We start from the raw sequence: 103047 nt of genomic DNA on the forward strand, positions 1-103047 counted from the left end.
AAATTGACATGTTCGCTCGATATGAAACAGAATGCGGAATGCCGACCGGGGGCTCGGTTATTTACGCGGCTACTTTTTGAAGACTCCTTCTTCACAACAAATGCCACTTCTGAAGAAACTCATTCGATTGACTTCGAAATACGCGACGCTGGTTTCGGATCCATGTCACCAGAACTCATCTCACGTCATTTCGTTGATTTTTGTTCGTTTTATTCTATTAAAACATTGGAAGGCGATGAGCATAACGTGAAATCCGGAATAGACATTCGGTGTCTATCAATTTGAAGGAAAACTCTCTGGTTTATCCCACATATTTTGCCATTCCAATACACTTCGTTATCATCCCGCCTATTAGCGGAACTACTGGCGTGTATTGAAATGCGAACAGCGCGGGGCGCGTGGAAGTCGGCTCTGCTCAAGAAGTCTGCCCCTCGGTATCGGAGTTACGGGTGCTGAACTGGCTTGAGATAGCTTCGCGTCTGCTCTGTTTCCCTTTCGTTCTCTCGCTTTTCAAAAGGAGTGCCACGTTCATTGTTTCCTGAGATGGCAACTTCCGCATCACAGTTTCGTTCTCGCTAGCGGTTATGGACTGCGTTTGTCAAGCAAGCGCTCTTAGCTCGCTGGCTTACAAAGCTTTGATTTTGTTACTGTCATCAAATTCACTTCGCCCACGCGAGCCGCAGCCACTACACTGCAAGGGAAGGGAAGCCACGCTGCGCAAGTCTACCCCTCAGAAATGGATGAATGTTGCACTCCAGTTCCAAAACTGGGAGGGAATTTGTTGTCGTGAGCGTGCCTGGTAGGAAAAACCCTTTATAATCATGCTCGTTTTGAGCACGCACGCACGTACGCACGCACGCACACGTACACACACACACACACACACACACACACACACACACACACACACACACACACACACACACACACACACACACACACACACACACACACACACACACACACACACACACACACACACACACACACACACACACACACACACACACACACACACACACACACACACACACACACACACACACACACACACACACACACACACACATACACACACACACACACACACACACACACACACACACACACACACACACACACACACACACACACACACACACACACACACACACACACACACACACACACACACACACACACACACACACACACACACACACACACACACACACACACACACACACACACACACACACACACACACACACACACACACACACACACACACACACACACACACACACACACACACACACACACACACACACACACACACACACACACACACACACACACACACACACACACACACATATAGCCAAGGGGGACTACGTTTCATAGTATAAACAGTGCCATTTGCTTAAAAATGGTGATTACAGAGACTGTGTAGTCTCTTAGGCCTCTTTTTATAGTCAAGTGAGTCGTGTATTTTTCGCCCGCAGAGAAATCTTTTCTGAGCAAAGATGCAAGCTCTGCTGCCGAGCAAGCATGTACCGCATTGCGGGAGAGAGGCACAAAAATACTACCATCGAAAAAATACTACCATAAAGTCACTGATGTCCTTTAAGAGCCATGAAATATCTGATTCTTTTTATATCACCAGGATAATTTGCCGCTGAGCGACGCCAAAGCACCTGCTCATTGACTGTAATCCTTGCCAAGAAGTGGAACCAGACGCGAGGGGAAACGCCCACACTTTGTACGGCCGGGCGATGCTGCTGCGGAAATTAGGCACGTTTTTGTGGCGTACCGTGTACATCCAGGCGGTGCGTCGTCACTACGTGTACACCATGCTCGAGCTCCTCTACGTAGGTTTAATAATGTCGGGCGTCAAAGACACAGAACTACTCGGAAAACTGAATGCGGAGCCTGAGGAGTGGCGAGCTGACGATCTCATGCCCAGCCCTCCGCAGCAGGTAGTTTTTGGCCCGAACACGAGCTACCACGAGCGCCTACTACGAACCATGGTCGGTGACCTGGAAGCATTGCAGCCAAAGCCAGATTTTTCTCAGCGGAAATCTTCACGTACGTAATTTCTATACGGCTTATGCATGACTCTTGAAGCTTTGCGTTTTTGATGGCACACTACCGCTTCTACGGAGTGCAACCATACCAACGCTTCTACAAAGGGACTCAGAAGGCAAACCAAAATTTCGACAATGGGATAAGCCCCATTGCCAAAACGTTGCTTTGCCTTCTGATTTCAGGCACTCTCTCAATGTTTTGCTGTTTTCTTTTGTGCTGCGTAGTCATCTTCTTCCTTTGCCCCCCCCCCCCCCCTCCTCCCCCCCCCACACCTTTCTCTCTCTCTTTCTCTATTAGATCTTGGGAGTAAACGTGGAGCAGTGGAGCACCCAAAATATCTGCAATTGTAGTATGAACTTGGAAACGTTTAACGAAAGAATCTTAAAAGAGCGTGCAAGCGCGGTCCTATAACGATGTGAAAGGTTATAACGTTATTTTTCCATGTACCGATACCCAGCCAAGACTACGTGGTAGCGGAAAGAATGATTGAAAAATAGAATCTACAATGAGGAAAGTGAAACGGGTCGAGCACTGTACTTGGGGGATGCAGGGATGAAACAGGGAGGAAAACATAATTTGAATGCAACGGTGTAGGCGCCCGTTTTACTGGAGGCGGTAGATCCAATAAATTTTGCAGAGCTGGAGATTGCAAGACTCACAGAAACGTTCTTCCGAAAATGGTAGAGGAAAGGACGGACGTTAAGAAATCTCTGGCCTGTTGACCGAAATGAAATCGCCTTGAAACTAAACGTCAATTTTGGCACTGCGCAGAATGATACTGTATGATGTATGGTTTTTTTATTGTGCTAACAACATCAGCTATGGCGGATGCCGTAGTGGAGGGCTCCGATAATTTCCATCTCTTCAAATTTTTTAACGCGCACTGACATTGCACAGTAGACGGTCACCTCGCTTTTCACCTACATAGAAAAGCGGCCTCCACGGCCGGGATTTGATCCCGCATCCTCGCGTTCAGCACTTCAACGCCATAACCACTGAACCACTGAGGCTAGATAACCTAGCAGAATGAAGTGGGGTTAGGCATGTTGAGTAGTAGGGACAGCCCACTGAGTAAGGATTTAGAATGAGCGACATTTGAAAAGAGCGCGGAGGAAACTGGCGCGAAATGAGCACATAATATTGTTAGCGGCAAGAATTACAAGTGTATCGAGATGATATATTCATTTCTTACCAAAGAGAACGGTTGCGTTGGGTCAAAGCATGATAACGTTATGAATATAATGATCAAAAACGCAATAGAAGTAGAAGGCAATGTATCTGAGCAGGACACTGTTAGACATTCCAAGGAGGCAAATGATTTCAAATAACATTGCAGACTCTTTCCAGCTAACCTTAGCGTAGCCTGCCCTAAGTCGTTGGAGCATGGATATCTGATCAATGAATAAAGAAGAAGTATAAGTGTAATGATTGCGAACCAAATCCATAGGCATCAAACAAGCGACATGGGGTACGGCTAGTACTGGATGAGCCTCAAAGCATGAGGAGGTTTCAACGAATCAACAATGTTAGGTATATGGGCGAAAACTAACTCTTCGAAACGAAAACAACTCCTGTCTTGAACGTCCCAAACGTGTCCCTCCGACTGCACGAGCTAGCATCATACATTTAGGCTACAGACCGGCAACGTCAGAAAAAATTAGACACTCTTTTTAGTATCGTTAGAACACTCGCACAGATCATGCCCATCCTGTCTCGGTCCAGGTGTTATTGCTACATTTCTTTCATGGAGTCCGGAACTGATGCCTGAGATGTTCTCACGCGTTTGGCCTTCGGTACGCAATAAAAGGCAAAAACCGGAAACCCGTTACGTTCTTTAGCCAGTGTGGTACAGGATAAAATAACATTTTAATGTGTATTCTTAATAGTTTTATGAATAGTAGATGCTATAGTTCAGCTTTTCTCAATGTTCAACCTTGTTTCTGTCTTTGTATAAACATTGCTGGCATGAAATGCATGTTATTGAGAATGTGATCTCTTGATTTCAATGCCCAAATGAGTGCATATGCCGCTACAATTTTTTGATATATCGTTTATGCTTTGTAAATGAAGTTGCATTATGCTCGGTTTATATTTTATGTCCGGCAGAGGGATGTGCTGCTTTGTTTAGTAGGGACCTAAAGTCAGGTCTGCGACTTCTTTCCTTGGCTTCCCGTTTCTTTTTGAAAGAAGTAAAGACAAATTTCAATTCCAAATAACACATTCTGTGCGAATTTGCGCATTAGCTGATGAAAACATTAATCATATAGAGTGCGATGTCTAGAAAATTGAGAACGAGGAAGCTACAGTAAGTACGGGGCATGCAAATTCAAGGATGACAGAGAGGGAAAATGCAGATGAGGATCAAGTGACTGCAAACGGGTTCACGGTTGTGAAAGATATTGCGTTAGGAAAACTTGCTTCCCGGCGTACATAATGCACACTGGCATGAAGCGTACAGTAAGTATAGACAGATGATAGCATACTAACCCATAAACTAAATGATGTCAAAACATGAAGAAGCAAAGGTTGTTTACCTACTGGGTGTAACTGAAAATATTTAGCGAGGTAAGATTAAGGGCAACCTTGATCCTAAATTATCAAGAATAACAGACTGTCTTTTGAAAACGTACTCGATTGAAGACAAAATTCAGATCGTGATTCAGGTTGCTGAAAAGTATGTATAATTAAGAAGCTCGCATATTACCTTCATGGACTGTAAAGTAATCTTGCCATCATTTAATATTGCCTTCATGCATGCATTCGGCGTTACTCCATGGTATATGCATAGGGCGGAAGAGGCGTTTGAAAAGTTTCCAGAGTAGTATCTTTAGGCATTGTACTGTGACCAGTCATTAACAGGGAAAGTCACCTATACGGCCCTTTACCAATGACCTCATACAATATGCCGAAACCGCAGCTATACCGTCTTGGTTTCTCTGCGGAGTTAGCAAACTTTTTCCTTGAAGACATTATTATGCGACGTGGAGCTCCTCGTATTTTCCTCTCCTATCGCGGCAGGTCCTTCTTCAATGCACTCATGGCCGAAGTTCTTCATGCTGCAAACACCGCTCACCAGAAAAAATCCGCCTACCCCCTGCAAATGAACGATCTTACCGAACGCTTTCATCGCAATCTCTCCGATATGCTATCGTTCCTGAATGAGGCGAAGGAATACTCCCCTTATGGGGCTGGGACAGGTAGGTCACCGCCGCTTGCGGCGGGGGCTAGCCTGCCACCGAATTTTTATCTGTTGTCGGCCATCATTGCACTCGCCACCGCTTCGGTGGTGGACGACGGCTGTTGTTTCGGCACGCGTCTTTCTCTCCCTCTTCCTTTTCTTTCTGTTCTATTTTGTCTTCTGTCTGTACGAGGCAGCGGAGGTGGCTTAGCTACAGAGCGAGTAGCAGGCCCGTGCATTTTCTTTTCCTTCTTCCTACAGCCACATCAACAACAACAACGCATACACTGACTGCGATTCCGAGCGCTCAAGTTCTATCACGTCTACTCTGTTTTGTCCCTGCACTCTAGAGTAGTTTATCAGGTGGGAGAGATTATATTAGCCCTCCACCACAGCGTTTTTCTTATAGCCCGAGTAGCTTTGGAACGTGCACTCTAGAGTAGTTTATCAGGTGGGAGAGATTATATTAGCCCTCCACCACAGTGTTTTTCTTATAGCCCGAGTAGCTTTGGAACGTGCACTCTAGAGTAGTTTATCAGGTGGGAGAGATTATATTAGCCCTCCACCACAGTGTTTTTCTTATAGCCCGAGTAGCTTTGGAACGTGCACTCTAGAGTAGTTTGTCAGGTGGGAGAGATTATATTAGCCCTCCACCACAGTGTTTTTCTTATAGCCCGAGTAGCTTTGGAACGTGCACTCTAGAGTAGTTTATCAGGTGGGAGAGATTATATTAGCCCTCCACCACAGTGTTTTTCTTATAGCCCGAGTAGCTTTGGAACGTGCACTCTAGAGTAGTTTATCAGGTGGGAGAGATTATATTAGCCCTCCACCACAGTGTTTTTCTTATAGCCCGAGTAGCTTTGGAACGTGCACTCTAGAGTAGTTTATCAGGTGGGAGAGATTATATTAGCCCTCCACCACAGTGTTTTTCTTATAGCCCGAGTAGCTTTGGAACGTGCACTCTAGAGTAGTTTATCAGGTGGGAGAGATTATATTAGCCCTCCACTATAGCGTCTTCCTACTGGGACTATTAAGTCCGAGTAGCTTTGGAACATTAAATCTTGTAAAACAGAACCGGCAATCGACCAAACTAGTCGCAAATGTTGAGGTATGTAAACCGCTGTTTTTCACTGTATACTTATGAAAGTCATTCTGAAGGTCGTAATTAATTGAGGCAAGATTATGAGCTAATGAAATCTATTATAGATTTATGAAACTGCTTTGGTGGTAAGTGAGAGGATGAAATTTAGGGCATCTTTGAGGATGCTAAGGTGAAGTATTAAAGTGACGGGTGTGGAAAAAATGTACAAGAAAAAAATAGCGAACAGTATTGAACAAGCAGAGATGGGAGAAAGCTCAAGACCTGGCCTCATCGTTTTGTTTTAGTATAACTTGCAAACTTACCAATCGGCTTGCATGCAGCGACGTCACGCCTGATGTTAATGCAGCATGCCATACTGAGTGGTCGTCCACTGTGATGGCGCATATTCACCTTATCCAGCAGTTCGTTTAACCGGGATTACATGCGTGAAGCCAACGTGAGATTCATTTTTCATTTGCAGGGGCGTGTGTAGGAAAGTTCTTGATAGGAAAACTTGCCAAATTTTATGCAGTCGCAGACACTGAGGAGGGCCAGGACACAATATACAAGGCAGTCAATCGCACCGATGTGCTACGCACCTGTTCTCTTGCGGGATACAAGCCCTGGATCCTATGTGTGGCCTTTTACCAGGAGCCTGGAACGCTGCTTCCAAGCCTCAAATACACTCTGTTCTTGTCGAATCAGCAACCGGGAAGTGAGTTCCAGTCGATTGCGCGTGATGAGACCAGGAGACTGCAAAGGGCCTATCCCCTGGGCGCAAGTAAACCAGTGGACTTCGTACTTGGTGAGTTTGTGACATGCAAATAGAGGTAACATGCGTGATAGCGAACACTCGTTCTCTCAAAGTCGTAAGCCTAGTGCTAGAGGTTTATAAGACGAAAGCCTTTCTAGGCCCATGGTGGAAACCTTGTGTTCGTGAGACGTGTCCATCCACGACACGTGTCTGTGGGGCATTGCATTAGGGTCTGGCGTCGAAACAATATCTCCGGTCAGGACGCCGGGATAGGTTCTGAAGTTTGGTTTGGTTTGGTTTGCGGAGTTTAATGTCCCAAAGCAACTCAGGCTATGAAAGACGCCGTAGTGGAGGACTCTGGAAAGTTCGACCACCTGGGGTTCTTTAACGTGCACTGACATCGCACAGCACACGGGCACCTCGCTTTTCGCCTCAATCGAAAAGCTGCGCCGAATGAGGTAAGGTCTACCATGTTAGTGGGGTGGGGCTGAGGAGGAGGAGGATTAAAAGAGGAAGTCAGGCAGGGGCTTCCTCGCTAGGTGGCCAGGAGCCCTTAGGCTTTGGGGGCCTCGTTTGCTCGCTCGATGGGCCGCAGTGGCAAGCGTTCAGAGGAAAGGCACGTGGTGAATAATTGGTTCACTGGAAGGGAAAGGCGCGGTAACTGTCTCACTCGTTTTCTGTGGACACCTGAACAGCGCCGTGAGGGAAGGGAGGAAGGTGGGAGTTAAAGTGGAAAGAGAGAAAGAGGAGCCGTAGTGGAGGGCTACGGGGTAATTTCGGCCACCTGGGGATCTTTAACGTGCGCTGACATCGCACAGCACACGAACGCTTCTTCGTGTGCTGTGCGATGTCAGCGCACGTTAAAGATCCCCAGGTGGTCGAAATTACCCCGTAGCCCTCCACTACGGTACTGGGTCAAGGCGTATAAGGGGGTGAAAGTTTGGAATGTAAATGAATCCACATGCTCTGTTGAAGCTTAGACGACTTGTGAGGGAAAGGGAGTAATAGGTTTGAACTGTGATGATGATGACTGATGTCATGGAAAGAGGAGGGAGTTACTCATGTCTAACTTAGAGGAGGCAGGCTCGGTCTGTGCTTTCGTGAACGGTAGGGCGTGACAACTCTTGCAGGGCACCCCCACGTAAGCATGAAAACAGGGTAGGAAATGATTAAAAGGGAAAGAGGAGTGCTCAAAGATGCTGTGCACAGAAGAAGATATTCACTATGGTACCGACTGCAGTCATGGAGTTGCTGATAGTGAAAGGAGCTTGGGTGCTGACAGTGGCGAGTCCAGTTGTTGCCTCAGGAACAATGGCAGGAATGATAGCGATAGAAAGTGTATGGGAATGGTGGCCAGGACATAAGTGGGTTGACCAAGCCGTAAGCGCTACATTAACATGCTTATCATGAAAGTGGGGTCTCTATGTTTTAGTGCCTCGCAAGAAAATAATGGCATGCCTTCATGCGATTCACCTCATCTAGCTGCGATGACGACCTCTGAAGCACTTGTCCAGGACCATAGATGACGGTTCCAAGTTCGCCGTACTACCATGACAGCATTCAACGGAACGTTCTACTAGTGTCCGGGAAAGGGCTTGGGGTACGTCGGCGGATGAAAGTGTATTCTATCTGTCCCAGGGGCTCAAGGTGATCGCTATGTGCGGACGGGAGTGTCGTGATGTGCGGCTAGAATTTGTCTTGTTTCGGCTACGTCTCTCAAGGAACCCGGCCTTTGTGGGCTGCATGCAGATAAAGAGGATGATATCGTTTTGCTGACACAATATATGACCTATGCTAAAGTCTTCGAAGTTGTCCTAGCTGTCTTTTAACTAGCGCTTGTCCTGTCATCCGTTCATCCTGTATTGTTTAAGCCCTTGCTCTCTGTACATCTCATTTGTGGGTGGTGCATTTCGCTTTGCAGACGCCGCAGCTAAGTTTCAGTACGCCATCGACCGGACTCACGTGAATCTGCAACATGAAGCTTTTCGTTCCAAGGAAGAGCTACCAAATGTGAGTCGGAAATAATGCAATTTATTGCAGACTCACTAAAGTAACTACACTGAGTCGATTCATTGAGTATCATGAATATACCGGTCTAATATTTGGACGCGACGCTATAAGCACCATGGCCGTTATGTTTTATTTATTGCATCAACCGTTTTCAACTCCAGTATCCTGAATTATTACGAGAAATTTTAAGCCACAGAACTCACAGTTCTGGTAATGACGTTTAGAACTCAAACGTTATTGTCAGAACTTGTATGTAGAGCCTTGGACAGCAGGGATGGAGCCACAGTTATGCACTATGAAGCGCACATACTCTGTTAAATACGCGAGAATAGGAAAAAAAAAATTGTGTGATGCACTTTTTACGTGAGACGCATGACAGGAAAATAACCGCGCTTTTTTTTGTCTGTAAAAAAAAAATGCATTGTCGTAACCGAAGGGTCCGTTTTACTACAGTGCAGTCCACTTATGCAATATTAAGAAAACCTGAAAATCCAATGGTTATAACCGATGATCGTTATATTTGGACCGGCAAAAAAAAAAAAGAAGAAAAAAAGAAGCACACCCACGTATTTTCCTATGCACGTAGGCTTGCCTACTAATAGCGATGAGTAAATCGTGTTGAACAACGCTAATCATCGTACTGAGCACTAAACACTTTATCGATAGCCATAAAATAACTTGAGCATACTTAAAGAAGTCGGAAATTCGCGCTCGCTTGAGCAGCAGCTGAAGCTTGACAATCGCTGTGAGCATCGCTTCCTGTAGCGTGTACGCTGGCGGCAGTCTTTTTTGTGTGCACGAAACCGATTAGCGGCTGGATGAACTGAAGGACCATCCCCAGCCTTGATGATAGTTAAAATCGCAGCAGCACCCTTTAGGCGGCTGCGATTGCGATGATGATAGTGCTCATTTTCTTCTGTCTTCGCCGCATATGTCGAGTTTTCACGTCATTGCCTTCTTAATATTATATCTTTTATTGAATATTCAGTCAAATTTTCGTGGTAAACACCTATTGGGCGGCGATAAAGGTATCGTTGTATCTGATGTACCGCCGATAATCGATCGTTATATCTGGTTTAGGTTTACATGGGGAAATGGGAAAAATGATAAATGTCAAGAATTTTATCGTTACAAGCGATATGTCGCTATATCTGGTATCGTTATAGGTGGACTGCACTGTATTTATTTTTCGTGCGGTGTATTGATCGTACACTGTAGGCAGACATATTGGTTTATAGCCTATTAGAATGAGTTGACGTAACCACAATGTAAAATAGTCACTCGAGAAACTTTTCCCGTCAGTTCCCCAAAAGACGGCGGCGAATACTTAAAGTTATTCACCTGTCATATTCTAACCGTTTGAATAAAGATCGAGCTGCGAGTGGTGTAAATTGCTTTGCAGAGAGTTTTTTGACCCCTTGAGATATATAATTTCCGCCGTTGCTTCCAGTTATTATTCTAATGGTCTCGTGACTACCGTTGGATGAGACGTCGAGATACCATTGGCGTGACGTGTGATAAAAAAAGTTATGCTGGAGCTAAATGCTAGTTTAAGTACGTAGCATCTTATCATTGCCGTAAGGCGTAATAAACACAAGACTTGTTACATTTAAGCAGCAGACCGTTTCGCTTGCGGCGCCAGCTTGCACCTGCTCCAAATTCTTGATAATGGTTCCTTCTAATAATGCGAGTTATAAAACAACAGAACTTGGAAAATAGATCTTGCCTCTAAAGGCTCATTGGTTGAAGAAATTACGATAAGAGTTCACTCCATGACTTAGAAGGTGCAAACCGGAAGTTAGCTGAAGAATTCTACTCTTTATTTTGATCGAACGTCTTTAGTTAGTATTCCGTTCACCAAACAACCCGGCTTTACAGTTTCGACGTGCCGAAAAAATTTGGATTGCTCGAGAGGGCTGTGAAATAATAGGTGGAAATGAAAGTAAACAAATCATCAGATAAATTGTGACTTTAAGTTCATAATAGTATTTTCATATTAATTAGGTAAAGGAATTGTGCTGTAGAAAAGAATAGTTAATTAGGTGATAACTTAAGATATAGGCCTTGGAATACGAGTTAAAGCAGGTTGTTTGGGCTAAGTGAAGGGTGGCCTTGTCTGATATTTGGAAAATAACTATAGAAAATAGGCACCATGTATGCGAAAATATTTGCGAGGAAAGCTACGAGTCGCTGATGTGACAGATTAACGCAACTAATTCATTTCCTTAAAGTAGGCCTTGAGTGCCGTCCGGACATTGCCGTCTATTTAGAGAACCGTTTAGAGATGCAGTTTAAGTACTCTTTTTGCGGAAAGGCTGCGTGCTCGCTGATTTTTGGCTAAGGGCTTAATATACAGTCATTTCTTCTGCACCTTCGCAGACTACAGTTAAGCAGAACTGAGTGTATAGAGATCACAAAGATAAAACAACAAGAACAACAACAGGCAAGAGTGTTTTTTTAGAGGCCTTTCAAAAACTGACCTGCTCGGTTTTAACGTAAACTTATAATTCTCGCCTGAGTGTTACGAATATGAAATTCTCTCTTGGTGCAACTTCATAAATCCAATCGTAAGATAGCAAGAGTATGTCTATTTCAAAACATTTTCTGAGCACCTTAACAGTATCCCGACGTTTGCTTTTGCCGATGTTTTACTGCGCATTCATGGTTCCATTAATTAGTTCTCTGCCTCCTCCATAAATACAAAGTTATTGACTGACCTCTTAACCCAACAATTCCTCTCGAAGGCTTCTATTTTACCTACTCATTCACATGTTATTTCTATGCATTTGTTGTCTGTACAGCTCGGGCTACTTCTGTGTACCATTTACGTTCACAAGTTTATTTTTTGGGGCTGCAGATTAGTCTCCCTCCACTAAAATGCCCTGTCAATGGCACTTAAGATGAAATAAGTAAATGATGATGACAAGAAAACATTAAATAATATAGAAGTAGTTATTGACTGACCTCTTAAACCAAGATTTTAATGATCATGATAAGAAAACATTGAATAAAATAGAAATAGTTATTGATTGACATCTTGAACCAAGAATTCCTGTCGAATTTCTTCTGTTACCCATTTACTGGCATGTTGATAGGTCTGCTTGTGTCTGTAATTGAGGCTCACAAATATATTTTTAGGGCTCGAAAACAGCACAACTCAGTGCATGATGTGTCCAAGTCTAGGAATAAATTTCCGAGTAGAGAAGGTGGTCCGTAGAATTCCATAGAGAAACGTGTATTGATGGAATGAATTGCGCCCCTTCAGAATGCTAATGCTTTTGGTCTACTTGCGTGTTCCTTAGTCGAATCAGAGCTCACGCTTTGTTTTACTTTGCAGGTGACGATTCAATCAATGCCGCCCGTGAATATCTCCGACCCCCGCCTCTGGTTCAGCTATCGACCGACTGTTCCCATCGCCCTGTTCTTCGCGTTCCTGGTTCCACTGGTGCGCCGGATAAATGCAATAGAACAGGAGTTCAGTTCTGGGCTGGCAGTAAGTAGAGAAGGCAGCTTTTACGGCTTGCAACTGCGCTTGTATTAAAGTGCTTCGAGAGCTAGCCATTCATACTTAACCAGCCAAAGGACGAGACACAGGAAAGAAGAGGACACGACAAGGCTTTCCTGTGTCTCGTCCTTTGTCTGGTTAAGTATGAACCCCTACCAACGTGCCCAGTCGTCAACCTTGTTGAATTTCATAGCTAGCTATTCAGCAACTCTACATCACCTAATGTTGAAGGTAGGAGACAGTGATTTTCCTGCAGTCGTACATATCGAGGCACTCCTCGTTTTCCACTTTCCTATTTAAGCGGTAGTGGTGGTGACGTCCCAGATGTTTTTTATTACAAGAAAAAAAAAAACTGCGCCAGAATAAGACATAGAAAGTTCTCTACCTGCCATAAGCACCATCTTTCCTTACGAAGTTCACGTGTATAAAATCTTTCAGCAGCACTTTCAGGACGATTTTTTTAACCGAATTTATACCAGCGTCTTGGGACCAATCCAGTTTTACTTTGAAATTCAAGAAACCAACATTTCGCCAGTGTCTGTGCCCGTTTTTCTTTCTACATAAAAAGCGATTCCTTACGACAGGGGCCCCCAACTCTGTTCCATATATGCATTGTTTTCAGCACTGTGAGCCCCGCCGGGGTGGCGCAGTGGTAAGATGCCCGACTACTGTGCCGGAGTTCTAGGGTTCGAACCCGACCACGGCGGCTGCGTTTCGATAGAGGCGAAACGAAGTGGCGTCCGTGTGCTGTGCGCTTTCAGCGCACGTTAAAGATCCCCAGGTGGTCGAAATTACCCCGTAGCCCTCCACTATGGCTCCCCTTTCTCTCTTTCAACTTTCACTCCAACATCCCTCCCTACCCTTACGGCGCGGTTCAGGTGTCCACAGAGCAAGTGTGAATGATACTGCGCCTTTCCCTTCCTGTGAACCAACCAACCATCAGCACTGCGATTTAAAGAAAAAAAGTTGGTGAAGATTGGTTTCCCCTAGTGCAAATACCTCCGAGGCCAGAAAGAACTCGAAAGAGTGAGGAAATACGCTAAACAACTGCAACTCGTCGTTTGAGCCGCGAGATTTTGGAATTAGAATTGGTTGGTTCACAGGAAGGGAAAGGCGCAGTATCTGTCACACTTGCTCTGTGGACACCTGAACCGCGCCGTAAAGGGTGGGGAGGAAGGAGGGAGTGATAGTGGAAAGAGAGAAAGGGGAGCCGTAGTGGAGGTCTACGGAGTAATTTCGACCACCTGGGGATCTTTAACGTGCGCTGACATCGCACAGCACACGGACGCCACTTCGCTTCGCGTCCATCGAAACGCAGCCGCCGAGGTCGGGTTCGAACCCGGGTACTCCGGCACAGTGGTCGGGCGTCTTACCACTGCACCACCCCGGCGGGGCGTCATTTGCGGTTTGGGAGAGTGAAGAAAGTTTCGTGTTTACGCAGGTAAAGCTGGAAACTCTGCCGCGGCAGATATATCGTCAATGAGGCACTGTTCAGTGACAATTTCACCATAGGAAGAGATAGCTCTGCTTCCATAAGTTTCGCGCCTTTCTGAAGAAACGAGGCGAGCATGTCACACTTAATACCTATTCAGTGACTATTTGCGATACGTAGTTACAGCTCACATGTAATTTTTGACAGCAAAAATGCGAAATAAAATACAGAGGATCATAATTTGAAATAGTATACTGGATATCTTTAATGATGTGAACACTTTTCCCAGAAGAAAAAAAAACCTTTCTAAACGTAGTACTGTGGTAAGTCACATTTTATTACCATCATTTTATTTTACTGCAGGATTACCAAAGTGTTATGGGACTCTCAGAGATCGAATTTTTTCTCGGTCACTTTTTTACGTCCATGGTGTTCGCAATGACCGAGGGAGCGATCTCCATTGCGGCGATGTACACTGATTCTCAACAGCAAGCAGCACTCGCTCACGACGTAGACCCCATCGTTTTGGTAACTTCTTTCACCTTATTTCACATTGGCCACACACTGCTGGTCACCCTGGCTGCCTGGATATTTCCGAGGGGTAAGTAACGATCTAAGAACATTGAAGTATCAACTGAACAATGTTTTTGAATCTCGCTGGTTCCTACCCTAAAATGCGCTTGAATATTGTTACGGGGCGGCAAGCCGATAAAGAAAGGAACATGACCGATGGCGATGGTAGATGACGTTTAATGAATGATGGCTGACCTAGCGCGAGCGCGCCTGCCAACGCCAGCGCCCACCACTTTATCGCCCGTAACACTACTCGGGGCTACCGAGCGATCGTCCCGATCGGTGGACGAAGTCAAAGTAGATAAGATTTATGACATGACGATGATGTGTGGATCAAGAGAAAGGAGGTAACGACTTGTCACCATGATGACTGATGAAGCCTGGCCCAGGAAGCTTTTGCTGCAATGGTCGTCAGGATTTCACGGCTGGGTCCCAGACGGCATCAAACGGCACAGGCGGGGGTGATGTCTTTACGTTTCGTGTTGTACTGGGTCAGTGGGTTGGTCGTCTGGCCGGTGTCTCTGGTCGGTCGGGTCCTTTGGTCAGGTCTGTCGTGCGCTGTGTCTTTTGATGTGTTCTAGATTTTTCGTGGCTTGAATGCCGTAATGAATTTTTGCTTAGTCATTTCAAACATAGTGGGGATTGCAAAAAGTCTGGGATAGCTGTGAACATAGTGTTTTCCTAGGTTTCTAAAACTAGCAGTTTTATACCATTGCCAACTACTACTCTGACCTTCATTGACCCAAAAGCTACCACCTAGACCAACCTCTGCCTAACTTGCGATGTTTTGCACTTCTTGAAATAGCTAATCACTGTCTCAGTGATGATTTAATTAGATCACAACATGCTTCTAGACTTTGTTTTTTTTTTGTTTCTAAAACTTCGTGCCTTGCTATTGTGAAGATAGAGAGGAGTGATTATCTCAAACATAACATCAACGCAGGCGTGCCAGCGCCATCTAGTAGATGGCGCTGGCACAACCCAGGACTCTTCCTTTTTCTCAATTGGTTCGTAGGAAACGAAAGCCGCAGTATCTGTCACACTTGTTCTGTAGATTCCTGAACCCGGCCGTAAGGGAAAGATGAGTGAAATTAGAAAAAGCGGTGTAACGACGGGAGAAATTGGTGCCACGGCGAAATCGCTGCATCCGGGCAAATGAAGCTTTCGCTTCTAAAGAGAGGAACAGGTGCCGAGGATTTGAAACCACCGTGCAATAAGGCTTTCGCCTCATCGCACTTTAATGGCTCAAAGTGACCCTTATAATTTTTTGCCGACCGAGGGGCTACGAGACATCAAGGATTTCGCCTTAATAACAAATTGGTTTACAGGAAAGGAAAGGCGCAGTATCTGTTACCCTTTTCCTGCGGACAGCTGAACCGCATCGCAACGGAAAGGAGGAAGGTGGGAGTGAAACTGGAAAGAGAGAAAGAGGAGCCGTAGCGGAGGGCTTCGAAATATTTTGACCGCCTGGGCAGATAATGTGGACTGACATCGCACAGTAGACGGATGCCTCCCCTTTCACCTGAATCGATACGCAGCCGCCGGCGGTCGGGCTCGAACCCGGATACTCCGGCACGGTAGTCTCGCATTTGATCATTCTGCCCCCTCGTTGTTGTGGCTGTAGGAAGAATGAAAAGAAAATGCACGGGCCTGCTACTGGCTCTGTAGCTGATGTTGTTGTTGTGGCTGTAGGAAGAAGGAAAAGAAAATACACGGGCCTGCTACTGGCTCTGAAGCTGAGCCACCTCCGCTGCCTCGTGCAGACAGAAGAGAAAATAGAGAAGAAGGAAAAAGAAGAGGTAGAGACAGACGCGCTTCGCAACAACAGCCGTCGTCCACCACCCAAAAGGTGGCGGGTGCAATGACGGCCTACAACAGTTAAAATGTGGCAGGCTAGCCCCCTCCGCAAGCGGCGGTGACCCACCTGTCCCAGCCCCATCTGGGGAGTACTCTGAGCCACCTCCCGCCGGGATGGTGCAGTTTTAAGACGCCCGACTACTGTGCCGGAGTTCCCGGGTTCGAACCCGACCACGGCGGCTGCGTTTCGATGGAGGCGAAACGAAGAGGCGTCCGTGTGCTGTGCAATGTCAGCGCACGTTAAAGATCCCCAGGTGGTCGAAATTACTCCGAAGCCCTCCACTATGGCTCACCTTTCTGTCTTTCCACCTTTACTCCCACATCGCGGTTCAGGTGTCCACAGATCGTGTGACGATACTGCGCCTTTCCCTTCCTGTGAAACAACCAACCGCTTTTTCGTGAGGACAGAAGAGAGGAAGTAGAGAAGAAAGAAAAAGAAGAGAGAGAAAGACGCGCGCCGCAACAGCCGTCGTCCACCATCTAAGCAGTGGCGGGTGCAAAGACGGCCTACAACAGATAAAAATTCAGTGGCATGCTAGCCCCCGCCGCAAGCGGATGCGACCTACCTATCCCGGCCCCATCAGGGCCAAGACCAGCCACCCTACGTCCCTCCTGCTTCCACCACCTCGGCGGGGCTTGAAACGGGTAGAGGAGTTATGTTGTGGTTAAAGAAAGGCACCCCATACTTTTATAGATATATTTTGTAAATATGGTGCCACGAGTAACCATGTCGGGGCAACATATTTGTATGTTGAAGCTAGGCTTTGGGGAAAAGAAGGCGCAGTATAATGTTTGGTGGACTCTTACGAAATTGTGATGACCTACGCTTAATTCTGTTAAGGCCACAGGTCAATTGAAGGTGAAACGCCCTGCCACGGTGACCTTCAATTTTCCTAGGTTTAAGAGACTGTAGCGTAACAAAATACGAGGACACCAGAACAGAAAGGTACACCACGAGCGCTAGACGTGTCTTGAAGCTATGAATAAACAAGCCAAGAAGCCACCCAACTTTGGCTAGCATAGTGTTTTGGTTGGTTGGTTCATAGGAAGGGAAAGGCGCAGTATCTGTCACACTTGCGCTGTGGACACCTGAACCGCGCACCAACCAACCAACCAACCAACATCGCACAGCACACGGACGCCACTTCGTTTCGCCTCCATCGAAACGCAGCCGCCGAGGCCGGGATTCGATCCCGGGAACTCCGGCACAGTGGTCGGACGTCTTACCACTGCACCACCCCGGCGGGGCACCATAGTGAAGTTTTCGTTTCAAAATTTGTGAAAGCACCTCTCTTTCCACTTTCACTCCCACCCTCATCCCTTCCCTTACGGCGCGGTTCAAATGTCCACAGAGCCCCGCCGGGGTGGTTCAGTGGTAAGACGCCCGACTACTGTGCCGGAGTACCCGGGTTCGAACCCGACCTCGGCGGCTGCGTTTCGATGGAGGCGAAACGAAGAGGCGTCCGTGTGCTGTGCGATGTCAGCGCACGTTAAAGATCCCCAGACGGTCGAAATTACTCCGTAGCTCTCCACTATGGCTCCTCTTTTTCTCTTTCCACTTTCACTCCCACCTTCCTCCCTTCCCTTACGGCGCGGTTGCGGTGTCCACAGAAAACAAGTGAGACAGTTACCGCGCCTTTCCCTTCGTATAAATAAATCAGTTAAGTGTCCACAGAGCGAGTGTGACAGGTACTGCGCCTTTCCCTTCCTGTGAACCAACCAACCAACCACTACAAGTTGTCGTTGTCGTCGCGTCTGAGGGAAGAAGGAAAAGAAAATGCACGGGCTGGCTACTGGCTCTGTAGTTTAGCCACCTCCGCTGCCTCGTGCGGGCAGAAGAGAAAATGGAGAAGAAAGAAAAAGAAAAGGGGGAGAAAGACGCGTGTGGTAAAAGCCGTCGTCCGCCACTGAAACGGTAGCGGGTGCAATGACGGCCTACAAAATATGGTGTCAGCCTCCCCCGCCGCAAGCGCAGTCGCCTACCAGTCCCAGCCCCGCAGGGTCAGGAGCAACCACCCGAGACAAGGTGGTCTAGGCGTCCGTGGTTGTGGGATATATCTTGCGCCCTGCAGTTTCCACCAATACACTGTCGCAGTGGCTCATTTTTCGCTGGATGTTGGCTACGGTAATAAAGTAAGCGATCATACGAACCCTGCTGACTGTGTTACGGAATTAACGTGTCAAGGCTGCCTGAGATTGAAACATGTTCAAAGCCAGTGTGGAAAGTGAATGGTGCCCGCGAGCTAAGGCTGCCGGCACCACTACACCTTTGTTTGGTTTGGTTTGGTTTGGTTTGTGGGGTTTAACGTCCCAAAGCAACTCAGGCTATGAGAGACGCCGTAGTGGAGGACTCCGGAAATTTCGACCACCTGGGGTTATTTAACGTGCACTGACATCGCACAGCACACGGACGCCTTGCTTTTCGCCTCCACCGAAAAGCTGCCGCCGAGGCCGGGATTCGATCCCGCGTCCTTGGGAACAGTAGTCGAGCGTCGTAACCACTGCGCCACCCCGGCGGGGGCACTACACCTTTGTGGAAGTCTGAAAGTTTTTCAGTGATACTTATAATAACGCTGCTAGCCATTTTATTACACTGGTATTGTTTATCGTCCCTTTGCCTTAAATTTCAAAAGCACGCCGCAACCTTCAAGCTCGATTTCTCTTCTTTGATGCCAAACTAAAGAGCGCACGTTTCTGATTAAACTTTCAGTATGGAATACTTCTTAAGGAAGTGTGATTGGCAAAAAAAAAAGAGAAAAACATCAGCAATGTTTTGCCTTTACAGAGGCGACCCTCGCGAACCAATTTTGAGCGCTCACGATTGACTGGCAAGTTTTTGTTAAACTCGAAGAAAGCAAGAATACGTGATTAAATTTAGCGAGCTGAAAGCTTGTTTAGCTGAGCGTGGCTTGAAGCACCTGGAAAACTTGGAAAGATGTGCTGATTGATTCGAGGTCAGAAAACGCGCAACTACTCGATCTTGAAATATAAATTCGGTACCATATTTACCGCGAAATATTAAACACAATTCCAAAACGAGACGGTAGAATGAGGCCTCTTCAAAACGTTATTTAAACAAGAAAGATAGTAGTTAAATCATTCGCGGACAATGATAAATGCTGACATTATGCCTGTGCCCTATGGCACTGCCATTATTTGCGTCATATTGATTCTTTCTCCTTCCCATTCCCTCTCCCCATTCTCTGCGTCACACCAGGATGGATTGGACTTATTTTGGGCGTGCTGGTTTACGTCACCGCAGAAGCAAGCATCTTTGAATTTCCATCAGTGGCGACATACTTTCTCCATCCCAGAAGGAAGAAGCTTCTCACGGGCATCTTCCCAGTCCCGGCTTTGTCTTCTGTCCTCAGAATACTCCTCCTGGCCAGAGACTACGAAGGTCAGTGGCCGCACCACGCAAGCTCTGGGTGGCGCTGCACTTGTTGCTGCAATAGTTTTTAGCACAGTAGATAAACGTGCACCTCCGATGCTGCCATTTTTCTATGGCGACACGGGTTTGTGTGTTTTTGTCTGAGCATATCGTTGTGACAGTGTTTAAGATAAAAACGTTATTATCATTGTCAAGCAGTATCTAAGTACCCAATCGTCAACACGGCTTTATCTTTATGTCTAGCGTTTTTGGACAGCGTAGTTTTGACGCAGCTGTGGCTTTATTGTACGATACTCTTACGTAGATTTTAGGGAAATTATCCAATCTTCCCATGCTGAGGCATTTCTAAAGTTTTCTTCCGTTCGAAGTGAGCAGTTGAGAATATCATGCAAAATAAATTAGGAACCCACGTGCTATCGAAAAGCAATATAGCAAGACTGTAAGCCTGCCCAGGGAAAATCTGTCTATATATAGATTGTTAAAGTGAAATGTTTCGATATAACGAAAAATTCGGTCATAAAGAACATTCTGTAGAAAAATAATAATCGGTTCACAAGAAGGCAAAAGCGCAGTATCACACTTGCTTCCGTGGATACCTGAACCGCACCGTAAGGGAAAGGAGGAAGGTGGAAGTGAAAGTGGAAAGAGAGAAAGAGGAGCCTTAGTGGAGGCCTACGGAGCAATTTTGACCGCCTGGGGATCTTTAACGTTCGATGACATCGCACAGCACACGGATGCCTCGTCATATATGGGATGTGAGACCAATTCAAGAAAACGCAGTGATGGCGTCAGCGCTAAATCAATGTACATAGGCTTTATGCACTTTTGAACAATGAATGTGACGCACCTACTGCGATCATCTCATAAAATACCTAAATGCGTATTTTATTGAAGGTCTTAAAGTTATTTCTTGATTGGTTTCAGGGTGAGGATCACCATCACCCGCATACAGCAATTTATTGGGGAGCTACCGATGCCCCGAAAATATTGTATCGTATCTTGCCACGTATCAATATAATGGAAGTTAGAAGTTAATCTACATACAGGGCCAGACGCACATACCCTAATAACGCGAATTCTAATGAGATGTGGAACCTGATAACTTCTTGTTTGTCGACACCACAGGAAGTGCAGGATGGGAAACCGTCGGCAGAAGGGTGCTTGGACTCGACAACGTGACTATAGCTGAAATATGGGCTGTCATGGCTTTGTCAAATTTGGCCATCCTCTTCCTAACTTGGTACCTCTCAAGGGTTCTTCCATGGGTATCCGATAGGCACCAGAGCCCTTTCTTTTTGTTTATGGTGAGTTCGTAGTAAAAACAAAATTCATGCTTTCCGGCTGGACGTGGTTGAAAGAGCAGAAAATACTTTGATATCCAGCTTCAAACTTTTAAAATGTAGTAGAGACTGCATCATAGGGAAACCGATTGGCACCATGATTTATAGATATGCGATGTGTTCGAACACATTTGAATCAAATGTACTTTATGCGACTTGTGTGGCCTACACAGCAGTATTATTGCGTTCTGCAAAGTCAGTGGATAAAGACCAATTAGCTAGCTGCAAATATTTAGGGAACTTATCACTGATTTAACCAATACAATGTCCTGTCACACGGACAGTTTCGATCCTAATTGATCTGCTTTCAACGCAAGGCAGATCGAGGTTATCACATGGCAACTTTCAAGTGCAATCGAGCTCGAGCTTGCTTGACTTGAAGCTGCTTCCTCAATCGCTCTCGAGATTTCAAGCACTCACGAAAGCGGTCATCGACACTCTCGTCATCAGCGAGCTCAAAAATTTTCAAACAAATGGATAGCATATAAATGTATTAAAAGGCATGACAAAACATTTTTAGACCATTGCTAGAACCTTCGCAAAATATTAAGCTTGTGAGCTAATTTTCTAATCTCGACACCACGGCCCATCACCAATGCAAGCGAAATGCTGCTGTGTACGCTGAAACTGCGGAATCATCATCCCAATCTCGCGTTTCCTTTTGAGGCTAATTGCGACAGACGGCAAACGACAGAGACTACAGACCACGCGGGAAACTTTTGATTGCTTATTGTAAATGCCCGTGTAGCACCGGATGCTACAATCCTTCTTGAAAGCCTCAATGCAGATGGAGTTCATTGAGGATCGGAAGTGTTCGTGCCACAGAAGTATTAATGAGAGATGATTGTAAGTTTTGCAGGTAAGGGCTGTTCGCGCAGCTTTATTTTTTTCCCCTTGAAAAAAAAAATCAAAACAAACTGCCACATGACAAGCCGTATGCGCATATCTATTTCTTAGTGCGCACAGTGCCCTATTACCGAGAGCCCTACAGAGAGAGGTTAATATTGTTCTCCGGGACGCATTTGGAGCACCGAAGAAGGACTGCACGTGGGATCTTCGCAACATTTATTGCAGATGTAATCTTTTAGGCCTCCAAAAAAATTTCATTTAAACAATTACTAAGCGCACATTTTATTCACTGTCTTTACAGACTCTCAACAACTTTCCAGTCCTTACTTTGTCTGCGAAGCCAATAATGAGGAACCTAGGGCATTACATTCACTAATGAATATGCTTCTTAAAACTAAAAATGGCGCGCTCGGAGTGGATCATTTAAGAACAGGCCACATATCGTTTAATAAGCTTGAACTGTCGATGCTATTTAAAGGCTTGCTGATATTTAGCTTTAACGGTACGTGACGAAAAAAAAAAAGCGAGGCCAGACGCTTGATGGTTTTTAAACTATCTTTGCGCTCAGTTTCTTTGAAACTAGGTGTTGAGCAATAGGTCTTCTTGGTGACATCCGCTTAATCTAGCCTTCATACGAGAAGGTGGAATGGTATTCCTACATATCGAAATTAGTGCTGAGTATTTATGAATAGTTTATTCTTTTTGTTTATGGCTATTGGTTGTCAACCAGCAGTGTCACATAGGTTGGCCAGTCTTGCTCTTGTCCTAGCTTTTATAGGCATAGCCCAGTATTGCCATAGTCATAGCACTTTCTAGCTTTGTATCGACCGCGCAAAGCAAGGAAAGTGGTGATATACAGAGGGCTTCTGTGAACACCTTTGTTAATATATTCAACACGCCTTTCGCGTTGGTACCTTGCGTATTGGCATTGTAAGATCAAGAAAAAAGTGTAATCATAAACATTGGCGAACCAAGGAATAAAAAAGCGGGAAGGGCGGGATAGAGGGAAAAGTCAGATCAAGGAACAATTCATATTGTGCTGGCTGGAATGCTCACTATGCAGTTACGTTGCATCTGCGTTGATGCCTCCACGATGAATCTAAATTTATGTACAGACATCAAGCCTGACAAATGTAACTCAATAATAACCTAATTGTTTTCCAGCCAAGCTATTGGAGGCCTGAATCGAGAGGCGTAGTGAATGTGACGCCCCTGCCCAGACAGCCCGATCGATTTGAAGATATTCCCAGCGACGTGCCTCAGATCGTAGTTGCTCAAAATGTTACCAAGGTGGGTGCCTTATAAGACTAGTAACCACAGTGACCGTGTTGCATATATTATTGATTTCCACCGACCTGTTCCCTGCGGAATTGGCCTTCAAAAATGAATACACAGCAAAGAGAATGCTACCAATAAATGCAGTTTAAACATTTACATTCCACTCTCCCTCCAAAGGCTGCGTGAAATGATGGTAGCTACGGTGAATAAAATAATTAATGACTATATCCCTATCGAAAAAAACCCGAGTCACAATAACCTCATACAGATTTCTCATACTAAATTCATACAAAACTCGTATAATTCTCACATATTCTCATAAAAATATAGTTCAGCGTATGAAAACTATATGAGTTTGTATGAGACTTGTATGAGTTTAGTATGAGAAATCTGTATGAAGTTATTGTTACTCACACTGTATTTTCGCTAGGGATAGATTTAATTATTGAAAATGATAAATATTATACATTCCAAACAAATAGCTGTCTTCAAGAAATGTATATACATGCATATATAAGGAATGCAAAAAAAACAAACAAACAAAAAAAACGTAATGATGGGACAAAAGCTAAACTTCTGGATTTCTGTATTGCATCAGAAAAAGCCGAGATTCTTCACTTCGGGCATATTCGGTGTGGCTACTGCCCGTAGCAAACTGCCAATAATGCATGATGGACTTTTGCCGTGAGTCATGTCAGGGGCTAAATTCACTCTCTCCGAGAGTGCACCCAAGAAACGACAAGTTCTTTCACTGGCTTCTTTTCTCCCTGCAGCTAAGGTAGTTCAGATATGTATGTCACCTCCAGGTTCACACTCCCACGGTATTACTCTCACTTCGACTCAGCGAACCAACGTCGCTTTCTTTATTGCGTTACTTCGCATATTAATAGTAGTAGGACCCATTTTCTAAGTGATAATCTGACGTAACAACCTCGTCGCCCACATTTGTGATGAATTTAAAAGAGGACAGTTATCAGAATGAATTTTGGAAAAGATCTCTATCCCACGCCTTCGAAATGACTTCATAAGGTCCATATAACCCAAAAAATGTAATTAAAAAAAAAAACGACCACGTGTAGCATTTACCAGTATCACAGAACTAGGATTATGCTTCTCTGCCAGGTCTTGTGGCTCGTCTTCAGCGCTTGAAATCTCTTAAAAGGGGCGGGGATGTTAGTGGCTAACACAAGCGCAGTTCAAACATTTAAGTTAAAAAGATAGCCTGATTTCCAGGCTAGAACAACACTAATTCCGCTTCAAATGATGTTCGTTACATGGAAGCGGTAAATAGGGTTTTTAAATATTCGTTTAAACACAAGTCTGTCCTGGTTATTGATTAATACTAGTCATTATTTGCAGAGTAGTACAATACATGTAGCTTCAAAAGTAATCACGATGACAGGCAATTTGTACGGCACGACGGGCCACAGACATACAAGCGAAACGCATTCAGATCTTCTTGAGGGTAACGTGCATTTTTTTTGCACGTCATTTGAGTGCCGCTAGCGCCTTCGTTTTGTCTTACTTGTACGATTAGTTTCTGTGACGTAGGTTTGTGAATGCCCGGTGGCTAATTGACCAATGTGAGATGTAATGTGCAAGAGAAGGTGAATAAAGCTCAGTATTGAATGCTTAGATCATCATCATCAGCCTGACTATACCCACTGCAGGGCGAAGGCCTCTCCCATATTTCTCCACTTAACCCGGTTCTGTGCTAGCTGCATCCACTTGACCCCTGCGAACTTCTTAATCTCATCGGCCCACCTAACTTTCTGCCGCCCCCTGCTACGCTTTCCTTCCCTTGGAATCCAGGAATCTTAGATATGATCTCTTATATGCTCAGTTAATGCGGCCGAGCTTTTGTTGTTAAAAATAAAGGCGATGCGCCTGCTACAGAATTTTTATCTGTTGTAGGCCGTCATTGCACCCGCCACCGTTTCGGTGGTGGACGACGGCTGTTGTTGCGGCGCGCGTCTTTCTCTCCCTCCTCTTTGTTCTCTATTTTCTCTTCTGTCTGCACGACGTTTCGATGGAGGCGAAACGAAGAGGCATCCGTGTGCTGTGCGATGTCAGCGCACGTTAAAGATCCACAGGTGGTCGAAATTACTCCGTAGCCCTCCACTACGGCTCCTCTTTCTCTCTTTCCATTTTCACTCCCACCTTTCTCCCTTCCCTTGCGGTTGCGGTGTCCACAGAAAACAAGTGAGACAGTTACCGCGCCTTTCCCTTCCTATAAATAAATCAGTCCAGTCTGTCTGCACGAGGCAGTGGAGGTGGCTCAGCTACAGAGCCAGTAGTAGGCCCGTGCATTTTAACGCGTTAGCGTTAAGGAGCTCGTGTCGCAGAAAAGCCGGTGTCGTCGGCGTCGGCGGCGTTGGCCGTGAGCGATAAATCCCGGCATGCACTTCATAAATAAAAAGCAACTTCCAAGATAGGCTGGGTGGGAATCGAACCAGGGTCTCCAGAGTGTGAGACGGAGACGCGACCACTCAGCCATGAGTTCGATGCTTGAAAGCGATACAAAAGCGCTTCTAGTGAATGCGGTGTTGCCTTAGAAACGTGCCGTAGAACGTTATACTACGGTGTATATCGGTAATTATGAGCATGTTACTTACAGAAGTCGCAGTTACACGAGTAGCGAAGTACGTTTCCGCTACATTTCTTCTGCGCTCTGCGCACATGCAGAGCCATCTTGCGGCAAACACAGAAGAACCCCTCCTTGCAATGTGCGGCGCTGCCCCGACACGTGGCGCGCCACTCGCCCTGACGTTTCGCCGTGCACCCTCACGGGTTGTAGAATCAAGCGTTTTTCCTTTCTTTAGATCACTATCTTCGCTCACCCGGTTCTCCCCTTCGGGCCGCGCGGGTACCGGAAATCCTGGCTGTCAAAGCTCGCTTCAGCAGTCCTCACATTGATCTTGCAGAAATGGAAGAGCTTTGTAAGAACATAATCAACGAAGAAGTTGCTCAGCGAGAGGCTTTCGACAAACACACAGAGGTGGGGCGCAGGATGACCGATCTACTCGTGGACGTAAATGACGACTCCGACATCCTCGGCGAGGTTGGCCAAGAAACGGCCGTGCAACAGGCTCAGCTCGAGAGTGCTCAAGCGGCTGCCGCGAGATGTCCAGCCGTCCAGATGCGCAAGGACATCATGCCCACCGACGTCTACTTACATCGAATGAGGATGATGAATGCGGGCCAATTTGAGATCGTGCGCGAAGTCATTCATCGCCTGACCACGCCCGACTCGGAGCTTTTGCAAGTCTTCTTTACTGGAGCAGCCGGTTGTGGCAAGACGTTCGTGCTACGCATCATAATGGACGTTTACAACCGCTATTTCAGAAGTGGAAACCGGGATGTGAGCATCAGCTTTGTGTGACTCAAGAGCATACCGAGCGAATGAGTGGGCGGCGCGAACGAGGTGCAATAACGTTATCGCGTTCCACTCTTGAAGGCGAAGCTTAAGCGTCCTCCAAATTTTTCTTTTCCTTTTTCTTACAGCCACAACTACAACAACAAGGCAATGTCGAATACAGGCGCTTACACACGCGGTAGCTTCGAAATGATTTTCCTTTCTTTCTTGCCAGGTGTTTGGAAGCAAATGCGTCTTGCGTGGCCTCGATCTGAGAATATACCAGTCAAGGGTCACCGTTCTTCTAGGACAAAATGGCGCAGGAAAGACGACTCTCCTGAGCATCCTGACTGGTAAGTGAGAAGGTTAAACTACTCGGGCTCTCGAAATCAAAGTATAAAGCACCTACATGGTAACATTTAATTTTCGTCACGCGTTCAACACACTTTGTATCTCTTGAGGAAGAATGGCATAAGAACGCCTGAGCATGTATTTCAGTAGCACGCGTAATCTCGCTCTTTTCAATTCGGTGCAATAAAACAAAATTGCATTTTGCGTTTCGATGGAGGCGAAACGAAGAGGCGTCGCGTGTGCTGTGCGATGTCAGCGCACGTTAAAGATCCCTAGGTGGTCGAAATTACTCCGTAGCCCTCCACTACTGCTCCTCTTTCTCTCTTTCTACTTTCACTCCCATCTTCCTCCGTTACCTTACGGCGTGGTTGCGGTGTCCACAGAAAAACAAGTGAGACAGTTACCGCGCCTTTCCCCTCCAGTGAACCAATTATTATTATTATTATTATCGTAAAGCAGAGTTGCGCTAAGTATACACACGATGGGGGACTGCCGACCAGTTCGCGAGGCAAATTCGCGATTCTTCATCATGTATTTTCCCGAAATGATTGCAGATCACCTGTGATACTAAGAACAGATAACTCAAGCTGATGCTAATACAAATATAATGTTCCTTTGACAGCGAATCACGCTGCAGAATAATATTATTGCGCAATGCATATTAATCTCATTAGGAGGAAAGCTGGCGGCGTATGCAATTTACGTTCAAAAATTAGGAGCGCGCCCCGGCAAGTGATGTTTTTTTTATTGGATCACAGGAAGGGAAAGGCGCCGTATCTGTCACACCTGTGTCTGTAGACACCTGAACCGCATCGTAAGGGAAGGGAGGAAGGTGGGAGAAGTGAAAAGAGCGAAAGAGGAGCCGTAGTGGAGGGCTACGGAGTAATTTCGACCACCTGGGGATCTTTACCGTGCGCTGACATCGCACAGCACACGGACGCCTCTTCGTTTCGCCTCCATCGAGGATGGCCGTCGTGGTCGGGTTCGAACCCGGGCATTCCGGACACTAGTCGGGCGTGTTACCACTGTACTATCCCGGCGGGTGATGTTTGGCCTGTGCCATTAAATTGCAGGCTCGGAGAAGGTATAGATTTTGTGTCGGTCTGTCTTGCCTTGACGAGTATGTCTCTTGCTGGGAATACTTGGCAAGTGTCATGGCAAAACACTGATTGGGCGGCTGTTTCTGTGGCTTCACAGCACCAAATTTGATGGCATAATTTGCAGAAATCTGTCAACTTAAGCAGCACATTACAGAGTGAATAGAACGGGGTCCTTAGATCCCGCCTAAGGCACGCAAATCGTAGGCCAGAAAGACGGAATCATACGGATTAGTTAAAGCGAATCTTTCATTCACTCGTGCTAACTCGGGCACCACAGATCGCATAGGGCAGACATGTAGGCCAGTTGGTGATACATTTGGAAATGAAAAAACTGCAGCAGACATATGACAGAGGGACGCGACGACACAGAGCACTCGTCATCTGTGTCGTCGCCTCCCTCTGCCCTGTGTCTATTGCGGCTTCTAATTTGCAAACAGATCACGCGCCTTCTCACGAGCCTGCATCTGGCAAGTGTAGTGTCCGGGCTCTGTTTAATTTACGGATGGCGGCAGTGTACATGGCTCAAAATTTGACGTCACAATGTCTCTGATTCGCAACGTATAAGATGACATCTATATTCGTGATTGATGAAAAATACTATGCAGGGCAATTTGTAACAAACTTGTGTCTGATAAACTAGGGGACAGGTGCGTGCGCTCCGTACTGGTGGGTTTGGCAGCAAGGAAAACATTCCACACATAATAAAGCTTTTTTATTAGGTGATTACCTGACTGAAGATCACTAATCAGATTTTTAGTATGTGGCTTCAATGGATAGTATTATAGTGTGAATTTGAGGGCCGTTAACGTAAATTATAAATCCCTGTTTTGAATTTTATAAATAAGAAGTGTGACTCAACGTAGCAAATATTAAAACTTAGGCATATGAAATTTCATGGTTAGCTTTCTCGCATTCCAAATTTATATGGTGACGTAGTTACACTTTGTAATATCGCCAAAACCACGTTAATTTAAACACCATGAAATGCACAAATAGCGCTTGCATTTAATGCATAAGAATTGCGATTGTCGTTGTTTTCTTAATCTCTAATACCTGACAACCAAATCAAATAGTTTTAATTGATTATTTTAACGTTCGATGCTTTAATTTACGCTGCCAGGCAAGAAAATTTAACGCAGCTCACCTTTGATGTTTACAGCTTTGAATGCTATAATTTAATGGTGACTCTTAGGCTGGATAAAAAATCTCAATTTTCTCGAAATATTTGTTTATTAATCAAACACTACCAGGTGAATGCTGCGCGCCATTCTGTAAAACCGGCTTGTATATACCGCACTCCGTTACCCCGTAGTTTTCAAAATACAGGTTTGCAAAGGTTCAAGAAATTGACCAGATAAATATTGTGTAATGTAGCATTACCTAGCCATTTATTAGCAATGTGTTGTAAGGTGAGAGCGCATATAAACAATGCAAATAGTCATGGCTCATTGTCTTTATTATGTTTTTGAATTCTCACCTGTCAGCAGTATTAAATGTATCTTCCGAATTTGATTTCTTCTCAAGATAATTTGAAGCAAGGCGAAAATGCAAACAGGCATGTGTGAACATTTCGTGATGCCTTCTCTCAGTCTCCTGAATAACCAGTGTTCAGAGAAGTGAAAATGGTGAGCGGAGCCTACGAAGAAACTGCCGCATTGACGCCGGATCATTGAAACTTTACTTTTGTATAGTGGACATTGAAAACAGTACCATTTCACAATGGTACTGTGCTGCAGTTTTGTGAGGCAGTTCGAGCAACGAATAACTAAAGACTCTCTAACATTATTTCTTCGAACCAGAAACATGTACCTTATCACTTTGCACACGTTGACTAGCGAAAGAATTAGCAACCTTTAGGCCACTGACATTTCAAATATAAAGCCGCTACAGAGAATGTGCAGTTCTTGCGTGTGCTGTTTTCTAGATCACTCGTTTAAAACCTCAACAGCATTTCAATCAGATGTACTATTAGAGTATCATACCAGTAATGCTGCCACATTACATCATTAAGTTTAGTTAAGGGTCGCCATAATTCGCTTTTGTTTCAGTGATAGCGGAACATTTATAGCACGTAACACTATAGGTACTCACCGATGTTTATATATTTTAATTATCATTTTTGCGCTCGTAGCATCTTCGACCTTATAGGTTTCCACTTTAGGAAATGGTAGTAAGACATTATTTTTAGGGTTAGTCGCTTGAAATACAGGTTGTTCCTCTCGCGTTCCGCACTGTCATTCTTGTGCCTACCGTTTCTACAGCATCGCACTCCGTTACGCGTGCAGGCACTCTGAGCCCGACTAGTGGCCTCGTCAAAGTCCTCGGCTTGAACGTGTCAACACACCGAGACGACGTTCGCAAAGTGGTCAGCTTTTGTTACCAGACCGAAGTTCTTTTCAAGGACCTCACGTGCTTCGAGAACCTGGCTTACTTCGGATCGGTATGACGTCTTTCAGGATGAGAAGGATAAAAGTCTTTATTCATTGCAAAATTTCTTCGTGGTTTCTGTGTACCTCCTTGCTAGTGAACAGCCTGAGATATTAAAGGGACCGAACACTGGCCAACATATGTCATGAGGCTATGGTGAATATGAAAAGACCTTGCCTCATATAGTACAGATCGAGCACTACAATATCAAAGAAAAGAGGTTTTACAATTTGAATTTGCCATTGAAAAACACAAAAACGACTCAAACGCTATCTAGCGGAAAAACCCTATTACTTTCGGTGTAGTACACCACGTGACTACGTGTCAGCAAAATGTCGCTTATTTTCGCAAGCGCACACTGTTCTTTCTTCTAAGAGTGCTTGTCATAATTCAATATATTTTTGCGTTCTCTCCACTGCGTCCTTAAATACCCCCCCCCCCCCCCCCCGCCCCCTTCTTTCGTACCGCGAGAGGCATCCTTTCAGGTTTTTGCCACTAGATGGCGCCACAGTGTTTGGAATTTCGTGAATGAAGCGATGATAGTACCCGGTAAAACTTTTGTTGATGAGGCGTACGTTATTGTGCCGTAAGAGCCTTGAGTGTGAAACTGAAAATAACGTTAGTCTAAGCACGAAATGTCGACGAGCCTGGCGAGTGAAGTTTATATTTGTTTTTGGTACGTCTTTTTTCTCGACCACCAGTCGTCATCGCAGTCACTGCTCACGGTTTCCAGCATCGGACTACGTAAACACTGGCGCATGCACTCATAGAAAAATTCTTGGTAAAAATTTTCTACAGCATGTTTACCAAAACCGTTATGAAATCGAACATTTTAGGCATCAATCTTCCCATTGCGGCGAAACAAATTTCGGATCTAAATTTCAGTGTTCTGTCCCTTAGGTTACGACAAACTAGGCCTTTTTGCTGGCTTGCGTGTATAAAGAGCTCACATGTACTTTTCAGCAGTATTCGGCAGAGCGTCAAAATACGATAAGGCTGCTGTGGACGTGTGATCTTACATCTCATGTATGCAAAAAGATTCTGCATCCTACATGAGAAAAAATTATTTGTCACTATATTATAGGCTTACTATACGTACCTGTTTAATACTTATGGCCGCACATCGTTATATCATGCTGTCAACTATTCAGAGCAAGCATTCGATCACCATATGAGTTTCGACATCACACTTTACCACTTTATAGATTAGTGTGCCATTAGGGTTCAAGTTAGCACAGTATACGTGAGTACAAATCTTTCAAGCTTGTATTATGCACATATTTTCAGTTAATCTTAAAACGTTATAACACTGTGTATAGTAAATCAGTACGCAATGGAGTGCTAGCTGTAATCAGTTATTTTAAAGAACATATGCTATGCAGAAGTAAGTATTATCGTGTTCAGTATGACTTCAAACCCCAAGCAGCCTGGCCTATGACTGGATCATGACTGCCGTAGACGACAGCCGCTGAGTCCAGTGCAGTGAGTGCCGGATTGTCTTTTCATTTTACATGTTGGAGAATCGCTCGTTAAAAGCATTCAAAAAAGCTTAAGAACACTCAACGAAATAAGATGACTAGAGAATTTGTATTTTTTTGTGAACACTGCCGACAGTAGCAATGCCGGAAAAGGTTATTGCCGCTAATATGAAGCCTGTGTTAATTCGTATACCACAATCGATAGGAAGCTGAGCTGTGGTAGAATCAAATGCAATTCTTTGGCGACGAATGTTCTGGCCCCTGCATCTGTTGCTAACTGCATCGGAACACTTCAAGCATCCCTTATAGCCCATTGGTCACTAGGTATACGAGACATACCTTTTGCGTAGCAACAGATGTCCAGATCCGCCAATAGACGGGAACTAGATCCGTGAAAAGCGTGATAGAAAAAATAGGGTCCAGACGCGTCAAGGCGAACTGTGGTGCTCTTATCCTGCGCAGATGTGCTGTGAGTGTAGGCGGAAAACTGATAAGTAACGTTAGCCAGTATCATCACTAAATTTTACACACACATGCGACTGAGAAAAATGCGCTTTATTTTGCCAGAGTCACATTGATATGGCTGGAGCCTTTTTTGGCAGCTTAAGACGATGGTAGAGGAAGCGGTTGTCTAAATTAAGGAGGTATCTGTCTACTGTGGACAGAATGCAAGTACAAGTATTGTACATAGCCCCGTGTACACCGTGAACGAGAAAACTAGAACCCACACTTACAGAGGTCAGTAGTGGTGCTCGTATACTGCACAGGTGTGCAGGAATGTAGAAAAACTGATAAATAACTTCGAAAGTATCGTCACTAAAATTTACCGCCACTTTTCTTGACCTTCAGAGACGCTTCCCATGCTCCGATTTGTTTTTCACCTCTAAAGAATACTTGGTTCTTTTGAGTTACGTGCGAACTGGATGGTTCTGTCTTTTTGCAGCTTTTAAGAGGTTAAATGTCTGCTGCTGGCATGTCACCGGGTGCTTTCTTACACTGGACCGGAAAGCTGTACAGTTATGTTGTGCAAAGCATTTCGCTGGCCAGGAGCATGGTGTGGAAGTGGAACCAGATGGATAAGCGGAAACACATGCGAGCTGTGCACCTACCCGAAGTTTTGGAGACCGAGATGCCGATATTTTACGGCGCTCTGGTTTATGTCAATAGCGATGAAGTGACAGCTTGGGAGCTGTACGACATCATGTGGACTATCAGAACGAATTACAGCAGCGCACCGATGGTTGATATTTTCGGTTAGAAGCAGGTCAAACCCTTGAGGAAATCGACAGGCCACAAGCGACAATGGACCAAGACTCTCTCGTATACTGGAACAAACGTTAACTGATTTGGAGCAAATTGAAGTTTTGGAGGCGATGATGCCGATATTTTACGACGCTCTTGTTTATGTCAGTAGCGATGAAGTGACAGCTTGGGAGCTGTACGACATCATGTGGACTATCAGAACGAATTACAGCAGCGCACCGATGGTTGATATTTTCGGTTAGAAGCCAGTCAAACCCTTGAGGAAATCGATGGGCCACAAGCGACAATGGACCAAGACTCTCTCGTATTCTGGAACAAACGTTAACTGATTTGGAGCAAATTGAAGTTCTGGAGGCGATGATACCGATATTTTACGACGCTCTTGTTTATGTCAGTAGCGATGAAGTGACAGCTTGGGAGCTGTACGACATCATGTGGACTATCAGAACGAATTACAGCAGCGCACCGATGGTTGATATTTTCGGTTAGAAGCCAGTCAAACCCTTGAGGAAATCGACGGGCCACAAGCGACAATGGACCAAGACTCTCTCGTATTCTGGAACAAACGTTAACTGATTTGGAGCAAATTAAAGTTTTGGAGGCCGTGATGCCGATATTTTACGACGCTCTGGTTTATGTCAATAGCGATGAAGTGACAGCTTGGGAGCTGTACGACATCATGTGGACTATCAGAACGAATTACAGCAGCGCACCGATGGTTGATATTTTCGGTTAGAAGCCAGTCAAACCCTTGAGGAAATCGACGGGCCACAAGCGACAATGGACCAAGACTCTCTCGTATTCTGGAACAAACGTTAACTGATTTGGAGCAAATTGAAGTTTTGGAGGCCGTGATGCCGATATTTTACGGCGCTCTTGTTTATGTCAATAGCGATGAAGTGACAGCTTGGGAGCTGTACGACATCATGTGGACTATCAGAACGAATTACAGCAGCGCACCGATGGTTGATATTTTCGGTTAGAAGCCAGTCAAACCCTTGAGGAAATCGACGGACCACAAGCGACAATGGACCAAGACTCTCTCGTATTCTGGAACAAACGTTAACTGATTTGGAGCAAATTGAAATTTTGGAGGCCGTGATGCCGATATTTTACGGCGCTCTTGTTTATGTCAATAGCGATGAAGTGACAGCTTGGGGAGCTGTACGACATCATGTGGACTATCAGAACGAATTACAGCAGCGCACCGATGGTTGATATTTTCGGTTAGAAGCCAGTCAAACCCTTGAGGAAATCGACGGGCCACAAGCGACAATGGACCAAGACTCTCTCGTATTCTGGAACAAACGTTAACTGATTTGGAGCAAACTGAAGTTTTGGAGGCCGTGATGCCGATATTTTACGGCGCTCTTGTTTATGTCAACAGCGATGAAGTGACAGCTTGGGAGCAGTACGACATCATGTGGACTATCAGAACGAATTACAGCAGCGCACCGATGGTTGATATTTTCGGTTAGAAGCAGGTCAAACCCTTGAGGAAATCGACGGGCCACAAGCGACAATGGACCAAGACTCTCTCGTATTCTGGAACAAACGTTAACTGATTTGGAGCAAATTGAAGTTTTGGAGGCCGTGATGCCGATATTTTACGGCGCTCTTGTTTATGTCAATAGCGATGAAGTGACAGCTTGGGAGCTGTACGACATCATGTGGACTATCAGAACGAATTACAGCAGCGCACCGATGGTTGATATTTTCGGTTAGAAGCCAGTCAAACCCTTGAGGAAATCGACGGGCCACAAGCGACAATGGACCAAGACTCTCTCGTATTCTGGAACAAACGTTAACTGATTTGGAGCAAATTGAAATTTTGGAGGCCGTGATGCCGATATTTTACGGCGCTCTTGTTTATGTCAATAGCGATGAAGTGACAGCTTGGGGAGCTGTACGACATCATGTGGACTATCAGAACGAATTACAGCAGCTAATCGCAGAGAATACCGTCCTTCATACATACACCAAATTCCTTCATATATACGAAGAACCCTACTGAGAAAATTGTACGGGGCAATAACCTCACATTTTCTCACACAAACTGACTCAATTCACATAACAAATCACATACAAGTCGCATATAATTGCATAAGGTCGCGTAGTTTCTTGTACAGTATCATACATTATGTACGATATTTTATGATAATGATGTGCACCATATGAGAGTCTATGCGATTAGATGAGATTTTATGAGGTTATTGGTCGGTAGAACTTTTGGTTTTTCAGTAAGGAAGCCCTCGATTCTCTTTTATAACACAACTTCCAGGTGCTTGTTCTTGGCTCGAGTGACGCCGCAGTCAGCATAACCGTTGGAAAATTATAGGTTTGCCCAAAACGCCACCCAATCACACACATCACTGAAAAAGTGCAAAATTCCGCTTAGCTTCCCGCAACCAGCCACAATAATGCGGAACGCAGTCGTCTCGGAGAGTGCGGTGAATTGCAGGGGCCCCTTAACACTATCGCATAGTATATTTAATGACAGAGCGTAAGTGCACACATGTAACAGATCGATACACTACTAGTCGCTTGCCATCTGCCACGGATAGCAGACGGCAAAGTGGGGTTTACAGGGACGGAAAGGAGGATAGAGGGAAAGAGTGCCAGAAGGATCGGGCTGATTAATGGCTTGGAGGTATGGCAGAAGCGGACTCATACGACACCAGAATGTGGCTGCCAAGAGGAAAGAATATTGATGATAGCTACCGTGGAAAGAGAAGGTTATGACGAAAGCCGAATAGTGCACAGCTATTGGGTGAGTATATCAAGGAGCGTGAGTGCGGCGAAATTAGACATTTATTGAGAGAACAGAAGAATAGCACATAGTGAGGACGAGGCGTAGCGTCCTGCCCATGCCCATTTATTCTTCCTAATTTCCACTAGAATGTCAGTAACTTGAGTTATTTCTCTGACCCACTCCGCACGTTTCCTATCTCAATGTTATACCCCTACCATTTTACGTTCCATAGACCTCTGCGCTGTCCTCAACTTAAGTAGAACCCTCTTTGTTAGCCTCCGCGTTTCAGCCCCATAGGTGAGTACCGGTAAGATGCAACTGTTGCATACTTTCCTCTTGAGCGCTACCGATAAGCTGCTAGTCATAATCTGCGAGTGCTTACCAAATGCGCTCCATCCCAATCTTATTCTTCTTGTTATTTCCTTTTCATGGTTCGGATCTGCGGTTACTACCTGTCCTAAGTAGACATATTCGCCTACTACTTCCAGTACTTCGCTACCTAATGTAAACTGCTGTTCCTTCCCTAGGCTATTAAGTATTACCTTAGTCTTCTGCCTATTGATTTTCATGCCTACCTTCTACTTTTCCTCTCTAGGTCATCAATCATTCTTTGCAGTTCATCCCCTAAGTTACTTAGCAAGGCAATGTCATCAGCAAATCGCAGGTTACTGAGGTATTCTTCATCTGCCCTTATCCCTAACTGTTCATAATCCAAGCCTCAATACTTCTTCGAAGCAAGCTGTGAATAGTACAGGGGAGATCGTGTCTCCTTGGCTAACACCTTTCTGCTATAAAAAGCGGCCGCTTTTAAGGGGCTGCTAATCTCTGCTGATGTTACCATGTTTGCATTTTGTTGTCACGTTTTTCTTTTTCCTTCTTTAGTTATTTCCTACTTTCTTGCCTTCGTCCTTTCTTTGTCGCTTTCTTTTTGTGCGTGTGCCTAATATCCTTCTCATGACTGAAGAATAAAATAATGTTTAGTTAGGTAGCTTAGAGCACGTCGCTCTTCTTGTCTAGTCTGTTCGCCTTTCTTTTCGCTGTTCTCCACAAAATGCTTCACCATCTAGCCCGCTAATACGTTTTGACGAGACGCGGCAACTTCTCCGTCTGCTGTGTCGGCCTCGCGTAATTCTGGGATAGGCCTCGCCTGGACAAACAGTGCACAGGAAAATCATAAAGCAGAACAAAAGAGCTGCTCACATTTTGTGGTCAGTGTGAAAAAACACAGGAAAGCCTCCTGGCTCGTCAGTGTTTTTAAGTTTCTTGTCACGCGTGTATTGCGGAAAACTAGCTTTCAGTTGTGCTCGCACAATTTTTGTAAAGCTGTCAGCTAGCCCATCTATGTGCTTGAAGCGTTGTCTTACTCATATCATTTTGTTGTTTATACAGTTGAAAGGCGTCAACCGGGAAGTCCTCGCTCAAGAAGTGTACAGTGCGATGGAAACAGTGGATCTGACAGATCGTGAAAATAGCATGCCGGGCGAGCTCTCGGGAGGCATGATGCGTAGACTCAGCGTAGCCATCGCCCTACTCGGGAAGCCCAAGGTGCGTCAATTCTTTGAAGCGAAACAAAAAAAAAAAAAGAGAAAAAGTGAACTAGTAGTTCAAGTGCTTTTCTTTTGAGAGGTGATAGTGGGAAAAGAACGAAGACGCTGAAGACGACTGCGACAAGGCGAGTTATGTTTTTCACAACTGAGATATTTATGACTGGAAGGAAAATGAGTAAATGTACAAACAAGAACGCGCTAAGAGATCATGAAAAAATTAAAAGGACATCAGATATCAAAAACATAGAAATGAGCCAAGTTGCTCAAAGTCACAGCTGCTTGCTGTGCAAATAGCAAATTTCCCATTTTTAGCGATTTTTGTGCCTTGATAATGTATGTAACTCATTTTTATGCAGATAGCTTCAGTAAATTCACCTTTAACCTGGCTATGGCTTCGCGATCACGTGGTAGTTTTGCGTTCACTAGGATTGTCGCGTATTAAAGTTATTATAATGCGCTTATAGCCGTGAGTCTGCAGTCTCGCACATCAACCTTCTGTATTCTTTATGGCTTCCCCGAGCGCGTCTAAGGTCTCGTTTTGTCACTAAACCTTAATGTATGGTTGGGCAGTGAAGCTAAAAGAATTTGTAATCTATAATGAGGCTAGCACAGGACAGCACTGCCGTGGGGTCGAAGGTCTTATATCCTTCCGAAAGATTCCTCATTGTCCTTTTTCATCGACCGTGTTTTTAGGCGTTATAGGGCTTTACGCCTTCCTCAACCCAGACCGAATGTCGAAAATAATAAGAGTGCCAGCAAATTAGCGTTTGCAGTGTGGTATCGGGCATGGCCAATATGTAATGCTCTCGTAAAGCTCCACAATGAAGCAATTCATCGGATTCATTAGTTACTCCGGTAAGAGCTTGTTTAACGTGATCATCTTTATGGTCAATATGTAGCAGTGTTGAACTTCTGACGGTGCGCCGAATGTCTAGATGTGGTCTTCGAAGGCCGTACTCAATGGTGCTTTACTTGACAGATGAGGCGACGGCAAAACAAAATTGGTTGCGACTTATCTCAGGTAACCCAGGATATGTAAAGCGAACACCAAAGCCTGCCTCTGACGGCAGCTGTGCTCCCGGTGCCGCCGTTTTGCAGATGGGACGGTACGCCGTTCCCCAGTCTGACGCCAACTTCGCGTGCTTGAAATTCTTGACCCTTTCGAGTTAAGCAGCTTATCGGGTGATATCCGCGGGGCGGTCAAAGGCCACTTGCCGAGGACGGCTCAAAGCCTCCCGCTCTCGCGCAACGCTCAGAGAAGCCTCTCCTCTTAGCCAGGCGCGTGGCGAGTCACGTGTTTAAGCGACGACCCACCAGCGGACAGAGCATGCGCGAAGCTGTAGCCAGTGCACGCAAAGGCTGATGAGCTTCGCGTGGCAAATCACGTAATTGCCAGGGCTCATATGAAGGTCAAATTGCTGGCGACGGACAAATTCGGCGTTACTATGTTATTAAGAATTTCGCTTTAAAACATGCGTGGAAGGGGCAAATTAATGGTTACCCTGAAATATTGTCGAGAGCGAAGATAAAGTTGAAGAGACTGCAAGTTCTTCAGCTTAGCACACGCCTCTTTGATGGCAGTTTTCTGGTGGTGCAGGGATGTGCCTCGGAGGAGCGCAGGTCTCCTGGGAACCGCCGAGAAGTTTTATAAAAGAGATGAGCTGCAGATCACTGAAAATCTTTCCGGAGAGGAGCGTCTTAACAAAGGAGCAGGTTAAGGAAAAGCCTTCGACCGAAGCGGCATGGTTGAGCACAGTAGTTAGGCCCGGCTTCAGCTGGCTATGAAGCCCTTCCATTAGGTCGTTGGATCAGGGTTGAACGATGTCGACCGGAAGTGCTTGACTAAGGCACTGTGCATGTGGGAACGAAGAAGTGTGGGCTCAGACTGTTGGCCACAGCCTGTTTGTCTTGGTGCCCGGATAAACAAGCGAGACATCCAAGTTGACACGAAGGCGTCGCAGATTGCATCAGGAGTCTTGTCGTACATCTGCGCAGTGTGTGAAACAGTCAATCTTGGTGAGGTGGTAGCGAAAACCGCGAGATACCGGTAGGGTTCCACTGCGTCTAAGAGTGCACGGTTGGAGCTACTGTGATGTTGCGAAACAGGGGTCGCGATGGTGTTGTCCTCGAAGAAGACGCAGCGCGGCAGGGTTATGATAGACGATGTTGTTGGAAAGTTTTAACGGAATCGTTTTGGACGCGACGCACTGCGTCTTGCAGATACATCCAATATTTCCCTACATCCAATATTTCCCTGGTGCATCACCCGAAACATCAGTAGTCGGCTTCTTTAGAATGCGTGAATTGCACCATATTGCAGTGAGACATTATTAAATTCGACAACCAAATATGTTGAGTCAAATAAAATGAAAAGGCAGGTAGTGTGCATTGAGTGAAAAATATCCACTTTAAAAAGAAAGGTGTTCGCTTTGTAAAATATGAAAAATAATAGGTTATTCGAAGAAGTAATGAGGGTAAGGAAGAACGAAAGAAATGGTAAAAAGATGTCACATACGAAATGATTAATATTTTGTCAAATATAATTGCCGAAAATGATGGGCAGTGGCTTGTGTAGACATAATGACTATGATTTATTACAAAAAAATTTAGGGATGCTTTTAGGTTGGGCAAAATTTCATATTCTTTCCAGAGCTTTTTTTATGGGTAGTGGTTTTGAAAAAACTTTAGCTGCGTAAAATAGCTGCTGCTGCATCGCCTTTTAGGCCTATTCTTTTGGCTGGTTCCATTTTGTACATGCATTCTCAAGACACTTGTATCGCATTAAGATGAACAGACCTCTATTTTTGCTCCTTTCGTTTTTATACCTGCACATATCGAAGAGATTTTTTATAGTCTATGAAGAGGTGGGCCGCGTAAACAATTTTTAATCTTTTGCTTCACTGCATTTATACTGAACACTAGACTCACCTCAGTGTGGTGTGCTGTCATTATATGTCGCCACGAAGAAAGAAACAGTCGATCAGTGAGCCAATATTTCTTTCTTTAGAGCTAAAAACTACTGCCCATGTTTTGAATAGAAATGGATAGGCCTAAGTCTACTTCGTACATTTCACTAATTAAATGATCAAATACGCATATCACCGAGACTCGTGTAATAATTATATATTCAGACGCGAGTTTTAATTGAAGTCCTTGAAGGTCTGCATACGTTAGTGGTTGTCTGCCTCTTTATAAGAGTAAGAAATATTGTGTATATTTTTAGTTTTATTTGCAATAAAACGCTACAACTACCTATAACCTGTAATGATCACATGCAATATATGGAAAAGGTGATCTAGCCTGCAGCATGATCCCCATGCAGCCTCCAAGAGGCCTTTTTGCCCATTGTGCAATCATTTATGCCACCAATATTTTATTCAACCTCAATGTAATCCCTTGAACATACTGCGAATATTTTAAACATTGCTTATAATCGCAGTGTTTGTTTTAGAAAGCTAGTAAGGTTCGCAAATACTTTGTCCAGCAAGATAGTGTTTGTGCTTAATGTTTTAACTGAAATAAGGGTTATTCTGTCGTCAGTGCCACAGAAGCCGATAATATTGTTTCACGCGCTCCTCCTTCGTGGTGCAGCTGCTAATATTGGACGAGCCCACCACCGGACTTGACCCCGAGACGAGGCGCAACGTGTGGGGAGCCGTGCGGCGGGCGGCCAATAACACGACCGTGCTGCTGTCTACGCACAGCATGGGTGAGGCGGATGCTATCGCCGACCAGATCGTCGTCATGGCCGACGGTCGAGTCATCTGCAGCGGGTCCAAGGCATTCCTCAACAAGGCGTGCGGTACACGACACTTATTCTTTCGCGCCTAAAAGTAAACCGGCAGTGGTTGGATAGATGGGTCGAACCGAGAAATTTCGTTTCGAATAAAAGCCGGGCAAGAAGAGCATGTTTACCTCACTGAGGCCCCGAAACTGTAGACGTAAGTTTAATTAGTACCTGACTTTTTTTTTCTGATGGTTAAAGATTGCCGCATGTCTTTTGGTTTGGCCGCTGCTAATGTCAAAAAATGAGAAACGATGTGGGTCCAAAGTATAAAAAACACAACAGCAAATGGGTGACAGAAAACACGGTGCGTGTCGCTACAATTCTTGCCTGTTTTCTATGACCTTCTCGCGCCTTTAGAGACCAAGGTTGGAGAGGGACAAGTACAGGATACAGTGGGTGGATATGACTGTGCTTCAAAGCTTGAGCTGCTTGAGATGCAGAAAGGCTTGGTTTCCGTAAAACATGCTGTTGTGCAGCTGCATCAGGCAACTCCAGAAATGAATGCCAAGATGAAAAAAAATGTAGTTGAAGGTGGCACCTGCAAGAAGACAAGGTAAAACAGCGCAAAAACAACACACATGACTCAGAAAGATGAGACGAACACAGGCGCTGACTACATAACTTTTGTAGGTTCAGGCTTTAAGAAAGTTTTTTGGCCGTCTTCTTTACCTTGTTTAAAGACACGTTGCTGCACTCATCGAAGGATGAACCGATGGCTTCAACGGCGTTGGTCACGTATTCGTCATTCGGTAACACAGCAAAGCCTCCTTCCTTGTCCGCAGGAAGAAGATAAGACAAAGCGATTGTCCTTGAGGTAGGCCACAGTCTTGCCGAGAGGTAGTCGCCTTCTATCTGACTTGTTTCCGAAGTTGTGAACGTCCTAAACCGTTGCAATGCAGTATTGGCGAGGTCTGCAGAATCGCCTTTTTGTGTAATCCTTTCTACGTGGGCCCAACAATCAGATGCCTTAACGAGTGCCTCTTGAAACACGAAAATTCGCTGGAAGAATTCTGTTCGTCGAAACTGGTCACCCATTAAATAGCTTGCCAGTGGACTCCGTATTTCGATAAAACGACGGTGCTGTATCACCCCAAAGACCAGCTGGTGCGTGAACTTGCTGAGGATTGACGTAATCACAATAAGCAGTCTCGTGTTTCAGCAGCACTTCCGTGGCCGTATCTCAGCGCGAAGTAGAGGATTTTTATAGCGAGATCGACATCTGTCGGTGCCTAAGAATGGGCTTGTGCCACAGGGGTTGGATATTTGTTGGCTTGTTTTTGTATTGTATTTTGTACCTATATAGCTATTTTGGTGCAATTAATTTATTTCCTATTGTTTTATTATTATTAACATAGTTTCTGCTCTTTTGGTTATAAGTCCTTTGTTATTGCTTGCGTTCATATAATGAACTTCCAAGAACTTCTCGACAGGACAGCTTCAGGAACTCCAACATTGCGGTGAGATTGTATTAAAGAGTAACTGTGGACGTGAAAGCAGCTAATGCTAAAGGAGGGAAGTAATTTACATCGTGTGATCAAAAAATAAAATTACTGAACATTTATCGAATGAGATATCCTTAGCATTATGCAGTGATGTGCTGAAATTAGTGATAGAGTACATAAGTCTCCATAGCAGAAATTGGACATGAAAATAAATGATTAGGCGAATGCAAATAAGCGCAGAATGTCATCGACTCAGATACGTAAATGCGGAAGTGCATAAGAGTTTAAACCAATCCGGGGCTCTACCACTAACATTGGCAGACTGGTTGTTCACCTGAAGCAAGGCATGTGCTACATTGAAAATGTTCAGCAACTGCAACACACGGCCTCCGTGCTTCTAAGGCACAGCGTGCTTAAAGTTAATCAGTTATACGAGCTGAAACTTGTCTCATATATCAGAAACCAAACTATACTAGATCCATCTATAGTATCCAGTTTGCTCTTGCCTAGTAATACACGGTACGACATGGGACAGAGCTTGTTCAAGTGGTCTGCAGTAAGAACGAGCTATGGTACCCAAACACTGATGTTCATAATCCGTAACTTCCTTAACAACCACCCATCTTTTCTAGATATCACGCAGCAATTTAGATCGCCCGGGAACTTTAAAAAGGCCTTCAAGAGTTACGTGCTGTCGCTTTCAATGCCATGCGCACTTCCCGTCTTCTTACATGCCAAAAATGTATATATGTGAGAAAGCTTGTGTAATTGTGTTGTGTCTGTTTTCATTAGCACTTGTGTAACAATTTAATCCATCACTTGAACGTGCCGACCTGTGTATGAGCGTCAAGGCAATCATCAGGGAGAGAGCAACTGCCTTTCGACCCGTCATCCAAGACCAACAGTGTGTGAAGAAATGCTACAAATAAAATAAATAGATACACACAAATAAGCCTTCACAATACTCGACGTTGGGTAAACATAACCAAGATTCCACATTGATTTTAAGGTCAGTATCGTGTTCTATGAATCAGGACTATACGACTTTGAATCAGGCTATGAATCAGGAATATAGGCGGCGCTAATCAAAAGCAGTCTTGCGGTATTGACTACCGATCAAATTAAGCTGCATGTATCTACGAGCAAATAAGGGCGATGAAGTACACTAGTGACGGCACATGATACACAGAGCACAGATAATTTTTGGTCTGCTAGGATAACAGCTGATTCCTAGAAAAGAATACGCTGTTATTCTCCACGCTACTTCTACCATCACACGTTTTCTTCCGCTCGCCTCAGTTTCATTATTCCGGCTGACAGAATGCATGAACCCCTTTTCAACTTTCTGGACATAATGAATGATAGCTTTTCTTAAGCTTATGCTCTCAAAACAGAGCAAAATACAAAACTTCACCTAATTCAGAATGGAATCGACTTCTATCGATAAAAATATGTGCAGGTGTCGGCTATAAGCTGACGATCGTCAAGGCACCAGATCAGTTCGATCGGAATGGCGTGCTATCCACAGTTAAGAAGGCAGCTCCCACTGCTGGTGTCGATGTCGAGACCCTGGATGAAGTGAGCATCGCGCTGGGGACTCTAGATCACAAGGACTTCCCCGATGTTTTCGAGACGCTGGAGAAGTCAGCAGAGAAGTTCGGCATCAGAAGCATGGGCGTAACCGCGGCATCGCTGATGGATGTGTATATCAAGTAAGCTGTTGTTAGAGAATAGAAGAGTATTGAATGCAGTGCACACTTCTGCCTCGTCGCACTGGTCGTGCGCACGAATACGTACAAGCAAATCTTAGAATCTCACGTCATGTCACACATTTTATTAGGCACAGTAAAACTTCAGTGCTGCTTTGGTTAAGGCAGCTGTCTCCCACCCAGCACAAATCAGGTAAACAAATTGACAACCTCACACACCCAATTTCAAACACTAATGCAACACCCACCACGCCACCTTTTGATGCCCGCTCCGTTGCCCCCGTCCTAGCACCCTCTCTGCGGAAAAGTACCGTACCCTCATTCCGCCGTGCACTTACCCCCTCCCTAATAACATAACTAGACTGGAGGAGGTATCCCTTATAAGAATAAAGGCTGGGGCGACTTATACTACGTCGGTCAAGTGTAGATAGGACTCTCAAGACATAGGACCGACCATCTGCCCGAAATGTTCTGCACCGGCTGCAGAGGTGCATGTTCGCCACCTGCTGTGTACTTGTGCAGGGACGAAGGCGTCAAGGACGCGGATTCTCCAGGTATTAGGACGGTGTGTGACGAGGGAGGAGGATTTCACCAAGTGGCTAATGGAAAACACTAAAAGCAAAAGCCTTTTACAGTTTCTGGCAGAAAACGATTTGCATCTAAAGTATGCCTTATGGCAAGTTGGCGAAAAAAAAAAAATGTTCTGGCTGATACCTTTGCCTATATTGAGCGAGTGAACAGCGATGCTTGACCAGAGCTTTGAAGTGTGAAACCTTGACGCTTGTAAAGCTTCGTGTGTGCATCGATCAAGAGATGTGAGCCAATAGGCGGTCACATCGCAGGTTTCTTACATGATTGGCAAATAAGGCGGCGTAAATTGTACCGCAGTACAGACATTCCTGTTAACTGTTCTTCAAGATTATCACTGCTTGGGAGACGCCAGGGTTGCCGTTGTGCAGGTATTGAAAGGAGCCGTACTTCGAGCTAAAAGTAGGAAAAACTGCGCAATTGCATTTAGCACTAAATTTGAGACAAAATACACCACAAGCGATATTGTAAATTGCATTCATTTAATTGCATTGCTATTGAAAAGCGTGTTGCATTAACATAAGAAATAGCATAGCGTGCTGCATTAATATACGAAATACCATAGAGGAGCCAAGTTTGGCCGTTTTGCTTTGTGATATGCGCCACGGGTGATTGTAAACAAATAAATAAATAAATAAATCATTAAATGTTCTGCGCGCGTACACATAACATATTTTGTTGAGACAGCGTTCTTGCCATAATAACTTTAGTGTAGTCTATACAGTTACTCATTTGGGAACGTTAAGCTGCTTTTTTGGACATGGAGATTGAATTGTAGTCATAAAATTGCCATAAAGACGTACAATTTCATCACAATGGGCTTCTTTCTTTGCTAAGTTTGCAAGAGAGAACACCCCGTCAGAGAATAAACTGCAAGCGACTGGTAACGATATAATTTTTAGTATGCGCTGTGCCAGGTAGCAAAATGGCGTCACGGGGAGTATTCCTCACACACACACACACACACACACACACACACACACACACACACACACACACACACACACACACACACACACACACACACACACACACACACACACACACACACACACACACACACACACACACACACACACACACACACACACACACACACACACACACACACACACACACACACACACACACACACACACACACACACACACACACACACACACACACACACACACACACACACACACACACACACACACACACACACACACACACACACACACACACACACACACACACACACACACACACACACACACACACACACACACACACACACACACACACACACACACACACACACACACACACACACACACACACACACACACACACACACACACACACACACACACACACACACACACACACACACACACACACACACACACACACACACACACACACACACACACACACACACACACACACACACACACACACACACACACACACACACACACACACACACACACACACACACACACACACACACACACACACACACACACACACACACACACACACACACACACACACACACACACACACACACACACACACACACACACACACACACACACACACACACACACATATATATATATATATACATACTATCAATCAGGTAATAGAAAAGCGCTCGGAACGTAACCAGCCCTTATACATTTCATTCATTGATTACGGAAAGGCATTTGACTCGGTAGAAACATCGGCAGTTATTCAGGCATCACAAAATCAGGGTGCAGATGAGTCGTATGTGAAAGTACTGGAAGTTGTCTTTAGTGTCTGCACAGCAAATATAGTTCTCTGTAAAGAGAGGAATATATTTCTATAATGAAATATTTTAGGCAAAGAGACAGGATCTCCCATGTATTATTCATCGCTTGCATAGAGGAAGTATCTACATGCTTGGAAAGGGGAAAGTTAGGGATAGAGGTTGTATGAGATTACTGCAGTAATCGTCGAATCGCTGATGACATTACCTTGCTATGTAACTCATTGGACGATCCGCAAAGTATGATTGATGACCTAGACAGGAAAAGCAGAAAGATAGGCGTAAAAAGTATTATGTATGAGACTATAATGTTCACAGCCTCGCAAAGAAACAGCAGTGTACAAAACTTAACAAAGTAGACATTCGCCTGTCACTTCTAGTGGAATATGTCTACTTCGGACAGGTAGTAGTAACCGCAGGGCTGCACAACGAAAGTGTAATTACCAGAAGAATATCTTCGGGATGGGGCACATTCGGCAGGTGCTCGCAGATTGACTAGCAGCTTACTGGTATTGCTGAAAAGAACATATAAGAGGTGCACCTTACGGCACTCATCTGTGGGGCTCAAAAGTGGAGATTAACGAAAAGGGTTCGACATAAGTCGAGGACAACGCCCAGTTATGGAACCGAAAACAGTAAGCATAACGTTAAGAGATAGGAAGTGTGCAGAGTGCGTCAAAGAAGTAATTCTAGTTAATAATATTCCAGGGAAAATCAAAACGAGATGTGCATGGGCAGAACGTGTAGTGCGGAGTGGATAACCGTTGTTCGCTAAGGGTAACAAATTTAATTCCAAGGGAAAGAAAGCGTAGCAGGGGTGGCAGAAAGTTTGGTTGGCAGAGGAGAGTAAGAAGTTTGCAGTGATTAGGAGGCCAGCTAGCACAGTCAGTGGTCAGTTAGCAAAGGAACGGCTTACATGGAGGATTACGGGAGAGGCCATCACCATGCAGAGGGAATACAATAATGCCGGAGCTAGAGAGAAAGTGCTGCAAATGTTTCTTTCTTTTACTGAATTGCCACCTTTAATACACCCTCACTGTAGTCCTTGACGCTTAGAAAAAAAAAAATGGCATGCATATCAGCCCTTCAGAAAAGAGTGCGTGCATTCTGCATTCGGCTCACAGGTGAGTCTCATATTTTGAATCAGAGCGGAAAATACATGTTATGTGACATGTTCACTAATATAATAAGATGTTAATTAGGTAAAATTCCTTATTAACTTTTAAAATTTGGGCACAAAATTAGATGCATCATTGGTCAACGAACACTTATCAGTCCTCAGTTGACTTTTTTCGGTTAAGACACTCCGTCGTTTTAGAAGCTTGCTTATAATTAGCTAGAATACATGGCATTAATTAGAACTAAACCAACTTCGGTGTCACCGAGCATTACGCAATTTTAGCTTTGTAAATTATGATTTAGAAATAATTTACTTTCTACGAGTGACACTTCGCTTCCGCCAGTAGTAGTTTACTGTGAAATGAGTCATTCAGTATTGAACAGCTGATGGAGGGTTACCGCAGTTATGCACGCAATTGGATTGCTGTCAACGCAAGTTCTTATAAATAACAAAGTGTACCTAGACTGAGCTAGCAAATGTATTCTTACTACCCTACCGCGCATCCCATTTGCGTTAACTAACCTATCACTAATGAGAATTGCATCATGGAAAAGTAGTTGCGTAATGTTTGTGATGGTCCATGACACAAACGGAAAAAGTGGAAAAAGGCAAAAAAAAAAAAAAAAAAAGCAAGCACACGAGAAAATAGGCGATTTACAGCGAGGATTGAACATTTCTCTAAAACTGAAAATGCACAGTAACTCCTGTGTACAGGAAGCTTAATGGTACCTAAAACGACTAGGGAAACTGCTTTCCTGGAATAATATCTCTGATAATGCTTGGCAACGGCGATAAAAAATAATTTACTTTCTACAAGCTGTGATGTAGACCTACGTAAATAATAATAACGACTTAAAGATCCATGCTGCTCCATTATCTAACTGGCAGCGAGAAATAAGAATAAAACAGTGTTGTGCTAGAGCTATTGCTTGTAAAAAAATGAAACAGGGCGCACAAGTGTAGACGTAACTTTACCTTGCGTGATCAGTTTTACATGACTATATAACGGTGGGTGTGGCGATATGAGATGGTGGCATTATTTCGCTATCTTTTTCTAGCCCTCTGTAACATCTGCATATATTACCATATGGCCATACCTGTTATGCTGTCAGCTGTGTCGGCAGGGGCTTATTATCTCTGAGTGCTTTACTGCCGCCCTGGACAACTGCATGCATGTATCAACTTAGCCCTTTACGTATTGGACAGGGCGAGCAGGGCAGGGCGACATCCATTTTTTCACTCTCTCATAAATATTTGCACCACGTGATCATGCATTAGTCCTGCTGTATACGAGGCCGTGATAAACACAGCACGCGTTAAGGCATGGATGGTTTACCATACCAAGGTGGGGCTGAATACGAGGCCGTAATAAACACAGCACGCGTTAAGGCATGGATGGTTTACCATGCCAAGGTGGGGCTGAATACGAGGCCTTAATAAACACAGCACGCGTTAAGGCATGGATGGTTTACCATGAAGGCCCTTGCCCCCCCTCACCAAAAAAAAAAAAAAGATATTCTTTCTGATGACTTACTGTTTTCGAAACTGAACAATGCTTTCGACAACCTTTCAAAGACATTCTTGATATGCGCAAAACACACTGCCTTTTTATGCATCGCAGTTTTGGGATAACGAAACTTTAGTTCCACACAAGGAAATATTTTGTAAATGTTTACTTCAGACAAAAAATGTCGCTGACTGGCGTCTACATCTGATTGTTACGATTTAATGTGGACGGTGCTAAGCGGTGTATAACTAATATTTGTGAATAACTGAGTGTAAACAATGATAGGAAAATGTCTTCCCTAATTTGTGCGTCTTTCTCCTGACCGCTGCCTTTCAGAATAACCACGGACTGGACCCCAGGCGGAAAGCGGGATGTAGGGGCTGTTCAAGGTGAGCAGTATCAGGTGGTGCTGAATCAGGCTATGTTTTTCGGGAAGATAGACGCCATGATGTGGACAAAGAGGAGAACAGTAAATTCCAAGTCGGGTAGATTATCATGAAATTAGAATGACAAGAATTGGCGGAAAGTAATTTTGCGTTTTCAAAAGTACATTATTTACGTAAACCGCAGTAGCACGCAACTTCCTCGTAAGCCCTTTTCGTTTGGTAGGAATGCGATAATTTAATTAGTGCGGAAATATAAAGTACATTTTTATTTTAGAACTATGAGATGGAAATAAATCTACAGTACTTTTCCATTTTAGTTTGCGTAGTGCGCGAGTTGAAAGCTAGGCGTGTGCAACAAACTCTGATTAAAAATCGGTAGAACCCACATGCGCAAACCAAGTTTCTCTTTAAGGCGCCTTTACATGAATGGCGGCATGTTTTTGAATCTGATGATGTGGTATATCACGGCGACGAATCGTCGTACACAGCAATTCAGAAGTTAGAATTGCTTGTCATTTCAGCTTTACATCCTCGTCCTGCTGCCGCGTTCTATTTGCTTTGTATTTCATGTTCAACTTCGCAAATTAAATATAACGAAAGGAACCTGCAGTACGCTAGGCCAAAGAACGTGTAGGGGATTTTATTTTTTATTTGTATCTTGTATTACTGATCTCAATTAGTAAGCACAGCACTGCACATCACTTGGATCAGAACATTACAATATGAATTAGTTCATATCATGCCACACTATACCATACCGCACACTACCCCTACCATATTGTTCCAATATTATATTATGCCATAACATATCGCCTTAGATACACACCGTGAAGTTGAATAGCGCACCGAGCTTTACGTAGCATATGGCATAGCAACCCGCACATCACAGCAGACCATAGCATAATGAATACCATAACATATCACAGCCCTCTACGATGGCTTGGAGCGCCATGACGAAGTGGTCATGGCACTCGAGCCTCGCCGTGGTGGTGCAGCTTAATTTACTTTCTTATTATTCGGTTTCTTCTCCTTCTTTCATCCTAGCGGAAAGCTTTTGGTAACTTTACCCTCGCAGCTGTATCGCTTATCAGGACCAAAACGCGTTTCCGCATTAACTTGCTTTAGTCACTGACTCATCATCTATCCCGCATTGTAGATTTTTCAGCTTTTGCCGCTGTGTATTTCGTTTTTCAGGCCACAAATCACCGTTTCCAGGCTCAGAAATTCACACCCAAGGAAACATTCTTTCACACCTTGCCATGCCTCTTTCTCTCCTCTTCCTCCTCCCCTTCACTGACTTGTCTTCGGAAGGAAAAGCGTATTTAAACACCACGAGTGTTGATCACGCTGCTCAAACCGAGACACGTTCCATTGTAGGACCGTTTTCTCGGTTTGCGAATTGAGGTTCCCTCTCAACCCTTATTCAGGTCTTTTACCACAATATATTGGCACATCATACACTACACCGCACTCACGATCAGTATATCGTTCTAGGCGGTTCTAGTCACATGATGCTTATAATGATCCGCCATTCTGGACCGTACCTTAGCGAAGTGTACCATAAATTTCCACATCATGGCATTCTGCACAGATTTCTAGCCTTTTATGGTGTCATTGACCATCACATGCTTTCTTTTCCACCACGTCAAGAGTCAATCTGGTCCACCAGTTATTCTAAACTTTCCTTTTACTCTTAGGTCCTAAAACCACTTGTCTGCATTTATTGCAGATCAACACATGGCCAATATATGCCTTCCGATCGAGAAACAACAGACCTTCCTTCGTTCATCAAGAGCGCTCATCGTGAAGCGCTTCGTGTGCCTGACGCGCAGCTGGGGACAGCTGACGTTGACGTTCGTCGCGCCAATCTTCATCCTCCTCCTAATTATGAGCCTTGTAGAGTCGCCCACGAATAAGTGGTACCAGCGGGCTCAGGTGATCTCCAGCGGCAACAAACTAGATCCTGATGGTGGTGTCGCGGAGAGCGAAATGCGACTAAGCGAGCAATTCCCGGGGGCCCCGGTCTTCATTCAGGAGGCGCCTAAGCGTTCGGGCAACGCGAGCCACCATTTTCGAGTGCTCGTCGAATCCGAGGGCGGCAGTATCCGCTCGGGGCGCGACATCAAGTCCGATCTTTCGGAGATCGCTGCGGAAGACTTCAGCCTCTACATGAGGACCTATCCTTTGGCGGTTGCTTTCGAGGAAGGCATGTAAGTTTTGCGAGGATTAATCCGTTGGGCACACTGGTGCAAAAAACGCGACAAGGAACTGTTAAGAGTTATGGTACTAGCTCTAATGCGCACCAACCGAGGACGATAAAAACGATGACGCAAAACTAAGTTTCAGTCGGATTGTGTATGCCAGTTAGTCGAGGAATAGAAGAAGAACCCATGAACATATCTACCGCTTATATTCAGGTTAGCGAACACAGTGATGATGTCAGTCACACAGCCACGGCAATTGAACGGTCACTTATAAGATGAAAATTATCTGAAAACGGTAAGATAATTTGGCGGACTATTACCCTATTCATAGGATTAGTAGTATATACGCATTAAGTCACGGGTAAGTACCTGAATTACGAATTTGGTTGCCCACGGTCTGCCTTAAGGTAGTGTAACCATCTTCTCTAGCTTTAAGCTATTCTCCGAGGTTTTTCTTCAAGTATTGTGAAAGATTGCATTCTTGCACTTGCAAGAAAGGCTCATGCAGGCGAGATGATGGCGCTGACTACGATGGGGAACAGGGCCCGATTGAAATATAGGTTCCACTTAAAGCTGCAGGCCAAGTTCAAATATTAACGTTAGTGCTCTGGACAAGGCTGGTAGCAACTTATCGCTCCCGATTAAATACAAGCGAGATACGTATGTACATATTAGTTAATGTAATGCATCCAGGAGACTGAGAATGTAGCTGAAATGAAAGACCTTTTTATCGTCTTGGCAGAACAATTACTGAACGTACTTTACGTACGTATTTGGTGATAGCTGACGTCATCCCCAAATCTGACGCTGAAACGGCTCCTGTTTAATAATGACGCTTTCTCGCTGTCAGTGCCGCACAGTAGTTCTAGCGCTAGCTTCGTCCGAGGTGATGCTTGAATGTGCACTACTTCTGACGATGAAGCCGTGGTATATGTGAGTGGACCTGTAAAATACCGTAAAATGTTTCACTGATCCTGACCTGGTGGCGGCGCCTGTAGTGAATGGCGTTGGATGGTGAACAGCACTAAAAGAGCCTTTACTGAAAAGCAGCTGACAGGCTAATTTCGGGCATCCTCAAAGTCCTAGCGCAGGGCTTCCGTGTCCGTGTTCGGATGGTAGGCAGAGGTTTCTTCGGCTAACACGGTGAATTAATGTCTCCACATGCGCAGAGGTAGAGTGCAGGTCGAGACGAGGAGTGAGGGATGTAAGTACTGAGCCGCTACCCAGTAAACCACCATCAAATATTGTTACGGGGCGTTCCTGATCGGTAAGAGTCCGAGTTCAACATCAGGAGTCCCTCCGGAACACCAGAGCACACAAACACAACAGCTTCAGTGTCGTCGTCGTGCGAACCCAGTGTCTAAAGCATCCTCTTAGTTTTTCGACATTTCGACGACACTCCGTAACACTACCCCCCGCGGGGCAAGCACGGTCTCAGAGCTTGCTAAACCGATGGGCGGGAATAGAAGGGTTCTAGACGATCAACGTGAACAGTATGTGTAGGTGGTGCAGTGGAGTCTGGCTTGAGATATATTGTAGGTTACGTCATTAAGTTACTCAGAAACGCGGTAGGGATCCACTTAACGGTGCATGAGCTTCTCGCACAGGTTTACACGGCGGGCCGGGAAGCCAAAAAAGGGCGAAGGAGCCAGGTGGATAGCGTACATTGCACCGGTGATTGTCGTAACGATGTTGCTGGGCTGTCTGAGAAAGCCTGAGGCGATCCAGAGCAATGTTTCGGGCGGCGTCGGCGTGTGCTATGGCATCGGAAATACAACTACTCGGATGGTCATCACCAGGTAGCTAACTGTGGAAAGGGAGCAGAGGGTCGCGCCCAAAGAGGAAATAAAAGGCTGAGTAGCCGGTGGTATCTAGGCGGGACGAATTGTATGCAAATGTGATGAATGGCAAATTGCGTCACAGTCATGATGGTGGTCAGAAACGTAAATGGACAGCATGTCCTTAAGCGTCCGGTTAACGCGCTCAGTAAGGCCATTCGTTTGGGGATGATAGGCTGTCGTAAATGTGTAGCGGGTAGAGCATGACCGGAACAAGTCATCAACAACTTTAGAAATGAAGCACGGGCCTCGATCCGTAAGTAGTTGATGGGGAGAACCATGAAGCAGGATGACGTCGTGAAGAAGGAAATCGGCGGCGTTGGAGGCGCAGCTGGTCGCGATAGCTCTCGTGATAGCGTACTGCGTTGTGTAATCATTGACGACTGCAATACATCTGTTCCCGGAAGTCGATGTCGGAAAATGCCCAAGGAGGTCGAGACCGATGCGGGAAAATGGGTCAGGAGAAGCTTCTATTGGTTTAGGGTGACCACTGGTCTGAAGCTGCGGCTTCTCCCGATGCTAGCACAGGTCACAAGCTGCAATGTAGCGGCGTACCGAGCGATTGAGGTGGTGGTGGTGGTAGTGGTTGATTTATTATTATTTTTTTAATAATCAAAAAGAAGGAAAAGAGTATTGCCGGCCGCGGCAACTGCTATCTAAAAAACTGAGCACTTGAGCTGCGGCCGGCGGGAAGGAAAAGGGGATAGGGAGAGGATAGCGAGGGGAAGTAGAGAGGGGAGCTATAGGAAGAAAGGACAGGGGGAGCTTTGTACATTATTTACAAAGTAAAGACGGTCAACGAGTTCTCATCGCTCGCGCGCAAGTGTCCGAGCACTGTCCACAAATGCCTGCGCGCAAGCGGCCCCTGCAATTGTTTACAAAATATATACACATATATATGTAATACCATTGATGTATATATATAGTCGCGCGCACGTAGCGTCCTGTCGCAGACAGATCGCGCGCGCGACACAATGCACCAGCTGCCGGGGTGGAGCGCCCAACAGCATGCGTCCAAGGTAGCACACACGGAGCGTTCAGGTCACGCACGCACTACCGAGCGATTGAGGCCAGGCCAGAAAATCTGGCGGACTACGCTATCATACGTGTGTGGCATCCCAGGTGCCCTGCTGTAGTGGCTTCATGAAGTTGGGCTAAGCAGTAGAGGGGAGATGAGTAGGGACAACGAGAGAAAGGTTCGCACCGTCTGGGTGCATGTTGCGTCTGAACGATGCATCGTCACGGAGCAACGAACATATTGACGGAAGGATAGGAGTCGTCTGTGCGCAGCTGGTCAACCATGGGTCGTAGGGAAGTGTCAAAACTGTACAGTCTAGTAATTCAGGAGGATCGACGGGATGGCGGGACTAGAGTCAGCGTCTTGATGCAAACGACCTGATTTGTGGGCAGTCTCAAATGTGTATTCGTATAGGCACAAGGTCTAGCAGCCTAAGCGCCCCATAAGGTCCTTAAATGACGACAACCAATACAAGGCATGGTGGTCTCTTATTACACAAATGGGCCGCCCAAACAAATAAGGACAGAATTTAGTCAACGCCCAAACAAGTGCGAGGTATTTTCGTTCGGTAATTGATTAATTGCGCTCAGGTGGAGATAGCACGCGGCTGACAGACAATTCACGGGAGACGCCATGCTGGAACTGGGCAAGAATAGCGCCAATGCCATGGTCACTGGCGTCGGTACGAAGTTCTGTAGGGGCTGAACGGTTGAAATGGACCAGGACAGGTGGAGCGCTGAGGGCCGAAATCAGGGCTTGAAAGGCGCGAGCTTCATCTGGACCTCAATAGAAAGGCGCGTTCTTCTTGAGGAGGGTGGTGGTGGACTAGCAGTGCCAGCGAAGTTCTGGATGAACCGTCGGAAGTAAGAACACAAGCCGAGGAAACTGCGCATATCAGTTGTGGAACGCGGAGTTGCAAAATCGTGGACGGTGTTGACTCTACCAGGGTTAAACTTGACTTCTGTGGCGCCAATCACGTGGCTAAAGGTTTTCATCTAGCGTTGCCCAAAGCTACATTAAAATAACTAGAGGCCGACATTGCGGAAGACAGAAAGTTTAGTAGAAAGGCGAGCGAGGTGGGTTTCGAATGTCGGGGAGAATACTACAATGTCATCGATGTAGCACAAGCACGTGTTCCATTTGAAACCACGCAATAGAGAGTCCATCATACGCTCAACGGTCGCGTGAGCATTGAAGAGGCCAAAAGGCATAATTTTGAGTGAGTACAGGCTACCAAGACTAAGAAAGGCAATTTTTTCACGATCACGTTCGTCAACTGCGATTTGCCAGTATCCTGAATGCAGATCAATTGAAGAGAAATAACTTGCTTCATGCAGGCAGTCCAACGCGTTGTCAACTGCGGGCAGAGGGTAAACGCCTTTCGTAGCGATATCATTCAGATGGCGGTAATCAACACAGAATCTCCAACTGCTATCTTTCTTTTTCACTAAAAAGGACAGGTGATGCCCATGGACGCTGGAGGGCATGATGATATTGTTCGCCAGCATCTTGCCGACTTCAGTTTTAATCAATCAATCAATCAATCAATCAATCAATCAATCAATCAATCTATCAATCAATCAATCAATCAATCAAAGTGATCTTAATTTGTATGAAACGAAATGCATAAAGAATATTTGGACCGTTAGCCGCGGGGCTAGTAGACGGTCCAGTACAGATATTCACGGTAAGATAGACCGTGGATCGGTCTAACATCGCCGGAGTTAATACGGTGTGTCACAACAGAAGTTTGACTGAGAGGACGGTTGTTGAAATCGAAGATATCCTTTTAGGAATCCAAGAGTTGCGAGAGGGCGTGTGCGTGGTCTGGTGACAGATAACAATCACCTAGAAGTGAGATCGGAATGGAAGTGGCCGAGAGCGGGGGTGCAGAATGATTAGGTTGGAGCTCAGGTGGAACAGCAGAAAGTGTGCACTCGATGAGGGGAATCAAATCGGCGAGTACACCCCGCCGGGGTGGCGCAGCGGTTACGGCGCTCGACTACTGTTCCCAAGGACGCGGGATCGAATCCCGGCCTCGGCGGCCGCTTTTCGGTGGAGGCGAAAAGCAAAAGCGCTCGTGTGCTGTGCGATGTCAGTGCACGTTAAAGAACCCCAGGTGGTCGAAATTTCCGGAGTCCTCCACTACGGCGTCTCTCATAGCCTGAGTTGCTTTGGGACGTTAAACCCCACAAACCAACCAACCAAATCGGCGAGTACGATGCCTTGGGGCATGACTTGGCCAGAGACACTGAAGTTAATAATCGGAAGGTAGGTGCGGTTGGCGGTGACGGTGACGACTGTGTGAGAAAGGATGACATTGCGCTGAAGAACAACATCAGTGATAGGGCAAGTAAGATAGGCGCCATCAGGAAAAGGGGGAAGCAGAGACATGGGAACATAGATGGCAGCTTCGGGTGGCAGACGAACAACTTCATTAGCGCGGAGAAGGGGTTTCTGTGAGGCGCTGTTGGAGCATAGCGGAAGGTCCAAGTGTAGGAAGCCAGTTACGGACCCGATAAGGGCAGCACAGGCAGTCAAAAAATCTAGGCCGAGAATCACATGAGGAGGACCGCGGTCTCTAAAGTCGAACAGCACAGGAGTAGTACGGTCAGTAAAACTAACACGAGCAGTGCACACCCCACCAACATCAGCAGCGCTGCCAACGGTGACACGAACGGCGGAGGAAGCGGCGGAGGTGAAACCGTTTTTCAGACGTCGGCGAAACGATGAACTAAGGACAGAAATGTGGGCTCCAGTGTCAATGAAAGTGGTTACAAGTACGCCGTCCACATAAATGTCGGAAGGTTGCGTCGATTAGTCATGGTCAGGAGAGGATTTTCAGGCTGGGTCGCCAATGCAGCGTCACCTCCGGGCGTTGCATTGGTTAGTTTCGAGGAAGAGAAGCGGAGGGATGATGAACTGCGAGGTTGGGGCGAGTGGGAGCACCGGGTCTGGGGAGACGGTGAGCGGCTGGACATGCGAGTGCTGGCGAGGGAAAGTCACGAGAGGGCGTATCACGGAGAGAGCTTGGCGGTGGTCCATAGTCGGCGCTGCGATCAGTATAGTAGCGAGGTCGAGGTGGCGGAACCCAACGGTTTCGGCAATTGAGAGAAATGTGGCCGACACGTGAGCAGTTTTAGCCGATAGGTCGGTGAGACTGCTTACCAGAGTGGAGGTTGACGTTCTCAGTGAGGCCAACATTTGAAAATTCTTGATGAACAACAGCTTAGATCAATGCTACAGTAGCGTCCGCAGTCTGAGGGATGAATGGAATGAGGCTCATAGCCTCCTATTCTCTGCGAACGATCCTGGTCACGTTGGCAGCTTGGGACGGCAGATGGAGCCTTTGCACAAAGGCGTAGCAGCTGTTTTTGGCAGGCGGTCGAAGCCAGAAGCAATGCGACGGTGTTTAGCTTGCTCAAACCGCCGACATACTTCGAGGACAGAGTCGACTGTCATACAATTTTTGCTAAGCAGAAGGTTAAATGCGTCGTCGGCGATCCCCTCCACGATAGGGTCCACTTTGCCAACTTCTGACATGGCGCTGTCCACTTTATGGCTTAGTGCTAAGACATTCTGAATGCACGACACGTATGACTCGGTAGTTGGCTGCGCTCGGCTGTAGTGCGAAGAGAGGATAACCGATGGTCGCTGAGGGTAACAAACTGGATTCCAAGGGAAGGAAAGCGTAGCAGGGGGCGGCAGAAAGTTAGGTGGGCGGATGAGATTAAGAAGTTCGCAGGGGTCAAGTGGATGCAGCTAGCACAGAACCGGGTTAAGTGGAGAGATATGGGAGAGGCCTTCGCCCTGCAGTGGGTATAATCAGGCTGATGATGATGATGATGATGACAAGCAAGAACTTTTTCCACTGAGCTTGAGTCCAGTTGGCTTTCCGAATAAGTCGCTCAGCTTGTACTTGAAAGTCTGCCAGGATGTTATAACTTTCTTGCGCTTCTCAAACCACACGCGCGCTGTCTGTTCCCGGAAGGCAGAAAATCACGTTCGCAAGCCTAATAGTAGTGTCTCAGCGGTGGTGCTTCCTTAGCCGCTCATACATGGAGAGCTAGTCTTTAACGTCGACTTCGTCGGTACCGCAAATGGTGCCCGGTTGCCGAGGCTATGCCATGACAACGGTCGGCGCTGGTGTTGCCGCGGTGTATGGGGAAGCGTCGAATGGCATATTTAAAGAATCAAGCTGGCGGCCACACCGGAGCTCAAGGTTGTGATTGCGGGATAGTTTTACCCGGCACACTCCATCAAACTTTCACGGGCGTTCTCGAGCGTCAAGAGTCCCAGTCCAACGTCAGTAGCACCTCCGGAACACTAAAGTGCACAAACACAACAGTTCAGCTTCAGTGTCCTCGTCGTTTGAACCCAGCGTCCAAAACATTCTCTTCGCCTTCCGACATCTCGGCTACACTCCATAACAATATATCACAAATATCCAAAATATAGCTCAGTTGACAGAGAGCCAGCCTTGTGGTCGCTCTGCGCGACCACAAGCTCCCAACTGCGCGAGCTCCTGCTTCTTTCTCCACCAGCTGGCAATATGAAACTATAGTACGAAGAAGAGACTGAATAGTTAAAAATGATTTGCTAGTCTCTTGTCTTGGTCGAAGAGAGTATTTTGTTGGACGAAATTCTGCATGATGCTAGTGAGAAAAACTACGCTTATTTCAAATAACTTTCTAAAATACACATGCGCTTCTGTGCACTGAACGCGAACTCCTATACAAGGTTGTTGCTGTTGTTGTTGTGGCTGTAGGAAGAAGGAAAAGAAAATGCACGGGCCTGCTACTGGCTCTGTAGCTGAGCCACCTCCACTGCCTCGGGCGGACAGAAGAGAAAATAAAGAAAGAAAAAAAAGGGGGAGAGAAAGACGCGCGCCGCAACAGCCTTCGTCCACCACCGCCTACAACAGATAAATATTCGGTGGCAGGCTATCCCCAGCCGCAAGCGGCGGCGACCTACCTATATCCTTGCCCCATCGGGACCAGTACCAGCCACCCTCCCCGCCCCTGCCCACCCCCCTATACAAGGGATTAGGACTGGAGTAAAATGTTTTATAGCCTCTCTCTAGCAGAGATCGGTTACTCCTACCAAAGTCTGGGGTAGATTGTCATCACCGAAAACTAGCATTACGATCGACTGCTGTTACTTAGAAATACAAAATCCATATGGTTGTTTATCCAACCACATATCCTCTTCAGACCTTGCGAGGTTTTTCCACTGTCCAAGGTTTCACTGCGAAATTGAGTTCAATTGCTTTCAACGGCTAACTTCAAGGCCTTTAGCGCCGCATCCAAAACGTTGCTAATTAATTCAAACCAACACCATTTGAGGTCGAAATATGCCTTTGTTACCAAGGCAGACGATATATTTTGTGGTCAAAGTGCCCAACCAATTGGGCAGCCAATCCTCCCTCTACTTGGCAGGACACTACTTTTCCGTTTTAATCTCTTTTTGGGCAATTCGCGTTCAGAATGTTAATTTTCTGCTACCCGCCTTCTTGACGTTCAACCTTAACGTTCAAAACATGTGCCAGCTATCCAAAATCTATGAACGAATACACTTATGCGATGATACTTGATATCCACTTAACAGTTAGACAGAGGTGGGTGTTGATTCGTCGTTTCTTTTCTCTTCTACACACCCAGAGTTCGAGGCATATACAATCCGACAAGCCCTGCCACGCTGCCTGTGCTATTCAATTTGCTGCATACGGCGCAGCTTCGTGCTTCCACGGGGCATTCTGAAGCCCGTATCTACACCACACTGGCTTCCCCAGAGGAGCGAGAGGACAAGAACCAGCACCTGGACCTCATCCCTAAGAGTATTGTGCTGGCTCATTGGGCCTTGTATCTCGCTTTCTCTTATACAGTCCTTTTCGCTTCCTTCGTGGTGTACCCCGTGGACGAACGCCTGAGTGGAGCGCGTCAGATGCAGCTCATGACCGGCATATCGGGCTGCGCCTTCATCATGTCGCATTTCCTGTTCGACTTCGCCTGCTACGTGCTCGTGGTGGCGGTCTGGTGCCTTGTTCATTTTATGTTCTCATGGCATTCATTTTCTACAGCAAGTAAGTCTGCCCTCCTACTGCCGTCTAGTGCTAGTCTTGTCCATGTATGTAACGTTTACGCCTTTATTATATTATTATTTTTTTAACAATGCTGTCGCACTCAACCGAGAGCCTAGCTAACGGGCAAAAACTGATATTTGATGTAGAGTAGTCAGCAAAAATGTTATATAATGCGCAGCCGGTGAGCTCGAAAAAACTGCTTCGAAGCGCCAGCTAGCCACAGGGACAGCGAAACATGAATTTCGATAAAATGGGCTAAAAAGCACCGCCACGATTGTATTATTTCCAGAGTTGTTGCCAGTTGGCTTTACAATGCAATTTCCCCGAGCTGAGCAAGCGGCATGGTATTGTATAGTACTTTTGCTCACATAAGGAAATTTGAAAGAAACAAACCAGTCCGTCAAGTGCAAGCAACAAAATATACAAATTAAAAAAATATACAGAGTAATAAAACAATAGCACAATTACTTCTAAAAACACTTATTATTATGAAACAGTAATCGAAGTACATAGTATTATTCTTACGTATTTGCAGTGTCGTGTGAAAGAAAACTGGGGATAAGTATCGAAAGTATTAGTGATCTATCGTGACTAATTCCAGCTGTGATACAAACTGTGATAGGAATTTTTTTTTTTTAGCGATAAGCTTATTTCATTAAATTCTCTTAACACCCGAGGGAAGAAAGAATGCTTGAATGCGCTGTATGAAAAGAATACTCCGTTAACGTATCCTGGCGTTGGTTGCCATATTATTTGAGGCTGCGAATACGGTATGTATTGGGTGAGGCCAACTTTTTCGCCACCGCGGTGGAGCAGCGGTTAAATGCCCGACTAGTACATCGGAGTAGGAGCCTCGCGTTCTGCAGCATCGATAGTACCGTGTTCGAGAGCTACAAGTGGCGCCGCATAGTGAGCGCGGCGGAACTTTGCCGTCTCCTCGAAGCTTCTCGCGCTGCGTGCTTCTCGTTAGTGGACATAGAGTCTCGCTCGGAGTGCTCCAAACTGCGACTGGATGAGGTTTGATGCAGTTAATTGCATGTGCGGTTGTCACAATAGGTGTAGAAATGTTGCTGGCAAGACTACGAAAATCAACTGAAAGTTTGGTTGTCAGAGGCGGCGATTAGAAAGTGAAATGCACGCTTCTCGGCAGCAAGAGTGTTAGAGGTAACTTTTTAACGGCCAATACGTGTCTTGTGGCTGACACGCACATAGCAGAAACATGCATGATGCACCACGTGTGTGCTGCAAAATAAACCAAAAGCGAAGCGAAGAGAGCCGTTACCCATTAAGCGCATCGTCCACGCGCGCGAGCGCTGGCGGCTCTTCGTCCATGTTTTTCGAATTGGCACTCTAGCAATATTGCACTTTGAATATAAGAAAATAAATAAAATAAAGTAAGCAAGTGAGCAGCGCAGCTCTTGGTCTTGTCAACAACCATGTGTAGATGGTACGTTAGTCAAAGCGATCACTGAGGACAGCTGGGCAGCCTCGGTCAATGGGAGGATGCTTCAAAAAGAAAGAAAACTTCCACAGGACAGGAGGAACACAAGTTGTACCTGGAGAAGCATCGTGAGGCGCTGCAGGTTATGCATGCTTTATCAGCGCTCGCAGCTTGGTTTTGACTCGACGTTTTGACGGGATTGTGTTTGTTGTGTCTCAATTATTAAACGTTTTTTGCTGGCTTAATCGGGCGGCCATGCTTCCAGACCACACATCGCATCTGCTTCACAGAGGCGATCTTAAAGTAATGCTTTAAGAACGATGTCGTTGGATACGAATCACACTCTGTAAATTAGTTTGGCAGACAAACGCCTCTCACCCGTCCTCACTCGGAGAGGTCAAAGGTCAAATTTAGCTTCAAACATCTGGCTTTTGGGAGAATGCGGGTAGTAGTGCTGCTGCACTGAAAGTTTTTTACTGAAGGGCTGCGAAGCAATTTTTGCATCATGGGGATCTTTAATATGCACTGAAAACGTTGAGCACACGGACGCCTTCGTAATTTTGCCTCTATCGAAATGCAGCTGCCGGCGGTCGGTTTCGATCCCGGCTACTCCGTTCAGTAACCGGGCGTGTTAACCACTGAGCCTTTGCACCAGTGCATGACGGCACAGAATTCCAAAAATGAAATTTTAGTCGAGCATGTTTTTTTCTAGTCGGTAAGGTGTGTAGGCCTAAACGAGCTAAGAGATGTGAGGGGGGAATCAATACGCCGATATTTGCTGTGGAATAACTTTGCTTGTTTTTTTTTTTCAGCGGCTTCGATTTCAGCTAAGTTAGTTGCTGTGTAAGGGAATCAAATTATGTAAGCTCATTCTAAAATTGGTCGCTTGAATCTTTGAAAAGCTATATGTGTAATACTTATTGGAATGAACTCCAGGCGTCTTTTAAGATAAAATAATTTTTGTAGTGCTTCATTTTTAGCATGATTTTTGTGTGATTCTATATTAAGGTTCGATATCAGTGTTAGCATTACGATTTTTATTATTAGATCTTTATATGTGCTGAAAGCTTAATGTTATAGGTAAACTGGGAGAATAATCTTTTGCTTCGAATTCTCACTTCTACAGTTTTATTGACATTAATTCAAAATTGCCACTGAGTCTACAACTACGTCATCGTGTTAAGGAATTCAGAATGAATTAGAAGGTCATTACGGCTTTTAATGCCATTGTATATGGCGCAATAATCCGCGAAGAGCTTAATTTTGCACCCTATATTGTTGGTGTTGTCACTGATCAGGAAAAAATCGTTGGAGGCACTTAGATCTTTCTTAAGTGCGGCAAGGCAAAGAAAAAAAAAAAAGCCTGTTCTGCGACTCTTTGCACTGATTTGCCGCTTTAACACCAATTTGCTTATCTTTTCACTGTTCATTTTTGACCTTTACTCTTTCTCTTAATTCTCTCTACTTTTTCATTTTTGGTAGTTTTTTTCTCTTTCACTACTGTTTTCCTTATTTACGCACGGCTGCTTTTTCGACGTTGTAACGGAATGACGAGGCCCGACATTAAAGCCTTGGAACATTTTTGCACGTTCGCTGTGCAACTGTTACATATTTTGTACAATTTCAACGTGCATGGTTGTTTTAATGTTAGTACACTATATCGATTTCCTTGACAATTTTGACGCCGCCCCTATCAACGAAGTTTCGCTGTCACATTTTTTCGTCCTTTACCTCTTACAACTATTCCTGTACTCATAACTCAATCCATTTCTTGGCAATGACGGCAGCATTTGCTGCAGGTACAGATAGCCTAAAGTGAACAAAAGCAAACGAACACAAATAAAAGATATTAAAATAAAGTTGCCGTCTTTTATCTTCTTGAACAAAGCAAAAGTATTAAACACGCGTGGAATGCGCACTGATGGACGCAGACGTCTGCGATATCCGCGTAGAGATCTGAAGCCTTCCAGCGCTGTACCGGGGCACTCTGAGTTTAAGTGCACTGATGAGAGCACAGAACTGTTTACGGACTTTTGCAAGCATTCCTAGGAGAACGCACTGTTTTTGAGTTCACGTCTTGTTGAAAGGGCGATAAGATTCAGTCTGGGTAGTAGTTATCCATAATGAAAGTATTATCGCCTACCCACATATAAATCGTAAAGGACACGGATAAGCCGCCTTCAGAAGCGCTCGATCGATCACTGCCCACTGTAGAGATGCCAGCGATTCCCGCACGAAACTTGATCATTCCACTCTTGGAAGAATGACTGACTTTCAAAGCTTAAAGAAACACCGCTTGGATTTGGAAGCTTTTTACAACTTGCGACTGCGCCTAAAATTTGAAGCCTCAAACGTTTTAGATTGAACATTAGGGTCGACATTCAGGCGGTGTGTCTCAGTGATCGATGTACCATGGGATGGCGGCCACTCAACATTACGTCGTTGCTCGCTAGCCCTTATGGAAAACAATTTTAAGCTGCTCCCTGGAGCCCCGCATCCTTTTCCTCCATTGGACCCCTATGACACATATTAGTCAAAGCCCTGAACACTGAAGTACAAAATGTTTACACGCCTGAAATACTTGTCGCTACTAAGAGTATATCGCTTTTCAGCTTGTAGCAAAACTCTCTTCTAATATTCTAATTCATTGATTGTGTCGTGCCATATTTTGTTTCCTTTCAGTAACTTTTTACATCAGTTTCGTAAGCTTTGCACCAGCAGCCATTTTGTACGCCTACCTAAACGCGGAGAGAGTAGAATCAGTCGGACGTGGAATTGCCAGCGTCATACAATGGGTTTACGTGAATGGTAAGTTCTTTTCTCGGTCTGCCACCAGGCCGGCTAGTGTATCATTATTATCATCATCATCCGGATTATGCTACTCACTACAGGGCGAAGGCCTCTCCGATATTCCTTCACTTAACCACGTCCTGCAATGACTACGTCCACTCGATTCATGCGAACTTCTTAACCTTATCTACCCTTTCTGCTTCCACCTGCTACGCATTCCTTCCATTGAAATCTAATTTCTTACCCTTAACGACCATCAATTACTCTTTCTTCGCATTACATGCCCTGCCCATGCCCATTTCTTCAGGTATCTTAGAATGACATTAACTCGAGCTATATCTCAGGTTTACTCTGCACGCTTCCAATATCCCTTAATGCTATGTCCACCATTTCCCATTCCATACCCCTCTGCATTGTCCTCAACGTTGGTAGAACCCTTTTCGCTAGCGTGCAAGTTTCAGCTCCATAGGTGGGTACAGACAAGATGCACCTGCTGTATACTCACCAGATTTTCAGTTGGTTCAAGCATCTGCCTCTGCCTGGTGCTTGCATGTTTTGGAGGCTAAATCCTTGGTAACCGGGCCATAGTTTAGAACTACCACTCCAACCGCCTGTGGCCATTAACTCACAAGGAGGATTTCAGTAACTCTAGAATTCCTGGGATGGAGTAGAGGGTGATGATGCGAGCCTTTCGCAAAAGAGAAACCTTTTACCAGGAGAAAGCAATTTGCACGGATAAAAAACAACGGTATCTGCTTGTTTTTATCCGCTGTTTTAATGTGATTTTGATGTAAAGTTTTTCATCTGGCTCGCACGTGTCCATATAATTACAACCAACAGATATTTTTGTTTTAGAGGCCTATTACAGAGTATACAAAAAGGTCACGAAAAGTTTAGTGTATATATGCACCTGTGCGTATTGTCATGGGCTCATCCAGACTCGAGAACTTGAGAAAGATTTTGATATGGACACATGCATACTCTGACACCAAGTTTGGGCTTGGTTTTGACGTCAAGTGTTTGTTGGATTTGAGGGAGGTAGACGCCATGCAGACTGGTTGCTGCTTAGGTCGGGTATTACATCAGATTGCTACCGATGCTTCATTTATATGGTCCCTCATATGAGCCGCACTACATTGTCATTTTGCCATAATTTTTAGAGACGTCATTTATTTGATGAACGAAGCAAGCTACAGAAATTGTGCCGTGCTTTTACGTAGGGATTTGGCTCTAATGAATGTATGAAACTCCCGCAGGTCTGATCTTCAGTTTTGTCTATGAAGTTGTCGACACAGCTGAGGTAACAATAAGTCATCCTGTCTGGATATTGTTCCCGCCATTTGGAATTGTGATAAGCCTGGCGAAGATATCTATATTTGATATTAATACCCAGTACTGCAAATCTGACCGGCATACGAAACTCCGAGGTAAATGCATTGCGGTTAACTTCCAGGAAGTATGCGCACATTTATTGAGTTCTATAAGGGTGATATGAATTTGTCACTTCCGCCAAACTTAGGAATGACATGGTGTTCGACGCAGTGCCTCATTAAACGCAGTGGTAGTGCCGTTTTCTTTTTAACTTCGGCTGAAAACGTAATCATCGCTATCGTTGCGGTGCCACATGTAAGAAATACGGTAAAATTTGTCGAAGTTTATGCACCGCCAAGGATCACTTATGTGTCGACTTCAACATGCACCGCCATTTCCCGCGTTTGTCACTCTTGTTTAATTTTCTACTTTGATTAAAACTACACTATCCTTAAAAAGTAAAAAGATCCAAGAGGCTTGTATCTGAGCGATGCTTTGCGCCTGTTTTAATATAATGCCAAATTTGCAATTTAATAAAAGTTAGATTTTCTGCTCTTTCCTTTGCCACCTAGATAAGAACGCGGAATCAGCAAAAACGTTAAGACTGATTCACCCCATGGGCTCGTGACGCGTTCTAAACGTAGCTCAGTACTGCTCTGTAGTCGTGATATTGGGCAGAATTAAATAGATTTTAGCGACGTGCATACCGATTCTAAAGGCATGCATACTAGTGCTGACGCTTTCCATCTTCCTTACGTGCTCAGTGGAGATGGGTTTAACAATAACGTGCTTTAGTGGCTTCCTTAGCCGTGACTGAATGATAATTCTGGGACCTGCGCCCGGGACTGCGGCCGTAGTCCACACGAGATCGCCGCACAAAATCTCTCCTCTGCCAGCCTTCGAACCTTCAGTTCGAAGGCTGGCAATTTCACTAGAATGACTCGACATATGGCATGATAGAAGCCTCTTCATCACCTTCTCTGACTTCAGATGACCTAAGCTCTTCTGTGCTCCAGTTTCATACAGGGCTTACTCTGAACGACCTTCACAATTTTTCGGAGAACCAACCGTCATAACTAACCGACGCTTCACCTTCTCTCTCGTAAACGAGACGCGACCCAAACCGTCACCAAGATAAGTATGTGTAACAAACCTTCACCACATACATGCCGCCTTCTAGCATACCGCCCTATGGAATAGACGAGAATCCCCGTCTCTCTTTAAATGATACAAAAGGTACCGCAACATATCTGTTTGGTCCTTAACTCTCTCCCACTTCCGCTCAAAAGCTCAAACTTCCCCCAATCCTGCGACATACAAGAGGTCGAAGTGATCAAACCGAATTTTAATAACATGCAACTGCACAGACTTCATGCTAACTATAAGCTGATCAAGAAATTACGCATGTCCTTCACGTCTAGGGACTACTTGCACAGATCATTAGAATGCTTGTGACCACAGAAGATGAGAAATCGGTCGGCCCATGCTCTTGTTGGAATTGCAGAAAATGCAGTAGAATTTGAAAATGAGGTAGAGACTAGCCGCCCACTCCGCGACGCTCTAGGCAGCCACAGTCCTCTATTTCGGCAGTTAATATCAGACGATAATTATCTCTATAAAGGGAACATGAAAGTCCATTTTGACAATGTCATGGAGCCCTTCAAACACTTCCCTCCCGCCATCCACCGCTACCCATACATCTGTCCTCATGACCTGGAAAGCCCCGCCGCAGTGGTGCAATAGTTAGGGTGCTCGATTACTGCGCCCAAGGGTACGGGATCGAATGCCGGTCACGGGGGCTGCTATTCAATGGAGGCGAAAAGCAAGGCGCCCGTGTGCTGTTCGATTGCAGCACATGTTAAAAAGCCCCAGGTGGTCGAAATTTCAGAAGCTCTCCACTATGGTGTCTCTCATAGCCCGAGTCGCTTTGGGACGTTAAACCTCCTAAAAATCAAACCAAACCAATCTTAACCTGCAAAATACTTCTAAGTATGTTAACGTACACTTTCTTGTCCTACATGTTGCTTACGAGGTATAAAAGACTGGACTGACCTGAACCCCCCAACACGTAGAGTAATTACTATTGTACCTGTCAAGCAGCTAAAGCAGCTATTTAATTATTCGTTTCATTATTCTCTTTGCAAGCCTTGAGAGCAAGTTACCCTATGACCTGTTCGAGGAACAACTAGCACTTCCGAGAAAAGCTTATTCCATTATTTGAGAGTGAAACGAAGCTTCCCAAAAACTTCCCAGTGCACTGAAGAATGCCCTCTGGAGAAACGTGAAAGCCTGAGCTTTGGTGCTTCACACGTGCATCGGGCGCTCCTTGCATAGCTTTTGCTAACAATAATATTACTCCTGCCGCGCAGTGGGAAATTCCTTTCCTTGGTGCGTTTTCGCTGCACTGCTCGTGCAATTGTGAGACTGGCGGCATGGCGCTCCTTCTGCCGCATAGCGTTCTCGGAGCCACCTGACATTTTCATCAAACTTGTCACCCATATGACTATTTCACGTGATATGTGGTACAGTCAGTGATCGTTCAATAATGCTATTCATTGATTACGCAACCGATCAAGACTCTAATGACGCTGAGGGTGTACATTACGCTGGCAGAAGTAATAGAGGCCAACCAAATCTAATACAAATGACTGGCAAAGACCCGGGTGGGAAGAAGCATACTGCTAAAGCTAGACATTCGATACGAAAGCCAATGATACCAGAAGACGGATATCCCGATGGAAGCCAGGAAGCGACTAAAGATCCTCTTGCTTCTACGGAAAATGCATCCAGAACATCACCAGTAAAAGAAGGAAGAAAAGGGCGGAAACGCTCGAGAGTATATATCAAAGAAGGCACGATGTGGTCAATGTCGCCGCCGCAGAGTATGGGGACAGGCACTGTACGGTCGCAGTAGTAAGAGATGATTAACGAAACTAAAGAATAAGCCGCTCGGTCAAGACGAGCTTAGCTGATAGACAGGACTGAAGAGGTGGCCATTTACCTTGATAGCAGGAACAATGGCTACTACCAATATAAGTGATTCAAAAAGAGCAATATACAATTTTCTCTGGAAAAGGATATTTCCTCCACAGGTAAAGAGGATATTGGAAACATGCCAGGATGACAGAATAGTGCAGGTAATATGGGCACTAGCCCAGTCCTATCTTTAGGGAAATGAGAGAGCTCATAAGCTTGCCCGCAGCACCAGCTTCCCGGTAGGCTGACTCTCAGTACATTCTGAACAGGGGCACGTTAGTATAAGTTATAAAGATATTACTGAGAACTGCCGGCTAAACAGGGTAGACTACTCACCGGCAGGTGAGTAGATAACCCTAGATAACACTAGATAACAGCCAAGAAAGCATCTGGAGGCGCACAAAGACACTGACTTTTTCAATGCCAGCTACTCTTAGTCAGTAGTGCCCGGTATAGTTCTCAGATAGATAGTATGTCAGGATAGGACGGATATGGTACATATGATATGGACGTGCCCAGAAATCGAAAATAATTCAACATAAAAAACAGTGGAATTTTAGGAGACACTACTGCTGAGCTCACACCCTTAAACTCACCTACGTCTAATCCGACTGACTGAACACGCCACCCTGGTCTAGAACTCCAGGCCACCGTTTAGGCGGATAGGTTGACGCCTAACATGTATCTGTTGGACGTTAAAGTTTCACCACCACCTGTGAAGCTTTTTTTCTTTTCGTGCCGGTGCAAATATCCACAAATATAGAGCCCTGCTTAACACAATGCCACACAGAGTTCCATTCCCCAACGTATACCCTTTCCCCTCAACGCCACCGCTCTCATGTGGCTCGACTCCTGTAACATTCCCCTTCAATATGTTCTTGACAGCTTCGTGCAGCGTAGGCTCGGCTGTGGTGTCATTGAGGCTCGCAAACAGCCATAGAGGAGTTAAACCACAGCACCCATGTCTGACCATGCTTATTCGAGCCTCCACTCTGTAAACAGGGTTCAGCCGGATTGAACCCCAGTCCGTTTTCTACACTTGCGCGACAACTGCAAAGTCATCCATTTCTAGGCGTAACACGGTGAGTGCAGTACTGCTTTAGACGGAGGCGCATACCGAATCAAAGCGATACTAGCACAGAGGTACCCGGATGTGGGTTCAGCCGGGCTGAACCCCAGTCGTTTTTCTACACTTGCGCGACAAGTGCATAGTCATCCGTTTCTAGGTGTAACACGGTCAGTCCAGTACTGCGTTCGGTGGAGGCGCATACCGAATCAAAGCGTGCGATACTAGCACAGAGGTACCCGGATGTGGGGCGTCGCATGGCTTGTCATAGATTTACTGCGCGGCCGGTTGGAACGCAATGACGCTTTGGAAGAAGGAAGCAGCGACCGCGCTACATCTAGATGTGTATGACTATGTGCATCTTCATTTTCAGCTCTGCTGCCGATGATGAAAGTAAGGTAATATTACACAAAAGAAATGAACACGCACGTCTTTACCGAAAATAAATGAAATAGGCTCGATGAGGATTGAAGCTCGTTTCCCTTATGTGTGTTGAGTACGACGTCAGAATTGTTTGTGTGAAATCGGTTCTGAAAAAATTTAGCGGAAGAGATGCATACACCAGAATGAAGCTGCAGAGAAGCGCGCTATACAAATCAACCTTAGCAGAATCGTGGAATGTCCGAACACAGCAGTTACGTAATACAGCGACATCAAGTTTAAAAGAAATAATAAGAAAAATACCCGCGAACTGTATTGTGGTGTAATATATATTTAACAATTCGATTAAAACTTCTACCTTTGTGAGCCTGTCATATTAAATGGCACTTTCGCTGTCGCAATTGGAAATCCAATACCCCAATGTGCCATAATTAGCGCGACTTCGACGCACAAATTAGACTTATTTAGCTTAAACAAGTTTTTGTTTTGCAGTTACAGTAGCAAGTGATTTAATATAGTTTAGGGACAATGCAGTGGTGCTGATGTTACATGCCACACATCTATAGCCGGTCAAAAGTGATCATCTTATGCTTATAGAGTGCCTGATGCCTGAAGCCTCTGCATGGAAACAATCAGAATTTCTTTCGTTGTTTTATATCTTTTTAAACACGAAATCTAACTGGGATAATATTGAATTAAAAACTAACAAAGTTTTTCCTAGCAATCACTAGCCGCAAAAATCTAACACAACTTGGAAACAAAGTTGCTACTCTCCTAAAACTCGGTAAAGGAAAGTGGAGAATTTGACGCATGAGCGTAGAAAAGAAAAGAGGTATATCCCCTGGCGAGCGAATAGAAGTGGGATTGATTAGTACTTCGAAATGAATGTTTTCCTGCCGATGAAGTAAAATAGATCTATGCCAGTCGTAAACTTTCTCTCCGGATAACAGTTAATAGCCTTGCTGTTTGATGATTTGACGTAATATTAACGTTTTCTTTCGTTCCTACCTTTTTAAAGCAGTATATTGTTCGTTGGCAACTAAATAATAACAATTCCCCTCACTTAGACCTTCTCACTCTGTGTGCGTCAAATAGCCCTTTAGAATGTGCGTGGTTGATTTCAGTACCTTTTTTATAACGTTGGTTATTGCCAGGGCATAATGGAATATGTAAAGAAAATAAAGGGGTATTAAATGAAAAAAAGAAAAGGTTGGCTGTTCTAATAAAGTTCAAGAGAGAGAGCGATGATAAGGTCCTTGCGTCCATGCAATGCATAAAGAATAGTTGTTCGGGGAAAGGCCCACTGCCGTCAGGTGCCAAATTCTCGTCGGCTTCAGTGCCGGGCAGACCCACAACAAGTGGTGAATATCTGCCTCGTGATCTTCTGACTTGCAGACAGGACATCCTGGACTTTGATATAAATATCAATATTGAGGCCATGTTCGTGTCACAGCAGGTTTGAGGGCAACCCCGACCCGGATCCGGCGTAGCGTAACCACCTCAGCGCGGGTAAGACCACTGAGGAGGGTTACCGCATACGGTGGGACAAGAATACGTGTGCGGCGCCGGAGGTGCTCCTTTCTTGTGAGAAGCAGAGCGGCATCATCCATAGTGAGGAAGCCTGTCATTGATGAAGGTAGAGTCGCCTGGCGGGTTGAAGAGTCTGCAGAAGTTTGCGAAGTGGGTAGGTCACCTGGGACCCACTCAGTTCGAATGGTTTGCGAGATACGAGCCGCCAGACGATGTATATTCTGGCAGATTTCTGGACTGCGACTTACGCGTCGGAGCAGACGTATTGCTTGTAGGGCGTCGGTGCGGATCACAATTTTGGCTGTAGGTAATAAGGTCGGGACGGAGAGAGAGCGAAGAGCCTCTTGGACAGCAACCAGCTCAGCACAGAAAGAAGGAGGAGGTTCTGCAAATTGATATCTGGATGTGCTGTTAAGCGCCGGCATACAATGACAATGAATTGAAGTTGTCGTTTCACATCCGTCAATGTTGACATCTACATACGCAATTATTGAGCCTTGGGGCAGCTTGGTGTCTCGCTCTGCGATCCTTTTACCTTTTAGTTTCTCATTTCGGTTTCCCTCTTTCAGATATGGAAGAAGCCATCTGCGCCACTTCAACGCCGTTCACTTTCAGCCATGAAGGCATCGGATACGAAGTGGTGTACTCCTTCGTTCAGGCTGTGTTCTTTTTCGCCTGGGCTAGCTTCCTCGCCTCAGGATATATTTTCGTCTGGAGAGAGGCAGCATCTATGCCCACAGAGGAATCGGTGTCCGACCAAAATGTTGAGGAGGAGAAGCAGCTCGTTACCAAGTTACGCGATAATGGGCAGTTCGCCGCCCATGCCCTCGTCGCGTGGAACCTCCACAAGAGCTACGACACGCGGCACGCCGTTAGGGGAGTCTACCTGGCGCTTCGGCCATCCGAGTGCTTCGGCCTGCTAGGCGTCAACGGTGCGGGCAAGACAAGCACCTTCCAGATGCTGGCTGGACTCAGCACCGTCTCTTACGGCGAGGCATACACCCCTAGAGGTGCACTGACGAAGAATCCGCGTCAAGTAAGTTCTTGCAGGTTTGGCTAGCAATAATATTTAGTTCACAGGAAGGGAAAGGCGCTGTATATATCAACTTGTTTCGGTGAATATTTCAACCGCGCCGTAAGGGAAGGGAGGAAGGTAGAAGTGAAAGTAGAAAGAGGGAAGGAAATGCGACGGTGGTAAGCTGTGGAGTAAATTCAAGCGCCCACGAACGCCTCTTTGTATCGCTTCTATCGAAATGTAACCGCCAGTGGTCGGGTACGAACCCTGGAACTCAGACACAGTAGTCGGGCGCAACTTGTCGCGCAATATCATTAGGAGGGAGTTGGACGGTTGTCTATGAAAGCAATTCGATTAATGCACTAAACAAATGTGAATTTTACAACGATACGGATGCAGGTTTTATAGTCGGAGTTGTTCAGGGATATAAAGAATGATGCGAACGCGCCGAGCGATGCTAGCAACACTTCTGTTGAGAAAAATTAAGAAGTGCCTCTTTATGGATAGCCTGTGTACTTTTCGACGCCTGCGTCGAGACTGTTTTTATTGCATCTAACTTAAGCAAAGCTCTCCCACCTAATGGGAGCCGAATGATCCGTTGTGTCAATACAGTCCAACCAAGAGACCAAGCATTATGGCAATGTAGCGCAAATAAGACAAGGACACAAAAGAAGGGGCCCTTGTCTACCAACTCTCCTATTTTAGCATTCTTGCGCATTCTTTTCAAGGGACCAAGCTCAGCAATGTTATCTTCAAAAAATAAACCCATTGTGAAGGGAAAGCTGAAGCATGGTGAGTCAGGCTAAAGCTCTTTATTCAGCAGAAGGTTTTTCTTTGTTTATGGCTGGGAAAGGACTCCGGTGGTCTGTAAATAAGTTCATCTTGGTTTGAACTTGGCGTACTCAGAGTCCATGGCATGGCTGTTCGCTCGATATTGACGGCTACTTCTCACATCAGTTGATCTTGACTTCATTCAGTCTTTCGCAGTTACTTTCTACTGCAATGTCACGTGACCGTCTCGTCTAGGTGCATGGGCTATAGCAGTGAGTTGCAGCGAGCACTTCATTGCAGGCAGAACAGTCAGCCTTGACAGACGGTGCTGAGAGCGTACCTTGAAGCGCGACGTTTCGAATGTGCGCGCATTTAGGCGGCATAGAATTTGTTGAACTACCGCGTCGAAGGGAATCGCATCCTGGAAATTTTAAAAATTGCTGTGATCATTGCGAACGATCAGCTATAAGCCCGTAATTGGAACCAGCTCCTATTATAGCTGGAACGTTATTTTTAAGAAATCAGTTAAGCAATTACGAGATAAATTTGATGTTTTGTTGCACGTTAATTCATATATCATAGTAATGCAGCACCAGTACGAATGTCCTGAAAATCCTAGTTTAAAAAATTCTTGCGAATTTTTTTGAACACGGGTATGTCAATACAATTCAGGTAATGCATGATCGGATGTAAAATCGAATGACAGATGAGACGGCGGGTAAGGAGCATGAACATGAGCTAATGGATGCAGTGAGTATTCTTGTTTTTTTTTTCGCTCCCCAGTCGATTACACTTGTGATTCTATTCCAATTCTGATTGCATCGTCTTTTTCTCACCAATTATATTTTGGAGTCGGTTCAATTCGCGATTATGGTTCAATAACTGATGTACTGGCGTAATAATTCCATTCGAAATTAATTATTTTTATTTCCTTTATACTGGAAATAGGTTCATTCACATAATTTTAAATTTCAGTCATACTTAATCTGGCTCTTCCTCGTCTCTCTCACAATGGGGATACGTGATTTACCTTTCCCCTCTTGCACTGAGGATACACAGAGAAAACAGAGAGAAATCTCGCTTCTCACTTGTAGGGAAGGTAAGGGGAAATGCGGCACTAAGAACAATAGGAGTCGGTCAGTGCAGACAGGAAATTGCCTTGATTGTCACTTGTTACGTATGGCAGGTAGAGGCTTCAAACAGACGCCACCGGAGCTGATAAAGTACAATATTAGGCGACATGGCACCCGTAATGCGATGACAGTAAAATAAACTGGTTGGAAGCGAATCGCGGAAATTCTCGCCTGCTTACTGTGATCATAACAGCCATTTTTATCAGACACTGCATGATATTGTTACGGGGATATTGTTTCCTGGTAACAATATTATTGCTCTAAACTAAGTACTGAATTAGCATGATCGGTTTAGGAATTTGAACCACCTTTCGTTTTTGGCCAGCCAGATGTTAAATTTTTGTCTCGCTTTCCTCCATGTTATGTGACCGTCTGGCTATGCAGTGGCAATCGTGCATAGGCTACTGCTCCCAGGCCGAAACTCTTTTGGACAACATGAACGCCTACGAGCATCTGCTCCTCATTGGACGTCTGCGAGGAATTCCAGAAGAGGACCTCAAGGTCATTGTGGACAACATGCTTGCTGTCTTCGACCTGAAGGAGAATGCAGCGGAGAAGAGCGGCGTGTACAGGTAACGAATGGCAGATCTAAAGAAATCAGCCCTAATCAGCAGTTCCTCCGTAAGTGATTCGTCCTGGGTATACGGCATCTCTATTTATGTCTAAGACTTGTGCGACAAGAATGAGAAAAAAAAAAAAAACGTGTCATTAAAACAAACATTCAGGGTTACATTCAGACACTGAAGGAGTTGGGTATGGTCGATGAAAGTTTATAATGACGCAATGGGCAAGTTTTATCTAGCATTTGATCAGCTGACACTGCTACATCTAATATGAAGGTGTGCCCTCTTGTTTATGAACTAAAATAAAAAATAGTTTATTACTACTGTATAGTTTTTCATAACATCTTTTATAGAGAAGAAGCTCGGCTTTCATATTGGCGGTTGGTAACGGCTCAAAGCCTTCGGGGCTGTCATACAGCGTTCGCGTTCCTCCACGCCAAAGCCTGCAGCGAACACGTGCACACGTTCTAACTCTTGTTTTGTTGACTTCTTCACAGCGGCGGAACTCGGCGCAAGCTTGTTACGGCCATGACACTACTCGGCCAGCCACCCCTAATCTTTCTCGATGAGCCATTTACAGGCGTGGACGCGGTTTCCAGAAGCGTGATAACTCGATTCATTGGCGTGGTTAGGAAGAAAACCCAAGCATCCTTCATTATTACTTCACACAAGTAAGTGTCACAACAACATAACGTCCCACGTGGACAGCTGTTGTTTGCTAGTGCGCAGGCGAAGATTCTCAGTGTTCACTGCACGTAACGTGACGGCTACATACAATAACATAAGGGCAATTCGTTCTGCAGAGTACACGTAAAACTTTGGTCTTCTATACGTTAGGCAAACACCGACGGCCTCGATGTCTTTTTTGGTATTTTTATGAGATTAGTCTTTAAGTAAGCAGTTACTCAGGTACTTTTCCCTCCACCGAAATTATATTCTTTCTCTGATTGCTGTCTTGCGTCGCATGTGTTTCATACGCTAGCCATTCATAGTTGTACGCTGCTCGGCTCGTGCGTAGCAGATTATTGTATAAGTTTATTTATGACGGGGCAAAAACTACGAAATGCAGAAAACTGTGAACCCTGGATAAGAGTGAGAGAGTAAAATATACGTAAAAGTGCCTGTGGTCTTGAATTTCAAAGAGCTTTCTCATTACTGGATCGCAACAGCTCATTTGTTGATTAACGCCTATGTCGGACTTCTGTGATGGCGCTGGTTAATTGTATACCTTTCTCTGCCCGAACGACATGTGTGGCGTCTTTAATCAGCAAAACTTACTGCCACATCTAATTAAATGTGAAGGAGTACAAGGCATGCTGTACACCAATAAATGTGCGGGTGTTGTGTGGAGTGTATTTCGCTGTATTTATGATGCTTGAGAGTATGTTTCAGTTGGTCACCAGACCTCTGCTTAAATAGGTAAGGAATGGCGGATATTTTCTGCGATAGCGAAGCCAAGTTTAGGCGTGCGCTTAAGACATGAGCGAATTCTACATTTCTCCTTGCTCCCGACGCGCTGGCAACAACCACGTCTCTGCTCTGGCAAAGTTTAAGGAAATGCCATCTAGTTTCTTTGGTTTAGTAGCCCAAAGCCACATTAGCTATAAGTTACACCGTTGTGATCGGGAAGAAATTTCGCGTATCTTGAGATTTTATGTGCAGCGACATCGCAGTGTACCAGGGCGCCTTCAGGTGCGCCTCTATGAAACACATCCGGGGTCGAACCCGTGTTCTCGGGAACGGCAGCTGAGAATACTAGGACCTGATCCACTGCAGCGGGAAATTTGCAAGGAAGTTGTTTACGATCATGTCCGTGTGTTGAAATTTTGAATTTATGTGACGGCGCGTATCAGTGTTTGAATTTGGTGGACGCTTCATTGAGGTTGCCAGGCAAAATATTAGCTATCCGAAAAGGGAAGGAAATCAATTCCTCTGAAGAGTAGGGCGAGCCTACAAACATGTACGCGTCTTGCTGATGTCCTGATGTAGGCTGGAAGGAGCTCCATCTCTCAAAGCAGGTGCAGGATGCTCATTACTGGGCGCAGATGAAGCAATCTGCACGTGATGCACCCTGCCGAAGATCATGCAGTGCTACACGGCAGTAATCTAGGTTTAATATGTACAGTTAGGCTGAAAGCACCGCATCCTATTCGTTAGGCGAAATGGTGCCTCGTTGAGCGTCGTACGTTTTGGCGTTTCTTTGTTCGCTTAACAAAACACCTCAGCCGTCTTAGAGTATTCCCATGGGAAAACTATTCCGGTCAACTGCCCTCATTATTTATGCGGGAACTATGAGCTATGAACTATGAAGTTTCGCGCGGCTGGTGATGCTTCTTAAAGAAAAACTGGGCTATATTTTATCGCACTACTATGCTTTGGAATATAGGAATCCTTCAAACAAACGTAAAAAAAATGTGAAGCGCATAACCTATAATAACTAGTTAATTAAACTTATCGAAGCCTGAACACATCAGCGCCCAGTAAGTAAGAATTCTTGGAGGCATGTTAAATTCCGCCGGATGTACACGACTTTTGGCGGCACTGAGCGGCGCTGCTACATATTATAGTACGAAGACACTGCGTCCGTAACAGCACTTGATGAGAAGTGCTTGCGTGCATCCGAGGATTTCTGGCACGGAATCTAGCACCGGAGGCAAAGTAGTTGCTCCAAACGGCTCAAGAGCTTGAGCTCAGTGATGGCCGGTATTTGTGAGGGCATATGCTAGTAGATGAATGGCACATTCGGTGAGTCGATGGTGGTACATAACGCCGTGCCATATTTCGTAACTGCAAATGAAAATGACGTTTTCTGGTTACACTCTCTGTGCACGCCACGCAAGAGGCAAGAAAAGCTGTTGCCTTAAAGATTGCTTTCGAGAGAGAAGTTCTGAGCAAGCACTGCCTGCGCCGCAATACACGCTACTAAAGCCAAACTCACACAGGCGACTCGCGAAGGTCGCGCGACGGAGTTCCGTCGAGCCACCACAAGGGCCGATCAGCACCGAGTGTTCACACCTGCTTGCGAGTCGCTTCGCGCCTCCCTTCTCTCCTTAACTTAACCTACCACCGCTCTCCCAACGCAGAAAACTAGCTAGGTTAAAATTTCTTTTTCTCATTCGTCTCAACACATTCAACTTGGATACACAACAGTACATAAAGCAGCGCACGTCTAGAACAATCAGAAGCAGCCACCAAGACCAAATCCAACCCATGTCAGCACGAATAGATACATATAAGTACTCGTTTTTTCCGAGAACAATAGAAGAGTGGAACTCACTGCCCCATGAAATACTAACAGCACATACTATAAATAAATTTGAATCCAGCCTGAATGATCTTTTTTCAGTGGCTCGAAATACGTAGCTAACAATTCTTTGAAGGTGTGTTTATTTTCAATATGTACATTAATTTCTACTTGTGATTAGGTTTTAATTTTCAGCTGTAGAAAGATGACATCCTGATGAATTTCTCTTTTTTTTTTTCTTGCTTTGTAGTTGTGCCATTTCTTGAATATTCATGTTGTGTTACCTGCTTTAAGCATAGCAGTACTGCTATTTAAAAATTCTTTTTGTAACCACCCTGTAACGGTATCTGGCCAATAGTATCAATAAATATAAAAAAAAAGAGCTTCGAAAGAACAGTCAACTTTCGTGCCTTCTCGACCCCTATCGTCTGGTACTGCGTTTGGGGTAGATCATTCGGTCCTCTTACTGATATAGATACGTACAAATATTTCAGCGAGGAAGAACATCTTATCGTGATGACCATCTGCAGAGATATTTCGAGAGCCAAAAGCATTCGGTAAAGAATGATGTGGCCGTGTTGGCGCGGCTTGTCTGTGGTCTCGCGAGGAAGCAGATCACGAACTAAGAATACGACTACAAACTGGAAATCCTAGGCTTCACTCTCGCAGTGATAATTGATATGTTATCACTGCATGCACATCAAGTTGTTTACACACAATATGCTCTTTTGATACTTTTCCCCAAAGGAAGGAGGCGAAAGTAGGAAAACGTCACGCAGTGCGGCAACGCGGATAGGCTGAGTCCTGTGACTTGAAGTCGTGTCGCAAAAAAAAAGAAAATGGTCACCGAACGGCTCCCTCCAACGAGTCATTGGCGGCTCCTTCTAACCCCCCCCCCCCTTCTGTGACTAATCAGATTGCGCGGCCTCCGTGTCTCGCAAGTGTTCATGCGCCTTAATATTTAGCGGTATTTTTTGTCGACTGGTTGCACCAGTTGAAACTATTGTAATAATTATTACATTCGCCGCAATGAGACAGCAGCTATTTCAGCCTCCGACTCCACGACCTTCTTCAATATACATAATCCTCATCCTGTGGAAAAACGTATCATGGTTCCGCATGGAACAACTGAAATCAGGCATTTATGTACTACACCACTACTCAGTCCTAAATGGCATAGGTGCTGGAAAAATAGGAAGCTGATCATCATTTCTTATTCCATGTCATGCTGAAATCATGCATACGATTCTAACATGACAGCCCAGATAATTACGAAGTCTTTCTGATTGCAGCATGGAAGTGTGCGAGAGTGCGTGTGACCGGATCACCATAATGGTGGCCGGGCGCATGATGTGTCTGGGCACACTTCAGCAGCTGAAGGACAGGTATGGCAAGGGCCACAGGATCGAGTTTTCTCTCCGAGAGGCGGACGAAGAAAAGAGCCGGCTTTTCACCGAGGCTGTGGACAGACACTTTCCTGGCATCCGGCTAGCCACAGTTAACGAGGTGCAAAGCAATGTTTTTTTGACAAGGCTCTGTGACAGTTTACACACTAAGACCATGTTCATATTGACCGCCATAGGTGTTGTAAAAAGGTAAATTCAACTTTTCAGTTCAGCCTGCAGCAGATATGCTGAGCTGTAGCCGGATCGTTTCCAGTCATTTGGTTTACGATTACAAAAAAAGCTTGCATCGTTTTTTTCTTGATATTCTCAATTTATTCATTTTCAAGACAATGGAGCTCATTTTTGTTTCTGTTAGTTTCACGAGCTAGAAAAAATTGCAATATTAATTACCACAAAAGCCGGCTACGAACTACGAACGCGGGACAAAGAACTACGAACTGCTCCCTTATAGGCCTGCGTCCTCTCCCTCTTGTTCTGCGTCCTCGCCCGTCTCTCGGTATATCTCACTTCTCTTTTTCTTCCTCCTCCTCCTTGGTTATAAAAACCGCAGCCACGGAATAAACGCCATCCATTCGCCCTGAGTCCTCACCTATGCTAAGTCTGGCCCGGCGCTGCCGCCGTTCGTTGATACATTAATTGACCTTTGGGACGAGTAAATGTTATCTCTAAATGATAACACCATGTGTAAGTATATTTGTGCCCGCAGTATTTAAATAGCACTGGACGGTTTGAAATATTGACCATTTCGAGGTCGTTTTGTCTTATTGACCGTGTCAAGCAATGTTCAAGGTCAATTTTATCGCACACACAAGGTGGACGTTGAGCAGCAGCCTGCGCAAAAGAGCAAAAAAAGCATCCTATGCGCCCCCCCCCCCCACACACACACACATTTTTTTCATGTTTTTCAGTGGTAAAACGAAGCTCCATTTGATATTGCGCAGCTTTGCGAATACTCTACTGCATACCGGAACAACATGTCTAAGCATGTCAGACTAATGAAGGTCAGTTGCACTAGTTTTAGGCATTGTTGCGTAGATGTCTATCATTGTTTAGGTAGCAGTAAACAAATATTTTGTGGGGAAATCTTTGTTTGGTACGACCAGCCAATAACTAAACCTGCAGGTTGTGAAACGAAAATTTTAAAAGGATTTTTCCACGGATAAGAAAAGCATGCACGTGAATCTGTATTAGCTCATGTATAGAGGGCAGCGCTTAAAACGCTTCCTAAGTGTGCAGGAACACTCTGGTAAACTAAAATATCTTTTCAGTATTGGGATAAATTTGTGCCAGATAATTAGTTACGTATTGCTTATCTTTATTTTAAAGCATATAAAGAATGTAGAAAATTCGGTATTGTGAAACATTTCCACAATCTCACAAATGGTCTCTCACAGCTAACGCAGTTATCTCACCATAAGCATGTAAAGCGGACGTTTCTGCTTTGTCTTGCCTTAAATTTTGTTTTTGTGCGTCGTTATCTCATTCAGGGCATCTTCGTATTCCACCTTGTCGAGCGCGTCCCTTGGAGCGCACTCTTTCGGAAAGTGGTTCAGCTGGAGAAGGACTTTGAGCTCAGCAACGTCATCGTGGGAGATTACACCCTCGAGCAGATATTCTTCGCCTTTGCCAATTCCGGACAGCACTTTGGCCGACCAGTGCAGGCCGTCATGTCCCTCGTTTCACGGGTGGCAGCACCCACCGCTGCCTCTGGATACAAAAATAAACCTAAGATATGATGTCTAGAAATTCGTAGGCAGACGTATATACTTCCAGAGGAAAATAATAAAAAAGCCCTGTCGATCTCTTCGTTATCTGCTGTTCACCTCTGCTTCTACTTTAAGCTGAGAATGTAAAGAGCACAAAATGTCCAGAAACGCGGTAACATGCGAGCGAACAGCACCAAGGGAGATTGCGATGTCTCTTTCATAGAGAGTCTTTGAATCTTATGTCTGCCTTATGGAATCTCCAGTAAATGGTCAGCCTACATGTGATCTCTGGAATGGTGGCAACTCTCCCACTCTTACTTGGAAGTAGAATATGGCAATCTCTAGAAGGATGTCCGAGGGACGGCATTATATAAGCAAGCAAAGAAGAGGGATACCGGCAATTCTTCTGAAATTGTGGTGGCGCCAAAACAAGGAAAGAATTACACAAACCTTTTCGTTCTTTTGTCGGAGCACACTTGTAACGTAATTGCTGGACAAAAATATCTTGCTCTACTTAAGCTTGAGAAGTAAGCATTCTCCTGGGGTAGGATCGGCGACAATAAAGGGCGCAGTGTAGAGCTATTGACCTGGTACACGTGACAGGTTTAAATGCATCTCTCAAGTGACCTTCGACCGCTGTATTTGACTCAAACAGTACATTCTGTAGGTGCGAGTGTGCTGCTTGGACTCGAGCACTCACAGTTGCTGTCGCGCTGCATTCGCTCTCTGTGCCAGCTTTCTCCTTTCGATAGGTTTCCGCTCTGCAGGCGGAAATAATTAGTTGCCTTTGTAGCAGGGGTGGCGCTGCTATCGAATCACGCAGGGTATAATCAAGCTGGTACGCTACTTGTTTACCGTGCCATGAAGTGGAATGTCGCGGCAGCAACTGGTCACCGCACTCGCCACATTTAAGGCTTGATCGTACCCGCGTCTAACGCCTTTATTTGTCACTGCTTAGCCGAATTTCGAACGGAGTGATGTTTCTTCGTACGCATGGCACTCTAGCACAGGCCCTTTGGCTAACGGTCAGCGGCACGCAGTAGCTGCGCAGCATTACACGATGCCAGTAACAGCTGATTAACATATCTGTAAACTATGCTAACTATACAATCACCGACGCATCGGAAACTAAACTGGGCATGCACGAGATGTACCTGAGGTGACGACGGGACAAAAAGGTACCAGAGGCCGACGCCTCACGTCCTGGCAGGAGTAGGAATTTGCAGGCCATTCTTATGAGAACTTAGCGCCTAATTAATGACAATAATTGTCCGCCAATTGTTGTAGAAAGATGTTCTAGATTTGCATCAGTAACGGTAACCTTAAACAAAGAAAGTACCTTGTTTATGATTCATTGGATATCCTGGGCTACGAAAGACTACATTACTCGACCTCTATCGGAGGCGATAACCCAATCGTGGCTCTGGCGACACGGGTCATGACTGTCGTGCTGCTAGGAGCACCTATAATGGTACACATTCACGCGTCTCTGCTCATTTTGGAAACAGGTTATACAGAAACTCCAGCCGAAACCAAATATGACCGCCGCGTATTCCACGTATTATCAATCATTATTGTTGTAGCAAAATGTGTCCTCTGATACCATGATCTTCATAAACACGCCGTAAGCTATAGCCTTACAGGCAGACCTGCTCAGACGATTATAAAAAAAAAAAGCGCCATGACTCGTTTCAGATGGGGGACGATCGAGTCCAATGGGTGCTTCTAATGTATTTTAAAAGAAGTGTTCTTTCTGCGATCACATAGTGACGCACAGTTCTAGAGGCGTAGCCGGTCAGGAAGCGGCTAAGAAGGGTGGCTACCGGCAGTGAAGCATTCCGACTGGTCATGCTTGTGATTGGATGCTTGGTTCGCCGCTTGCTGGTTCAGAAATTTACGTAAGTACCAAATGAAATTTACGTAAGTACCAAAAACTAATGAAACATTACGAAATGTAGAACATGTTGTTAGTTCCTACTTCCAGACGGTGCGACATGTAGTGAAACAAAGGATGCTATCAAATTTTATCTCCGAACAGGCCGCCACTGTGAACGGAATAAAACTGCATAGCGTTCAGTGCTTTACAAGTAGAACAGAATTGTTCGAGATGTAGAATTATCAATCGTGTGGCGAGCGACATACCTAAAGGAGTAATAGGCTCAGAACTGAACTTAGTTTAGTGAACTGCATAACCTAAGATGTATGCGCTAAATCGCAAGAAGGGCAATCTCATTACGAAACTCAATAAGTTGTTTATACAAGTCGAGGAGTTAAACACAGTCTGCAGAGAAGCCGAAATAATTCCAAATGAAATGATTGAGACAGCGTCGCAGCGAATATATTCACCACGCACACAAGAAAAAAAACAAGGGTGAATAATTTTTATAATGTTTACGATCTCTCTTGTCAGCTAGTTGCGATGCGACAGCGAAACAAAAACAAGATCGTGGGAGCTTATAATTGTGCCAAAACAGGAGGCTGTCTCAGCGTACTATCTACTTTTCTGGATGAAAAGGACAGAGAGTTAAAATTTTATAACGAACAGGAGTGGTGTTCGTACCAGGTGGGCAGCCGTGGACCCGAGATATGTCCCCAGTCTGGCTCATGAGACTATACTGGTCATCCAGGCTGGGGCTTGACAACTGGGTCTCGTTCAGTCATGTCCCTGGTGGTTATCGTGCCCTCTGGAACCTTGCATGCCCGCACCATATGTTGTAAGGTAATTGGCTTGTTATAAGATGTGCATTTGTTTTCGGGTGATGGGTGATATTTAGTGGGTTAAGGTGCCGTGGACATTACTGTCGGTTTGTCGGCAATGGACATTTTGTGCAAGGGGCAGATGCAGATATCAGCACCACACCAATCTGATCCTTTCAGACAGTTCTTGGCATTTGACCAGTGCCATACCTTGAAGATTATCAAATCGAAGTTTCATTCGAAGTGTATAGGTGGGAAGAAAGCAATTTCGTCAACATCTTTGAAAGAACTCTACAAAATGCTCACTGGTTCCACAGTGAAACCATTAAGGTTTTTGAAACACCTTTACCTTTCAAATTTAGAGAAAATGAGTGCCAGACATGCCGTGCAGATTTTCGTACACCCTGTGACAGCAGCTCTGCAGTACATGACGGATCAAGCTGGGCATACATATGATATGTTTGAAACAGTGGGTCCGATTGTAGAGTTCATGATAACAGTGCACCGATGGTTTGTTCTTATGGATGTAAGTAACACCCTCGACACTTTGATTACCCGGATGATTCAAGGTTGCAGTGGCTGGAACCTTCCTTGCATACTTCAAGACTCTAAAAGTCACCAGGATACCTTCATGAGTACAGAATCATATCACGCACGTGTTCTTACAACAGTACCTAATGTCATGTCCATGTCATTTCTTCTAAAAGAAAAAAAAATAATTTTCGTTCTCACGAGAAAATATTCTAGTTACCTGATCGAGGCGTTGTTCTGTCTTTTTCCAAGGACAGCCCGATGCAATGACACAATGGAGATTAGAAGCATACTCAGTGGCCTGGAAAACGTGTTGAAGACTGGTATTGCTTTTTTCATCAATCAGAAGCAATGCCAATGCGCCGACATAAGGTTTGTACTGCCAGAGCAGTTTCAGGCCCAAGCACCCAGAATGTCAACCGCCTGGAGGAGGCATGTTTTTCCATCGGCAGCTGAAAATCGGCTGTGAGAGGTCTGCAGCTGGCCAAGACAGTCGCTTCCCAACCCAGAAATAACAAGCATAGCTCTAGTTGGAGGGCACATAGCCTGTGCATTGACGGAAAAACTGAGCTGCCACACTGTATCGACACTGTCGAGAAAGCAAAGGAAAGTGCTCCTGTGGATGGACTTACAGCTTATCAGGATAGGGGGGATTGAAATATTCAACACAAGAGCTAATTACAGTGTTGTTGAGTCTGAAGAGGTTTGTCGACATTGTTCTGCACTTCAGAAAAAGCGATTGAAAAACACCTGGAATCCAGCGTGGAGCGCGCTGTTGGCATTTTAATGGACACCCCTGTTTTTCAGTGCAAAAACAAAGATGCAGATCACAGGAAGCGGTTTCTGAACATTTTGTGCCGCAAGTTCATAAAGCCATTGCTCACTAATCACGCAATGAATATTACATATAAAAACTCTGTGATGAAAATGTAGCGAAAAAACCATTGTCGCGTGGGAAACTGTAGTGTGTACAGTGCTTTCGTTTTTGTTTCATGAATAGCTCCAATGCGGAAACTATATGTAATTCTCTTGTTGTCCTTGCATACAAATCTGTTCTTAACTATAGCTTATGGCCCATAAGCAATACAGACTAAATAAGAAAAATTTTCGGCAGCAAATAGGTTTGCTTGCCCAAAAATATACTAATTAGCGATCGTTTCTTCAAAAAAAAAAAAACATGATATTGCGGGAAATTGAAACAGGCATTCTCATATCGTAAAACCCGATCTCTTACTTGATGCAGAAATAGTCGTGTACTGTTACTGAGCAACAAAAGAAAAGATGCTGTAACTGTCTTCCTCAGTTAAAAAACTGAACAGTGCCGTGGTTGAAAGGATTCAAATAAGTATTGAAGGAAATGAGAGAAAGAGACTCCGCAGGGGGGGGGGGGGGTTAAGGGCTCCGGAATAGTTTCGGGCATCTGTGTTCTCTCATGTACAATGATGTTGCACAGTTAATGGGCGCTTGTGCATTTCGCATCCATGAAAGTGTTACCGCCGCATTTTCAGGATTCCGTCTTGCGTCATAATTACTGAACCACCATGACGGAAAGGAATAGCCATTTTGCGTCTTCGGTAAACATAAAACTGCAGCACTGAGCATCATCGTGGTTAGCGCGAGCCAGCGCTTCTGAAAGCGCCGTACGAGGGAAGAGCACAGCTTGGCTGGTCTGGCGATGATGATGATGATGATGACGATTTATTGACCATTCCATTTGCATAGGGGTGGGGGGTAGTGTCGGCTAGCAGTGCCATCCTGTGGTGAGCGCGTGAAGCGCGGCGTCTCACGAGCTCCCATTTTCGGCACCCGGTCTGACGGGAATTAAAAAAAGAAACAGAGGAGGCGCTGGTGTAACAATGCTTTAACTATCGCTTCACACTATGTTTAACCGAAGCTAAACCACAGCCAATTTGTTTGGTTGGTGTTAATGGCTTTTAAAACGTCTACTATAGAAGTTTTGCAATGACATCATCATCACTATGCTGTTACAAAGGCCATTTTTGAATGAAGACACGAATGAACTAAGGCTGAAAGCGACGAAGAAGAACGTCACGTCCAACGAAAAAATGGATGTCGGGCCGAGGGGAAGGGCTCTCCCGATGATTCGATGCAAACGCTGTGGGGATGAGCCTTTCGAAAGTGACCCCTCCCAGCCCGAGTGCTTTCGCCCCTCAGACGTCCTGGCTCATGCCTCGCCTGTCGCCGTGGCGCGCATCCACTGTGACTTCCAGGAGCTGCGTCATCGGCCACTGGCAGACTGGTCAGCGGGGCTCTCGTATGCTGGCGACCCTTTCCGGTGGTTGGCCACCCTAGTGGGACCCGAGGGCACGCCGTACGAGGGAGGTGCCTTCGTGTTTCGCATACGCTTTCCCAAGGACTACCCGTTCCAGCCGCCAAAGGTAAGAAGCCGCTGCAGGAAGAACCTGCTCGGGACTGTATTGCTAAGCCCACTAAGCCAAGGGTCTAAGAAACGCACCCCTACAAGCACAGAATGAGAACACATTCTTGCTTAATGGCGTATGCCATGTATCACAGTTCAGTTCAGTCGTTCAGTAGTGTCCGACTCTTCGTGATCCTATGGACCATGTCACGCCACGCTTTCCGGTCTCTCACTATCTTCTTAACATCCCATAACTTCACCTGCGGCGCGTCGAAGATGCCATCTAACCATCGCGTTCGCTGCCCACCCCTTCTGCGGTGACCCACAACCTTTCTCAACATCAAATATTTCTCCAGCGACTCCTCTCTTCTCATCAGATGACCAAAGTAGCTGAGCTTTATCTTTAGAATTTGACCCTCCTATGATCAGTCAGGATTTATGGCCGACAATATCGACTGATTTGATCTTCTGGAAGTCCAAGGAACTCTCAAGAGTCTCCGCCAGCACCACAATTCAAACGCGTCAATTATTCGGCGGTCAGCCTTCTTCACAGTCCAACTCTCACATCCATACATCGCAACCAGTGATCACAGTCTATGCTAAATCAGATTTAGGACTATTCCTCTCACTCTTGGTAGAATCACCAATCACACTGTGGAGAAGGGATTCAGGAGAAAGTTAAACAAGAAGGAAAATGTGGGGAGGTAATGAAGATCTTCGAGTCAATGTCAGCGTCCTGCGATTCCACAGCGTACATGGCTATTGCACTGCGCACGCACGTCTTAGGATTTCCCTGTCACCGAGTCGGGGCCGCCACGTCCGGGAATTTGTACCACCATAGCCTCATAAAGGAGGCTATGGTACCGCGTAATCAGGATCATAGCCTCCTTTATTCAGGATCCACAGCTAAACACTACACGAGTCAGGACAAAATCCGTGCCATACTTCTAGTAGCGAAACGCTTGTCAAAATCTTATTAATCTTGCGACAATTAGAGGACGTTTGCGGATAGTGGTGACAGTTGGAACGCCAAAGAAAAGAATGCTGCTTTGCTGTACGAGTATGTGAATATGCCATTGACCCATCAATAATATGTTCTGTCTGCAATTCTTATATTTATGCTAAATGCGAAAGTAGTTATCAACACTCTCGAACTGAGTACGCAGTGTGCTGTGGGACCAAAACTCTTCATGACATTCGAAATAACCTCCATGTTTTCGCATCGTAAAAATGGCTATATAACCTAATAGGTTCTATAGGAGTTTTGGGAGTTGTTCTAATAAAATATGTCCAACGTACATAAAGCAGGCTGGTAAATAACACTCTATTTGGGTATGCCGCTCACTGAGTTACACGTTAGTACTAAGTCATTTATATCTAGGGAGAATAAAAAAGTTGCACACTAGACCTGGAAGTGTTCCATAATGTTTTTGTATGGCTACCCGTCTTCAGCTATGCAGTTACTGCATGTTCGTCTTTTGGAACAATACACACCCGATACTAGGTTCCTGAGACGACACAGCCCATAAAACAGGGTTTAAACTGGCTGCTTTACGATGAAAATGCGGTGAGTGAAACCAATGGAGAGTCCATGTCAGGCACAAGCTCTCAACAGTGAGGTAAGCAATATATTTTTCAATTTTCTCTGCTTGCACGTCGTGACAAAATCTTGGGAAATGTTTTCATGCCAATAATGCCGTATGATGTAGTGTGGCTAGCCCGGCATCAGTCGCAAGGGGCCAGTATCAGGTTGTCCAAAAGCGGAACCACTTTCTAAGTTGACAACGCACATGAAGTGGGAACACTGCTGGCTTGATATAGTTGCCTGGTGTTTCTTTCAAGCTCTCCTTCAATATTCTTGCCGTGGCGCAGGAGCAGCAAGTGGTACAGAAAATAAGTAAACAACTTAGCCATATGACGGATTCATGTTTGAGGCATAGTCTCGGGCTCTAAACAATTTTACTTTTTTCGCCGCTGTTAATGATGGAAGTAAGTTAAACTTGGCTCATGTGCTACATGAGCTAGACTATGTATTCTTTGCCGGTCAAAGATAGACTGTGTGTATACACAGGAGATCAAGGTTGATGCTGCCTCTCTAGAAATCAACGTTTAGATCTCATACGTTATCGCGCCGTGTCGCACTGTCCCCGTCTGCCCTTCGGTGATAAACACGAATAATTCTAGTGTATAGATATTCTCGTTAGCTGTGAATATTTATGAAAATGTGCGATAAGTATAGACATGATTTCTCGCTTCACTGAGTGCTGTTGATTATTTTTAGATGAAGTACTATCACAGACCCCTAAAATTAGTGGTTTTACAATACGCCGAATGCGCCTACGTAAGCCTACCCTACTGAAAAAATTGTATCAGGCAATAACCTCACATTTTCTCGCACAATCTCCCAAAATCGCATGAGACATCACACACAAGCCGCATACAATTGCATAAGATCTGATACTTTCTTGTACATTATCATAAATTATGGGAAATATTTTATGATAATGATGTCCACTGTACAAGAGTCTATGTGCATTGATGAGATTTTGGGAGGTTATTGCCCCGTAGAACTTTTAGATTTTCAGTAGGGTAATAGGAAATGTGTTGGTATTCTGCCGCATGCTTCATCCGTTTCCTTTTAGGGATGGCATGCTTCACGAAGAAATGCTCACTTGAATAAGGATGCATTCTTTCGCCCACTTAGTTCAAAGCTGTAGTACTTGGCGAGCTTTAAGACCACTCAGGTCTCTTAAAACAACAGTCGCGAGAAACACGCATGCTTTGCAGAATGCGCACTGCGGCAGCGTGTATCAGTATCTGGTAATAATAAATAATTCGCAAAATTGCAGTGTATGCCATTCTCAACGCAGACTTCCAAGACCTATTATTGTCTTTTATATATATAGCATAGTAGCACCAGACATCACTAATAATTACTGTCGGCGTTTCTGAAGAAAAGACACAGAGTCTCTCCTGTCTTTTCCTTACCTTTAAAAGAGCACATTAAGCTTAATTGTGGGCTATTTTGTTCGCAGGTGAAAATGATTACCAAAATCTACCATCCGAACTTTACTGCTGGGGAATTCGTTTGCATGGGCGTATTCACATCTCAGTGGTCCCCGGCTGACTCCGTATCCGACGTGCTGCTGGCCATCAGCTCCCTCATGGAGGCTCCGGACATGGACAACCCTCTCGATCAAGAGGTGGCGTTAGTCTACAAGGAAGACCCGGAACTTTTTATAGGCACGGCTCGCCAATGGACGAATGAGTTTGCCAAGCTGAAGTGACAGCGACCTTGCGGGAGAACTTCTGAGATGTTTTGCACTCTAAAGGAGCGCGACACAAAATGAGCAGCCCCCTAGCGAAGTCTTTGAGCATTGTCCTTCAGTTCACATGCCAGGCTTTTCGTGGGAGTGCCTCGTTCATACACAATTAATGATTGCCTCGATCTAAGAGCAAACTCATTTGTTTCCGTCCAGCAGCCAATGAAAAGAATATTTGTATATTTGTAGAATATTTTTGCTGGCTCGGCAATAATCAAATTCGCTAAATAAAATGATTCCCTCTTTCGGTTTTAGCTATGGTAGTAGCAGTAGAGAGAATGTGAGCTCTAGTACGTGAGTCTTTATACTCACCTTCTATGTAACGACTATTGTTCTACGCTTCAGTTGTGGTGTTTTGAGCACATCTTTTAATGATCTTATTTTTAATTAACCGGCGGGGTGGCGCAGTGGTTACGGCGCTCGACTACTGTTCCCAAGGTTTCGGGATCGAATGTCGATCTCAGCGGCCGTTTTTCGATGGAGGCGAAAAACAAGGTGCCCGTGCGTTGTGCGATGTCAGTGCACGTTAAAGAACCCCATGTAGTCAAAATTTCCGGAGTCCTTCACTACGGCGTCTCTCATAGCCTGAGTCGCTTTGGGACATTAAGCCCCGCAAAGCAAAGCAAACCAAACCTTTTTGATGGCTTCAAGAAACTACGTTGCGAGACACTTTCAAAAGAATTCGACATCTAAACATTGCGGGGGAAATGGAATGTTACATTCTTCTGAATTTCTGATGTTGCTGAAATAAATTTGGCTATGCGAAGCATTTCTGAAACATTTCTAAATGACAAGATCAGATAATTTGGTGTGCCAACTAACTCTCGCGGCGGCATGTTTTCGACATTTGCTTTAATATGTTTACTCATTGTTCGAGCTCTTTTAGTCTTCCATCACCAACGCTCACATGAAAGTACTCGAACTTCGTTGGAATTTTGATTAGGTTGGACTCGAACTAGTCCAACCCAAATGAGCCAGATGGATGCTAGTAAAATCTTCTCTGAGATTTAAAGAGGTAGTTTGCCGAAGAATATGTCTGATAATGAGGTTCGACCAGATCACAAAGAGATTTGAGTTTATCACGAGCACTGCTCAAGTAGCATATAACCACTTTGGTGTACTCTGTTTCTGGGCGCGAGCTGAAGTCCCCAAAGTACAGGTGTTGTAAGAATTGCTAGCTATCGGTAGTGCTAGCCTTTTGGATTGTGCAGGCGGTTGTTACTCCGAGCGGCACATGAATTTTAAATACCGTGTGTATGGGCCTGACTTGAGTTCACAAGTCAGGCACATACACACATACACGCAGTAATACCTTATATTTGATGGTCAACCGGGCTGTGACTATATAGAGTCCAGATCCGAGCAGTGAAGGAAAATTTAAACATGACGTTACTAGAGCTAGGACATGGCGATGAGTGTAGCGGAACAGCTAAACAGATGCGAGAAGCTGCAGGACTCGTCGGACACGATGGACAATGAAACCTGTATGCGATGGCTACAAGTAGTACCATTACGCTGGACGATAATAGCAGGTCAAATATGTTTCTGTGAATAAGGCTGTGCGGGTGGGCATACGTCCGATAATAGCGGCAACAATTTAACGTCGTCTATATGGGATGGCGGTAGACTCTTGTGGAACGATAAGATATATTTGCATTGGACGACAGCCAGAAAGTTGGCAGAGGCGCATTCGTTCAGCGCTATGAATGCATTTGTTTTCAGATATAAGGCCGGTGTTTTGCACCATCAAGGACACTTTGGCAGCGCTTGTGCTCTTATTTTCGATAGGGCCATGCTCTCTAATTAGCCATTCCATCTTGAGCGACCTGCTGCTCACTATAAAAATTACAAGGGACTTTAGCGACTAAAGTAGTGAAAGGTCTGAGGTCTCTTCTTGTCTAGCGTTCCTGCCATCTGCAATCCCACCCTTGAACGCGCCCAAAGAACGCCACGCGACAGGAACGATGGTGTACCGTCCAAACGCACACTTTTCGGAGAAAGTGTGACAGATACTGTGCCTTTCCTCCAGAAGTCTCTGGTCTAGCGTTCCTGCCATCTGCAATCCCACACTTGAACGCGCGCCAAGGAATGCCAGGCGACAGGAGCGCTGGCGTACCATCCAAACACCTACTTGTCGAAGAAAGTGTGACAGATACTGCGTCCTTCCTCCAGAAATCTCATTTTCTGTAGCGTTACTGCCATCTGCAATCCCACATTCGAACGCGCGCAAAAGAACGCCACGCGACAGCCACCGCAAAATTTGGTGGCAGGCTAGCCCCCACCGCAAGCGGCCTTGACATACCAGTCCCAGCCCCGTAGGGCCGGGAACAGCCACCTTTCACAAAGCGCGCGTTCAAGTGTGGCCTTTCAGATGGCAGGAACGCATCCCGCCCCGGCCAATCAAAATGCCTCACAAGCTGCACACACTTTGTCCACTGCAGCATGAGCCATTAAAGGATTTCGCCTTAAAAACTGCACCCCTGTAAAAAAAAGAGCAACAATTATGAATTGGTGATCGGTGCTGTTCTTAGTACGAATAAAAAAACCCTAGATGGCTCTTTGACCACAAAAGGAGGCGAAAACGTTTTTATAGGGCGGTGGATCGTAGCCCTCCACTACGGCACCTTTATCTTCCTCTTTTCTTAACTGTCTTCTCCCTTTACGGCGTAGTATACGTGTCAGCGGAGGATTGTGACTGATACTGCGCCTTTTCTATTATGGAAATCAAATTCAATCACCACTGACTGCCCTGCCGTGGTGGTGCAGTGGTAAGACGCCCGACTACTGTGCCGGAGTACCCGGGTTCGATCCCGATCACTGCGGCTGCGATTCGATGGAGGCGAAACGAAGAAGCGTCGGTGTGCTGTGCTATGTCGGCGCACGTTAAAAATACTCAGGTGGTTGGTCGAAATTACGTCGTAGCTCTCCACTATGGTCCCTTTCCTCTCTGTCCACTTTCACTCCCACCCTCCTCCCTTCCCCTACGGCGCGGTTCAAGTGCCCACAGAAATAAGTGTGACCGATACTACGCCTTTCCCTTCCTTAGAACCAATTACTATTATTATTTATTAACTGCCACTGACGGGCGGGGTTGTTGTGGCTGTAGGAAGAAGGAAAAGGAAATGCATGGGCCTGCTACTGGCTCTGATGCTGAGCCACCACCGCTGCCTCGTGCGGACAGTAGAGAAAACAGAGAAGAAAGAAAAAGAAGAGGGATAGAAAGACGCGCGCCGCAACACAGCCGTCGTCCACCACTAAAGCAGGGGGGGTGCAATGATGGCCTTGTCGTGACGCTGGGGCTACGACGACCCGGCCTTCACTTGGTAGCGTGCAGAGACTCGGGGTTGATGAAGGATTGATTCTTCCAAGTTGGTAAAATATGTACAAGCAGGTTTAATGGCACTTTGAGAAAACTTATTTACATGATTATTTATATGAAAAAGAAGGGTATAATAACAAAATGGCAAGCGTAAAGAGTTCATAGCGAGAAGCATCTGGATGAGCCGTTTACCCAGGGCTCAGAGCGCATTTCGTGCTCTGCAGCGTCCTTAAAACCCCCTATGTCCAGCCCCTCTCTGAAGATGCTGACCAACCAAATCCAGGGCACGCCCCTCAGATATCGGCATCCAATCGAACACATCACTGCACTGATGGTCTGAAGCACTGACTGGCCCGGCATTGTTTCGTTGAGCCTGGTCACTTGTTGGCGGGAAAAGCTTGGGAACGGCGAGGAGGTACATTTCTATTCTTCAGCCAAGAATCGATAGGCTGGTTCCGGCAAGTGGATTTACTTCTCAGAAACCCAAGTGCACGTGCGCGCCGCATAAGCTTCCAGCATTGTCCTTTTCCGGCAATTGCAAATCTTTCCTGCATTCCCGGGAAATCATCTAATGGCCGTATGCGTCATGCTCCTTTCTTGTCCTGCAAGTCAGCGGACATGTCACTCTGTCGTCTCCTTTAGATAGTAGGCATTCCTCACTGGACGATGGCGCTTCTCGACTGGAAGGGTGAACAAAAGAAAGAAAGCACTTCCGGCTATTTCCCGCAGGGGGACATTTCTTTGTGTTTTTCTAGACGTTCTCTTGACAGGGTCAATTTGGCATTTGCAGGGTGTCCACAAAGCAAAACAGGCTTACAAAACAGGATTCCTGGAAACAGGCTCACTTAGAGCCATTGTACCAACACCACATATCCACAGCACTTATCCATGCCCACAGGCGAACAATAGAGCGCGCAAGTGCGGATGATGCACGGTCGTAACAGCCTTCTCCCCCGCCAGAAGAGTCTCGGAGGGCAGCAGTCGCAGCTGCTGCATGAAGAGACGACTTAATGGCCTGCACATGAACGCTTGAAGCTCGCTGTTGCTTGTCGCGTTGTCTTGATTGTCGTAGGCCAAATTGCTCGAGCTGTCTGAAACTCAACCACATGTCGAAGCAAGTACTCGGCTCCCGTCTGAAGAGACCAGGTCAAAAGAAAACTGCCACTGTTGTTCGAGAAAAGCCCACTCTCAAGACGTTCAGGACCCACGTATTCCTAGAAAACCAAACGTGCTGCTTTACATAGTCACACATATACAAGCGCACGAAAAAAAACAAAACCTGATTATCAATTTGGATACATGGTGAGGAACATCTCGGACCGCTTAGAAAGAGCGGCTAAGCGCGTCCGCATTCCCATTTAACTTCCCCTTTTTGTATCTTATTTCAAAATTGTACTGCTGTAAAATCAAGCTCCACCTAAGAAGGCGACTGTTCTTCGATGTCGCAGTTTGCAGCCAAGCCAGGGGACAATGGTCCGTCTCTACGGTGAATTTGGCCCCTCCAAGATAGCACTGCAATTTTTGAATGGCCCATACAATGCAAGCACACTCTTTCTCAGACGCGCAATAAGCTCTCTCTCTAGAACTCAGTTTTCTGCTCAGGTAGAGCACGGGGTGCTCATTACCGTCGTCATCTCTCTGGCAGAGAACAGCACCTAGCCCTCGATCACTGGCATCACACTGGACCGTGAGTTCTCGGCCATAGTCTGGAGTTCGCAATACCGGACGGCTAATCAGCACAGCCTTCAGGTTTACGAAGGAGGCTTCCTTTTGTTCGTCCCAGACTACATTTGTCGGTTCTGTCTTGCGGAGAGCGTCGGTCAGAGGGCTGGCCAAAGCTGAATAGTTAGGGATGTAGTGATTGTAGTATCCAGTCAGACCCAGGAATGCTCGAATTTCCGTCTTCGTGCTCGGCCGCGGGTAGTCTGTTACCGCAGAAATCTTAATCTCGCTGGGTTTCCTGAAACCTTGACCTACATTGTGACCCAAGTAGTCCACAGTCGCCCTTGCCAGGCAACATTTCTCGGCCTTTACGGTTAGTCCAGCTTGACGCAAAAGGCTCAGTACAGCTCTTAGATGTACCATATGGTCCGCCCATGAGTCGGAAAAAACCGCAATGTCGTCTAAATAAGGCACCGCGAATGTTTCACACCCCTTTAAAACCCTATCCATGAGTCGGGAAAAACAAAATGGAGCATTTTTGAGCCCGAAACTCATCATTGTTGGCTGGTAGCTGCCCGTCGGAGTGACGAAAGCCGCGTATCTGTTGGCGCGTTCAGTGAGCGGTACTTGCCAGTATCCTCGAGTAAGGTCCAGCGTAGTCACATATGCCGCTCTACTGACCTGTTCTACTCTCTCCTCAATATTCAGAATAGGATACACTTGATCCCTGGTGAGAGAATTTAGCTTTCGGTAGTCTACCACAGGCCTAGGGTCTTTACCTGGAGCTTCTACTAAGATCATAGGCGAAGCATAATCGCTTTCCGAGGGTTTTATTACTCCCAATTCCAGCATGCGATTTACTTCCCTATCCAGAATTTCTCTTTGCCTTGGAGAGAATCGGTAGCACCTTGATCGCACTGGCACGTTTGAAGTCAGCTCAATATCGTGCTCAGTCAAATCAGTCCTGCCTGGCCTGTCCACGAGACAGGCCTCAAACTCTGTTATTATTTCGCCCAGATCGGACAGCTGGGATTTCTTTAGTTCTCCTGTCTGCTCCGTCTTTCTGAGAAGCTCCTGTATCTTAGGATCATTGGCTTGCTCCATAGCTAAGTCCTCTCGGGTTTCACTTAGAAGTCTCGTGAGATTACTAGACACTGGCGGCAAGAGGTTATTCTCAAGAACGTCCTCATTCCGCGTCTCATCAAGCTCATTTTCAAGTGGACTTATCTGAGATGCCTCGCTCTCAAAGTTTTCTGACCTGCTATCTTCCGCCTCTACCACTGTTTTAACTGCCGTTTCCTCCGCTGTGGATTTTTCTGGAATGAGCAGTGTAGCTAGTTCTCGCGCCTTTGAACGTGTTAAGGCTTGCACAACTCTGTCTCCGAAAAGGATGCCCCTCTTTCGCAGTAGCATGTCCGATTTGTTGGAGAACAAATACGGATAGCACTTAGGAAGCTTTCCTGAAACGGCAGCCTCGGTTGTTAACTTGCTGAAAGGGCCCTCGATGACCACGTTCGCGATTGGCAAGCACACACTCTGTTCCTCCACTACCTGGCGGATCCACGCACACTGTCCTGTATAGTCGGAAGGCGACACATACGCCGGATGGACAACATCCATCGTTGCGGCCGAATCGCGCAGTACCTTGCAAGGCTTCCCGTTGACTACTAGGTCATGCAGGTAGGGTTCTAAAAGCTGCATATTTTCATCGCAGTCACTGACATACGAGATAGCAATCTTTTCTTTCCGGCAGTTGACGGCAATGTGACCCTGCTCATTACACCTAAAGCATGTGAGCGGCTTCCTAGCCCCAAGTTTGTTCTTTGTGTTCTGCGCGTTGGTCACTTCCCCACTTTTCTCACTGCCGTCCTTTCTAGGGCGTTTGCCTGAAGAAGCCTTCCTTTCTTCGTTTGCAAATCTAGCAAAGTGCCTTTCCTGACGGTTATTCACACTCAACATGGGATTGCGGGGCCTATCCACTGCTGGGTTGCTGAATTGTCGACGCGAAGCATACTCCTCAATGAGTTCGGCAGCTTCAGTTGCCGACTTAATGTCGCCTCGGTCCTGTAACCAATTTCTTTCTTTTTCTGGGAGGCAGTTATAAAACTGCTCCAGAAGAATTCGCTCGACTACAGCGTCCCTATCACTGTAGGAATCAGTGCTCTTTAGCCACTCGCCCAAATTGACTCTTAAATTGTATAGGAATTCAGGGTAACTCTCGTCCCTGGACTTAGTAGCGTTCCGAAAACGTTGTCTGAACGCCTCGGCGCTAAGCCTATACTTTCTCAGAAGGCAAGCTTTGACCTTCTCGTAGTTGTCCGCGTCCTCCTTGCTTAGCCGCGCGACAACCTCCGCTGCCTCGCAGGGCAGAACCGTCAATAATCTCTGAGACCAAGTGTCTCGCTGGAAGGACAGTTTTTCGCAGGTTCGCTCAATGTTAGCCAGATACAGACCGATATCCCCTGATATCACATATGGCTGCATGTACTTTGACATCTTGAAATCTGCCTCCTTGTTGAGAAGAGGTACCGCTAGCTGGGGACAATTGCCCGACCTCTTGCTCAACTCTAGTTCTAATTTCCGGAGCTCAATTTCTTGGTCCAGCTTTTTTTGCTTCTCTTTCACGCTTCTTTTCCTCTTTTTCCCACTCACGTTCGCGCTCCTTTTCCTCTTTTTCCCGCTCTTTCTGCTGTCTGAGCTGCTCCTTTTTTTGACCGATGAGGTTCCATGCTTCACTGAGCTCCTCATCATCGGTTCCCAGATCAGTGATTGCCTTTATAATCAAGGGTTTTCGTGCCAAACCACTTGTATCAATTCCCAATTCCTCACACAATTGCAACAGTTCCGGTTTCTGCAGCTTTTGTAGGTCCATGATCGCTCCGAGTGTCGGCTACTTCCAAAACAACAGTGCAAACTACCAAACCTAAAGGCGTTTCAACACTTTTTACCAGTTCTAAAATCTAACCCTGTTCTAGAACCTGGTCCACATCAGAAGAAAAGCCAAGCACTCACCCACACATGCGATCGATGTTCCGAGCTGCTTTCTTGTTGGCCGATTGTTGCTCCTGCTTGTTGCTTGAGATGCCACCTCCGATCACAAGATGTTGTGGCTTGTAGCTTCAGATCCACCTCGAATCACCAGATGTTGTAGCTTGTAGATCCAGATCCCAACGCTGGTCACCAGTTGTCGTGACGCTGGGGCTACGACGACCCGGCCTTCACTTGGTAGCGTGCAGAGACTCGGGGTTGATGAAGGATTGATTCTTCCAAGTTGGTAAAATATGTACAAGCAGGTTTAATGGCACTTTGAGAAAACTTATTTACATGATTATTTACATGAAAAAGAAGGGTATATTAACAAAATGGCAAGCGTAAAGAGTTCATAGCGAGAAGCATCTGGATGAGCCGTTTACCCAGGGCTCAGAGCGCATTTCGTGCTCTGCAGCGTCCTTAAAACCCCCTATGTCCAGCCCCTCTCTGAAGATGCTGACCAACCAAATCCAGGGCACGCCCCTCAGATATCGGCATCCAATCGAACACATCACTGCACTGACGGTCTGAAGCACTGACTGGCCCGGCATTGTTTCGTTGAGCCTGGTCACTTGTTGGCGGGAAAAGCTTGGGAACGGCGAGGAGGTACATTTCTATTCTTCAGCCAAGAATCGATAGGCTGGTTCCGGCAAGTGGATTTACTTCTCAGAAACCCAAGTGCACGTGCGCGCCGCATACGCTTCCAGCATTGTCCCTTTCCGGCAATTGCAAATCTTTCCTGCATTCCCGGGAAATCATCTAATGGCCGTATGCGTCATGCTCCTTTCTTGTCCTGCAAGTCAGCGGACATGTCATTCTGTCGTCTCCTTTAGATAGTAGGCATTCCTCACTGGACGATGGCGCTTCTCGACTGGAAGGGTGAACAAAAGAAAGAAAGCACTTCCGGCTATTTCCTGCAGGGGGACATTTCTTTGTGTTTTTCTAGACGTTCTCTTGACAGGGTCAATTTGGCATTTGCAGGGTGTCCACAAAGCAAAACAGGCTTACAAAACAGGATTTCTGGAAACAGGCTCACTTAGAGACATCGTACCAACACCACATATCCACAGCACTTATCCATGCCCACAGGCGAACAATAGAGCGCGCAAGTGCGGATGATGCACGGTCGTAACAGCCTACAACAGATAAAATTCAATGGCAGGCAAGCCCCGCCGCCAGCAGCGGGTACCTACCTGTCACAGCCCCATCAGGGCCAGGATCAGCCACCCTTCACCACCTCCGCCCTTCAATTACGGCGGGGTCACTTTCGTATAAGTATGAATCGCCTGGTGACATCGTGACCTGTCGTGACGGTACATCGCGCGCCCCATGTCGAATACAACCAGCATTTCATTGAATGCATCAAAGTGCACAGGAGTTATATAATTCATTTACAGGAAAGAGAAAGCGCTGGATCTGTCACTCGCGGAATACCGGGCGCGTATTCCGATCTTTCGTTGTCATCGAAGTGTCGCTATCTCACGAGATAACAAGTCATCTGGTTGGTGGTGACGCCGGAATCGGGGGTTGCCACTACGGAACCGGAAGAGGTGGCAACATCATGTCAGGCATTTCCACCAATCAGATGATGACTCGAGGTCACGCGAGATAGAGATACACCAGTTAACAGAACGAGAGAAAAAGAATTCAGGATCTCACTGCAATTTCATTCAATAGAACCACTGGGACTACGCGGTTTCCTGAAGGCATCATGGCACATTTTGAAGAAAACTTTGCCTGAAAGCCTCCGCTGTCTTTGCCTGGTTCCGTTGCTAAAAGTAGGCATACAAGTAGTTCGCCGAAAAACACAAATAAGGAAAGGTTTAGGCAAAGAAGCGCGGTACCTTTAGGGATAATCAATGCGTCCTTACAGAAAGTATTCAAAGAAATTTACCTTTCGAAAACGTGGTGTAATCGGATGACTTCTATTTATTCCGGATTGACGCAAACCTTATTTTAACCTTCGCGGTAGGTGACGAGCGATGCAAACTCGTGCTGGTCATAAAAAAGCTTCAAAAATTCAACCTCCAGAAACAATGTCAGAGCAAAATTAGGGCCGTAAGTTGAAATGAGCTTGAAAAACAGTCCTCTTCTGACTGCCATCAATCTCCAATCCTATGAACGAAGGAACTCATTGAATGTCGTGGGAATGCAGTGTCGGGCATGTAAATCTAAGCTGAGGCACGAATAATACTGCACAGATGTTCACGCAACTAAATTGCGCCTCGGGAGTCCCCGGCTTCCGTATGCTGTATGCCCTTCCACAAAAGGGTGCCGCCGTGACGCAGAAACTATTATTTGAGTGTCAGCTCGAAATTAGCCGTCAGATCGCCTCTGCAAATTGGTACACAGTAGACTAAGATTGCTGAAAGTTTTACTTTCCACAACCGATAATAAATTTGGTCATGCTATAAATGAGCTTAGTGCGAAAGTCAGATACAGCAGTGCGATCGTGTACTGATGGTGATTACCTGTGGTCAGCATCAGTGATACTAATATTTCTACGCTTGTCATTGTCCTAATAGTCAAAGGATAACAGGTCTGATTTTCTACTTTGAACGGACTGAGACCATCAGTCAGCCGACGATTCTAAGCATTGTTGCGTGCATCGACACGTTAAACACTTATGTATAAAGTGATCTACGTGTAGAATGAAGTCCTCAAAGTAAGCAAGCGATGCGTCGTCTGTAATGCTTAGAGGCGCAATGGGGATGAAGCAGACATCAAGTTAGCTCATGTGCTACTTCGATATTGTGCTTAAATCCCTGCATATTTCTTACACTTGAGGTGCCGTTTAGTGGAGGTAGTTTTCTAACAAAAAAGACCGGAACGAATTAGACGGGCCTCGAGGGCCGCATATTGTAGATGTAGTCGACGGGCATTCTTGAATTCGGAGGGCAGAATTTCTCTGTCAACTGAAGAAATGACACAAATATTGGTGACGGTGCCGTTAAGAACCGTTTAGTCTTCCAAGTGGTTCTATGTTTAGGTTTTCCTTAGAGAGCTTTCGTAGAACGCAAGTTTTTAAGATGTAGGCGAGCCACCTTTTTCACGGAAGCTAATTAGCAGATCATATCCACTGAAATTCTGTCGGACGTTCATATACTTCTGTGAGAGGAATTGCCTAGAATGCGAGCTTCCAATAAATCAACTTAGCTCTATCAAATTACCCTAGGAAGAAGTGGATGGAATAATGGGGTACGGAATAATGGGGAATTTTGTCTTATGATGATTATTGGAATACAAAACAATAAATGCAATATATATATTGTGAAAGAAGGCCAGGTCGAGACACCAAAGTCGTGACGGCAAGGCAAGGTACGCCGTGTCAGCGTTTCAATCTGATGTTGAACCGAGGCGCGTGCTGGAGCCGGCGCCACGGGACGATGACCACACACACACATATATATATATATATATATATATATATATATATATATATATATATATATATATATATATATATATATATTTAAAGGAGCGAACAGTCTACGAGTCTACGAGTGCAAGGCAAACGTTCGGGTTTTTTTTATACTGTTGACCTTTACAGGAGTTTTGTCTTATGGTGATTATTGGAATAAAGAGCATTAAATGCAATATATATATATATATATATATATATATATATATATATATATATATATATATATATATATATATATATATATATATATATTTAAAGGAGCGAACAGTCTACGAGTCTACGAGTGCAAGGCAAACGTTCGG

At 45.4% G+C, this 103047-nt stretch overlaps 3 protein-coding genes across 3 annotated transcripts; all 3 read left to right on the forward strand.

Moving 5' to 3' along the window:
* Positions 1-1754: 1754 nt before the first annotated feature.
* On the forward strand, positions 1755-41419 carry LOC146189383 (phospholipid-transporting ATPase ABCA3-like). Its single transcript, XM_084605255.1, has 12 exons — positions 1755-2067; positions 6808-7131; positions 9002-9090; positions 12428-12583; positions 14391-14628; positions 19675-19857; positions 20974-21152; positions 23202-23327; positions 26906-27023; positions 30407-30561; positions 37431-37586; positions 41180-41419. The coding sequence occupies exons 1-12, from the start codon at positions 1755-1757 to the stop codon at positions 41417-41419; spliced, it is 2277 nt and encodes a 758-aa protein (XP_084461381.1).
* A 16368-nt stretch (positions 41420-57787) lies between these two features.
* On the forward strand, positions 57788-82409 carry LOC146189384 (phospholipid-transporting ATPase ABCA7-like). Its single transcript, XM_084605256.1, has 8 exons — positions 57788-57955; positions 60698-60800; positions 60849-61046; positions 66534-66704; positions 73111-73577; positions 75845-76032; positions 80560-80773; positions 82161-82409. Exons 1-8 carry the CDS (start codon positions 57788-57790, stop codon positions 82407-82409), a joined length of 1758 nt encoding a protein of 585 aa, XP_084461382.1.
* A 5297-nt stretch (positions 82410-87706) lies between these two features.
* On the forward strand, positions 87707-91274 carry LOC146189385 (ubiquitin-conjugating enzyme E2 D2B-like). The gene is made up of 2 exons (XM_084605257.1): positions 87707-88006; positions 91023-91274. Exons 1-2 carry the CDS (start codon positions 87707-87709, stop codon positions 91272-91274), a joined length of 552 nt encoding a protein of 183 aa, XP_084461383.1.
* The last annotated feature ends 11773 nt before the right edge of the window (positions 91275-103047 follow it).

Source organism: Amblyomma maculatum, chromosome 5 (assembly GCF_055883805.1).
Source record: "Amblyomma maculatum isolate TAMU_Amacu chromosome 5, ASM5588380v1, whole genome shotgun sequence".
NCBI classification, from domain to species: Eukaryota; Metazoa; Arthropoda; class Arachnida; order Ixodida; family Ixodidae; genus Amblyomma; species Amblyomma maculatum.

Coding starts and splice junctions, on each gene's coding strand:
- LOC146189383 (XM_084605255.1), top strand. CDS start 1,755: ATGCTGCTGCGGAAATTAGGCACGTTTTTGTGGCGTACCGTGTACATC. Junction 21,153..23,201: donor GCCCTTTCTTTTTGTTTATG/GTGAGTTCGTAG, acceptor ATTGTTTTCCAG/CCAAGCTATTGGAGGCCTGA. Junction 23,328..26,905: donor TTGCTCAAAATGTTACCAAG/GTGGGTGCCTTA, acceptor CTTTCTTGCCAG/GTGTTTGGAAGCAAATGCGT.
- LOC146189385 (XM_084605257.1), top strand. CDS start 87,707: ATGATTCGATGCAAACGCTGTGGGGATGAGCCTTTCGAAAGTGACCCC. Junction 88,007..91,022: donor ACCCGTTCCAGCCGCCAAAG/GTAAGAAGCCGC, acceptor TTTTGTTCGCAG/GTGAAAATGATTACCAAAAT.
- LOC146189384 (XM_084605256.1), top strand. CDS start 57,788: ATGGTCAGGAGAGGATTTTCAGGCTGGGTCGCCAATGCAGCGTCACCT. Junction 60,801..60,848: donor CCTGGACCTCATCCCTAAGA/GTATTGTGCTGG, acceptor TCTCTTATACAG/TCCTTTTCGCTTCCTTCGTG. Junction 80,774..82,160: donor GGCTAGCCACAGTTAACGAG/GTGCAAAGCAAT, acceptor TATCTCATTCAG/GGCATCTTCGTATTCCACCT.